The sequence below is a fragment of the Bos grunniens genome, chromosome 18, assembly GCF_055505025.1.
Source record: "Bos grunniens cultivar Pamir isolate PY7600 chromosome 18, Bosgru_T2T1.0, whole genome shotgun sequence".
Classification (NCBI taxonomy): domain Eukaryota; kingdom Metazoa; phylum Chordata; class Mammalia; order Artiodactyla; family Bovidae; genus Bos; species Bos grunniens.
This window is the reverse complement of record NC_141182.1, coordinates 53,725,195-53,865,453: the sequence shown is the minus strand read 5'-3', so window position 1 is coordinate 53,865,453 and position 140,259 is coordinate 53,725,195. Positions and strand designations below refer to the sequence as shown.

Here is a 140,259-nt window from a genome sequence, read left to right as displayed (position 1 = left end):
TCTGTAAAATGGGCAGAAGGACTCTGTGGTAGCCAGTTGCCAAGATGGCCCCCAAGGATCCTCACCTCTTGGTATTTCGGCCCTAATTTAGTCCCCAACTACTGTGTCCAGTCAATCCTAAAAGACATCAACCCTGAATATCCACTGGAAGGACAGATGCTGAAGCTCCAACACTTTGGCCACCCGATGCAAAGAGCCGACTTATTGGAAAAGATCCTGATGCTGGGAAAGATTGAAGGCAGGAAAAGGGGGGCAACAGAGAATGAAATGGTTGGATGGCATCACCAACTCAATGGACATGAATGTGAGCAAACTCTGGGAAATAGGAAGCCTGGCGTACTGCATGAACAACATCAAAGACCTTAGAAAGACAAAAGGTGGTGTCTGGAATATCCTTAGTCTGACAAAAGGTACTCTCGAGTTTAAGGATGTACCTCGTAGGTCTTCTCAATCAAACGATAGAACTTCTATTAAACTTCAGAGCTCTGTTACTCAGCCATCTCAACAGAAGCCTGAAGTAGAGGGGTTTATCTCAGAGATTAGTGGGTATGGCTTTTGTCTAGTGGAGTGAACTCCAAAGACACTTACATGAACAGAAGCATTGGCAGCTTGGACTGAAACGGAAAGGGATGGTACAAAATGAAAAGGGACCTTTGGACCATCAAAACTCTCTAAGCAGAAAGCAGGTTACAAAAACCACTCAGCTGCAACACATGCTATCTTTTTCGGAAAAAGGAAGGATGACAGTGAATTGCCAAGAGCCCAAAGGGTGGAGCCAAGAGCCATGAGAAAAACTACTGGGAAATAGTAGGAATGAGTTCTGATCCAGGAACTTTTTTTTTTTTAGGTTTTTTTTTTTTTCAATTGAAGGATAATTGGTTTACAATATTGTGTTGGTTTCTGCCATACATCAACATGATAAGGGACTTTAGATATTTGCCCAGATGGATTTCAGAACTGCTATGGATCAGTGACCCAAGTGCTCTCCTTCCCCCCACTTTTTTGAATAGGAATATTTTGGCAGTTATTCTACACCTGTCCCATCACTGGATGTTGGGAATGTGGATGGCAGACAACTTGTCTCTTTAGTTCAGAGGCCAGCAGATTGAGAGGAACTGTATTTGAGGTGCTCAGCCACCCCCAGACCTGACTGGGGTGATGAGATTCTGGACTTAAAGTTGATGTTGTAATGGGAAGAGACTTTGGGGGGCCTTGGGAGGGGTGAGTGTACCTTGTGTGAGGGAGAGAAATGAATCATTGGGGGTCCCAAGGATCACTGCCTTCTGGCGTTCCCACTTGTTTGTGACTGCCTTCCACACTGTGCCACAGTTGGTTTGTCTGGCCAATACAATACAGCAGAAGTGATGGGACGTCACTTCTGAGATTAGGATATAAACCACCGCAACTTCTGTCTTGGGTTCACTCAGATTACTTGCCTCGGGGGAAGCCAGCGGGCGTGCTGTGAGGATGCTTAGGCAGCCTCTGTACAGGCCCACATGGTGAGGAACTGAGGCCTCCAGCCAAAGCCGTGAGGGCCTGCAGCCTGCCAGCAACCCTGTGCGTGAATTTGGAAGTGGATCCTCTAGCCCCACACGGCTGTAGCCCTGACTGAGAACTTGATTTCAACCTCATGAAAGACTCAGACAAAACCATCCAGCTAAGCTGCTTCCAGATTTTTAATTCTCAGAAACCATGTAACGTAACAAATGTTTGCTTTAAGGTACTGAGTTTTGGGGTAATGTGTTACAGAGTGATAGCCAGCTAATTCATCATGCCACTGCCACTTATCTCTCCAGACCACCAATCATCCAAGCACTTTCCATCTACCATCCATCCAACAGTCTGTCTATCCAGCAACCCATCCATCCATCCAGATACCTAAGCATTACCCATCCATCTCTCTACTATCGCCCACCTAGTGAATTCAGTGATCCATCCCTCTATTCATTAACCACTCCACCATCCCTCTCTAAAGCTTAGATATGTCACCTAGAACCCAGAGGTAAAGACCGCTCCTTCCACGCCAGCCCTTACCTGAGCGATATCTAGATCTGTCTCCACTGTCTGCAGGTCTTTCCCAGAGGCCAAGACTTTGTGTGCATTCTCCACGTCCACAAGGAGATCATCTGGGAGATCAGCCTGCGGGGACAGAGTAGAGACTCAAGGAAATCTTGGGCCTGGGAGATGTTGGCAGTAAGGCAGTTTGAACATTTGAGCTCAGGCTAGAAGTGAGGGTTAGTTGTCAGACAGCTGGGATACCAAGCGAGTCAAACAGCAAATGTGGGTTTCTGAACCTGGGTGTGCAAAAGCCTGAGTGCCTGGGTGTAGATTGACAGGGCACAATCGGAGGTTCAAAAGACCGAAGTCTGAGGCCAAGATACTCAGGCCCTGGCGGGTTATAGATCTTGGAGTCTGGGGGGAAACAATGCCGAGTCCAGTTGTCCCAAGGGTAAAGGTGAGGTCAAAGGTCACAGTCTGTTTCCCGGGTGGAGAGAAGATATTTTGGGGGGTCATGAAGGTGGGGATAAGGAAAGTCAAGACTAGATAATATGGACCCCTGAGTCAAAGGTCAGCTTTCTGGACTCTTAAGTAAAAACAGTAACCATTATGGTCTGTTGAAGTCTTTCCCAAGTGCTTGTCATGGATGATATCACTGAACCCTCGCCATAACCAATGAGGTGGCTACGTGCTACTATCCTAATTTTACAGCTGAGGAAACCGAGGCCCCACTTGTCCAGGGTAACACAGCTCTACATGGCAGAGTCAGGCTTTGAATCCAGGTTTGAGTAGTCTAAAACATCAGGCATTCTTGTCTCTGTGAGGTTAAAATTCGGAGAACCCAGGACTTCCCTAGCGGTGCAGTGGTTAAGACTCCATGCTTCCACTACAGGGGGTGCAGGTTCGATCCCTGGTCAGGGAACTAAGATCCTACTTGCTGTGTGCACAGCAAGCCACAAAATTCAGATGTTTAGTCACAAGCAATGAGGGGTTACCCCTGCCAGTACCAAACATCCTACATTTTGATCCAGATAAAAGTTGAAAGAATCTGGACTCTAGATCTTGAAGGAACCCCAACTCCATCTCATCCCCAACCTTTCCACTCCACAGAGGGAGAAACTGATGCCCAGAGAAAAGCAGGGTTCAAGCCAAAGACCCAAAAGCCTGGATCCTGAGGGCTGAAGTGGAGGGAATGCTTACCGGAAGAGGACTCTGGGGGCACCGTGTGGCTGGGGGTGCACTAGGGGTAGCGGCTACTGAAGTCCCGTCCAGGATTGGTGCCAGGAGGCGACGGAGGTCAGGGCTACAGAACCTACGAGGGTCAGCGGCCAGGGCGGCCTCACTCAGGGCAGGGGGGTGCAGGAAAGCCAGGATCCGGGGACCAGAGGTGTCTGCAGAACACAAGATGCGTAGGACACAGGAGGGTCACTCAGGGCTGAGGGCAGAGCCCTCTGCCCACCTCAGGGAGCAGAGCTGATGATGTAATCAGTATGGACCCCATTCACAGCGTTGGGAGCTGAGTGCTGGAGAAGATATGCTGGGCCCGGTGCCATCCCTTCAGTGGCCCTGAAGGGTCCTGGGGGAGGGGCCCACACGGAGCTGGGGCACACAGTAGATAGGTACAGTAGCAACTGCCCAGTGGTGGGGACGTGTTTTAATATTTCAGATTGACACAGCTGGATGGGGGCACAAAACTAACCTGATTCTCCAGTAGCACAGAACAGCCTTTGGCCATCTGGCTCTGGTGGAGGGAGGGTGAGTGGGCATGTTGGGGGAGGAACCTGGCCTAAGACCCTCAGGGAGGTTCTAAGGACCCTGGAGGTCAAGATGTGGTCCCGAGCCAGTTCTAAGTCAGAAACGGAAAGGATGTGGGTGACCTCATACCACACCCAGGAGCATGGGTTGCTAGCAACCCTTTGCAGATGGTGAAGCCCTAAAGAACAGGCAGGGAGGGAAACTCATTTATCCAGGATTGGAGGGGGAGGGCCATTAACCAGGAGAGAAGGAAGAGGTAAAAAGAAGCCAGATGTGGAAGGGTCTAGACTATTGGAAGCCAATGTATAGTGAAGTGGGAGCAGGGAACAAATTGAAAGTGGGGACAGTTGGGAATCACAGCAGGATTCAGAGCACAGGACAACAAGACTGAAGCAATACAGAAGAGAGAGGGCAGAAGAGAGAAGAGCATTCTGGGCAAAGGAAGCTGCACGTGCAAAGGCCCTGAGGCAGGAAAGAGTCTATTATGTTCCCAGAGCGCTAAGGAAGCTGGTGTGGATAAGAGAGTGAGTGAGAAGGGGAAGGAGGCAGGAGGCAGGTCACACGGGGCCAAGTGGGTCAGATGAAGGGACTTGGGCTTTCTCCAGAGCGTCCTGGGGACACAACCCCACCCAGCCCCAGCCTAGCCCCATACCAAGTCTGTCCCCAGGATTAGGGGCATCCTTCTGAGAGGGGCTGCCCCGCTGAACATGTCTGCGAGAGTGTCGCTCCGTTTGCTCCAGGGACAGCACCACTTCGGTCTCTTCCACTCGGCTGGGGTACAGGGCAGAAAGGGGAGTGGGAGTCAGGGAGGGTGCCTGGCCCCACCCCTAGGCAGTCCCTTCCTAGTGATGTCCTGTTACAGGAGGCCATCTCGTCCAGGGGTGGCAGGGCATTGTACAGAAAATAATTTGCCATGCTGACTTGTTTTAAAGATTTAAATTTTGTTGACTGCTTTTTTTATTATATTAAGAAGAGCATTGAAAAGAAAGTTAAGGGTGTCTTCCCAAATTCCCCCTGTGGAAGGAAAGGCAGGAAAAAAAGAGTTGGCATTTAGCACAGCCTGGGAAGAGAGAGAAGAGAGACTGGCCATGAGGGGCAGAGAACAGGGAGACTGAAAGGCATGAGAACTAAATATTCTCTTTATAGACATTTACTTATAAACGCATTCTTATAAATGTATTGATAAAGACTATATATGTACCATATTCTTATGTTACCAAATATGAAGAATTTATAGGGATATATTTTTATGAATAAGATTTTATTTAGGAAGCTTCTATTCATAGACATTTGCCACATTCAAAGGAACGAATTTATAAATATATGCTTCTGTCCCTTGTGTCTTCCTGCCGCCCCCTCCCTCCCCAGTCTCTAGCTGCAGAAGCAATCCAAATGTTCCCTCTGCAAACTGGCTTCTGGATAATGGGGCCTGGGGTGGAGGACCAGACCCTCATTTGGATCTCATTTGCAAAACACTCTCCAGGATGAAGTGTGGGTGGTCCTTCCACCAGCTCTTCCAGAAGCTAGGACCCTGCCCCATCCTCACCCACCCCTTCTGGGCTGGAAACATCCCAACTGAGGCTGGATCCAAAGCTGCCCCACCCCTCTAGAAAAACAGAGGCTCATACAGTCACGTGTACATGCACTCCGTACTCACAGGCACAAACGGGAACCCTCATATACCCCCAGGTGTATTCCTGGTCAGGTGGGCACACAAACTCTCTACAATGGGGCTAACACATGTGCCTACATGCCACATGGAATGCACATATTCATTCCTTCCAGACCTTTCCTTGTTCATGCTCAGTCGCTCAGTCATGTCCAACTCTTTGTGATCCCATGGGCTGGAGCCCACCAGGTTCCTCTGTCCATGGGATTTCCCAGGCAAGAATACTGGAGTGGGTTGCCATTTCCTACTCCAGGGGCTCTTTCCAATCCAGGGACTGGACCCACGTCTCTTATACCTCTTGCATTGGCAGGTGGATTCTCTACCACTGTGCCACCTCAGAAGCCCTTTCCTAGACAACCAGAAATACTTAGTGGTTAAGAGCAAGAGCTCTGCAGCCAGCAGCCTGGGATTCAGATTCCAACTCTGCCACGTACAAGCTGTGTGACCTTGAGCCTATGGCTGAACCTCTTTGGGTCTCATTTTCCTCTTCTGTAAAGTGGGGATAATAATAATACCTCCTCCCCAGGTTGTTATGAGTCCTAAATAAGTTGGTATATGTCAAATGCATAGAACTGTGGCACAGGATGAGCTCTATATATTTGCCATCATTGTTTACTGAACAATTACTATGTGCCAGGCACTGGAGTTTCAACAGTGAACAAGACAGACAAGACTTCCGGCTCTCATGGTGGGAAATGCTAATAGGAAAAGACAGACCTTAAGTAAAAGACATTATTTGTTGGTAAATGTATCTACGTTGTTGTTGTTTGGTTGCTAAGTCACATCTGACTCTTGGTGACCCCATGGACTGACTGTAGCTTGCTAGCCTCCTCTGTCCATAGGATTTCCAGGCAAGAATACTGGAGAAGGTTGCCATTTCCTTCTCCAGGGGATTTTCCCGATCCAGGGATTAAACCTCCATGTCCTGCATTGGCAAGCGGATTCTTTACCACTGAGTCACCAGGGAAGCCCTATCTATGTAATTACAAAATGCATTATGCACCTTTCCAGTAAACAAAGCACTTGAAACATGGCTGGTTGGAACTGAGATGTATCGTCGTGTAAACGGCTTCCCCAGTGGCTCAGCGGTAAAGAATCTGCATGCAATGCAATCCTTGGGTTGGGAAGATTCCCTGGACAAGGAAATGGCAACCCACTCCAGTCTTCTTGCCTGGAGAATGCCATGGACAGAAGAACCTGGCAGGCTACAGTCCATGGGATGGCAAAGAGTTGGACATGACTGAAGTGACTGAGCATGCAGAGCAGGTCAGTGTAAAACACACCCCAGTGTAAAACACACCTGATGGTCTAGCGGCTAGGAATCCATATTCCCAATGCAGGGAGCCTGAGTTCAATCCCTGGTAAGGGGACTAGATCCCACATACTGCAACTAAAGATCCCACATGCCCCAGCGAAGATCAAAGAGCTCTCATGCCACCTGGGAGCAGCCAAATAAATAAATAAAATACTAAAAATAATAAAATAGAATACACACTAGATTGAAAAATTGAGTATGAAAAAAAGAATCTAAAAGTCTCAATAATTTTTAGGGGACTTCCCTGATAGGCCAGTGGTTAAGACTCCAAGCTTCCAGAGCTTTTGCTGCAGGGGGCTCGGGTTTGATCCCTGATGCAAGAACTAAGATCCCACATCCCATTCAGCGTGGCCAAGAAATCTTTACAACTTCTTAAATAATAATTTTTAATACCAATTACATGTTGAAATGATATTTTTGTATGCATTAGAATATGTACACATGTACCTATAACATAATGTGCAATAATTTAATAGTCTATTATTAATTACATTAATCCATATAGTCAAAGCTATGGTTTTTCCAGTCATGTATGGATGTGATAGTTGGACCATAAAGAAGGCTAAGTGCCAAAGAACTGATGCTTTTGAACTGTGGTGTTGTAGAAGACTGTTGAGTGTCCCTTGGACAGCAAGATCAAACCAGTCAGTCCTAAAGGAAATCAACCCTGAATATTCCTTGGAAGGACTGATGCTGAAGCTGAAGCTCCAATACTTTGGACACCTGATGTGAAGAGCCGACTCACTGGAAAAGACCCTGATGTTGGGAAAGACTGAGGACAAAAGGAGAAGGGTCCTCCAGACCTGTTTGGGTCAAAACTCAGCTAACTGTGTGACATCGGGCAAAGGACTTCCTCTCTCTGGTCTTCAGTTTTCCCTCCTCCAAAATAGGGATGGAGGAACTTCCTTGGTGGTCCAGTAGTTAAGAATCTGCTTTCCAATGTAGAGGATACAGGTTCAATCCCTAGTCAGGGAACTAAGATCCCCCATGCCTCAGGGCAACTAAGCCCACACTGCCACAACTAGAGAGCCTGCTTGCAGCAAACGACCGAGCCCACGCGCTCTGGAGCCCATCCGCCACAACTAGAGAGAAACTCACACACCGAAACGAAGACCCTGCATGTGAACTAAGATCTGATGCAGCCAAAAATAAATAAATGATCTGTTAAAATGGGGATCGAAATAACGGCTATACCTCATAGGCTTCTTGTGAGCACAAAGCCCACGGTGTAGAATGCTGTAAGTGCCCCGTGCAAGTGAGTTTTATTTTTATGGAGCAGGTGCTGCTGGCAATGGAAGGAGGCTCAGGTATGGAAGAGGGGGGATGGAGTATACACAGTGTCAGCACTCAAGCAGGCACAGAGACCCATGCAGCTGCACGCCACTCAATATTCATACTCAATGCTTCCCATCTCACAGTTAACCCCCTTTCAAATCAGAATCTTTGAATAACGTGTAGCCTTGAGAAGAATCAGAGCAAAGGAGAGGGGACCTCACTGTTACTGAGTAATCTCCTATTCATGCTTCATCCATTTTCTGCCAGTAAAACTGAACTCCCCAGGCCTGCTCTTTGCTTAAAGGGTAAAAGATCGAAATTCCAGGGCCTGGCCATCCAAAGGCAAGTCTTCATAATGAATAAAAGGAGCTTCCAGAAGAGATAGGAGGGCAGGTCCCCTCTCCTTTGCTCTGATTCTTCTCAAGGATACAAGTTATTCAAAGATTCTGATTTGAAAGGAGGTTGATGGGAGAGCATTTCGAAGACGACCAGGCTTGTTTTCCTGTGTATGAAGACTTGCATAAATATTCCTGTTACCAACCTCTGTTTTCTAATACAATCTCTTCTTGATCAAAAAGATCCTGGGAGGGACTTCCCTGGTGGTCCAGGGGCTAAGACTCCATGCTCCCCATGCAGGGGGCCCCGGTTTGACCCTGGTCGGGGAACTAGATCCTGCATGCTGCAACTAAGAGTTCGTATGCCACAACTAAGATTTGGCTCAGCCAAGTAAACAAAACAAAACAAAAGACCCAAGGAAACTCCTATGGTTTTAGAAATGAATGCCATGTCCTGGGAGACAGACTTCAAAGAAAAGCTGTAATTCTCTGTCTTGGGTGATAATTAGCTGCCCTTGTCACAAGTTGTCATGGTGAAAAACTTCTAAGATGCATGATGGAAGGGGGGAGGAGCCTATGCTTTACCACTGCACGCTCATTAGAATGGTTCCGATGAAGACAGAGGAAATCAACCCTGAATATTCACTGGAAGGATTAATGCTGAAGCTCTAATACTCTGGCCACCTGATGCGAAGAGCTGACTCACTGGAAAAGACCCTGATGTTGGGAAAGATTGAAGGCAAAAGGAGAAGGGGGTGGCAGAAAGTGAGATGGTTAGACAGCATCACCAAATCAATGGACATGAATCCGAGCAAACTCCGGGAAATAGTGAAGGATGGGGGAGCCTGGCTTGCTGCAATCCACATGGTTTCGAAGTGGGACACAGCGACTGAACAACAACAATGAAAACAAAGACGATATAAAATAAAATGCTGGCAAGGACGTGGAGGAACTAGAACCCTCACACAATGCTGATGGGAATACAAAAGGGCACAGCCACCTTAGAGAGCAGTTTGGCAATTTCTTCTGAAGTTAAGCATACACCGACCATACGGCCCATCCATTCCATTCCGAGCTGTTGATCCAAGAGGAATGAAAACATGACCTCACAATATCATGGATGAGAATGTTTCCTTTTCTTGTAATCACCCCAAATAGTCAACAGTTCAAATGTCCTCCAACTGAGGAATGCATAAACCGCGGTCCATACATATTCATAGCATAGATTACCTAGCATCAAAAAGGAACTGATGGATACACACCACAACATAAACTTAAAATCTATTAGGCTAAGTGAAAGAAACCAGGCTCAAAGACTACGTACTATAGAATTTAGTGTACATGACATTCTAGAAAAGGCAAAATTCTAGGGTCAGAGATTAGATCACTGGTGGACAGAGACCATTAGGGGGTGGGCTGAGGTTCACTATATAAGAATTTTGGAGGGTGATGAAACTACTCTATAGCTTTTTTTTTTTTTTTTGACCTTGCTGTGAAACTTGTGGGACCTTAGTTCCCCAACCAGGTATTGAACCCTGGCCCCAGCAGTGAAAGTCAAGAAAGAAGCCAAGTCCTCACCATTGGGCTGCCAGGAAATTCCCTACTCTATAGCCTGACTGTGGTTGGGGTTACACAATTCTGTGCATTTGTAAAAACTCACAGAACCACATACAAAAAAAGAGTGAATCTTCTCATGTAAATTACATGTCAATTTTTTAAAAGGCCCTACAATTCAGCTGTCTTATTATAACTTGAAAATAGTCTTTTTCATTTAAATTACCAGCACACACTCATATATTTGTGTCTACATGAAGATGCCTGTGTGTGATCAGTCACACGTGTTCTCCATACATGTGCACACTTCCTCTCACATGTGTGCACCGTGCACATGCACACTTGAACATATACACACATACCTGTTCATACATATGCAGACCAGACCCATGCACACAGACATCCCACCTCCTTCCCGCTTACCTGATCAGGAAGTGGACGCAGACGATACTCTCAGATTGGGGACCCCGGCCCCCTGACACCACTGTGGCCTGGGTCTGGGTCCACAGGTAGCCACCACTCCGGGCCAGGAAGCGGTACTGCCCCGTTACTGCCTGGCCCTTGCTCAGCACTGGGGAGGGGCATGGGGAGGGGTTAGGGAAACTGAGGAGAGAAGGCAGTGGGGGCGGGGCATGGGGTATGAAGGGTCAGGGAAGAGAATGTTCCCTGGGGCTTGGGGAGAGCGGAGCTGGTGTTGGCTGGCGCCAAGCAGCACCGGAAATGGAACCTGAACACATACACGTATGGATGCTCTGGCCGACTGCATCCGAGTCCAGCGCGTGGATGTACTCGTAGGCAGAACAGCCAATCAGGTCGTCGGGGCTGTAGCCGGCAACCTCCGCGATCCTGAGGTGGGTGCAGTGGAGCCTAGGTCAGTTCAACTGGCTGAGGTGGAGGGTGGGTGAAAGGAAGGAGAGTGGGGACACGGGGCTGAAGCCAGCAAGACAGAGAGACAGGCTTGTAACAGAGACAAAGGGAGAGCAAGGAATAGGGAAAGGAGCGTGGCAGCCTGAATAATGGCCCCTGAAGATGTCTCCGTCCTAATTCCCCGAACCTGTGAACACACTACCTTCTACGGCAAAAGGGATTTTGTAGATGTGATGAAGTTAACGATCTTGAGATGGAGAGATGATCCTGGATCCCCTGGGTGGGCCCAGTGTAATCACGGGAGTCCTTACAAGATGGGGGAGCACACGGTCAGAGTGAGAACAGAAGATGCGATGATGGAGGCGGAGGTGGAAGTGATGTGCTTTGAGGTGGAGCGAGGGACCACGAGCCAAGGGATGTATGGGGCCCCCAGAAGCTTCTATGGCAAGGAAACGGATTCTTCCCTGGAGCCTCTGGAAAGAACACAGTCCTTGATTTTCATTTCGTAAGACTCATCTCAGACGTCACCTCCAGAAGTCTGAGATAGAGAATATGCGTTGTTCTGAGCCACTAGGTATGTGGTAACAGGATACAGCAGCCTTAGGAAATTAACAGCTGAGGAGCGTGCGTGCGTGCTCAGGCGCTCCAGTTCTGTCCGACTGTTTGCAATCCTATTGGCTGTAGCCCGCCAGGCTCCTCTGTTCATGGGATTTTTCAGGCAAGAATACTGGAGTGAGTTGCCATGCCCTCCTCCAGGGGATCTTCCTGACCCAAGGATCAAACCCGCAGCCCTGCATTGCAGGTGGATTCTCTACCCACTGAGCCACCTGTAAAGCCCGAATAGGGGAGGAGGGAGAAGGTAAAAATGGGAATAGCAATGAAAAGAAAGACAAAAAAAGAATGTGAAAGAAATAGGAGAGGGGTAGAGAAAGGAAGAAAGAACATCACTAAAAGAAAAATAAGAACGAATAGAAATAAAAAGTAATCATGACAATTATTTTTTAAAAATAGGCACATCTAGGCTACTCTGCACCAGGCAACTCACTGAGTGATCAGAACACCTGTTCTAAGTAGGCTGTGTTCTCACTTCACAGGACGGATGAGGAAAGTGGGGTACAGAGAGGTGAGGTCCTTTGGCCAAGGATGCACAACCAGCATTTAACTCGAACAGTCTGAACTCAGATAAGAAGACCCACATATAGGGAACTTCCTTGGCATGTCCAGAAGTTAAGACTCCGCATTTCCAATGTAGGGGGTCAAGTTCAATCCCTGGTCGAGGAACTAAGATCCCCCATGATCAGAGGCATGGCTAAAAGTTAAAAAAAAAAAAAAAAAAAGACCCACAGACAATTCAAAGACAGGCAGACATATCAAGACAGAGATATGGAGTCAGAGAGCCAGAAACAGACCAGAGAGAGAAACTGGGGGTGGTGGGTAGGAGAGGAGACAGTGAGTGAACTTGGGCAGAAAGGAAGAGCAGGAGCCGGGCTTGGCAGGTGGTCGGTGGGCCCCTGACTCCTGCCCACCTCTCATCACAGTAGGTGAACTTCATGTCCAGGCTGTGGCGGCTGAGGAAGGCCCCTCGGCCCAACGGGGGCTCCAGGCTGCCAGGGTGGGGGATGGCTTCACAGATTAGCACCAGGCATTGCAGAGGGGGCTCCAAGTTGGGACTCCCAGCTGGGGAAGTCTGTGCCGGGGGCTTGTAGACCCTCATGTGTCCAGAACAGTGTAGTACCTGGTGGGGGTAGTTGGGGGCGAGAGGGTGATGTACCTGGGCCTGGGGCTACCCAAGGTGCTGAGAGGTATGTTCCTGTGGGCCCCTCCCCTAGGTAACTGAAAAAAGAAAGCCCTGAGGATTTCAGAGCCCCAGCTCAGAGAGCTCTGAGGACCCCAACCCCATAGAGACCCCAACCTAAGAAGGTTCTGACAGTCTCCAGATTCTAAGACACAGGGAGCTTTGAGGACCCGATTTTCCTACCCCATGGAGACTCCAGACTCAGGACGCTGAGAACTCCCAGTACCAGGGCCACAGAGATCCAGACTAAGGAAGGATACAAGGACCGCCCGATCCCCAACCTCGTAAGTACCCAGAGGATGTCCAAGACCCAACCTGAGAAAGCCCCACTGGATCCTGGGCCCAGGAGATTCCCGGACTCCAACCCGATGTGGGAACTTAAGGGCTCAGGTCCAGCCCCGGCGGGCCCCTCCCTTCCAGGCCAGGTCCTGCCCACCTTCCAGGTGGCCGCCTTGAGATTGAGGGTGCGCCCACGGCTGCTGAGGGTGCTCTTCATGCGCAAGGAGAAGCACCGCTCCGTGGGGGCCTCCGGCTTCTTTTTGGACAGGCCTGAGGAGGGCCGCGGGGTCGGGGGCAGGGGCAGGGGTAGGGGGAGAAGGGGAAGGGAAGGGGCGGGGGAGGGAGGAGCTGGTCATCGGGTAGCTCAGGACAGGGCCCAGGTCCCTCCAGCACCCCGGTTACTAAACTCTTCCCAGCCTCATCCTCAAAATCTAGACCTGAAACCAGAGAGGGTCTCCCAGGGGTATGTTACGCTCTTTAAGACCCGCCCTCCCAGAGCGGGGTGAGTCCCTGCATTCCCCCAGGGCAGGGCCACAGCGTCCTTCTTTTCCCATCTTTTTTTCTCAGTGGACAGGGAAGCTTGGCGTGCCGCAGTCCATGGGGTCACAAAGAGTCGGACACGACTGAGCGACAGAACTGAACTGAACTGATTCCAGAGGGGAGAGGATATGCTGAGGGCAGGATGGAGCCTCAGTTTCTGTAATTTAAGGGCAGAGACCTCCAGGGAACTCACTCTGCCGGGGGGTCAGGGCATCTTGAAGCTCCTCTTGGTCACAGGGATGGATAAAATCAAAGATATTGTGTCCGATCAGCTCCAGCTGGGAGGGAGGGAAGCAGAGGGTTGCCTTGGAGGAAAAGCATTTTTACAAGGGCCTCTGACCCATCTCACCCTTCCCATCCTCATCACCCTGCCCCAATTCATGAACCCGGATTATTTTCCTAGTCTCCTTATTCATTCATTCATTCATTCATTTCTTCAGCATGCCAGGCCTTCTTCTAGATGGTGTGGGCACGGAAGTAACTACAAAGACAAAACCCCTAACTCTCAGAGCTTACTGGGTAGTGGGGCACACGCTCAGTCACTTTAGTCATGTCTGACTTTGCGACCCCATGGACTGTAGCCCGCCAGGCTCCTCTGTCCATGGGATTTTCCAGGCAAGAATACAGGAGTGGATTGCCATTTCTTTCTCCTGGGGATCTTCCCAAACCAGGGATCAAACCTGAGTCTCCCAGACTGCAGGTAGGTTCTTCAGCGTCTGAGCCATATAAAACAATATACTAACTGATACAAAGAGAACTAAAGCAGGGTTGTGCTGTGTTGTGCTTGGCCCCTCAGTTGCGTCCAACTCTTTGCAACCCTATGGACTGTAACCCGCCAGGCTCCTCTGTCCGTGGGGATTTTCCAGGCAAGAATCCTGGAGTGGGTGCCATGCCCTCCTCCAGGGGATCTTCCCGACCCAGGGATCGAACCCAGGTCTCCTGCATTGCAGGCAGATTCTTTACCAGCTGAGCTACTAGGGAAGCCCTTATGATGAAATGATGGAACATTATCTTAGAGGTAGTGGTCAGAGCTAAAGCTGAACAGGGGAGTGATGAGATCTTGGAGTTCTGGCTCTGCCATTTCCTAGCTCTGGGACCTTGGAACATTCACCTCTCTGAACTCAAGAGCTCAAACTAACAGAAGTTTGCATCAAGAATGGGATGGGGACTTTCCTTGTGATCCAGTGATTAAGAATCTGCCTTGCAAGGCATGGGATGTGGGTTCGATCCCTGGTTGGGGAACTAAGATCCCACATGCTGAGGAGTAACTAAGACTGAGAGCCACACCTACTGAGCCAGGAAGGCCACAACCAGAGAGTCCATGTGCCACAACGAAGGATCCCTCATGATGCAACTAAGACCTGATGCAGATAAATAAATTTTCTTTTTTAAAGAGTGGGATAACAAGGCAGGGGAAAGGAATAGATGCCAACTGTGGAGCTCATCTGACATGACTGACGTGACTTAGCAGCAGCAGCAGTGCACTCATCTATGTGATATAAGAAAAAAAACAGCAGCCGTCTCCTGGGACTGGGTGTAAGATGAGCTGAAATTAGTTCTACTCCCTAAGCCTCTTGGCTCCCCATCCCCGGGCCCCTCATCCTACTCCTCTTCTCCCATTTGGGACCCCACATCCACCATTTTATGGAGTTTCCAGCCTCTAGGTTCACTCTCTCCAATTCTATCTCTGTGCAGTAGCTAGAGGGATCTTTCTAAAATGAAAATCTGATTGCACCTTTATGACACAATCTCTCCGCTGCTTAAAATCCTTCCATGACTCCCCAGTGCCCTGGAGACAAACCTATTTCAGTCCTAAATTTTGACCTCTAGCCTTTCTGTCACTTTCTCTCCCTGCACTCTGCACCTAACTCGGAGAAATGTCCCCAAAGGTTCTGCTTTTATCTCACATCTGTGTCTTGGCATATTGTTTCCTTGGCCATGTACATTCCTAGCTTTTGGTGGTCCCAACCATTCACCATACCCTTTGACTGGGTAAGTCCTTCAGGTTTTAGCTCAGATGTCTTTTCCAGGAAGCCCTTGATTCCCTCCCAGTCTGGGTCAGGTACCAGCGTCCACCCCAGGCTTGTACAGCCCCTTTAGCTGCCCCACCCCAGCCCTACCCATTCCAAATTTTCCTGTCTGGTGACATATTTGCCTCCCCTTTGCACTGTGGGCCTTGTAAAAGCAGGGCTAAGGTGGTTCTGGTGCCATCCGTATCCCAGCATCGCCTGCACAAAGTAGGAGTCCCTCTTACCTGACTGAGGCCCAGGTGTTTGCTGACATTTTCTGACAGGTAAGCCATGTCTCCCTCGGCGGTGAGCACCATAACAAAGCCCTCCAGGGCCTTCAGGTAGCAGGCATCCAGCGGTTCGCCCCCTGCTCCCACCTGGTTCCACTCCCCTGGTGTCCGGGCCAGGATGGATGGGGTGTGTCCAGTCAGCCGTGAGCCCGCCCTGGCTAGCCTCCCTCTGCTTTCCTTCACTCAGAGGGACTTACAGGTACCCCCAGGTGAGTGGGGCACATCCCAGTGACTTGGAGTCCCAAGGAAGAGGGAAGGACCAAGGAGGGCTGGAATTCTAAGAGAACAAGGCCTCCCAGGGGTACAGAATTCTAGGAAGGCAGGGGTCTCCCAGGGGGATAGAACTCTTGTTGTTTAGTCAATAAGTAGTGTCCTATGACTCTTTTGGGACTTTAGTCTGCCAGACTCCTCTGTCCATGGGATTTCCCAGGCAAGAATACTGGAGTGGGCTGCCATTTCCTTCTCCAGGGGATCTTCTAAACCCAGGGATCGAACCTGAGTCTCTGGCATTGCAGGCAGATTCTTTACCACTGAGCCATCTGCGAAGCCCCTAATAGAACCCTGAGGAGGGCAGAATCCTAACGGGATGAAATTCCCAGGGGTCAAAATTCCAAGGGGCCAAGGTATAAGGGGAGTCAGAATTCCAAGGGGGCCAAGCTTGCCAAGGGTTCAGAATTCTTGGGCAGGACCTTCCTGATGGGCAGAATTCTAAAGAAGCAGGGACTCCCAAGCGACAGAATTCTAAGGAGGACAGAATACAAGACAGGAAAGTCTAAGGGGCAGAGTCTCCAGAGGATGACTCCACTTTCCCCATAATAAAATCTTTGCAGGGTCCTGGGATTCCAAGGGGTGTGTGTGTGAGAAAGAGAGAGAGAGAAAGCCTCCCGCTGACTTTTAGTTTAACAGGGTGGGAATTCAAGGGGACAAACAATATAACTAGTGAGTCTAGCTGAGATCTCCCAGGGGACCAAATCCTAAGGGTCCAGGTGCCTTAGGGAGTTTAGTGAAACAGTGAAACGAAAGTGGTAGCCGCTCAGTCCTCTCTGACTCTTCGTGACCGCATGGATTGTAACCCGTCAGGCTCCTCTGTCCATGGAACTCTCCAGGCAAGAATACTGGAGTGGGTAGCCATTCCCTTTTCCAGGGGAATCTTCCGACCCAGGTGTGGAACCGGGTCTCTTGCATTGCAGGCGGATTCTTCAGGTCTGAGCCTTCTCTATTTCTTAGAGTTCTAACTCTAAGGAGGCGGAGCTATGCAAGGGAGCATTCCAAAGGGCGGGGCCTAACAAATAACAGACTTCGAAGAGGACGGGGATTCCTAGGACTGGATTCCGATTGGCCAGAACTCGAGGGGGCGGGGCCTCTCCGGGGACTTGGATTCCAGAGGGGCGGGGCTCCGCCGGGAAGCCATCTGGGGGCGGGGCCTTGTCGGGACGCGGCTTCCCGGAGGGGTCTCCTCAGGAGGTACCTTTCCGAGGGCGGGGCCTTGCCCAGGTGGGAATTCCCGGGGACGGGGCTCACCTGCGGTGCAGAGGCGGTGCATGCGCAGGTAGCTGATGGTGAGGCGCATGATGGAGGCCTTGTCCAGGTGGGCGCTGACCCCGCGCGCGAAGGGCAGCGTGTGCGCCAGCTGGTACAGCACCTCGGTCTCCTGGCTGCGCCGGCTGCGGGCCGCATCCCGGGACTTCTCCTTGCGCAGCTCGGTGCTCGACCTGCGGGCATGGCCTGCGTTCACTGGAGGCGCTCCGGGAAGGGAAAGAGTTGGATGCGGCAAACACGTGGGGTGCTGCCACATGGGTCTCGGAGAAGTCAGAACCGCGACTGTGCAGGCCTCGCTGTGTGGCCCGGGCGAGTTCCTGGAGCTCTCTGGGTGGTTTATACTATCGAGTCGCTCCTAGCCTCGGGTTTTATTGTCCGTGCGCCAGCCCATGCTGCCCTCCGGTGCCTCACTCCTCTCCAAGCCGTGCCCAGGGCCGCCCTGTCCCCTCCCTGACTTATCTGCTGATTATTCCCCGGGCTTGGGGCGACTGGGTAACAGGGAGGCCTCCTGCTGGGAGGAGGCTGGCAGCGATGGCCAGTAACAAGGGGAGGGAGGGTACAAGAAGATGCCTGCAGCCCCCTCCAGGCCCTCTGCCCTACAACCTCCCTGAACCCCGTCTCCTGCCCTTTTCCCTCCTCGGCTGAGCTGAGTTCTCAGAATCTTGGAGTACAGATCTCAAAGTCCAACGACCCATTTCCCCGGGCCCTGCCAGAGAGACACAGCAAACCATCCCTAGGGTCCTGGGGGGTTCTGTTCAGCCAATGGCTAACCACTTACCCCTGCCCTTTAATCCATTTCAAATGCTTGAATTCTGCGTGTGGGGTTGGAAGTAGAAAGTTATCGTGTTTTTTTGTTTGTTTGTTTGATTGTTTTCAGAAATATCTGCCACGTATCCAGCTTTTACTATTATGTCAGACCCTGTGCCATGTGCGTAAATTAACCCATGTAGCTCAGACATCCCTAGGAGGAAGACAATATCATTATCCCCATTGAACTTATGAAACCCAGGCACAGAGAGGTGCAGTGCTTGCCCACAAGGAGTGAAGCTAAGGTTGGAACACTGGTCTGCCTGAATTCTTCAGTTTCCTCTGTTCTATGTACGTGCCGAGTTGCTTCAGTCGTGTCCAACTCTTTGCAATCCTATGGACTGTAGCCCGCCAGGCTCCTCTGTCCATGGGATTCTCCAGGCAAGAATACTGGAGTAGTTTGTCATTTCCTTCTCCACGGGATCTTCCCGACCCAGGGATCAAACCCTCATCTCCTGTTGTATGGCCCTGGATTATCTCCAGGTTTTAATACTTCTTCCGGTTTCTGCACTGTCTTAAAAGTCAAATTCCAGGTCTCTCTGAATCCAAACTCTATAGTTTTTTGGGGAAAAATGATAGAATATGTTACATATAGTATAGTATATGTGTAATCTTATCTATATTGAGATACTACTATTGATAAAAAACCATAAATTTGTTGTTCCCTTGCTAAGTCATGTCCAACTCTTTGTGACTCCATGGAGTATAGCACACCAGCCTCCTCTGTCCTCCATTATCTCCTGGAGTTTGCTCAGATTCATGTTCACTGAGTCGGTGATGCTATCTAACCATCTCATCCTCTGCTGCCCCCTTCTCCTTTGACCTTCAATTTTTCCCATGATCAAGGTCTTCTCCAGTGAGTTGGCTATAAATGGCAACCCACTCCAGTATCCTTGCCTGGAGAACCCCGTGGACAGTACGAAAAACCATAAATAAGCAGCTATAATTTGCTAAGTATTTATGAGTCTGGCATTGCACTAAGTAAGGACTCAGCCTACGTGTACTCATTCAATCCTAAGAAAGCCCTAGGCAGGGACTTCCCTGGTGGTCCAATGGTTAAGAAGCCACCTTCCAATGCAGGAGACAATGGTTTGATCCCTGGTAGGGGAACTAAAATCCCACATGCTATGGGGCAACTAAGACCGAAGTCAGCCAAATAAATAATTTTTTTTTTTTTTTTTTTAAAGAAAGCCTAGGCTCTGAAACCTCCATTTCACAAAGGGGAAACTGAGACTCTGAAAAGGTAAGTCCTTCACCCCAGAGTCATAAAGCCATTAACTGGAAGAGTTGGGATCTGAACTCGGGCAGTGAGATTTCAAAGCCTTCATTCTTCTAATTCCTTCTAATTCTTTTCTTATAAACCAACCCCCTCCTCGCCCCCCCCCCGCCCCCGCCGCCCCCCTATCCTGGGCCCGGCCCCTTCCACAGCCTCCATGGAAGCAAAACCCGAGAAGGGGAAGCTGACCTTCCTAAAAGCCAGAGGCCATTTCTGGGGCATCAACCACACCCCCAAACAGGAGCCCTGCAGCGCCACCCCCAGGCAATGGAGGGAGGCGCGTGGTGCCTCCTGTCTCTCTACAGATGGGAAAAATCTCATGCAAGTGGGAGGGAGGCACGGAAGGGGACAGGCTGGGTGGAGGGGTGGAGGGAGCCAGCAACTGCCCTCATCCCCTCCCTCCTGGCTGGCGGGGGGCAGGGGCCTCCAGTCCTCCTCTGCCCAGAGGACATTCCGTCCTCCTGTCCCGTTCTGTTCCAGCCTTGTTTGTCTTCCTGCCCAGAGGGTGGGGGTGGGCGGGCCTCACTGAGCTGGGGGCCCAGACGGAGGGAACAGGGAATGGGACCGGGATGGGGGTAGGGGGGGGGTTGGCCCCCCCACCTCCCTGGCAGCTGGGCTCTACACTCCTCTCTGTGGCCGACTCCTCCCTTCATAGAAGGAGCTAGCTGGTGGCTGCGGCAGGACCCTCCCTCTGGCTCCCAGCCTGCTCTCCTGATATTCTGACAGCAAGTGTGGGTGGGTCTCTCCTGGTCTCTGGCCTTTCCCTGTATTTATTTACATATTTTTATTTTATTATTATTATTAAAGTTTTTATTGAATTTGTTACAATGTTGCTTCTGTTTTCTTATTTTGGGGTTTTTCTTTGGCCCTGAGGCATGTGAGGTCATAGCTCCCTGGCCAGGGATGGAACCCCTACTGGCTGCATTGGAAGGCGAAGCCTTAACCACTGAACCACCAAGGAAGTCCCTGGCCTTTCTCTTTAAACAGAGTCAGGGCTAATTCCTCTGGTTCAGCATTCCAGTCTCGACTCCATGACCTATTAGCTGTGTGACTTTGGACAAGTTGCACGGCCTCCCTGTGCCCAAGAACAGCACAAATACTCATGGGGCTGTTGTGAAGACTAAATGAGTTACTGTATGTCAAGGGCTTAGAATTGAGGCTGGCAATTGGTCAATGCTATATAAAGGTTTGACTCTTTGAGACCCCATGGACTGCAGCAGAATTCTCCAGGCAAGAATACTGGAGTAGGTTGCCATGCCCTTCTCCAGGGGATCTTCCCAATCCAGGGATCGAACCCAGGTCTCCTGCATTGCAGGCAGATTCTTTACTGTCTGAGTCACCAGGGAAGCCAAAGAATACTGGGGTGGGTAGCCTATCCCCTTCCCCAGGGGATTTTCCCAACCCAGGCATCGAACCTGGGTCTCCAGCATTGCAGGCAACTTTTATTATTCCCTCTTTGTCCACATCAGGGATGGAAGGCTTAGGAGACTCATAGGCTCTGGAGAAACCCTCGGGCTTCAGTGGTAACCCCGTGGTGTGGTGTGTGTGTGCAATCACACATGTGACTTTTACACAATACTTTGAGAAAAAGACTAAATCATAGTGATACTAATAATAATGATAGTACTGGTGTATTGAAAACTCATGAGCTTAGAGACCCCATTAAGTCCCTTCAACAACCCTAAGCACCTGGAAAAGTGATCTCCCTTTTACAGAGTCAGAAACTGAGTCTCCAAGCAATTGCATTATCAGCCCAAGTCACCAAGCTGGTAATCCCAGGGCCCTCCACCAATGCGCAGCTATGCTCAACGCTTCTGTTAATCCAACCACGCATTTGCTTTTGCCCAGAATCCTGTCTGACTTGAACACAGTTTATTGCCCACCTAAGGTCTGTCCCATCACCACTCATCATCCAGATCTGGTGCAGGAAACGGGAAGTAGAACCCTCATTTTCCAGGCTATGAAACTGAGGCTCAGAGAGCAGCCTGCTGGCATAAAGCCACACAGCCAGGAAGCTGGTGAGCTACGATTTGAACCCTGACTTTGGGGCCTGGGCTTTTAAGTGACATGCCTTGGTGGGCATGCCACCCAAGGGACCCCTGTCCGGCCCCTCCACCGCCCAGTGGACCCCTGTCCTTTCCCCTGCTCCCACCCCTGCTGCCTCCGGATTTCCCCAGCTGGCCCCATGCCCAGCCCTGGTCCAGCCCCTTGGCACTCTGCCCAGGTTGAGACGTGCAGCTGGAGCCCTGCCACCCTTCCTCTGTGTTCCAGCAGAGAACAGGGGGTGGAGCCAGACTGGGAGGCCCCAGGGTAAGGCCTGGGATGGGGACTAGGGCCTGGTGCCCCCCCACACACACCAGGAGAGGGAGAAGCCCACTTCTTCCCTGCCCTGAAGAACTTGCCCCTGAGAGCAAAGGCACAGAGAAAGTGGGGACACTGGCCCCACATTCGGGGCTGCTCCTGTGCCTCTCCAGACAATCGACTGGGTATTGGGGGTCTTGCAAAAAGTATAGAAGATCTGGGGGGCCTTAGGCTGAATCCATGCAAGGATCCTCTTGGCACTGCCCTGAGGTGGCCTGAAAAGGCCAGAGGCAGGGTTTGGGTTGGAGAAGGGACTTGGGGAAAGGGGTTGGGGGAGTCTCTCTACTCCTGACTCTGCGCATTCCCAAGGACCTGGTAATCAGTGGGGTGCCTGTACCCCAAGTCCTATGTTCTCTGGGAACCCTCTGACCTGGGAGACACCCAGGGCCAAGTGCCCATCGGGGCTTCCCGAGAATCACCCTTGCCTGGGGTGGGATGGCAGTTAGCCAGAGCTGGAAGAGGGGGAAGCAGTAAGGGAGTATGGGGGCCCACTCACCATCACCCAGACCCTCTTTGGCCCAAATGCCATCCTAGGGGTGCAGGAGGGGATGGAGCGTGGCCGGGATCCGGGTGCAAGTTATGAGTGGGTGGTGCGCAGGCTCAGATGACACCAAAGGAAAGGGCTGTCCTTAGATGCGGAGGGGGGGAGCGCCCCCAGCTCAGCCAAGAGGGGCCCCCACCCAGTCAGGAGGGGCTGGGCCAGGGCTGGCCCAGAAAGGGTGGGATAGAGTTTCCCTGGCAGGCCCAGAGCCAGAGACTGGAATAGAATTGCAGGGGGGAGTATAGGTGAGGGGGGGAGGGATGTGAAAACATGAGGGTGTAGACAGATCCAATCAGACCTGTGAAGCCAGGGAGGAGGGAAGGGGGTGAGGCTTCCTGGACGCCTCAGATTGGACGGGAGAAATCAAGGGCTTGAGATACTTTCCGGGGTCCCATGAAAACATGGCCAGACAGGACCCCTGGCTGTGGACCCAGAACACCAGTTCCCTGTGCTGCCCAGCAGATCTGCACCTGTTGGGAAGGGAACACAGAAACCCACTCCGTGCCCAGGATGACCTAGCTGGCCGCTGCGGCAGGGGGCGCACCCATCACAGCTCGCACTGAAGCAGGCACAGCACCCTCTCTGGGGTCTTCCCAAATAAGGCTTGGGTGCTGCTTCCCACTGTCACAGGAATTGGGTGGGGTTGGAGGAGTCAGATAAGAGGCTAGACTTTGGGAAGTGGGTCAGGCTGTTTTCCTATTATTAAAGGGATGACCCTACCTTTCACAAGAATACAAGAAAAGCCCTTGGGAAGGGTCCCCCAGGTGGCTTCTGAAAGGTGACCGCCTCTGCCTATTTCTAGGCAACCCAAGGTTTGGGAAACAGTATCAGGGAGGGTCCAGTTATGGAGGTTCTCTCTTGAATCAACAGCTGACTCCCAATTCTAAGGGATTCCTTTTATCTGGGAAGGCTCAATTCGGGGCTGTCCCGTATCTCCTAGGACCCCAGGGGTCTTGTGTCAAAGAACAACCTCAATTCTGGGGGCTCGGAGGCCAGAAAAGTTACTCTGAAGAAGGAAAATGCCTCCCGCAGAAGCCCGGGAACTGCTCAAGTGCAACCACCCCAATTCCGTGGGGACCCCGAGTTTCACCCCTAATCAGAAAGGGAAGCGAACCCAGAGCAGCAGGAAATCGGGGATCAAGACCCCAAAGTCGCTCCTGGCTAGAGGGGCGTGGCAGCCTGGACTTGGGGAAATGCCCCCACCCCTGCGATCCCCTAGGGTGGAAAGTGCGGCGGGGATGTGCCTGCAACCGCGCGTCCGAGGGCGTCCTAGGCTTGCACCCGCTCCTTCCCCACCCGGCTCAGGGGTCGCTGGAAGAAGAACCCCCAATTCTCATCACTCCTGCCCGCGAAGCCCAGTACCTTGCGCGCTGTAGTCCCAGCGCCATGACTCTCCAGTCGCAGCTCCGGAGCCCTTCGAGGCCCCTAGCCCCCTCCCCTGCCCCGCGAGCCCCCTCCTCAGCCCCTCCTCCCGCCTCGCGGTTGGCTGTCCCGCGCCCTGCCCGCGGCCCTGATTGGCTGATCGGTCTGTCACTTCCAAGAAAGAGGCGGGACCAGAGACTGAGCCTTAGAACGCCAGGCGTGTGTGTGTGCAGGAGGCGGGTACCGAGGAATACACACACACACCCCGCCACACCCCTTGCCGCGGACTTCTAGGCAGTGTCACCCGCACTGTGCACAGTCGGCGGGCCTCTCCTTCTGGCCCAGTCTATCCCGCCAAGTTCCGACACCGACACTCTTCTGAACCCACCTAGTTCACTCTGTCCCTCACACCCCAGCCCCCACCCTCTAACTCCCACCCCCGGCTCACCCCTCCACTTTCTACCCCCAGATGGGCCCCTCCGACTTCCAATCCCACCCCCTCCAGTGGCCCAGCCCTGCCTCTGGAGTCGCCCAGCTCCGCCTACTCTGTCTCGTCTTCCCTACCCACCGAGCCCCCGGCTTTTCCTTTTCGCCCCCAACTCCCGACCCCACCCACCCCAGTTCTACAGTCCCTCCACTTCTGTACCGCACCGTTCCCTCTCAGTTCCCTGTCCCTTCCTTCCACCCTCTCATCCCTCCATCTCGCTCCCATGCTCCCTGGTCCGCGCTCCTCTGGTCTGGCACCCCTCAGTCCCCAATCCCGCCTCCTTGCCTCTCGAACTCCCTTTGCAGGTTCTCGCTGGTGAGTGATTAAGTTTATGTCAGGTAAATTTCAAAACTCAATCACACCCACTTTTCAGAAGAGCGGAGAAGTTGTAGCTGTCTACCAGTGAAGGAAGTAAGACGGTAGAGACGCGAGGTCACCGAGGAGTGTTACAATTGACTAAGATGGGTGTTAATCCACCGCAGGTCAATATTCTGGATACAGCTTTGGGCAAAGAAAAGGACACTATAGCAGAAGTCTGTGGATTTTGCCCACCCTAGTATCCCATTCAGTTTTCTTTTGGGGAACTTCTTCTCTCTTCTTTATTTATTTATTAATAAATAAAGCACTTTTACTTATTTATGTATTTGGCTGCACCAGGTCTTAGTTGCAGCACATGGGATCTTTAGTTGCAACATACTAACTCTTAGTTTCAGCATGTAGGATATAGTTCCCTGACCAGAGACCAAACCCAAGCCCACATGCATTGGGAGTGCAGAGGTTCAGCCACTGGACCACCAGGGAAGTCCCTCAGTCTATTTAATTTGAACAGGACTGGCCATAACCCTCCCATCACCAGCTCCAGCGACTGGTGATAGCTTGGTTTAGTCACTAAGTCATGTCAGACTCTTGCAACCCCACGGACTGTAGCCCACCAGATTCCTCTGTCCATGGGATTTCCCAGGCAAGAATACTGAAGAGGGTTGCCGTTTCCTCCTCCAAGGGATCATCTCGACCCAGGGATCGAACCCAGGTCTCCTGCATTGGCAGTTGGATTCTTTACCACTTAGCCACCAGGGACTAGACCTAGCCAGTTTATTCTGTTTCTCAAATCACAGTGATTAGTTCAGAGAAGGTATGTGACCTAACCTAGCATAGTGACAACCAGCCCTGAGACATTTGCTGCAACTATCATGAAAGATGTTCTCTTTCTCCTGGAGTTGCCAAGCTAGTGGGATGTGAGCTTGGAGCTTATGGAGCTCTGTTGCTGAGAAAGTCTTTATGAGCTGAATGTCAATGCAGAGGAAAGCAGAAATGAAAGTTTGTGAAAGATAGTCTTGACACTAGCACTTAGGTGCCTGGATTTGGCTACACCTGAACACCATTTTAATCTTGGAACCATTATGGGGTTTTTGGTGGTTGCTGTTGTTGTTAAATATTGTTTTATTTATTTACTCTGTGCTTAGATTAGTTGAGTTGATGTCAGCTGCTTACCCTCCAAAGAATCTTGATAAACTGAGGGACTGTGTCCTAAATCTCAGGAGAGAGATGTGTGAATGTGAAGCCAAATCTAGAAAAGGCTGCAGGAGAATCAGTGTCCTGTTCAAGGAAGCAGGGGTTATCCAACTCACAGCAGAAAGCCAAGCTGAGGACTTATGGTGTCCAAGGAAAACTAGCATATGTTAAACAAAAATTAAAACAGGACTAAATCCTATGTACATAGATGTGCCAGGCATCTATGATCTAGGTTAACAATAAACTTCACTTGGTTGTTCCTGGCAGCAAAAGCAATACAGGAAATGTGTTTGTTGAAATAGTTTCTAACTTTTGCTAAAAGGATATGTTTGGGGGACTTCCCTGGTGGTCCAGTGGCTAAGACTCTGTGCTCCCAAAGCAGGGGTCCTGAATTCAATCCCTGGTCAGGGAAACAAATCCCATGTGCTGCAAATAAGCTTTCACATGCTGCAATAAAAAGATCCTGCATGCCACAGCTTAGATCAAAGATCCATATGCTGCAACTAAGACATGATGTAGTCAAATAAATTGATTAATTTTTTTTAAAGGAGTGAACTTTTTTTTTTTTTTTTGCCTGAGTTGCAAGGCTTATGGGATCGATCCTACCTAGTTTGCTGACCAGGGATCAAACCCAGGCCCCTGGCAAGGGAAGCTGAAATGATCTGATGCTCCCTCACTCACCTGCCTGGTGGTTGATGCTGCCTGTCACCTAGAACCTCCCCTGGGGACTGTGCCTGGAGCATCTACATGTGGGCCTTCCATGCGGCTGCTTGGGCTTCCTCCCATCATGGCCGCCAAGTCCCAGTGGAGAGGAAGAGTGAGCGAGAACACTCACAGAAACCATGCCTCCTTTATGACCTAGCCTTGGAAGTCATGCAGCGTCACTTCCCTCTCATTCCTTTCGACAGGCAATCACAAAAAATACTGCCTAGTGGAGGGAAAGAGACTCCACATCTTGATGGGAAAGATCAAGCTTCCACAGGGAAGAACGTGTGGAACTGGAAACATTACTGCAGCTATTTTGGGGAAATATCTTTTTTACAGAACATTATCTTTTTACATTGTCTTTTTTACAGAACATTATCTTTTTACATTATCTTTTTTACAGAACATTACCTTGGAGTTCTGCCTACAAGCAGTGCCATGGAGGTGGAGTCTTAGGCTTTGGGATATTGGAGGTAAAAATGCTTATTTTATCAACAGGGAAATAGGGTTCAGCAACAAAACCCCAGAACCATGAACATTCCCAGTCTGACAAGTCAGCATTCCTGGCTAGTTTTCTGTACATCTGCTTGGGCATTTTACTTGCTGATGTTCACTTCTGTATGACTCACTCTCCCTGCTGTCAAAGACTGGGGGGAATAGCTCCTAACCGTTCTACAGGCGTCACCTCTTGTGATCTAAATCTTTTTAAAATTTTTAAACATACTTATTTATTTGGCTGCACCTGGTCTTAGTTGTGGCAGGTGAGATCTAGTTCCCTGAGCAGGGATCAGACTCGGGCCCCCTGCATTAGGAGCTCTGAGTCTTAACTGCCCGACCACCAGGGAAGTCCCATCTTGTGATTTGATTTTGTCTCAGCTCTCCCCTTCCCTGACTCTGACTCTTAATAATATGGGCTTATAAAAATCAGCTGGCATTCCTGGAACACTGCCAGGAGCAGAAAATCCCTCCAAACTCGAGCCAAGCCAACCTGGAAGCAGACGATGGATTAAATAGTATGAGTCCTAAGTGTTATGCACCGGCTCTATGCCAAGTGCAATTCCTGCTCTTACTGGAACATCAGGACAGCTCCATTAGGTGGGCTCCATTATTTTCCTGCTGATCAGTGGTTATGATCCATGGTTCTATAGCCAGCCTGCTTGGGTTCAAATTTTTACTCCATCACTTGCCAGCTGTGTGAGCTTGGGCATGTTGCTCCGTGACTGAGTCATTTCTGTAAAATGCTTTTAGTTTAAAAAAAAAAAAAAAACCAAACCCTGAAGTAGATCAGACTGTTGTTTCCAAATCTTCACTCCCCTGCCAGTCAAAGGGCTCCATTCTGGAGGGTGAACAGGCATAGCTCAGACAAGCATGGTCACTACCTACATGTCCACATGCATACATGTCCATGTGCATTTTGATGTCACACACATAGGTGTCGTGTAACAGGCTGCCATTAACACACGAGTCAGTAGCAACACATGGATTCTGACAAATGCTCGTGCTAGCACATACCATGATCGAGATCTATGTCTTGGCCTTGTTGTTTAGTCGCTAAGTTGTGTCCTACGACTCTTTTGCCACCCCATGGACTGCAGCCCGCCAGGCTCCTCTGCCCATGGGATTTCCCAGGCAAGAATGTTGGAGTGGGTTGCTGTTTCCTTCTCTAGGGGATCTCCCCAACCCTGGGATGGAAACCGAGTCTCTTGCGTTGGCAGGCGGATTCTTTACAGCTGAGCCACCAGGGGAGCCCGTCTTGGCCTTAGGCATACCTTGATGTTAGCCTGCTTGTTGCTGCTGGCACGTGGATGCATGTTGATGCACACCCAGATAAGTGACGCATGTAGGTATCTGGGTTCTGTAACAACAGCACCTGTCATCCATAAGACACGTGAAACTCACACGCACGACTATAAGCCACACGCATCTAAAAATCTCTTGCATCACATGGTTCTCTGCAAAGACTTTGATGTGTATGTTGGTGTAAACGCAGGAAACCACCCCGCCACGGGGGTGATAGGTACAGTGACCCAAGTCCCCCTGCGCAAGTGCTCAGCGCTTTGGCACTCCCTGCAGTGAAACCTCTGGTTAGACTCTGGAAGCCAGGACGCCCCTCCCCAGTTCTCGAAGTCCCCCTGCTCCCTGGTACATCCCTCCTTCGTGGTTCAGTGAGCAAGTCTCAGCACTTGGACCCATCCTAGGAGATGTGTGTAAATCTGTAAGTCTTCTGACATTTGGTGGCCCGGGAATCCAGATTGTTGCGATGCACTGTGCAGCTTGGACCAGAAGGGGTTTCCTGGGTTCCTGCTCGAATGGGATGCAAGAAGAATCTCTTAACGACCATCTTAGGCTACAGAGGCTCCCATTTTTACCTATAGCCGGCAAGAATTTTGCATATATATTAAAATATATCAACAACCTCAGATATGTAGATGATGCCATGCTAATGGCAGAAAGCAAAAAGGACCCGAAGAGCCTCTTGATGAGGGTGAAAGAGGAGAGTGAAAAAGCTGGCTTAAAACTCAACATTCTGAAAACAAAGATCATGGCATCCGGTCCCATCACTTCATGGCAAATAGAAGGGGGAAAGTGGAAAGAATGACAAGTTTTCTTTTCTTGGGCTCCAAAATCACTGTGGACGGCGACTGCAGTCGTGAAATTAAAAGACGTTTGCTCCTTGGAAGGAAAGCTGTGACAAACCTAGACAGTATATTAAAAAGCAGAGGCCTCACTTTGCAGACATGGTTTGTATAGGCAAAGGTATGGTTTTTCCAATAGTCCTGTACATATGTGAGAGTTGGACCTTTATTTTTGGGGGCTCCAAAATCCCTGCAGATGGTGACTGCAGCCATGAAATTAAGACGCTTGATCCTTGGAAGGAAAGTTATGACCAACCTAGACAGCATATTAAGCAGAGACATTACTTTGCCAACAAAGGTCCATCTAGTCAAGGCTATGGTATTTCCAGTAGTCATGTATGGATGTGAGAGTTGGACTGTGAAGAAGGCTGAGTACCAAAGAATTGATGCTTTTGAACTGTGATGTTGGAGAAGACTCTTGAGAGTCCCTTGGACTGCAAGGAGATCCAACCAGTCCATCCTAAAGGAAATTAGTCTTGAATATTCATTGGAAGGACTGATGCTGAAGTTGAAACTCCAATACTTTGGCCATCTGATGCGAGGAACTGACTCATTTGAAAAGACCGTGATGCTGGGGAAGACTGAAGGCAGGAGGAGAAGGGTCAATAGAGGATGAGATGGCTGGATGGCATCACTGACTCGATCGACATGAGTCTGAGTAAACTCTGGGAGTTGGTGATGGACAGGGAAGCCTGGAGTGCTGCAGTCCGTGGGGTCACAAAGAGTCAGACACGACTGAGCGACTGAACTGAATTGAATATGCTCATCATATTAGAGAAGCATAGCACTGACATTCCCTGTCTTTAGGGTATTTGAGTGCTAGACAAATTAGCCAGTCGCTCTATTTTTTCTTCTCTCTTAATAGATATATGAATGTTTTCATTTAGCCCTTATATCAAAATGTTGTCTATCAAGAAAGATAGACATTTGACTGGATTTTGTCTTATTCACTTTAAATCTAAACTTATTAGTCATCGAAAGCAGGGACATCCGGCCCTGTAATGTCTGAGAACATCAACCTAATGGATCACTTCCTATTTATCATAAATTATAGACTCACCATCAGTCATCCCCAATTCTGAGATCCAAAGAGCTCTGAAAAGGAGAGCGTGCCATTGAGTGCACTTGATGGCAAAGGCTGGCCCCACGTGGGCTACTTTGGTAATCTATACTTATCCTACTGTGGTGTAAACAGCCCACATTTCACTGCGGGAATATTGATCTGTTTGCTTCCAGGAGTCACCCTGAACCCAAGTGGGCTGGCCTCATACATGTCACGTATACAAACCGCCTTTCTAAAAATCAAACACCTCCTTCATTCTTAAACACACATGCTTAGTAAAGGACTGCCGAGCTTAGTTTTCTTTTGGTTCTTTTCTAAACTGTAGATATCTTGCCATCATTTTAAAATGGATTTTATTTTTGGTTGCGCTGGGGTCTTTGTTTCTGGGTGGGCTTTCCCTAGTTGCGGAGCACAGGTTCTAGGTGGACGGGTTTCGGTAGTTGCAGCGTGTGGGCGCAGGAGTTTCGGCTCTCAGGCTCTAGAGCATGGGCTTAAATGCTCCACGACACGTGGGATCTTCCTGCACCGGGGATTTAACCCGGGTCCCTGGCATTGGCAGGCAGCTTCTTATCCAGTGCACCACCTGGGAAGTCCTACCATAATTTTTAATTAGACATTATAGGTACAGATGAGTTAGTCCGTGCATGAATTTCATTTCCTGGTAATAAAAGGAATATATTTTAAAATCTATTATTTTTAAAGGGGGTACTGGATTGAATAGATTTTATATCTATTATTACAGTCAATTGAAATTATATCACTAAGCCAGTGATTCCCAAAATATGGTCTGCAGACCCCTGGGAGTCTCTGAGCTCCTTTCATGAGCTCTGCAGGATCAAAACTACTTGCATCAGAATACTAAGATGTGTTACTCTTTTAAAAATTTATTTGAAAAAAAAAAAAAAAACTTTATTTGGCTGTGCCAGGTCTTAGCAGCATGTGGGAGTCTAGTTGCCTGACCAGAGTTCAAACTCAGGTCCCCTGTATTGGGAGTGTGGAGCCTTAGCCACTGGATCACCAGGGAAGTCCCCTGGCCTTATGCTACTTCCCGCTATAAGGTAAAGTTTTCCAGAGGCTATGTGATACTTGATTATGTCATTGGTCTGATATTAACGTGCAGTGTATTTATCACTGCTACTTTCCAATCAATAAATAAATCTTTAAAAAATTTATCAGTTTAGGGGCTTCCCTGGTCATCCCGTGACTGGGACTCTGTGCTCCCAGTGCAGTATAGGGGCCCCGGGTTCAACTCCTGGTTGGGGAACTAGATCCCACTTGTCACACTGAGACCCAGTGCAGCCTAATAAATAAATAAGAATGTTTAAGAATGATCAGCTTAGATTCATATATGGTAAATTGGAAGAGCTGTCCTGTAGTGTGCTGATGCCAGCTCTTACTGGCTCGGGAGAGTGAACTGTTTAATTTCTGATCGTATGTGCCAATTGTTAAATCTTTGGTAGCATGAAATGAGCCCTGGTTTGGAGAATTTACACCACAGAGACATTATATCACGGATTTTTTTTTTTTTCAGAGAGCTGGATGAACATCACACCATATTGTATATTACCCACACAAACAAAGACTCTTCAGGATCCTGGAGATTTCCCAGGCAATCCAGTGTTTAAGATTCCCATGCTCCCAATGCAGGGGGCACCCATTTGATCCCTGATCAGGGAACTGAAATCCTGCATATTGCCCAGTGTAGCTAAAATAAACAAATAAAGAGATGTTGTAAAAATGATTCTTCTTTCCTCAATAGTTTTTAAGAATATAAAGGCATTCTGAGACCAAATCATATTAGAACCAGTCCTCTCAGATCAGATCAAACGAAAAAGCGATCAAGCCCTAATCTAAGCCTGACGCGCCCCCTGGTGGATGTGATGATATACACACCCAAACATACACACCTAAAAAGTGTGTGTGTGTCTGCTTGGTTGTGAAATAGCAATGTACAGGTAAAGATCACACTGATAACGTATTTTAACGCTTTCCATTTATTTTTACAACTGTATTTATTATCTTTGGACGCTCTGGGTCTTCCTTGTGGTGCGCGTGCGTCTCGTTGCTGTGGTGTCTCTAGTTGCAGAGCACGTGCTGTAGGGTGCGCGGGTTTCAGTGGTTGCAGCTCGTGAGCTTTGTAGTTTCAGCTCCCAGGCTCAATAGTTGCCGCCCCCGGGCTTAGTTGCTCCGTGGCCGTGGGATCTTCCTGGACCAGGGATCCAACCCATGGTTCCTGCATTGGCAGGCAGATTCTTAACCACTGGACCACCAGGGAAATTCGGTCTTCACTCTTTTGAAGCTTACAGGCCAGTTATTTTGTAGAACATCCCTTGTTTTGGGGTTGTCTGATGTTTGCTCATCATTCACTCCAGCATACATATCTCTGGTAGGAACACTACAGAAGGGATTGTTTTCTTATTGTGTCCTTTCCTGGGACACATGATTCTGATTTATATCATTATCCATGAAATTAACTTTCATTACTTTTAATGATTTGAGCCTGTCAATATCTCTTGTTCTTGTATTGTTTAGTCGCTAAGTTGTGTCTGACTCTTTTGTGACCCCATGAGCTGTAGCCCACCAGGCTCCTCTGTCCATGGGATTTCCCAGGCAAGAATACTGGAGTGGATTGCCACTTCCTTCTCCAGGGGATCTTCCTGACCTGGGGATGGAACCTGTGTCTTCTGCACTGACAGGCAGATTCTTTACCGCTGAGCCACCAGGGAAGCCCACCAGGGAAGAATGCTGCTGAGTCACTTCAGTCGTGTTGGACTCTGTGCGACCCCATGGATGGCAGCCCATCAGGCTTCCCCCGTCCCTGGGATTCCCCAGGCAAGAACACTGGAGTGGGTTGCCATTTCCTTCTCCAATGCATGAAAGTGAAAAGTGAAAGTGAAGTCGTTCAGTCGTGTCCGACCCTCAGCGACCCCATGGACTGCAGCCTACCAGGCTCCTCCGTCCATGGGATTCTCCAGGCAAGAGTACTGGAGTGGGGTGCCCCTTGTGTATAATAATGGCACTTTTCCCGCTGTGTTCTGTGCATCCACCAGGTGGCGCATAGCATTCCTTCAAATTACAGTGTCGACAGCCATTCATCGCCCATACTGCTTAGATCCATCCATCCACGAGTCACAAAAATAGTAATCATGTAATCCTGCCCTTTATCCCAACCTTTTTTTGTTTGGATTACTTCTATGAAGAAAAAAATTCTTTCTCCACTAATTGTATGTCCTGAGGTCCAAGTCTTATGTGAAAGGCAAAACAAATACTTGATTTTTTTTTTTTTTTTTTGACCAATTCTCATAATACTGACCTGGTTCCCTGATCCTGTAACAGGAAGAGGGCTTGTCCTTTTCTTTCCTGTCCATGGAGGGAAAAAGTGTTAGAAGACAAAGTTCAACTGAGTTCATTTTAAAGATCTTATTGGTTTTATTCAAATACTCATGAGTTGGGTAGTATCCAGTTTAGCAGATGGAGAAGGGTACCGGGTGCTGTCATAAATCCTGTCTGTTCTCATAAGAGACACAAGTCCTTTACACCCCAAAGGCATAAGAGCTGTCAGTATAGATATTAACCTTCATTCCTCCGCCCTTAAGGCAATTCGAATGAAAGTCATTCATTCACCTTTCTGAACTCATTTATCAGGACCTACTATGGGGCTTCCCTGGTGGCACAGTGGTAGAGAATCCACCAGCCAGTGCAGGAGATGCTGGTTCAATCCCTGGGTTGGGAAGATTCCCTGGAGAAGGAAATGGCAACCCACTCCAGTATTCTTGCCTGGAGAATCCCATGAACAGAGGAGCCTGGGGGGCTACAGTCCACGGGGTCCCAAAAGAGTCAGACATGACTGAGTGACTGAGCACAGCATCAGATCAGATCAGATCAGTTGCTCAGTCGTGTCCGACTCTTTGCGACCCCATGAATCGAAGCACGCCAGGCCTCCCTGTCCATCACCAACTCCTGGAGTTCACTGAGACTCACGTCCATCGAGTCAGTGATGCCATCCAGCCATCTCATCCTCTGTCGTCCCCTTCTCCTCCTGCCCCCAATCCCTCCCAACGTCAGAGTCTTTTCCAAAGAGTCAACTCTTCGCATGAGGTGGCCAAAGTACTGGAGTTTCAGCTTCAGCATCATTCCCTCCAAAGAAATCCCAGGGCTGATCTCCTTCAGAATGGACTCGTTGGATCTCCTTGCAGTCCAAGGGACTCTCAAGAGTCTTCTCCAACACCACAGTTCAAAAGCATCAATTCTTCGGCACTCAGCCTTCTTCACAGTCCAACTCTCACATCCATACATGACCACAGGAAAAACCATAGCCTTGACTAGATAGACCTTTATTGGCAAAGTAATGTCTCTGCTTTTGAATATGCTATCTAGGTTGGTCATAACTTTCCTTCCAAGGAGTAAGCGTCTTTTAATTTCATGGCTGCAGTCACCATCTGCAGTGATTTTGGAGCCCAGAAAAATAAAGTCTGACACTGTTTCCACTGTTTCCCCATCTATTTCCCATGAAGTGATGGGACTGGATGCCATGATCTTCGTTTTCTGAATGTTGAACTTTAAGCCAACTTTTTCACTCTCCACTTTCACTTTCATCAAGAGGCTTTTGAGTTCCTCTTCACTTTCTGCCATAAGGGTGGTGTCATCTGCATATCTGAGGTTATTGATATTTCTCCCGGCAATCTTGATTCCAACTTGTGTTTCTCCCAGTCCAGCGTTTCTCATGATGTACTCTGCATATAAGTTAAATAAACAGGGTGACAATATACAGCATTGACCAACTCCTTTTCCTATTCGGAACCAGTCTGTTGTTCCATGTCCAGTTCTAACTGTTGCTTCCTGACCTGCATACAAATTTCTCAAGAGGCAGATCAGGTGGTCTGGTATTCCCATCTCTTTCAGAATTTTCCACAGTTTATTGTGATCCACACAGTCAAAGGCTTTGGCAGAGTCAATAAAGCAGAAATCGATGTTTTTCTGGAACTCTCTTGCTTTTTCCATGATCCAGCGAATGTTGGCAATTTGATCTCTGGTTCCTCTGCCTTTTCTAAAACCAGCTTGAACATCAGGAAGTTCATGGTTCACATATTGCTGAAGCCTGGCTTGGAGAATTTTGAGCATTACTTTACTATCGTGTGAGATGAGTGCAATTGTGCGGTAGTTTGAGCATTCTTTGGCATTGCCTTTCTTTGGCACTGCCTTACTTTGGGATTGGAGCACAGCATAGGGCTTACTATTCAAGCGGTTGTGTTGATTACAGGTAGGGTGTCCCGCCTAGAAAATCCCGTACTCTTCTTGGAGCTAAGAACATTGGACATGAAAAGTAAGATCAACTTGGAGAAGAGGGATTTCTGATCAATCTAATCTAGGACAAGATAATAATCTAATATGGCGGCACCATTTGGGGATGTCCAATCAGGGGGTAAAGGAAGCAGGGCATCAGGGTTAAGGTTTGACAGGGGTGTATGGTGATGTGAGCGGCAGACAGTAGGTCTGTAGAGACATGAGAGGTTCTGTGTGTTCTCATTAAACAATTGGTCTTCACAGCCTGAGGGACTCAAAACCAAATCATAGATGGCATAGAAGTTTGGGAGTTGCACACACCGCACGTAAGGAGCATGTGCTCAAGGACAGGAATCCCTCCCTCAGAAGCACGAATTCTGCTTCTAAAAATATGAACTGGTTGACATCATGAATTACTAGAGAAATGCAACTATAATGAGGTACCACCTCACACTGCTCAGAATGGCCATGATTTAGTCTAAAAACAATAAATCCTGGAGAGGGTGTGGGGAAAAGGGAACCCTTCTACACTGTTGGTGGGAATGTAAGCTGGTGCAGCCACTATGGAAAACAGCATGGAGGTTCCTCCGAAAATGAAAAATAGAACTACCATATGATCCAGCAGTCGCACTCCTGGGCATATATATTCAGAGAAGACTACAATTCAAAAAGATGCAGGCACCCCTCTGTTCATAGCAGCACTATTCGCGATAGCCAAGAAATGGAAGCTATCTAAATGCCCATCAGGGGATGAAGGGATAAAGACGTGGCGCATACATACAATGGAGTACTACTCAGCCGTAAAATGGAATGAAATCATGCCACTTGCAGCAACATGGATGCAGCTAGAGATTATGGTACAAAGTGAAATAAATCAGAAAGAGAAACACAAATACTGTGTGATATCACTTATACGTGGAGTCTAAAATTCGACACAAAGGAACCTATTTACATAACAGAAACAGACTCAGACGTGTGGTTGCTAAGTGGGAGAGGGGGCTGCGGAGGGATGGAATGGAGTTTGTGATCAACAGATGCAAACTGGTATATACAGACTGGACAAGCAACAGAGTCCTGCTGTAAATCACAGGGAAACATTCAATATCCTGTAATCAACCATCATGGGAAAGAATATATATGTGTGTGAATCACTTTGCTGTACAGCAGAAATCAACACAACATTGTAAATCAACTCTACTGCAATAAAAATGATTAAAAATAGAAAATATACGGAAAAAAAAAGAAGGAAATTTCTGGGTCATACATTGACACACAAACAGAAGTATTCAAAGGCCTTTGTAAGTCCTAAAAGCCAGGTGCCTTTCTCTGGGTCATGCTCCTCTCCCCAGTTTCTCCTCCTGCATATCTGACACTCTCTCTGTCCTCATGTAAGGCCACCTCCTGTAAGTTTCCTGGGAGACGTTCTCTGTGGCCAGATAAAAACAACAGTAGATGCTGCCAGGAGGACGATTTAGTCCATTCATTCTTGGGGCAAAGGGAAATCCAGCGAGGAAGCAGGTGAAACGGGAACTGAGCATCATCCTGGCTTCCACATCCAGGAGCCCGGCTCTGCCATCCTGGACTTGGAGCTGGGGGAAGGACATGGCGGGGCTTATTCAGGGGTGGCTGTGACCAGGGCCGGCCTGCCTTTCCCAGATGGGCTGGGCCAGCGGGGTTGGAGGCTCTTGGAGGGATTCAGGGGGCCTGGGGACTGTTCCAGCCTGTATCACCGACCAGCATGGGACCTCACCTCAGTATCTTGCTTGAATCCAGGGATCAGGTTGAGAGAATTCAATAAATGGCCAATTGATTTCATATTTACCGTCCAGAAACCCAGCATCTTTTACACACAGCAGAGGCAGAGTCCCAACAGCTGAGCTAGCTTCCGTTCAGCATCCTCACAAAGCTGGGCTCAGGAGCAGAAGTCAGAGCCATCCGCACACAGAGAGGGTGGGCACCCAGGTGGGCAAGAGGCAGGAGACAGATGGACAGTGTGAACAGCTGGAGTTGGTTCCCTGTGAGCAGAAACTCGACAGCAGCAGGAGCAAGAGAGTAGCAGGGCCCTGCCCAGATAAGAGACAAAAGACCTCGTGTTCCTCATCCTCAAAGTCAATAACACATGGGCAGAAAGGCCAAAAGGGAGGGGGTGTCACCTATTAGTAAGTGATGTCCTCCTACCCACAGCCATTTTCACCAGAATCCGCATTGGCTAAGAGATGCACGTGAACACACGGGAGCAAGATGATTGGCCAAAGGAGACCCGGGAGAAACGCCCCACACTAGTGATTCAGACCACCCTGAGGGTGCAGCTGTCTTTGAGCCCTCCCACCTGTCTATCCACACACACTCTTAACTCCTCTCAGTAAACACGCGACTTGCTTCACATCTCTCTCTCTCTATGTGGAAATTTATTTCTACACAGCTGATGGTCCTGGGCCTTGTCACTGACCCCTGGTCCCTGGTGGGCTAGTGGTTGGGATTTGGTGCTCTCGTTGCGGTGGTCGGGTAAACTCCGGGACTTGGTGGTGGACAGGGAGGCCTGGCGTGCTGCAGTCCATGGGGTCGCGAAGAGTCGGACACGACTGAGTGACTGAACTGAACTGAACTGACTCCAGTCTCGGGCGGGGAACTGAAATCCTGCCTCAAGCCGCTGCAGATCAGGCAGAAGGAGGTGGGGGGTCTCTGAGGGAGCTGGCAGTGGCATTGGATAGTGCCACGTGTAATGGCTTTTACGACACTCGAGAAGGAACAGAAGCAGGATGCCAGCCCGAAGCCTCATCCCTGTCGAATCAGGGCTCTCAGAGTCCATCGAGCCCTGGCCTGGCCCCCCGCTGCCCTCCCAACAGCACAGCCTCTGAGTCTCCCCTGCGATGTCGGGGTCCCCCTCCTCTGTCCCACCGCAGGGCCTGACTCAGCGGCCCTGAGACACTAGACTCCAGGCTGGGGCGTGGGGGGCTGGGCTCCTCCCTCCTCAGTGATGCTAGCCTCGCTGGCCTCCGCGCGGGGCTCCTCTCCCTCACCTCCGCTGGGATCCGGGTCTGGCCTCACGCCCCTTTCTGATCGCGCTAACCAGGTTTGCATTGCTCCAGGAAACTCCTGGTAACACTGAGGACCAAAGAGAGGAACCCCTTCATGGGAACACGACATGACGGGGCAGGTAAGTTAGGGATTCTCAGGAAAAGAGGAGGCGATTCCCCCAAACCTTCCCTATTCCCAAGTGTAATAACAACTGTGTGTAGTGACTTACGGAGGGAAATAGATATTACATCATTATGCGGCTCACATACAGCCACAGAGAAAAGTGCATGAACCAACATAGCAGAGGACTCTGCTCAGAGCATTTTCTCTGCTGTTCTAGTCTATTCTTATTCACGGAAAACATTAATACTGTTTATGCCCAAGTGAACCGGTTTTACATCCTACCCAAAACTGTCCCAGTTTTTCTTAACTGAGTCCGTCAGGTCTCAGTTGCGGCGCGTAGGATCTTCGTTGCGTTCCATGAGATCTTCCGCGGCAGCCACACGGACTCTCTAGTTGCGGCGTGTGGGCTCAGGAGTTGTGGCCCTGGGGCTTAGTTGCTCCCAAGTATGTGGGATCTTAGTTCCCCAACCAGCGATCAAACCTGATTCCCTACCTTACAAAGCGGATTCTTTTTTAAAAAATAATTTTATGTATTTATTTTTGGCTGTGCTGGGTCTTCGCTGCTGCGCGGGCTTTTTCCTAGTTGCAGAGAGCCTGGAGCACTCTCTAGGTGTGGTGCAGGGGCTTCTCAATGCGGTGGATTGTCTTGTTGCAGAGCAGTTTCCAGGGCATGCGGATTTCAGCAGTTGCAGTTCGTGGCAACAACTTAGTAGTTGCTCCTCCCAGGCTCTAGAGCATAGGCTCAATAGTTGTGGCGCTCAGGCTTAGTTGCTCTGTGGCATGTGGGATCTTCCCGGATCAGGAATTGAACCCCGGGTCTCCTACATTGGTAGGTGGATTCTTTACCGCTACCCCATCAGGGAAGTCCCTACCCCAATCTCTTCCTTGGGAAATAGAGTTCCCTGTTCACTTTGAAATGAACTAATCACACCTGAAACTAACACCACATGGTAAATCGATGATACTTCAATTAACATTTAAAAATTAAATTTTAAAAATGTTAATGAAAAAAAGTTAAAAGTTTCTAGTTCAGAGGTGTTGTTACAGGTCATCTCTGGGGGGGGGGGGGGTCTGACATGAATTCAACACTTGCAGCCCTGCCAGAGATGAGTCGGATCCCATTCACTGTAAAAGTCCTATTTGTCATCATTTATCATTTGAGTAGCTTTTTTTTTCTGTCGTTGTGACTGCTGCTTCTGCTGATTCACAATATCGGAAGGAGGAAGGGATCTGGCCTGACCATCAGGTGTGGTAAGTGGTCGCCTGTGTTACATGGAGCAGAGACCAGCCTGTGACAATGACATCTGCAGGGAGAATAAATAGTATGATCAAATATCAAAAGTTGGGGCCCTCTGGCCCTGGGGAGTCCCGGTCTCACCTCCTAACGAGCACGCTGCATACCTGACATTGTTTCAGAAAATATGTTCCACCAAGTTCCTGCCCGCTCCCTAGTAGGGGATCCCTGAGGCCAGATGGCGATAAAATTTCCTACAACCCAGGAGGAAGTTCAATCTTTTTACACTCAGGTACTGAGGGGAAGTCCCTGACTCTGCAGATTACTGGTACATTCCAGAAGCACTGCTGGGGTTTGTTCAGGAATCCCTGAACGCAGGGCCTCCTCGCAGTTTCCCAGGGGCTGGGCTTGAGGCTGATGGAGTTTCCCTGGTTGGTATTTGGGGTGTCTGGGACCAGTCTGGACTGTGTCTCTGACCTGCAGTGGGGCCTTATGCCAGGGTCTTCCTTACTTCCAGGGAACTGAGGTGAGAGATAACAACCAATGAGGCTTCCAGCATCTCTTGTTTCCCATGGTTTTCTGAGCATCCTTTGCCAGTGGGAGTACCTAAGACCATGGTGGTGATGAGGCAGCCGTGGTTCCTATCTTCCCAGAGCTCTGAGTCCAGTAGAGATCCCAGACTCATCCCCAGGTGACAGGCAACTTGTTTGGGGACTGTTGCTGTTTTTTAAAATGTAATTCATTTTATTTTTTAGTGCACTGGATCTTCGCTGCTGCCTGGACTTTCCTCTACTTGTGACGAGCGGGGGCTACTCTCCAGTTTCGGTGCGTGCCCTTCTCATTGCAGTGGCGTCTCTCGTTGTGGGGCACGGGCTCTAGGGCTTGCAGGCTCAGCAGATGTGGCACTCGGGCTCAGTTGCCTTGAGGTACATGGGATCTTAGATTCCAGACCAGAGATCAAACCTGTGTCCCCTGCATTGGCAGGTGAATTCTTAACCACTGGACCATCAGGGAAGTCCCAGTGTTTGGGGACTGTGGATGTGGGCTTTCAGTTGCCTCTGCTGCCCTCTGGGCCGATGACTGCCCAGGAATGGTCCTGGATGACAGAACAACACTCAGGCACCGCTGTATTTAAAATAGTGCTTATGTTTCCCCTAAACAACAGCAACAGGCCTCACCCAAGTAGGTTCAGTGCCATGTGAAGCGAGTATGAACAGTGACTTTGACTTTGTTCTTGGGTCCAGGAGCTGGGGTCAGAGTGAGGTTTGTTTGTTTTTTTAAATTTTTATTTGTTTTGGGTTGTGCTGGGTCTCTGTTCCTGTGCCAGCATTTCTCTTGTTGCAGAGCCCTAGCTCTAGGGCACTTGGGTTCAGTAGTTGAGACTTGCTGGCCCCTGAGCAGAGGCTCAATAGTTGCAGCCCACGGGTTCAGTTGCTCCCAGGCATGTGGAATCTTCCCGGATCAGAGACGGAACCGTGTCTACTGCATTAGCAGGTGGATTCTTTACCACTGAGCCACCAGAGAAGCTCCACAGTGAGGTTCTTGAATATGGGCTGGGGTCGAGGGTTTGACTTTCCTTCTGCCCCCAAGAAAAGGAGAGCATGGTCTCCCCAGAAATGCCTTGGAGGTGAAGCTCAAAAGCTGTCAGAGTCACACAAATATAGAGAACAGACTTGGGAGTTTGGGGTTACCAGATGCAAACTCGCACATACAGGATGGATAAGCAACAAGGTCCTGCTGTATAGCACAGGGAACTATATCCAATATCCTGCGATAAATCATAATGGAAAAAATATGAAAAAAAATGTTTATATATGTACAATGAATCACTTGGCTGTACAGCAGAAATGAACACAACATTGCAAATCAACTATACTTCAACAAAATAAAATAAAAATAAAAAGCTGCTTGGACTTCCCTGGTGGCTCAGTAGTAAAGAATCTGCCTGCCAATGCAGGAGACACAAGTTCGATCCCTGGATCACGAAGATCCCACAGGCCATGGAGCAACTAAGCCCGGGTGCCGCAATTATTGAGCCTGTGCTCTGGAGCTGGGAATCACAACTACAGAAGCCCTCCCAGGTTAGAGCCTGGGCTCCGAAACAGGAGAAGACACCGCAGTGAGAAGCCTGAGCACTGAAACTAGAGAGTAACCCCCGCTCGCCACAGCTAGAGAGGGGCCCACGCAGCAACAAAGAACCCAGCCCAACGAATAAATAAATAAAATCTTTTTTTTTTTTTAAAGCTGTCAGAGTCAAACATGAGAAACTGGGCCCTCCTCTCATGCAAGGTATTGCCTATAAATGGTCTATTTGGCCCTTTGAAAAAAGCGTAGAAGTTCAAACCCAGGGCTCTCTGACTCCAAAGCCTCAACATTTTGGGGGCTGGTGTCCTCCATGTCTATGGAGCCCTGGTCGGGCCCCCCACAGCCTCTCTGAGTACAGCCTCTCAGACCCACCCCTGCTGCCCTGATTTCCTCCCACTTGTCCACCCAGGAACTGACTCAGCCACCCGGAGAGACCAGGCTCTGAACTCCGGATGCCGGCAGGAGTGGCCCCTCAGTCTGAGAGACGCCAACTCCAAGCCCGCCCTGGGCAATTGGCTTCTCTTGGGAACTGGCCCGTGTCCACACCAACCTCAACCCTCCTTTTGGTAGAAACACCACGCTAGGTGCCAAGCCTACCAGGCTGGGTGCCAAACACCTGGGGTGGACGACGTGAGAGCTGAGCCCATTTTTCCGAAAGACACAGCGGGACAGCAGATCGCCGGAACTTTGGAAAGCAGCAGGCAAGCCTGTGCCTGGAGATTTCTGATCTCTTGTGTGTTTATTAATCTCTGTATGTGACTCACTGGGAAAAATAGATATTACTTCCTTTAGTTACACACAGTCCAAAAATATGTGATTACCAAGTATTTGTGAAGATTCTCTGCCATGCACACTCTCCTATCTTCCATGAATTTTGTCTTCATTTTAAAAGCTTTTTAGCTTTCCTGGTGGCCCAGTGAATAAGAATGCGCCTGCCAATGCAGACGACACAAGTTCGATCCCTGGTCTGGGAAGATCCCACATATCATGGGACAATTAAGCCTGTTCACCACAGCTACTGAACCTGCGCTCTAGAGCCCATGTGCCGCAACTATGGAGCCCAGGTGCCCAAACTACCGAAGCTCGAACACCGTAGAGCCTGCACACTGTACCTACCGTGGGCCTAGAGCCACCGCAGTGAGACACCCACATGCTGCAGAGAAGAGTAGCCCCGCTTGCCACAACTAAAGAAACAGCCCACGCAGTAGTGAAGCCCAGCACAACCAAAAGTAAATAATAAAATAAAAATTATCTTTTAAAAAGCCCTAAATGGAAGAGTTAAAACTAGCAAAGTCTTAGAGAAAACAACGGAGTAAGTGTTGTTTCGGATTTGAAAATCGTTTCTTAGATATGACACCAAAAGCAAAGAGGCAAAGGGAAAAAAAAACATACAGGCTATATTGGACTTTCAAAAAAGTTTAAACTTCTGTGTATCAAAGGATACTGTCGAGAAAGTGAAAATGCAACTCACAGAATAGGAGAAAATATTTGCAAATCACAAATCTAATAAAGATCTGAAAGGTAATCTCTAGAATACATTCAGACTTGTAACTGAAAATCAAGGGCTTTCCTGGTGGCTCAGTGGTAAAGAATCCACCTGCCAATGCAGGAGACACAGGTTTGATCCCTAGTCTCGGAAGATCCCACTGCCTTGGAGCAACTAAGCCCATGCTCCACAATTATGGACCTGTGCTCTAGAAACCGGGAGCCACCACCGCTGAAGCCCAAGAGCCCTAAAGCCTGTGCTCTGCAACAAAAGAATCCACCGTGATGAGCAGCCCCTGCATGGCAACTAGAGAGTTGGCTTTCCACAGCTAGAGAAAAGCCCAAGCAGCAGTTAAGATCCAGCATGGCCAAAAATAAACACACTTAATTCTCTAAAAACCGAAAAGTAAAAAGATTTGAATGCAGATGTTGTCAGTCCAGGGAACACAAGGAACTGTCCACAACGCTGGTGCTGACCAATCTCTTTCATTGTTCTGTTGCTGGAACGATACTTTCCCTGAGTAGCTTCACTTTACAGTGTGATTTAGATTCCCACCTGCGCGTGCAGAGTGAAGGCTGGTGTGGTTTGCCTCAATCTGAAACCCTTGATCTGTTTGATTCCAGACGAAACTCATTCCCTTCTCACTGAGAATCAAACGCACAACTAGGCCTGATTCTCAAGTGTCTTTCTTGACAACAAAGCCACAAAAAACTGTGAAAAGTGCTCAGGAGAAGATATCCAAGGTGCTATCAGGATGTCATGACGTTACAGACCTCATCCTCTGAATTGAGGGACATCTCAGGAGGGTGGCATTTAAACTGAAATCTGGGGGCCGAACGGAAGGCACATGAAGAGAGTCGGGAGAGGGTCTGACAGAAACCATGTATGAACCCTGGAACTTGGGGATGTAGGGAACACATAGGAGGTGGGAAGAGAGTGGTGAGGCATACAACTGAGGAAATAGCTGTTGAGCCCTGGTAGACATCTGGGTTGTAATCAGGCTTCCCTGGTGGCTCTGACAGTAAAGCATCTGCCTGCAATTCAGGAGACTGGGGCTTGATCCCTGGATCGGGAAGATCCCTTGAAGGAGGGAATGGCAACCCACTCCAGTATTCTTGCCTGGAGAATCCTACCGGGGTCCAGCCCTGGTTGGATCCATGGATTCCCTCTGGGGGACGGCATTGGCGAAAGGATAGATAAAAGGAGAAAGAGAGAATTTTGCAGTTAAGAAAATAGAGGAGAGAAAAGAGGCTGATATTCCTTGGTTTACGCAGAAAGCCAATAAAGCCCCAGCACAGGACTTGCTCTGTTCACATAGGCCGCAGGCGTCCTCTTGAATCGCGGAAGGTGCCCCACCTTAGGCACCTTCTCGAGTGGGTCTTAGAAGCCCAGGCAGGAAAGTGAACGCAGAGAGCCCCTGCGCTCCATGGAATCAGCCTGAATAGGAAAAGGAAAGAGAAAGAACAACATGGGGAGACCAAGCTTCAGTGAGCAAGGCCCACACTTTATTTTCCAAAGTAGTTTTTATACCTTAAGTTGTGCATAGAGGATAATGGGGGAAGGGGTAGAGTCATGCAAGGTCAGCAGTCCTTGATCCTTATCGAAGCCAGGCTTTCTTTCTGCAAACTTATCATATGTAAAAGTTTTAGGTGATTCACATCATCTTTTGGCCAGGAGGCCTGTTAACATTTTATGACCCTTTCTTCAGAAAACTTATTTTTCTCTAAAGGTGATTATTCTAAAGTCAGGCGCCACCCTCTGAAAGCATTAGATAAAGTTGCATTCCTATAGGGCAAAAGTGTGGTGGGCTATAACAAGAAAAGAATTAACTCAAGGGTCCAAGATTACAAACATTAAAGTTACTACTTACATTTCTATACACCAACTATATTAATCAATACACTCCCAGGGACACTGTAGGTAAGGGATATGGAAACTTTGCAGCAAGCATTAGCTCAACAAAGAAATCCTCTACTAGTTCTATTTTAACAATTTTAACTCTGAGAAGCTCTGCATTGTTAGAATATCTTAAGCTTCCTGTGCCTCTGGTGGTTGGGAGACTGTGAATCTGAACAAACCTGTCAGGCAAGCTAGAAAGTCATCAGAGGGGTTTGAATTGAAACACTCCTATTATGCCCAGGAGACTTATTAACCAGAGTTTTAAGTTGATTTTCTTACAGAGAAAGGTGGTCGGGGATAGCCCCCCCCCCCGTTAATGTCAGAGGAGTTGGTGAAAGTTGTGAAATAGTAAAACAGACAGATTTTGGTTTGGGGGTAGATGCTCAGGCAGGCCCAGAGGGGCACCCCTTGAGTTCTGGCTCGCCTTGCCCACCAGATCTCTCCCACATGACCTTGTCATGGGTGGAGACTCTTGTGCTGGCTCCCGGCAGAATCCCATGGACAGAGGAACCTGGCGGGCTACAGTCCATGGGGTTACAAAGAATCGGACCCAACTAAAAAACTAACACACACACACACACACACATGCGCACGCACGCACACACACACATGTGTGTGCACACACACACACACACACACAAGGAGTTATAATAAGCCGAGGGCAATGGGGAACCATGAGGAATGTGCAAGAAGGACACTTGGCACCTCCGCCCTTCACTGAGGGCCTCCTTGTCTGCAGAGGCTGGGAAGCATCAGTCCACCTTTCCCACAAGCCCTGGTGGCTGGGGTTCCTGATGTATCTGCAGCCCTGGGCATCACAGTCATGCAGTCATCAGGTGTTTCCCCAGCAGCAACCGTGAGTTTAGGCAACAGCTCTGAGATCTGGATCCTAGATCAATGCAAGGAGACACAGCCTAGAGCCTCTTCCTCCAGCCACTCCTAAGACACATAAGCTCTTAATCGACTATATCATTTGGAGGATCTAACCAGGGCTAGGTCAAGCCAAACCATCCATTCTTTGGTCACCTGAAGTCACGTTGCAGGGAGCAGGGATCTGTTTGTGTGATCCCAGGGATAGAGTTGTGTAAAGGAGGGACACAACCTCCCCATCAGCCAGCAGAGGAGGGACCTCGTGGATCTGGGGAGTCCCAGCCCCTCCTCCTGCATACCTGACATTCCTTCCACACACATGTAAGTCCACCTCATTCCTGCCTGTTTCCTGGGACGGGCTCCCTAAGGCCAGATGGAAATAACACCCAGATACTGCCAGGTAGAAGACCTAGTCTATTTATTCCTGGGGCAATCGGAAAGCCAGTGGGGAACCGGTGAGAGCAGGAACTGACAGCAAACCCCTGGTATCACACCCAGGGAGCCAGCTCTGCCAGCCGCAGCCAGGACACTTGGGAACCGTCACCTGGGGCTTCCCCAGGGTGGTCTATGAGCAGAGTCTGCTTGTCCTTCCTAGATGGGCTGGGCCAGGGGTGTTCAGAGGCCCCTGGGCTGGGGCTCAGGAGACCTGGGATCTAGTCCAGCCTGAGTCACTGACCAACAGTTGGACCTTGGGTCAGTGTCTTGCTTGGCTTCAAGAAACAGAATGACAGAATGAGACAAATAGTTGTGTGAAGTCAGGATCTTACACTTGTTGCCAAGACAGCTAGAACTTTCTTTAGCCGTAAGTAGAGGCAGGTCCCAACACCTAGTGATGGCATCAGCCAACACAGGCCGGGTGCCCTCACAGTCACCTCCGACGTGGACGGTGACTTCCCGTGTGTCTTGGTGGCAAAGATTCTTCCTGCTAATGCAGGAGACGCGGGTTCGATCCCTGGGTTGGGAAGATCCCCTGGAGAAGGAAATGGCAGCCCACTCCCGTATTCTTGCCTGGAGAATCCCATGGACAGAGGAGCCTGGCAGGCTACGGTCCATGAGGCCACAAAGAGTCAAACATGACTGAGTGTGCACACACATGCAGGAGACACAGCCGTCCCAGACAGTGAGTTCTTATGGTGGGCACAGTAGGATGGGGTTCCCTGAGGAGGCTGGCGGTAGGATGGGACAGAAGTTTTTGCAAAGGCTTTTTTGGTACCTTGAGAAGGGGCCAAGGCAAAATGTGAACCCAGGGCTATCTTATCCCAAAGACTCAGCACTGCTGAGTTAATGGCTGTGGATCCCCGGAGTTGGGAAGATCCCCTGGAGGAGGGCATGGCAACCCACTCCCGTATTCTTGCCTGGAGGACCCCATGGACAGAGGAGCCTGGCGGGCTGCAGTCCATGTGGTCGAGAAGAGTGGGACACGACTGAAGCGACTGAGGACGCACGCACGTGTCCACAGGTCTCAGAAGCGACACTGCTCTTTGGGCAGCATCCAGGCTCCGCACCTCTGTGCTGACCTCCTTTCACTCTCCTGTTCTTCAGTGACTCAGCTCCAGGCCCAGGAGTGAGGTCTGGGCTCGTCTCTCTTCAGAAACAGAACCCCAACCCTGCCCTAGAAAACATGCCTTCTGCCACATCCTGGCTGCTATCCAGGCATCGACAGCACCCCAGATACTCACAGAGGCAACTGTCCTCCTGGAGCGATTCCAGGAAGAGAATGGAATCAAGGTCAGGAGCAATGTGCTGCTCCAAACTCTAGAACATGACTTGACAACTAGCATTGGGCAAAGGAGGATCCACCCTTGCTTCAAGCCTCCTCCATTCATGACTTTATTAACCAACACCTGCAACTTGCCAGAAAACAGACATTACATCACTACATGGGTTCCAACATTCCTGAATGCGAGTTGCAGTACACAGCATTTAATTGTGAAATAATTAATAAGATTCTGTGTAATTAGCAGAGACGTGGATTGGTCTCAAGATCTTCATACAGATGGAAGTCAAAAGAGGAAAACAAGTATCGTGTATGTGTGGAATCTAGAATAATGGTACAAGTGATCTTATTTGCAAAGCAGAAACAGAGACACAGAGAACCATGCATGGATGCCCAAGGGGAAAGGGGGGGCATGGGATGAATCGGGAGATTGGGACTGGCATATATACACTATTGATACTGTGCTTAAAATAGACAGCTAATGAGAGCCTGATGTATAGCCCAGGAAACTCTGTGATGACCGAAATGGGAAAGAAATCCAAAAAAGAGGGGATATATGGAAACATATAGCTGATTCACTTTGCTGTACAGCAGAAACTAACATGACATTTTAAAATAATTTTTTTAAAAACCTGGAAAAAAGATTCTTTGCAGCACATACTAATCCATTCCTTAATCTATATTTTCTTCAATTAAAAAATGATGTAGCTGATGCCCAGCTTGAGTGGTTGTCGAACCTACTAAAATGTTGCAGTCCACAGTTGGGAACTACTCAGCGACTGCAGAAACCCCCAAACTCCAAGAGGCGACATGGGGCTGGGAGGGGAGCATGCGGTACCCTGCCCCCTCTTCTGCTGTTGTTCGGTCACTCAGTCTTGTCCGACTCTTTAAGACCCCAAGGACTGCAGCGCCCCAGGCTTCCCTGTCCATCACCATCTCCCGGAGCTTGCTCAAACTGATGTCCATTGAATCAGTGATGCCATCCAACCATCTCATCCTCTGTTACCCACTTCTCCTCCCACCTTCAATCTTTCCCAGCATCAGGGTCTTTTCCAATGAGTTGGCTCTTTGCAGCAGGTAGCCTAAGTATTGGAGCTTCAGCCTCAGCATCAGTCCCTCCAATAAATATTCAGGGTTGATTTCCTTTAGGATTGACTGGTGTGATCTCCTTGCTCTCCAAGGGACTCCCAAGAGTCCTCTCCAGCACCACAGTTTGAAAGCATCAATGGGAAAAAGAAAACATTTAGAACTCTGGTCACTGCACAGGTATTTTTGCTGTAGCAGGATCTTCCCTGAGCTCCTAACTCCGGTCTCAACCTTCCTGTCCAGCCTCCCCAGAGCAGACCTGGGGAGACAGATATTCGTAGACACAGATCTGAATACTCTCCTTCCATGCTCAGGACATGGACATGGTGCTCAGTGCACTGAGGATAAAGTCCTGAGTCCTCAATGCTCACAAGGGACTGACCCTGCCCCTCTCCCACTCGCTCCAGCTCCCTCGTCCGTCTTCCACACTCTCTGGGGCTCAGCCTTCCTAAAATACAGTTCAGCCTCATCCTTGAAATATTAGCTCACATATCCCCTCTTCCAGGAATCCCTCCCTGAACACTCAAGGCATCTCATGACCTCCCACCCTAATCTGGGCTCCCACAGCCACTGAGTTTTTACCCAAACCTGACCTCTCTGAGTCATCATGGTCTTAAAGATGGTCTGTAGCCCTCTCTGATGCTACTGAGTAATCACTGCACCTGTAGCAGCCTCTAACTCAGGGCTTGCCACACAGCTCATTCTCAGTGAATCTTTATTGCCAGGCTCTTAAATGTGTCTGTCATCTATTTTAGACTAAAAAAATAAGGGTCGGGCTTCCCTGGTGGCTCAGTGACAAAGAGGCGGGAAGAAAAACCACTGCGATGAGAAGCCTGTGTCCCGCAACTAGAGAGCAGCCCCTGCTCCCCTCAACTAGAGAAAAACCCACACGTGGCAACGAAGACCCAGCATTGCCAAAAATAAATAAATAAATAAAATTATTTTTTTTTAAAGTCCAGAAAGTAGAAGACAGAGGATCTGATGGGAAAGCTGGCGAGTGGATTCATCTTGGGAGAGTGGGAAGGACCCCAAGGATCCCTATTTGCAAAAGAGGCTGCAGTGTCCGAGGTGAGAGGGAGGCTCTGGTGGGGAGGGGGAGGAGGGGGCCCCATGGGTCTCCTCCTGGCTCTCAAAGAATTGACATCATGTTTGACAGTGACGTGACCAAGCTCACATCTGAAACCTGTTGCTGCCCCAGGGCCCCAGCGTGTCTCTGCAGGCCTGGCAGGAAGACAGGAGAGCTGATGAGAGCAGGAGCTTCTTTCTGGGGAGGTGGGGGCGGGGCTTCGGCGGCATAGTATAAAACCAGCTGCTGGGATCTGCTACACTTCCTTCCACTCCACCGCAGCCAACCCAGAGCCATGACTCCACGACGCTGCATCCTGGGTAAGAAGGACCAAATCCCGACTCTCTTGGAGCCCAAATCCAAAATCAGCCTCAACGCCATCCTCGCTTCAATCCATCACTCCTCGTCCCTAGCCCCCAGCCAGACAAGGGACTCCATCATAGCAGTACCCCTGCCACATCCCCAAGGGCGTGCATGCCTGCTCAGTCGCTCAGTCATGTCCAGCTCTTTGGGACCCCATGGACTGTAGCTCTCCAGGCTCCTCTGTTCATGGGATTCTCCAGGCAAGAATACAGGAGTGGGTTGCCATTTCCTTCTCCAGGGGATCTTCCTGACTTAGGGATTGAACCTGTGCCTCCTGCGTTGGGTGCTGCTGCTGCTAAGTCGCTTCAGTGGTGTCCGACTCTGTGCGACCCCATAGACGGCAGCCCATCCCTGGGATTCCCCAGGCAAGGCTCCCCCATCCCTGGGATTCTCCAGGCAAGAACACTGGAGTGGATTGCCATTTCCTTCTCCAGTGCATGAAAGTGACAAGTGAAAGTGAAATCGCTCAGTCGTGTCTGACTCTTAGCGACCCCATGGACTGCAGCCTACCAGGCTCCTCCATCCATGGGATATGGCAGGAGTGTTCTTTATCCCTGAACCACTTGGGAAGACCAAGAGCAGCCCCATCCATGTCCCTGATCAATTTCCAAACTCATGCCCAATGCTGTACATTATGACAGGCTCCCACCCCAAATCCTGGCATCTAAATTTTAATATTGGTCATGGACATAACACGACACCAGTGTTAGCTCAGCTGCCTTTAACGCTTGACTCCAGCTGAGCCTCCTGCTCTGAACTCTTCCCTCCCAGGGAACACCCACATCCCTCAGAACCCCAAACCCATTTCTCTGAGTCCTGCCTGCCTCCTCTCAACTTCCACAGACCCATAATCCGCAGACACCTAACACAGGTCTGTTTCTAAGCTTTCCCTGAGCCTTGGTCAGGACAGACACCCCCTCGGACCCCCCCTCCTCTAGGTTGGGCTCCAGTGGCTGCCCCATCCACTTTTGAGGCCAAGCATCATCCCTTTTTCTCCCACAGCTGTCTTGGCTGCTGTCTGCATCCTTTTGCTTCTCTGCTCACATGCTGCCCCAGGTGAGCCCAGGAGGGACGCGGACGCTGGGGGGTGGGGTGCCGCTCCCAGAAGACCCCAGCCCAGGACTTGCCCACCCCGCTGCCAGGGTGACACCACCTCTGTTTCCTCCAGTGTCCCCCACAGGCATTCAGCTGTTGCTGTGCCAGTCACAAGAGCGATGCGGGGACCAGTTCTACGACCCCCGGCAGGACTGTTGCTATGACGATGCCGTGGTACCCTTGGGCAGGACCCGGAAGTGTGGAAACTGCACCTTTAGGGTCTGCTTCGAGCAGTGCTGCCCGTGGTTGGTCAACAGGCCCCAGGAGTCCTTCGTGGTGAAGGTGAAAGGTCAAAATTGTTACTCGGTTGTATCCTCAGACGATCGGGTTTGTGGCAGGTGAGGTTCTGTGCCTTCCAAGGGAGGAGGGGGCACGGAGGAAAGGGGGGCCTGCATACCGGTTCTATGACTCATCTCCCCCCACCAAGTGCTTTTCTGGGTCCTTCCGTCCCCATCCACCTACTCTATTCCATCCACCAAAGACCCTGATGCTGGGAGGGATTGAGGGCAGGAGGAGAAGGGGACGACAGAGGATGAGATGGCTGGATGGCATCCATCACCAACTCAATGGACGTGGGTTTGGGTGGACTCTGGGAGTTGGTGATGGACAGGGAGGCCTGGCATGCTGCAGTTCATGGGGTGGCAAAGAGTTGGACACGACTGAGCGACTGAACTGAACTGAACTCTCTGTTGCTTCTTTCTCCTTTCGTTTTTATTTCTATTTCATCCTCTTCATTGGTCAGCTTGTGTTTCTCTTTTCTACTCCTCTGCCCATAATCTATCCATCCCTCCCTCTGCATCCATCTCTCTCTTGCTCCCCCGCTCTCTCTGTCTCTCTTCAGTGTTGGCTGATCAGAGGTCAGTTGGATGCTGTGTCCTGAATGAGCCTGGAGAGATATGTTGTCCCCTTAGATCTGGGACATGGAGTGGGTTTTAGAGGGATAGGAGACACTCAGATTCAATCCCTCCCTCCTTATTCTGTCTCCTTTGTAACAGTCATCCTAAATCTATCCTGAGTAGGGAGACTGGTCCCCTTTCTGTGACCATGGACAATCGTGAGAGGTTACTTTGCTGTTGGATGTCCCCAGGACCCTGACCTCTCACAATGACCCCTGTGACTAATACCGTGAGGGATGATCAATCCCCAGGCTGGACCTGGGGACCCTTAATGAGATCCGTGATTCCCCTTGGCATTTTCTCCACCAGGAGCAAACCAGGAGGCACTCTGTGAATTCTGCAACCTTACATATTCTATCATGGCGGGATCGATGCAAACGGAGTCCAGTCCTTTCTCCACTTCCAAAGGTGGCAAGATAACACCCACTTTTCCACTTAAGAACAAGTTTCAAGTTACCATGACCTCCTGGTTGCACTGAATAAAAATTCCATTTCAATCACAAGTCTCCGCTTTCTTGCACTGATCTCGACAGGGTGTGGCACAAGGTGGAGGACGCGACTCACAGGCAGGGAGGGACGGGGTCTTCGCCGCGGAGCCCGAGTCTGGACTGGTCTCTCCCTCCCAACCCCCCAACCAAGGAGGGAGGGTGGGTCGGCGCGCCCCCTGGCGGGCACTGGGCCCAGCGCGGGGCGGGGCGCTTCTGAGGGTGGACCAGGAGGCAGAAAGAAAAGTCTCCCCTTTCTTGGAAATCAACCCCGGGGCTGGACTTTGTACCGGCCCAGAGATTGTGGTGTGGGGGTTGGAACTCTCACAAAGGAAGAATTTGCTTGTCTCCAAAAAGGATTTCCTAGAAAGAAATCAAAATTTGCGCCTTTACAAGATTCTGGAAACGGAGGTATCTGAACTTAGTAAGGCAGAGCACAGGCAAAGGTCAGAGTGGTCGATTGGTAAGACATTCCTCCTCTGGAGTCAGCTCTGCTCAGAGAAGGGCCTGGAAACTTCTGGAATGTTTGGACCTTTAACCGAAGGTCATTTCAGCCCAGGCCTCTCTAACGGCCACAACCAGTGACACCAGCCTTCCACAAAGGTTTAGAACAGAAAGTTGGGGAGAGGGCTGATTGTCGGAGGCCCGTTTGGGGGCACACCCAATTCAGGGCCAAAAGGTATCACTTTATTCTGTGTAATTCTGATATAAAATTGTTTTATATCAATATAAAATTAACACATAAGAAAATAATTTCCATGTCTTTCACAACTCAAAAAGTACACTACAGAAGTCTGGGTCCAGGAAGGGACGGGACTGGCCCATGAAGTAAGTGCAAGGAGAGAGGAAGGAGTTTGGTTCCAGGGTGGGGAGGTGGGTTTGGACACCCTTTCAAGTCATTCTTCACCAGAACGTTCCAGAAGGGGGCTGGGTGCAGATGTGGCTGGGGCCTTCTCTGGTAGTCCAGTGGTGAAGACTCCACCATGTGTAAAATAGATAGCTAGTGGGAACCTGGTGTAGAGCCCAGGGAGCTCAGCTCTGTACTCTGTGATGACCCAGAGGGGTGGGATGGGGGGATGGAAGGGAAGGCCAAGAGAGAGGGGATATGTGTATGCATAGAGCTGATTCACTTCTTTGTACAGCAGAAGATGACACAACATTATAAAGCAATTATACTCCAATAAAAATAAACAGAACAGAGACTAGAATAGAACTAAGCAGGCTTCCCTGATGGCTCAGAGGTTAAAGCGTCTACTTCCAATGCAGGAGGCCCAGGTTCGATCCCTGGGTCAGGAAGATCCCCTGGAGAAGGAAATGGCAACCCACTCCAGTATTCTTGTCTCGAGAATCCCATGGATGGAGGACCCTGGTAGGCTACAGTCCATGGGGTCGCAAAGAGTCGGACACGACTGAGGGACTTCACTTTCACTTTCTAAAAATAAATATAAATAAAATGAAGTGAAAAAAAAGAAAAAGACTCCTCCATGCTTCTACTGCAAGAGGTACCAGTGCCATCTCTGGTCAGGGAATAAGACACTGCTGCTGCTGCTGCTAAGTCGCTTCAGTCGTGTCCGCCTCTGTGTGACCCCATAGACAGCAGCCCACCAGGCTCCCCCATCCCTGGGATTCTCCAGGCAAGAACACTGGAGTGGGTTGCCATTTCCTTCTCCAATGCGTGAAAGTGAAAAGTGAAAGTGAAGACGCTCAGTTGTGTCCGACTCTTCGCAACCCCATGGACTGCAGCCTACCAGGCTCCTCCGTCCATGGGATTTTCCAGGCAAGAGTACTGGAGTGGGGTGCCATTGTCTTCTCCTGAATAAGACATTACACACCACAAAAAGTAATTAATTATGAAAATAAAAATAAAGAGAAGATCAGGAGGTGGGGCTGCAAATGAGGGGGTAGGAATGTGGGACAGGGCTGTAGGGGTGGGGCACTCAGAGTCTAGCCCTGTGGGTGGACCCCAGACTCCATTCAAACATGGGAACCATAGCTCAGTCTAGGAGATCAAGGGCCAGGCACCACAGGTTCATAGGTAAGACGCTCTGGGAACTTCAGGTTGAAATCTTGCCTCCAAGTGTCCCTCGACTTTTCCTCTTTGTTCTACCCTTTCCCTGTCCTTCCCAGTTGCCTCTTTTCTCAGTCTATGGCCTCAGGATTCAGATCCACCTATTTTCTCCTCACCAGCAGACTCCAGTTTCACTTACTATAATGTTGACACAGAGCTTCCCAGGTGGCTCAGGGGTAAAGAATGCTCCCGCCAATGCAGGAGACACAGGTGCAATCCCTGCATTTTGAAGGAATCAGAAAGATCCCCTGGAGAAGGAAATGGCAACCCATGCCAGTATTCTTGCCTGGGAAACCCCAGGGATGAGGAGCCTGGTGGGGTCGCAAAGAATTGCATATGACTTATCGACTAAGCAACGGTGTTGACAGTCCCTTCTGGGTAAGATTCTGGAGGAGGGAGCTGGGTGGGGAGACTGGTTCTAGGTTCTCTTGCTCCTTTACTGGAGGAGGAGGCGGTAGAGGAGGGGCTTTGAAAATCGTCTCAGGTTGGGATAGGAGGACCGTCCCCATCATCTCTGAGGTGCTGTGGGACGCCCTCCACAGACACCACCAACTCAGCACAGAGACACTTTTGGCCCAGAATGAGAAAAGTTCTAGTGTCTGTGTGACCTCCAGTCCTGGCATGGGACTTGAAGCGGCCTTGGTTGGCGCATTTCTGGGTCCACTGGGGCCTTGACGAAGATTGCGGCAGAGTCACCCCCTTGGAGAGCTTGTGGAATGATGAGCTCATCGTGTTTGAGGGAAGATTCCCATTTCTGGAAGATGGAGGTGACCATGGGAGAGATGGTGCAGGGAAAAAACTGACTGTTCTCATCCTCCATTCTCTACCCAGTCACCATGACTGGATTGTTCATGGGCTCCTCGCACTAAACCTCTTGAAAAATGTCCATTGGTGCGGAAAGTGCCTTCCAATATACTAAGTATTTTATTAAACATTCCACACCTGTAGGGGCTTCCCTGGTGGTCCAGTGGTTGAGTCCAAGCTTCCAATGAAGAGGCCCCAGGTTGGATCCCTGGTCAGGGAACCAGATCCCATATGCTGAAAGTAAAGATCCCAAGTGCTGCGACCAAGACCTGGTGCACCAAATAAATACAATTTTTTTTAATTAAAGGAAAAAACAAACAAAAAAACAAAAGCCTTTCCTGGCTCAAAGGACAGAGCTCCTTGGAGAAATGACTGGTCTGGGAGCTGAGGCAGGGAAAGCACAACCTAGGCTGAAACATTTGGGGCCAGAAAGTGTGAAAGGGAGTAGACAGAGAGTGACAGGGACTTGTCAAAAGGACCTTGCCCCACAGTTTCTCATCACACATGGCCCAAAGCTGGCTCCAGGTGCTTGCTCTTCACTCCGCACCCCATCAGGAGATGCGCGTGCGTCGGCCTTGGCGGGCTGGGCGATCCTCGGTACCCATCTCAGCAGACCAGCGCCTCCATTGCGCGAAGGTGGCTCTCATGCAAACCCCTGACTCACACACCTAGACTCCTTGTTCCGCATTTCCAGACGGGTCGGGTGTGTGGCCAGCCTCACCACTGACCTCACGCATTCGCTTCATATACTTTGGTCCTGGTCCAGCGCTTGGAATCCCCCAACCCACGTCCACAAGTACAACTCACGCGGGGTGTACGGGGCACACTCCACCCCAGTCCCGACCACATACCTGGTCGCTGTGGGGCAGAGCAGGGAGGGAGAGCAGTTATGTCACGGGAGAGACAGGCCCCCAGGGAAATCACAAAACAGGACTCCTTCGAGGCTAAGTGACCCACCTGAGACTAAGGGAGAAAACGCGCGGCGACGCGTGTGGACAAACAGGGTCGGCGCGCCCTCTGGCGGCGAAAGTGGGGACACACGGGGAAGGATGCTCCATCTCCCACAATGCCAAGAACAATCCCCAGGTTAGAGCTGAAGGTGAAATGAAACTGTATTTCATCCAAGTGAAATACAGTGTACCAGGCTTTTCAGAAGTAGTTATTCGTTTCCTTACTTACTGTCTGTCTTCCCCACATGAACGTGAGTGCTGGAAAGTCCTGTTTTGCTCACAGCTGAATTCCTAGCACCTACAACAGGTAAGTGGGACACACAGCGGGTGCTTAGTAAGTTATATGGACTGGAATTAACAATTTTGCCCTTGGATTCAGGCTTGAGTCTGACTCCGAAGGGCAAGGCATCCCCAGGAGCTAAAATGTGCCCGAGTCCCCATTTCTGGACATGGTCTGGGACTCGAAGCCCCCGAATTTGCTGAACAAGTAGCTCAGCCTTTTTCTGAAACTTGGGCATGGGCCTGTCCCCTGAGTCAGTGATGTTAGGGGATCGGGAGTGCACCTCTAAACCTGAGGAAACCGCTCTATCTCTGGGGCTGTGGACAGAGCAGGGGCAAGCTGGTGGGGTGCACAGGTGGCCCCCATGGTGGGATGGGGGAAGGGCATTTAGAAAAGAAGAGGGATGGTCTTCAAGTTAGGAGTGGAGGGGCCTCCTGTCTGAAAGTCTCCATGTTCCTGGGTAGAATTCCAAGCTGTCAGGGAATTCTAAATTCCAGTGGGATCTTCCAGCCTCCAGTTCCTCCCCATTCCTGCAGGATAGGGAGCTGGGAGCACCTGTGAATGGAGGTTGCTTGAGTAGCCCAGGTAAGGGGAGAAGACGCATATAGGGAGTCCTGAATGGGGAGGAGGGAGGTGTGAAAGGAGAGCAGGCCCCTCCCCCAATAAAAAGGAACTAAAAGCAAGTGTTTATCACATGAGTATCGCAAATTACTGGAAGACTGACAGGGGGTACCCTCACGATCCAATAAATGTGAGAGAAAGCTGCCCCCCTTCCCCCACCTTATCTCCCCAGAGTGAACCTAGGACTTTGGCAGAAAAGAAAGTCCACTTTGAAATCACGCCACCCAGAGTCGTTTGATAGGGACTGTCACTTTGCACGTATCTTTCTGTTTTCTTTTTTGGAGGTGTCTTTGTGAAGAGGGTAGATCATATTTTGTTTAGCAGCTGTTTGCTTGGTGTAAAACTTTGAAAAACTATTTATTGGGACTTCCACGGTGGTCCGGTGGTTAAGAATCTGCCTTCCAATGTAAGAGACGTGGGTTTGATCCCTTGGTCGGGGGACTAAGATCCCACATGTTGTGGAGCAACTAAACCCTATACCACAATGAAGATCCCATGGAAGACCCAACGCAACCAAATAAATCAATATATTTTAAATATTTATTTATTTTGGCTGCACCGGGTCTTAGCTGTGGCACCTAAGATCTTCACTGCAGCACCCATGTGGGATCTAGTTCCCTGACCAAGGATGGAACCCGGACCCCCTGCATTGGGATTGTGGGGTCTTACCCACTGGACCATCAGGGAAGTTCTGGGTGTATAACTTTTAAATCTTTAGCAATAGGGTGTGTAGGCCTCCATCTGTACTCTATTAACCATCGTGTGAGAGGCAGCCCCAGTGTTTACAACAGCCCTGTGAGGGAGGGACTGTTGTGAAGTCCATTTCACAGAGGGAGAAAGTGAGGGTGACTCAACCTGTGATATTCATATGCGTTTATTGCCAACTGTGTGCTTAGAACTTAGGATATAATGGTGTGTGAGAGGGGGAAATGATAGCCCATTTTTTACCTTTAAATGGGGCAAAAGTACATCCTGTACTTCTGGGGACAATCTCGTGTTTACCCACTGATGCAACGTAAATATTAAGGGCTCCCTCATTCACTCTGAGGTGTCATGGTTTGGACAATAAATTATATGATGGCCCTTCTTAGAGACCGCACTGTATGGGAGAAACAAAGATTAAAGAATGAAACAGGGAGGTTTATAACTCCAGTTGTGACAAATACAGAGATGGAAATAGTGTGGGGAAAGTAAAATAGCAGGGTTTGTCTTCGTCCAAGATATCAGAAAGGCAGTGTCAGTCTGAGAAGGCGATGCTGAAGGACTAGTAAGTGACAATTAGGATGGAGCAGGTGAGCGGGGAACATTCCACGCTTGGGAACATCGAGGGAAACGTAAAGACGCTGCTTTGTGTTTTAATTTTTTTTTTCACATCTACACAGTGTTTTTATTTTTATTCAAACTATAAGCAAACAGCAAAATTAACACAATATTCACCAACTCCAGACCCGTTTTCTTTTTTAAACCAAAGTGTGATCAATTTAACAAGCACAGACTTTCAGATTCTGATAACCTCTTACCCAGCCCTGCTGCTCGTCTAGATGGCCAGGCTTTAACAGCAAAGCAATTTCTTCTACGGAGCTTTTTCCAGTATTGCTCTTTAAAGGAGCCACAGTGGGACACTGACACGCAGTAACCAGCCTGAGACGTTGGGGGTTAGTGGACATGCCGGCCCCTGGTTGTCTTGGTGAGACAGAGCCGTGAAAACACATGCCAGTAGGTACCTTCACACACAATTCTGTGCTCAGGCTCACAAAGGCAGAGACAGTCAATCTCTTTTTTGTTTTCAACCTCCCTTAAAGACTCTTTGAAGTTCTGTTCTAATACTGCAGACCTGGTCTTTTTACCAGAATTTTTTTTCTTTTTTTTTTTTTATTTTATTAAAAAAAAATTTATACATGTGTTCCCCATCCTGAACCCTCCCCCCTCCTCCCTCCCCATACCATCCCTCTGGGTCGTCCCAGTGCACCAGCCCCAAGCATCCAGTATCGTGCATTGAACCTGGACTGGCATCTCGTTTCATACATGATATTTTACATGTTTCAATGCCATTCTCCCAAATCTTCCCACCCTCTCCCTCTCCCACAGAGTCCATAAGACTGTTCTATACATCAGTGTCTCTTTTGCTTTTCTTCTTTAAAGTCTGGGTTGTTGTTCGTCTATTAACATTTGGATAAACCGCATCACAGTACCAAAGAATCCCCCACCAAAACGGAGTTCAAATTTGATCAAAACATAACCCCCCTAAAATTATACAATACAGGCAGAAGGAAAGAAAAGTCACCCTAAATCTAAATCTGACCACTCAGGGCTTAGGCAGAGAGATGGGGGAAAATCTACATGCATCACTACACTGAAACACTGTCTGGGAACTCTGGGACAGTGTCCATCTCCTCTACTTCCCAGACAGCTGCTCGTAGAGCTTGGGCACATAATCATCCCATTTGGCCTGGTAACACGTGCCGGCCACTGGGGCCCCAAGCTCGTACTTTTTGCGGAAAGAGGCCACCTTGAATTTGCCACGGTGGTCTCCAGATCGGTTGCTGAGAATGGGCTCATCACACTTCAGTGGTCCTTCCTGCTCATAAACCAGCCAGACGTAGCAGTGCAGGCCTGTGCCCTTGGGAGGCCCAGAGCCCACATAATCGGAGAGAACCGTGCCACTGCTGATGTTGTTGCCCTTCATGTTGACCACCAGGAAATGGTGCCATTCCCTGTATTTGGGGTCCTTCCCGCTGGGAGCATCCGGATCTGTCAAGACCAAGGTGTACAATTTACCTAGACCAAGGCCATCCCATGTAGTGCTGGTGGGCCAGTTTTTAACCTGGGTGGGTGTCAGCACTTTGCCCAGTTCGTCGACCTCCGCCCCGCCGTATTCGACCTGCAGCGGGTGCTGCGGCCGCTCATCCATTTCCTGCAGGCTCAGAGGCCCGGGCCACTTGCTGAGGTCCACCGGCATCGCGGAGCCGAGCGGGTCAGATAGCAGAGGAAGTGGCTTGTGGACTCCTGCTTTGTGTTTTAAACTTGTTCTTGCTAGAATTACCATTTAATTGGACTTCTATCATTGTTGCTATAACAAAAAAACAAGTATTTTTTATTAACTGCAAGAAAATCTCGAGGGGATTTCAGTTCAGTTCAGTCACTCAGTCGTGTCCGACTCTTTGCGACCCCATGAATCACAGCACGCCAGGCCTCCCTGTCCATCATCAACTCCCGGAGTTCACCCAAACTCACGTCCATCGAGTCGGTGATGCCATCCAGCCATCTCATCCTCTGTCATCCCCTTCTCCTTCTGCCCCCAATTCCTCCCAGCATCAGAATCTTTTCCAATGAGTCAACTCTTCGCATGAGGTGGCCAAAGTACTGGAGTTTCAGCTTCAGCATCAGTCCTTCCAAAGAAATCCCAGGACTGACTTCCTTCAGAATGGGCTGGTTGGATCTCCTTGCAGTCCAAGGGACTCTCAAGAGTCTTCTCCAACACCACAGTTCAAAAGCATCAATTCTTCGGCGCTCAGCTTTCTTCTCAGTCCAACTCTCACATCCATACAGGAGCACTGGAAAAACCATAGCCTTGACTAGACAGACCTTTGTTGGCAAAGTAATGTCTCTGCTTTTGAATATGCTATCTAGGTTGGTCATAACTTTCCTTCCAAGGAGTAAGCGTCTTTTCATTTCATGGCTGCAATCACTATCTGCAGTGATTTTGGAGCCCACAAAAATAAAGTCTGACACTGTTTCCACTGCTTCTCCATCTATTTCCCATGAAGTGATGGGACCAGATGCCGTGATCTTAGTTTTCTGAATGTTGAGCTTTAAGCCAACTTTTTCACTCTCCTCTTTCACTTTCATCAAGAGGCTTTTTAGTGCCTCTTCATTTTCTTCCATAAGGGTGGTGTCATCTGCATATCTGAGGTTATTGATATTTCTCCCGGCAATCTTGATTGCAGCTTGTACTTCTTCCAGCCCAGCATTTCTCATGATGTACTCTGCATAGAAGTTAAATAAGCAAGGTAACAATATACAGCCTTGACGAACTCCTTTTCCCATTTGGAACCAGTCTGTTGTTCCATGTCCAGTTCGAGGGGGTTTATACCGGCTGAATTAAGTATTTTAAAAATTAAACAACAGCTGATGAATTAAATATTTTAAAAATTCAGCTTCCTAAAACATAGCGAATAAATCTAATTTCAGCCTATCAAAAAAGTACTCAAGTAATATTTTATATAAAATAGGTAACCAACAAAGCCCTACTGTGTTGTACAGGGAACTATACTCAATATTTTGTAATAATTTATAAGGGAAAAGAATCTGAAAAAGAATATCAACACATATATATGTAAATATGTGTGTGACTGAATCACTTTGCTGCACACCTGAAACTAATACAATATTGTAAATCACCTATACTTCAATTGAAAACTTACATGCGACTTCCCTGGTTATCCAGCGGCTAAGACTCTGAGTTCCCAATGCATGGGGTAGGGGTTTGATCCCTGGCCAGGGAACTAGATCCCACATACTGCAGCTAAGAGTTCACACCTGATGCAGCCAGATATTTAAATAAATAAATATTTTTAAATTACATTAAAAACATTTAAAAGACTCAAGTAATACAGTCCCAACTGTTATGGGCAATATAACAATTACCCGTTGTTATAAATTGCTCTAAATGTTCGCAGGGGCATGTCTCATTTTTAGGCTGACAAGACACAGAATAAATAAAATTCTAACAAGGGAAGTCTTCATCCCACCTAGCTAATGACTGCACCCTAAGTTTCGTTAAGGAATATGTGTAAATATTTCTGTCTTTTTTACAAAAGGTTAGTTGAGTGTTTTGTAATCCGAAAGTTAAATTACAAGGTTGCTGAATTTCTTCAAATTCCTCTTTGTACAGAGTCCCCTGGGGGCAAGGTAGTCAAAGTTTCTTCATAGACAGCAAAAGGGCAGGGTGGCTGGGCAACTCCGGAAGAAGGTCTTGGCCATGATCGTGGTGAGGCTGGGGTGGAAGCAGCCCATTCTGTAGGCCATGGTGAGGAGCATGGGTCTCATCCTGAGTCATGAGGAGCCATGGAAAAAATAAGTCTGGGTTTTTGATTTGAGCCTGGGCCTCACAGGGGCCAGGGTGCATGATGCAAGGTCATTGAGAAGGTAGGAGCAAAATCCAGGTGCGAGAAGATGGTAACTGAATCGGAGTGGAGAGAGCAGAAATAGACAGGAGTATCCTGATTTATCAGATATTTAGGAGACGGACTTCCCTGGTGGTCCAGTTGTTAAGAATCTACCTTGCCAACGCACGGGACACAGATTTGATCCCTGGTCCTGGAAGATCCCATATGCCGTGGAGCAACTAAGCCCGTGTGCCACAACTACTGAGCCGCACACTCTAGAGCTCGTGCTCTGCAACAAGAGAAGCCCCTGCTCACAGCAACCAGCAGAAGTCCATGCTGAGCAATGAAGACCCAGTGCAACCAAAAAAAAAAGTGGGGGGGTAGTATTTAGGAGATAGCAGCATCATGACTTGGGGATGGACTAAACAGGCATCCAGTCATTCAGTAACTATCTATCGAGCATCTGCTTGGTGCTGGGCATCATTTTGGGTGCTGTTTTGGGGAGAGGGTAGGAGATGGTCAAGGATGGTGCTCAGATTTATGGCTTTTGTAACTGGAAGATGATCATATCATTCGCTCAGACAGGGACTCCCAGAAGAGGGCCAGTTCTGGAGGAGGAAATCCTCCATTTTGGAAATCCTGTGTTTGAGGTGCCTCTGGAGCACCCCAGTGGAGATGTCAAGTAGGCAGGTGGATACGCAGATCCAGGATTCAGCTGAGAGCTCAGACATAAAAATAGGAAAATTGTCTGCCTTTTGGTGTGACTGAAGCTATTGTCTGGATATGGTCACCTGGCAGAAGAGTATACTGATCAGGAAGGGAAGAATGAGTCTGAAAGTGAGAACAAAAGACCAGCCAGAGAAGGAGAAGGAAAATCAAGAAAGTCTTAGGACACAAAAGCTAGAGGAAGTGCGCATTCTGAGGAGGAGGAAGCGTTCAGCTCTGTCCAATGCTGTCCAGTTGCTCAAGGTTATTCAGTGGCAGAGCTGAAATGTAAAGCTAGGCTCACACCATACGCAATTATAAATTTTAGCCCAGGTAAAGGTCTAAAAGTCACACACACAGTAACGTCTTTTTAATAGAAAATGTTTTATAATCTTATTTGTGGAAAGATCTTCTTAAGGTAAGACAGAAAACAAACTATTTTTTAAAAATTTTAATAGACTGGAGGAAAAGATTTGCAGTACATAGGGTTAAATCCTCATATGCAAAAACCCAACAGGCAAATGATTAAAGAAATAAGCAAACAGTTCCCAGAAGATGGACACAAACATCCATTAATATGTAAAAAGATATGTAAAATATGTCTAAGGTTGAGGAAATGCAAGTAAGACAATAATGAGATACCATTCCTTGGACTGATCACATGGCTGGAGAAACGAAACACTAAAACTTCTTTAGGAATGCCATTAAGCAATACCTAATAAAATCTAAAACGTAGCTTTTTCCTGACCAGGATATTTGTCCATGGTGTCCTCATGGTATGCAAAGTAACAGAGCTCTCCACTATTCACTCTATTAACTATCAATTCTATTAATTGTATTAAGTCTATAAAAAGTGCATTTGTACCCTTTTCTATATGTACCTGATTCTTTAATGCTCTATAAAGAACCGAGACACAAAATATACATACTCAACAACTCAGCAACCCTAGTAATGGGGTTGTTTTCTTTACTTTGCAACTTGATAAGAAAAGGCAATCCAATTTTTTTTAATGGTCAATGGAAAATTAAAGACAACTGACCAAAGACACATCCGAAATGGGCAGCAAACAGAGAAATACAAAGTCCCTCAAGTGGTTATAAAATCACCAATTAATGTTCCAAAGAGATTCCACTTTATACCCATAAATTTAAGAAGTGATAACACCCACTTTTGGGGTGAGTGGGGGCTCCAATACATTAGTAGTAGAAATATGAACTGTTAACAGTCTTCTGGGAAAAACAATCTGGTAATATCTATTAAATACGTATACCCTTCGACCTAGCAAGTCTATATGTATGATTTATAAACACTCCACTGTGTAAGGCTGCTATGTCTGACAATAATATTTTGTGCAGCACTGGGGGTGGGGGGTGAAGAGGGACTGAAAAATCTTCAAAGAAGAAATTATATCCGACTTCCCTGGTGGTCCAGTTGTTTAAGAATCTGCCTACAAGTGCAGGGGACACGGGTTGGATCCCTGATCCAGGAAGATTTCACATGCTGAAGGGCAACCGAGCCCGAACACCACAACTACTGAGCCTGCGCTTTAGAGCCCGTGAGCTGCAACTACTCAGCCTGCCTGCCTACAGCCCGGGCTCTGCAACGAGAGAAGCCACTGCAGTGAGGAGCCCGTGCACTCGAGAGTGGGCCCTGCTCGCCAGAGAAAGTCTGAGCGCAGCAAGGAAGACCCAGCACGGCCAAAAATCAAATTTTAAAAAGAAATATTATGTAACTTTTATGAAAGACAGATTAGAACTATGTAGATGTTGCCCTGGAGAGATGCCAATGAAATATTAGGTGACAAAAGGCAAATCGATGCTATGGTTTTGATTTTACTTTTAAAAATGTGTCCATATATGTATGTTTGTAGGAAGCAGAATGTGGTTTGGAGCTTAATCTCTGGAGTCTGGAACTTGTGGCAACATCCAGGCATCACCATCTTCTCCCTGAATGTAATAACCCTTTTGTGCCTCAGCTTCCTTGATTATAGAAAAGGCAGGGTTAATAATATCTGCCTCACACACCTTGCCGGGAGCACGCACTGAGATCATTCATGAACATGCTTGAGGATGCCTGGTGAGCCATTTAGCGATATCATGGGGTATAAGCATGATCCACATAAGCTTGGAGGATACGGTGGAAGAAAATATACCACACTCTTCTCATTGGTGACCTCGGGTGGGTGGGGCTGGACAGAGGGGGACACAGCTGATTAAAATTTGTGTCAATTCAACTTGTTACAGCCAGCATACATTATTTTTAATTTTTTCCATTTATTTACTTTTGGTTGCACTGGGTCTTTTTGTGGCGAGCAGCCTTTCTCCAGTTACGACCAGCAAAGGCTACTCTCTAGTTTTGGTGCACAGGCTTCTCATTGCGATGGCTTCTCTTGTTGCAGAACCCGGGCTCCAGGCACATGGGCTTCAGTCGTTGCGGCCCATGGGCCCTAGAATATGGGCTCAGTAGTTGTACGTGGGCTTAGCTGCCCCTCGGCATGTGGAATCTGCCTGCACCAGGCATCAAACCCGTGTCTCCTGTATTGGCAGGTGATTTCTCAACCACAGGACCACCAGGGAAGTCCTTGAAAATTTTCTCATTAGAGCATGGTTGATCTACAATGTTAATGTAGCGTCTGCTATACAGCAAAGTGTAGCATATGTTATCTTGTAAAAAAAAAACCAAAACCCTACCAAAGTAGAAGGAAAAGCAAACCAGGCAGTCTTCCCTGAACTCAGCAAGTGCCTCTAGGAGGTAATGGGAAAGGAGACCTGCGCAAGGCAGAGTCCCCAGGGGAGTCTTCTGCCCCACCTGTGATCCCAAGCAGCTGAGTGGTGCTAGGTAATGGCTGTTCCTCTCTGGACCTCAGGATCCCTCCTGTGGAGCTTACCTCCAAGGGAAGATCTGAGGTCAAATCCCGGTGAAGCTTATGTGGCACTCTGAGTCAGACATCTTCTAAGCGATCATCCCATGAATTAGATACTTTATAGGATCAGGCCCATTTTGCAGGTGGGGAAAACTGAGTCACAGAAAGGTTAGAGTCACTTGCGCAAGTTCACACACTGGAATGTCACCAGATTTAAACACAGGCAGCCTGGCTCTGAATGGGGGTTCTGGACCACCAGGCTCTCCTATCTTCCATGTGTCAGCAAAGTGATCAGCCCGCTTCTGGCCTCAGTTTACTCAACTGTGAAATGGGCTTTCCATATCGGGCTTAGGCCCAGGAGAAGTGCTTTCAAAAATGGGCGCCTGTGTTTCTTCAGTTTCTTGCAGGAAGAAGGCAGAAGAGGCCTCAGGGCCTCCCGGTTTTCTCTCCTCCTGGTTTTAAGCTCCTGGTGAGTTGTCCAATGGCTCACCGAGGGCAGAGACAAAGCAGGGCAGAGATCCAGACACTGGGTCTTCCAGAAACCACGGTTTCGCCCAGGGGCCTGTGTGCCTCTCCCCACCCCCGACTCCCAGCTGGATGAGCGGGCTCCCCTCTCCCTACCCCGCCCAGACCTGACCATACCACATCCTGTTGGGGCCCCGCCAGAGTAGGAAGAGGAGTCCCTTCGGTTGTGAGGCAAGACCTTTCCCGCATGGCTCCCTCCACCCCACTGCCCCCACCGAGTCCCCGTAGATAAAGGCCCAGGGCCGCCGCGCGTCCTAGGCATCTCCGCGTGTCCTGTCCTGCCTGCCATGTCTCGCCGCTGCACACCGCTCGCCTGGGTCCTCCTCGCCCTCCTGGGCCTCGGGGCGGCTCAAAACTGCGGCCCCATCGTGTCCCGCGGACAGTGGGGGGCCCTGGCATCCAAGTGCAGCCAGAGGCTAAGACAGCCTGTGCGCTACGTGGTGGTGTCGCACACGGCGGGCAGCGTCTGCAACACTCCGGCCTCGTGCCAGAAGCAGGCCCAAAACGTGCAGCACTACCATATGCGGGAGCTGGGCTGGTGCGACGTGGGCTACAAGTGAGTGCACAGGGGAGGCCGGGGCTGGAGCCGGGGATATAGGCGAGAGGAGCGCGCGGGGCGACGGGAGACCGCAGGCACCAATTCTGGAGCCGCCTGCAGCGTCTGTTTCTCCCCCAGCGTCGCAGCTTAGGGCTGGGCGTGTGCAGGCAGTGCAGATGTGCAAGGGGGAGGGGAAGGGGCTGCAGTCCTGGCTCTGACCCCAGAGGAAGGGACAGCTTTTGCAGGTGCACAGGAACAAGCCCTGTGCACTGGATTCGCTTGGTAAAGTCTAGTGCCTGGTGAAGCCGGGGTTGGGGCTACAGTCCCAGCTCCATTTACCGCTGCTTGAGCCCTGGGGCAGGCAGTCCCCTCTCTCAGCTTCAGGGTCATCTCCCTCCTCTGCAAAGTCAACCGGGTCGTGGGCCACTCTATTGCTGAGCCAGCCAGTACTCCTTAGAACGATGCCTGGCTGTGTGACCTCGGGCAGGTGTTGCCACCTCTCTGAGTAGCTATCGGATGGGGGCAGTGGCAACTCATGGGGTTAGGGATGCGAAAAGGTGCACTAGAGCTGTGCTTGACAAATAGCAAGGGCGAGGGTCATTGTTTTTATTGTGGAAGATCAGGGGATAAGGAGGAGGGTTGTTGGGGAAATTGTGAGTGGCAGGGGCAGGGACAGGGGTGGGGTGAGCAGAGGAGGGAGGAGTCCTCCTTCAGGAAGCCCTCCATCATTTTCCCACCCACAGTTTCCTGATCGGAGAAGATGGGCTCGTGTATGAGGGCCGGGGCTGGAACACCTTAGGTGCTCACTCTGGGCCCACGTGGAACCCCATAGCCATCGGCATCTCCTTCATGGGCAACTACATGCGTAAGTGTCCAGCCGTCAGCGAGGGGGCTGACATGGGTTCTGGGGGATGGCACTTCGTGCTGCGTCCTGGCTGGGAGGCTCTGCCACCTACAACCTCTGTGACCTCAGGCGTGATTCTGTTTCTGAGCCTCGTTTCCTCTTTTGGATAAAGTCCATTTCCAACTACACGGTTTCAGATGAGTTCATCTCTATAAAAGTTCTTAGGTCAGTCCATGAACTGGAGGGTTAGGGTTAACCTGAGAAGTGCTTGGAGTGAATTGCCATTTCCTCCTCCAGGGGAATCTTCCCGACCCAGGGATCGAACCCGGGTCTCCTGCATTGCGGGTAGATTCTTTACCGTCTGAGCTACCAGGGAAGCCCCAGAAGTGCTTGATAAGTGGCAGCTACAGCTGTGGATCGGATGGGAAGGTCTGGGGGCAGAGGAGGGTGAATAAATGATCATCTTGAAGGCCGACACTTGTGGAGGGCTTGCTCTATACACAGTCACTCATCTTATCCCCCAGCCCTGTGGGCAGGTGCTGTCATTCTCCCCTTTCACAGACGAGAAAACTTAGGCACAGAGAGCAGTGGCAGGCCGGGTTCTGGGCCCAAGTGGGCCAGCTCGGAGTGCAAAATCACAGCATTGCCCACACTCCCTCGGCCCTTGGAGGAAGCCCCAGCCTAACTCCTGCCTCTCCTCCCCCAGATCGGGTGCCCCCGGCCTCTGCTCTCAGGGCAGCCCAGAGTCTGCTGGCTTGTGGCGCAGCTCGGGGATACCTGACTCCTAACTACGAGGTCAAAGGACACCGCGATGTGCAGCAGACGCTCTCTCCAGGGGACCAGCTCTATAAAATCATCCAGCAGTGGCCGCACTATCGCCGCGTGTGAGGGCCTGTCCGTCTTCTCACACCCCACCCATCCCATCAGAAACCCCACCGCCTTCCCCTGCCCCAATAAAGGCGAAGCTTAAACTGTATTCCTGTGTCCTGCCATATGCCTCTTCTCTCTTCCTCCCACAGACCTCAGCCACACACCCCGCCCCTACCCCTAACCTCCCAGCACTCTGACCTTGCTGGTGCTCAGAACCCAGAGGTCCCGACCCTGAACCGAGACCCCAGAGATCCCAGCTGGGAAGCAACATCACAGCTCAGAACCCGGAGGTCTCAGGTCAGAGCGCCGGGAATCAGCACCAAGTCCGCTGAGACGTCACCACCAGCAGCTCAGGAGTCCTCACCTCCTGGACAGTGAGCCATGCTACAAGACACCCCCTCTCTACCTCACCACCAAAGACATTCAGTGCAGCATCTCTGCTCGGATCGCTGTGGGGATGAGCTGCTCATTCCCAACCCTCGGGTCCCCCTCTTTCATCGCTTTAGAAAGTGCGGGAGTCTTTCCTGAGCCTGTAGCCCCATCTGCCTCCCAAGTCACAGCCAGAAATACACACAGGTCCCAGTTACACACCCTGCCATCCCAGCCACCAGATCTTCATTTCTCCCCACTCCACCCCAACCCTTCAGTCATAAACTGAGGGATCCCAAAGGCAAATATGTTTATTTACAAAACTCACTTACCCTCCCTCCCAGCAGGCCATGCCTGCGGGAGGGGGTGGGGCCTCACACGCCTGAGACCCCCCAAAGAGCACCAGGAGGGGCGGGGCTGGGGCGGGGCCAGGACGCACCGGCCCCGCCCCCACGCCGAATCCAGCGGTGGGTGGGGTTGGAGGTCCAGTCAGCATCCGAGGTCACGACCGCATGTCCAGTCGGTTCATGTATTCCTGCAAGGCCTTCAGGCGGGCATCTATTTCGGCCATGTCAGCCGCCTGGTGGTCCGAGCTGTACTCTGTGAGAGCAGGCGTGGGTGTGGGGGTCTGTAAGGGGCCCAAAATCCTGCCCTCGGTACCATCCCAGTGGGCTCTGGGGCAGGAGCGGGGGAGGTGTTGAGTCCCAGGCTCACCTTTGATGGGAACCCAGCCCCCTGAACTGGCCAGGCGTCTCTGATGGCGACCGCGTTCAAGGGGGGTGGACTTCTGCTGCTGGGGATGGCGGGAAAGGGGGTCAGGCACCCTCTATTCCGGCACCCCCCAAATCCCACCAGAAATTCTGAACCAAAGGACCTCATAAAAATAAGGGGTGACATCTGCTGAGCACTTATGCAAAACAAGCTCCTTGTATCTTCACCAGAATCTTCTGAGGTGAATACTATTACAATTCCCATTTAGCTGATATAGAAACTATTGATAGCTACAGAAGCTAAGTAACTCCCTGAATCACACAGGTTATAGCAAGCGGAGGCAGGTTTTAAGACCTGGCAATTTGAGGCCAGAGCCTTGCTGCTAATCGGCATCCCCTGCTCTCCCGGTGGGCTTCCCCTGTGACTCAGCGGTAAAGAACCTGCTGGCCAATGCAGGAGGTGCGGGTTCGTTCCCTGAGTCGGGAAGATCCCCTTGGAGAAGGGAATGGCAACCCACTCCAGTATTCTTGCCTGCGAAATCCCACGGGCAGAGGAGCCTGGCAGGCTACAATCCATGGGGTCGCAAAGAGTTGGACACGACTTAGTGACTAAACAACAACCACCCTCCACCGCACCGTCATTCTCCCCTCCAACCCAAAGGTATCAAAACACTGCCTCCAGAGGAATTCCGAATCGCCCTTTACAACCCGACCCACTAGAATGGAATCACGGGAGAAAAAGAGCGCGAGCTTCTGGTGGTTTAATGCTGCCCCGCCTTCTCCAAAGCCCGAGGAAAGACACTCACCGTATTGAACCCACTCCACGTGGTGGGGCTGGGCGCCTTCCCCCGGCGGCGAACGCTGAGAGGAGGGAGTGATCAGGGCCAATGGGAAAAGTCTGGGGCACCTCCCATCTCGCACTCTTCGTCGGTTTCAAGGCTCCAGCCTCCATCACCCAATCTCCCCTCAAAAGAGTGTTTTGAATCTCCCCAGACATCCGTTCGGAGGCGGTCCTTTCCCCCAGCCCAAGTTTTACCCTCTAGGGAGGGACTCAGAGAAATCCTCTAACTCGCTGCAGGAGCTGGCGGACGAATAGCGGCTGCGGAAACTGTCCACTAGGGGGAGACGGAGAGTGTGAGCCTCCCGCACGGGCCACAATCCCGCCCAGCCCGCTCGCCAGCCCAGTTACCCGAGGAGCTGCGGTTTCGGGAGCGGTTAGCCGCGTCTCCTCGACCGGTCACCGCTGCCGGCGGCCGAGTCTGGCGAGACCAGGAGACGGATGGGCCGTCCCCGCTTCCTCCGCTGCCCAATCGGTTCCGCTGCTGCCTGGGGAACGAGAAATAAGACGTCCACCTGTGTGCCCAGTCCCGGGAAGGGCGTAGCTGCGCCCCTGCGGGTCACAGCTACATAGGTGAAAACAATGCGGAGACACAGACCAGGAAGGGGTGTGAGGGACAAGCCATGGGGAGAGGGGAGGCTGGCAATCAGGAGAGGAGAAGGTCGGGCGGGAAGCAGGAGCAGGCGACAGGTGATGGAGATGGGAGAAGGGGCTGGATGAGGGCACGCTTCAGAGCGGCAGGGAAAGGGGCAGGGCTACGGGCAGGTGAGGAGGAAACATGCTCTAACTTCATCTTGATCTCTCTCTGCTTCTTCTCCTTGGCCTTCACAAAGGCTGTTGGGTCGAAACGGGGCACGCGACCACCTAGGACCGGGTGGGGGTGGGTATGGAGAGAAGAGGAGGCTGGGGTCACCGGATCACGCCCCCACAGTTCTAGTCCCACACACCTCCTCCCACGGGCAGGGAGGGCCATCACGGACCTGTGGGCGAGGGCGAGGGGCGGGCAGGGCGGCCTCGACCCCGGCCTCCGCGGCCGCTCTCCCGGGATGAGGAGCGGGCGGCGCCACGGCCACGCGACGTCGAGCGCTCCCGGGACGTGGAAGCCCGATCTTCCCGCGCCGAGGGCGGCACCACCGGCGGGGTCCGTCTCCTGGGAGCACGAACCCACTGTAAGTTTCCCACCGGTGACAACACTCTTCCCGGACTGCACCATCTCCGAACCTTCTATCCCAACCCCCACCCCCCCACCGTCAACTCCTAACATTCACTTCTTACACACGGTCCTCACAGACCTCTTTCCCCAGGCTTCACCCGCTCAGAACCCCCCAACCAACCCCCTAAAAAAAACCATCTGTCAGTTCCCTACATTCTAACACATCCTCTCAGTAGACCCTTCTCCCAGAGGTCTCCCAAGCTCCCTGGAAATCATTCCCAATTTTTCAACACGCACCCCAATACATGCCAGCAAACATAACCCGGATCCCCACCTGCTTAGCCACGCCCTCTCACTCAACTAGCCTTCAGGCTCCGCCCCTCTTCGGTCCCTAGCTCCAGGCCGGCCTCCCGAATGCCGCCTCAGGCCTGCCCATCTCTCTACAGACCCCGCCCATCGTTTTCAACTACTGACTCCTTTCCTAAGCCGCTGGCAGTCCATTAGGTCCCTCCCACCCTCCATCCCCGCCCACTCAGGCCCGACCGGTCCTCTCCAACCTCTCTGGGCCCCGCCCCGTCACCCATGCCCCGCCCAGTCACGTGGGCTCCGCCCCGCCCATCTCGCCCCGTAGCCCACCCGCAGGCGGGTCCGCAGCGCCGAGGCCCCGCCCCGGGCGCGCCCCTCACCCCCTCTTGTACAGGGCCAGCTCGGTGTTCAGCGCCTTCAGCCGCGCACGCAGGCTCCGCTCCGACGCCTTCACCTCTTCGAGCTGCAGGGAGAGAAGAGGGGCGTGGAGGTCCAGACTAAAGCCAAAGTCCGGGCCCCGCCGGCCGCCCCGCCCCCTCACCTCCTTGGCGAGGCGGCGGCAATCCTGGCTTCGATGGCCCGACCCGCGGTGCCCGAGGCCGCGCTCCTGCCGCAGCTCCAGCTCCAGGCCGCGCACGAGCCCGCGCAGAGACTCGACCTCCTGGCGCGCCGCCCGCCCGGTCACCGCCTCCTCGCGCAACCTGCCCAGCTGGGCCTCCAGCTCGCGCTTCTCAGACACCAAGCGCGACACCCTGGGAAAAGGAGGTAGAAGGCGAATGCCGGGGCCGGGTGAGGGGCACGGTTCCATACTCTGCCCTCCTCCACCCGGGTGGGCACGCTCCGCTTGCGTTAGAGAAATGCAAATAAAAACCATCAAGAGATGCTGGGTTGACAGGACCTTTTTAAGACAGGGATCCAGCGCTCAACATCCACACCCACCAGTCCCAACATCACCTGACTGTAGGCAGATACACAGCACCACGGGGGAAGGCGTCCCAGAAACCTGCATCTCATTAGCCTATCGGTTTAACCACCACTTCACGGGAAATACAGAGGTCTGGTCAAGGCTATGGTTTTTCCAGTAGTCATGTATGGATGTGAGAGTTGGACTGTGAAGAAAGCTGAGCGCCGAAGAATTGATGCTTTTGAACTGTGGTGTTGGAGAAGACTCTTGAGTCCCTTGGACTGCAAGGAGATCCAACCAGTCCATTCTGAAGGAGATCAGCCCTGGGATTTCTTTGGAAGGACTGATGCTAAAGCTGAAACTCCAATACTTTGGCCACCTCATGCGAAGAGTTCACTCATTGGGAAAGACTCTGATGCTGGGAGGGATTGGGGGCAGAAGAAGGGGACGACAGAGGATGAGACGGCTGGATGGCATCACTGACTCGATGGACGTGAGTCTGAGTGAACTCTAGGAGTTGGTGATGGACAGGGAGGCCTGGCGTGCTGTGATTCATGGGGTCGCAAAGAGTTGGACACGACTGATCGACTGAACTGAACATGAATCACAGTGATAAAATCAACAAGAACCCTGGTGGTCCAGTGGTTAAGACTTTGCCCTTGCTTCCACTGCAGAGGGGAAGGGGTTGGATCCCTGGCTGGGGAACTAAGATCCCACAAGCCATGTGGCAAAAAAGAGAAAAAATCCAGAATGTGGGAAACTGTATAAATAACCTGGCTTCTTCCACAAAGCAGCAGCATGAAAAAGTAAAGGGGGCTATAATAAATTAAGAGACTTAAGAAACACAACAAACTGTAATGTGGGGCCATATCTGAATACTTATTCACACAAGCAAATTACAAAAAGACATTTGCACACCCTGGGTATCAGATGACATTAAGGTATTTTTGTTAGTTTTGTTGGATGTCATAATACCGCTTATGTTTGTTGCTTTTATCAAAAATAACCTTATATGTTAAAAGATACATATTGAAATGTTTACAGAGGAGATCCAATATCTGGGATTTGCTTCTCAGAGGACAGGAAAGGGTGTAGATCATAGAAGATGGGCAAAATGTGTTAGATAACCATTGAAGCTGGGGCACAAGCACCTGTGTGTTATACTACTAGTTCTGTGCATGCTTGGAATTTTTCCTAATTAAACGTTTTCTAAAAATCTGTGGCTCCCCTACACTCTCCAAGGAGCTTCTTCATCTGGTCCCTTCCAGCTGACTTCCCCTCTCCCCTCCTCTCCTCCCACCTCCCTCTCCCACGATGCTCTTTGCAAATGCAGTTCCCTCCTCCTAAACCATCTCTCCTCCTCCTGGCAGGAATGACTCTACTCATCCTCCAAACATCAAGACCCCAGTGAAGCCTGCCTGGCCCCCAACCCCAGCCAGGGGTGAGGTCAGGTCCCTCTAGTCTCTGCCCCCCGGATCTCTGTACACTTCCTTCCCAACACCAATCACTGATCAGTGTGATTATCTGTTTTCTATCTGTATCCTTCCTCCAGCTCTCCGGTCAAACCCGGTGTCGGGATCCGGGTTTTGTGGCCAGGCTGACTGTACCCAACTCTATTCCAGCTCCTACAAGCTGTGTGACCTGGGGCAGTTTCACTTCACATCTCTGTGAAGTTGGATTATAATAATAACACCTACTGATAAGGTTGTAGGAATCTATAAAGAGTGCTTAGACTGTGTACAGTACTGAGTGATGGCTCAATAAACATCAAGTAGGGCCGGGAAGTGTACGTGGCACACCGTAGGAACTCATTAAATGTTAGATGAGTGAATTAATGAATCTTGGCCTCTTTCCAAACTCCCTAACTTCAAGCTGGGAAGAGGAAGGTAAGAATTGCCTGGCTATGGCTCTCAGAGCAGAGAGCGCCGTCTTGTGGCCATTCTGGGAAACACATGCACACACGAGGAAGAATCACAGGGTTCTCCAGCCCAAAGAGCTCCCGCCGCTCAAAGGGGAGAGGTCTGGTCCTTCCTGAGCACTCAGTCCTGCCGCCGGCGCACAGTGGCTGAGGAAGGAAAAGGGGCTTGAGCTGACTGCTTGGATACAAGGTCGAGCCTGGCCATAGTACTTTACTGTGTATGGAACAAATTCTCTAACCTCTCTGGGCCTCAGTTTTCCTCCATAAAATGATAGTAGTGCCTACTCTGGGAGGATTAAATGAATTATATCATATGGCACTGAACAGAGTTCCTGGCACACAGTTAAGTGCTCAATAAACATTGCTGCTGCTGCTGCTAAGTCGCTTCAGTCGTGTCCGACTCTTAGCGACCCCTTGGACTACAGCCCACCAGGCTCCTCTTTCCATGAGATTTTCCAGGCAAGAGTACTGGAGTGGGTTGCCATTGCCTTCTCCAATGCATGAAAGTGAAAAGTGAAAAGTGAAAGTGAAGTTGCTCAGACATGTCCAACTCTTAGCAACCCCATGGACTGCAGCCCACCAGGCTCCTCCATCCATGAGATTTTCCAGGCAAGAGTACTAGAGTGGGGTGCCACTGCCTTCTCCACAATAAACATTAGATACTGCTATTATTATTAATACTAAAAATAGTATTAGCCCTCCCCAATGTGTACCAAATAGGAAAAGGAGTACGTCAAGGCTGTATATTGTCACCCTGCTTATTTAACTTATATGCAGAGTACATCATGGGTAACGCTGGCCTGGAAGAAGCACAAGCTGGAATCAAGATTGCCGGGAGAAATATCAATAACCTCAGATATGCAGATGACACCACCCTTAAGGCAGAAAGTGAAGAGGAACTAAAAAGCCTCTTGATGAAAGTGAAAGAGGAGAGTGAAAAAGTTGGCTTAAAGCTCAGCATTCAGAAAACGAAGATCATGGCATCTGGTCCCATAACTTCATGGCAAATAGATGAGGCAACAGTGGAAACAGTGTCAGACTTTATTTTTCTGGGCTCCAAAATCACTGCAGATGGTGACTGCAGCCATGAAATTAAAAGGTGCTTACTCCTTGGAAGGAAAGTTATGACCAACCTAGATAGCATATTCAAAAGCAGAGACATTACTTTTCCAACAAAGGTCTATCTAGTCAAGGCTATGGTTTTTCCAGTGATCATGTATGGATGTGAGAGTTGGACTGTGAAGAAAGCTGAGCGCTGAAGAATTGATGCTTTTGAACTGTGGTGTTGGAGAAGACTCTTGAGAGTCCCTTGGACTGCAAGGAGATCCAACCAGTCCATCCTAAAGGAGATCAGTCCTGGGTGTTCTTTGGAAGGACTGATGCTAAAGCTGAAGCTCCAATACTTTGGCCACCTCATGCGAAGAGCTGACTCATTGGGAAAGACTCTGATGCTGGGAGGGATTGGGGGCAGAAGGAGAAGGGGACGACAGAGGATGAGATGGCTGGATGGCATCACCGACTCGATGGACCTGAGTTTGAGTGAACTCCAGGAGTTGGTGATGGACAGGGAAGCCTGGCGTGCTGCAATTCATGGGGTCGCAAAGCGCTGGACATGACTGAGCAACTGAACTGAACTGAACTGAATGTGTAGGACCCCTACCAGATGGAGACCAAGTCCCAAGCATACAGCAGGCACTCAGTAAATATGCTAGGAGCCTTTGCTTTCCTCACTTCACTCTTTAAGTCCCCTTGTTTTCAAAACATTCCCACCTTTGCACATGCTGTTCCCTCTGCTAAAACACTCTTCCCCACCCCAAGAACCTATCAGGTTCCTGTTACAGCCTCCCAAAGCAGAGGCTCCCTTTCCTGTCTCACCCCATCTCTATTTGCAATATACTCAGGTGGGTATGTGATCAAAGTCTCTGCCCCCTGGGCTGGCACTACATCATGGTTAGGGAAAGGTCAGCAAAAAAGAGGTACTCGGGGAAGGTGGATTCAACTGAATAGAGCCCTGCCTCACACCCTGCCTTTGCACCTGCCTTGCCCTTTGTCTGGAACACCCCACCCTCGCCAGGCAGGGTCGGGTCTCCCTCTGCACTCCCTCATCCATGGTGAATCTTCTCTGACTGCAGACATTGTCTCCCCCACTGGACTGGGAGCCCCAGGATAGGACCAGGACTGTCTCAGTCATTGCTGTGTCCCCAGCACCATTAACACACGGCGGGCACAAAGGAGTGGCTCAGAATAAATATTTGGGGAATGAGGGAGGGCCATCTTTCCAACACTGCTAAGCAGTGGGTCCTGCAGTGCACGATGGGATGTGTCCCCTCCCCCAGCCCCCACTGCCCACCCACCCTCAAGACTCACTGCTCCCGCAGGTGCCAGATCTCAGTTTCCCGGCCGTCCCGAGTGTCCTGGCCATCCAGCCCTCGAAGGCGGCTCAGCTCCTCCTTTAGTGAGCGAATGATGCCCTGCAGGACCACAGGGTCCGGCTTGCCCTGGTACGGGAGGGGCAGCGGGTAGTGAATCCTGAGAAGGATTAGAACCATGGCATCTCAGAGGCCAAGAATCCACCTGGGAAAGGACAGGTGACCATTTCTGGCCAAACACTACTACATGAAATTGGTTGAGAGTCTTCTGGGAACACTTGTTTTCCTGATGAAAACAGCAGATACAATTAGCAAGCACAGTTCTGTTCCATTTCCTTCTGCTTTGATACAGATGCAATGTCTGGAGGTCCGGCAGCTCTTTTGTGACCATGAAGAGATAATGATGAGGTCAAAAAGCCAATACGTCAAAGATGACAAAAGAAAAACAAAAAGAGAAGGAGGCTGAGTCCCTAATGAAGCTGTTGAGTAGCAGCCACCTACCTAGACATCTTGTTATGTGATAAACTATTGTTCAAGGCCCTGGTAATGGTTATCCTGATACTTGCAGCCAAACACAATACTAAACAACATAAACCTCAACACTGAAGATTCCAAAGGCAAGGCTTAAGCAACATCCCCACCTTGCCTTGGGTACCAGCGGTTCCTAAGTCCTAGCCACATCCTCTTCCACCTGACCACCAGCTACCAGCCTGGTGGGTACCCTTGTACCCACCTGTCAAACTCCACAGAGTAGATGAGGATCAGGTAGCGTTTGGAGTTGAGCTGGGCAGACCTCGAGGCCAAGGGGCCTGGGCGGCCCCCCATCTTTCGGTTCCGCAGGGACTCCAGATCTGTGTAGGTCAGCAGGTCAAGGGTGACCGACTCACTGCTCTGTTGGAGAGAATGGAGGAGTTGCCAAAAGACTCAACATGGCCACACCCAGAGCACACAACCCACACGCCCAGGCCATGCCCTGATCATCTGTTGGGCTAGCTGGGCTTGCCTACCCAGCCGTGGTAGGCTGTGGGTCAAGATGGCCCTCTGGTGCAGGAAATCATCAGAGGGACAAACTGGAAAGAACAGCAACTCTCAGCCACAGGAGACAGCTTAGTGGTGTGACTTCCAAGTGTTGTCTGCGCACCCCTGGGGGTCCCCAAGACCCTTTTAGGGGAGTACATGCAGTCAAAACAACTTGCGGAATAATAACTAAGATGTCATCTGCCTTTTCTTTCTGTGCTGACATGCGCACTGATGGTACAAAAGTCATGGTGGGTAAAACTGCTGGTGCCCATTAGCAGAATTCAAGCCAGGGGCGTCGAATGTACTAGCAACTGCTATATATTCCACGGCTGCCATACAGTCTCCACGGGGGAGGGGAGGCAGGGAGAAACACACAAAGAAATAGATAAATAAAAACAAAATGAAACCTACGAATGTCCCTGATGAACCTGCAAAACTTAATAATTTTTTTGAATCTTGACCCTTGAGCACACAGATGTTTACTACTCTGTGTGACAAAACAGAAAGTCCACATTTGGCTGCATATCCAAGTATGACACTTTCTAAGAAAAGCACTTGTGGGGCTGAATTTGGAGCTAAATTAGCCACTTTTTCATGGAACACTATTTTTACTTGAAAAGGTACTGACAGACAAAACCATGGTTATTTAGTCTTTGATGTTTGGCAAGCATTTTCTCAAAAATGAACAAAGTGAGCCTGTCACTTGAAGAAAAACAGCTAACAGTATTTGTTGGCAACGATAAAATTCAACCTTTAAAGTGAAAATTCAAATTTTAGAAAACTTGGGCCTGCCACTGCGGGCTTGACAGTTTCTCAATGTTGAAAGATTTTCCTGGCCAGATCAGTGAGGATATTAACAAATGTGACTTCCTGATACTGTATAATGAAATGTGGCAACCTCTGAAAGAGCTGCACAATTCCATGAAGCAATATTTCCCAAATGACCAACTCCTGATGTTACAAGTGATATTACAAACCCATGATGTTACAAAATAGGTAAAAGATACTTGCAAAGTACAAGATATGCCAATAGATTTTAATATGACAGCATAGGAAAAATTCATTGATATGGTCTCAGATTCCACATTGCAAGAAACCTTTCAGAAACTACCATGTATCCAATTTTAATGTGTGAGCAGAATTATCCGAAAAAACTATTAAAGGACTACCTTTGCCAGCTACATAGCCTCCTGAGGATTTTTTTTTTTTTTCTGCATGTATGTCAACCAGGACACATCACAACAGACTGAAGAAGCACATGATAACCTAGCAGTTATCTATTAACCCAGATATTAAAGAGATTTCAATAATGTTTTTTTAAAAAAACTACATTTCTTTCTAAATAATTTTGGTTTTGAGACTACTATTCATAAAAATATTACTTAGGTCAATAACAGGTTTGTTATTGTTATTTTTAAATGAGTTCATAAATATCTTTATATTTTTCTCAGTTTTAATTTATGACATGGCAAACAAATACTGCTAGATGAAACAGGCATAAACAAAAGCTCTTTGGTATCCTCGGTAATTTTTAAGCATATAAAAGGGTCCTAAGACCAAAAAGTTTGAGAACCTCTGGGTTAAATAAATCATGATGCATGGGTACACTTGAATGCTAAGCAACCACTAACAAGGATGACAAACTCAAAAGTTACAATAATAATAAAAACAGACAACATCTGTTTAGTGCTTATTGTGAGTCAGGCACTATTCTAAGCTTTTTACATATAACTCATTTAACCTGCATAACCCTCTGAAAAGGGGACTATCACCCCCACATTACAGATAGGGAAACTAAGACACGGAGGGGAAGTAATTGGCCCCGGGCACCCAAGTAGTAAGCGGTAGTGATGAGTCTGACTTTTAGCATCCATTAATCTTGGCCATTATGCTATACTGCTTATAGACACCAAAATGTTAACAGTCTAAGGTGGGGGATAGAAAGGGAATTAAGACTCTCACTTTCTAAGTCACACACATTAATATCATCACAATTTTATGAGTGTAATTTTATCCATAATCAGAGAAATAATGCAGTTCATAGTTTTCAAACGATGTCTGAATAGTATCTACGTTCCAACCTGCTTCTTTTTTTCATATTAATACTTTCAACTACTTGACATATATTTTTTTTTCAACTGTCTGTCTAGTGGGAGCACTGAATGTCAGGTTCGTGAGGGCAGATTTTGTCTCTTTTGTTCAGTGTTGTATTTCCAGTGCCTGGCACACAACAGATTCCCAGTAGATGAAATGATTAGCTACATCCACTGATATGACTAAATTTTTTATGAAATACTGTTGGATCTTTTTTAAAGGTTACAGAATACCTTGGGAAATTTATCAACTCTGTAAAATTAGAGATCTGCAAATATACACACCACACATGTTCACAAGTGAATAGAGAAATGGAGAGATGGCTGGAGTGATTTTCATCAAAATACTAACAAAATATTACCAGAAGTGAACATGAGGAATGCAGTGATTTTTACTTTCTTCTTTACATTTCTCTGTGACTTGAATTTTCTCCATGAGAACCACTGTCATCACAATTACAATGAGAATACGCCATGTACATTTGGGAAAGAAGAAAAGACAGCCCTATTTCCTCAATGAAAGAGAAGTAGAAGGTCTTGCATACATCAGACGGGCATCTACCCTCCCAGGGACCCAGAGGACAAAAACCTCCCCCAACCCTGGCCCCTACCTGGGTGAGGGCCGACTCCAGCATGTTACAGAAGATGCTGAACTGTTTGAAGTTCCCTGTCTTGTGAGTCAAATCTTCGATGACTAGGTAGAGAGAAAAGTCCTTCCTGAGCTCCAACCACGTGCCCAGCCCAAGGGCAATGCACCCAAGCTTTCTACCTTTCCCCAGCACCAGTGCCTCTGGCCCGAGGGATGAGTCCTACACACACTCCCCCTTAGAGAGCTCTGGTCAGGTAGAAGGGGCAGGTGAGCAGGATCCAGACTGGCCTCATCTTCTGGGAGACACTGATTCTGGGGAAGGACAGGCGAGCCCACCCAGGCAGGCACACTCACAGTTAGCATCGAACTCGCCCCGCCACTGGTCGGCCGTCATCCGGTCCTCCACCTCCAGCTCTAGCACCTGCCCAGACACCATCACCCGCACAGCATGCTCCACACCCCGGAAGACGTAGTCCACCTGCAGGCCAGCAGGCTGGTCCATGGCCAGAGTCGCTGGAGAGGTGGATGAGACAGAGACCCAGAGGGGCTGAGAGCCCAGGCTCAGGAGCTGGAAGGCCAGAATCCTGGTCCCACCATGCACCACCTTAGGAAGAGACTCTGCCTCTCTGTGCTTCAGTTTCCTCATCTGGAATATGGGTACAGAACAGCACCTACCTCATAGAGCTGTCATGAGGATTAAACTGAACAATACACGTAAAGGCCCTGGGAACTGTGTTCTGCACGTTATTATGCCTAATATATGCTGATTAATAGAATATATGATTTCCAATAAGAGAATCATGATTAATACTATTATTAATTTATTAATCCCTATATGCATTATATATTTATTACTTATTCATTTATTCAAACGTTTGTGAAGAAAAGTCAAGCTGGAAAGAAAGATGGAGCATTGAGATCAGGCTGGACAGGGATTTTAAATAGGGGGTCAAGGGCAGGCCTTCTGTGGAGGTGACATTTGGGCAGAGAACTGAAGGAGGTGAGGGAACAAACCATGTGGCTACCCCTAAGGAGAGTGCCCCAAGTCTAGAGAAGAGCCAGTGCATGGCTAACAGATTCTCCATGAGACACCTGAAGCATTTAAACTGAAGTAATCATTGATCTTCTTCATTAGTCCATTGCAAGTATAAGTACTTTCTCTTAGCCAACATGACTACTACTCACTGTTAGTGCTAGAGAAGCTGGAGGAGGGGGTCAGGCCGCCATCCTCAGCCTGAGTTCTAGGGAGTCATTCAGAATGCCAGCCCCGGGCTGCCTGAGTTCATAACCAGGTTCAGCTCTGGGCATGTACGTGGGCGAGAAACTTAACCTCTCCTGGAGACAGATTCCTTACCTTTAAAGCACATGCCCTGCCATACAGAGTGAAGTAAGTCGGAAAGAGAAAAACAAATATTGTATATTAACACATATATATGGCATCTAGAAAAATGGTAAGGATTGGGAACCATTTGGTACAGAATGGAACTTACCTGCAAGGCAGGAATACAGATGCAGATTTAGGAAATGGTCTTAAGGACACAGGCAGGGGGAAGGAGGGAGTGGGACGAATTGAGACAGTAGCACTGATATATATACACTCTAACTCGTGAAATAGATATAGCATGGGGAGCTCAGCTTGGTGCTCCGTGTTGACCTAGAGGGGTGGGGTGGAGGGTGGGTGGGAGGGAGGCGCAAGATGAGGGGGATATATGTACATTTATAGCTGATTCACATTGTACAGCAGAAACTAACACAACATTGTAAAGCAATTGTACTCCAGTTTAAAAATAAAAAAATAAAGCACATGCTATCCTGGGTGCTGGGGATATGATGAGAAACCAGATTCTATCCCTACCCTCAAGAAGGCGGCAATAGAGACATAAAAATGTCAAGAAGAGGAGAAAGAGGATGCTAGTGGGTGGCGGTTGCTCTTTTTAGCTAAGGGGGCCAAGGAAGGGCCACCCCCTCCCCACTGAGCAGAGGCCTGGATGGAAGAGAGGAGATGGGTGAATATCTGGGGAATAAGCTCCATGTAGAGGGAACAGCCAGGCAAAGGCTCCAAGGTGGGATGTTCCTAGTTTGTTCTGAAAACAGTAAGGTCAGCGTGAGGGAGGGAGAGGGGAAAGTGAGGAGATCAGAGATGTAACGGGCCAGATGATGTTCCTGCAGGCCTTTGTAAGCCCATAGGAGGATAACAGCATTCATCTCCCTGGACTGGCGTAAAGATTAAATGAATTAACCATGTAAAAATCCTCAGCAAAATTGAGCCACGTGTGACACACACCAAGCATTCAATACGGATTGGCATCATCATCATTTTTTACTGAAATGTAATTGATGGACATTATGTGAGTTTCAGGTGTACTACATGGTGACTTGACATCTGCACACATGATGGAATGATCACCACAATAAGTCGAGGAAACATCTGTCCCTGTACAAAGTTACTTCAATATTATTGACTATATGATGTGGCTTGCTTTCTAACTGGAGGTTTGTACCTCTTAATCCTCTTCATCTATTTCATCCCCACACCTGACCGTCATTATTCTTGTTATTACTACTTTGTGGCTGTTTCTGAGCTTGAAAGGGACTAGAAAGACAAGGCAAGCCCATTCTCTCCCCAGTGTACAGATGGGGAAACTGTGGCTCCGTGAGAAAAAGAGCTCTGTCCAGAGTCCCAGAGGTGCTCCAAAGACAGAGCCACCAACAGCTGTCCCCCACTCAGATCACAGGGACCCCTCCTGTGCTTAACTTCCTTCTCTTTAGTCCTTCCTTCTCTTTAGTCTCTTTAGTCCTCACACTTTCCCCAGTTTAGTCCTTCCTGAAGTCTGATATTAGAAAATCTAATATTTTGAGAAAAAGACGAGCCCTGGGAATTCACTGTTTGTCCAGTGGTTAGGACTCCTTGCTTTCACTGCAGAGGGCCTGAGTTCAATCCCTGGTTGGGGAACTAAGATCCTGCAAGCCAGGCAGAGTGGAGCCAAAAAATAAATAAATAAAATTAAGTGCCACTATTAAAAAAAAAAAATGAGCCCTGAATCTCTTAGGTCAGTGATTTTTAATCTTTTTAGAGTCCTAGAGTCTTTGCAAATCTAATGAGATCTCTTAAGTCTCCCCAGATAAATGAATAGATCCAAAAACCTTTGCCAAGTAATTTCAGGGCCTCCCAGAATACCACTCTTGAAGCCCATCCACAGATCCCCTTTCTCAAAGGCCCAAAGACAATTGCCTGAGCCCCAGACATCTTGAGAGGCTTCTCTGACCCTAGGTCCAGGCTCTTAACTTTATTTGGGGAAGGCGTCTCTGGTGCTTTGGAGGTGCTGATGAAATCTGGAGACCACTTTGCCTCGGAAAATTCACACTCTCACAACTGTACTTTCATTCTCCGGAGTTTCAGAAATGGGGGTTAATAATTCCTGACCTACTGGCAAACAAACAGCTACACATTTCAACATATCCCTCAGTCCCCGGCCCTCAATACGGGTGCCAGGCAGCGCTGGCCCCGCCCCACCGGGTGTTCTAAACCCCGCCCACCCACTCTGCCCCTCCCACGCCTCAAGCCAATCAGCGGCCGCGCCATCCAGGTTACCAAGGAGTCAAAAACAGCTGCGGAACACCTGCTGAACCACGCAGCCTAACCGCCCCTAATTCACCAAGGTACTCGTGGTACCCGATCCGGGAGACGGAGGAGGAAGAGGGCCTGCCCCACCCCATCCCGGCTGCTAACCCGGCCCCGCCCTCCTCCTTACCCACTCCCGCACAAAAGCCCCCCATTCATAGCCCTTCAGTTGCTAACAGGGATTTTCTCATCCAATTGTCCTGATGACAAACCCGCCCACCTCAGTCCCCAGATATTAAGCCCCTGAATATTTTGCCCGAATTCAATCCTCTCCTTACACCTGCCTCCTTCACCTGCACAAACTTTACCCGCTCCCCTCCCTCCATTCCCTCTTCTAGACAGAATAATCTCCACACTCGCCATCCCCACAGTTCGACTCTCCCCCTCCTGACACCAGCTCCCCAACACTCATTCCCTATATTCTGGCCACTACCCCCTCTCCAAGTCCCCCATGTTCTACTGGGGCTCCCCCTACATTCTATTTGAATTTTGTGCCCCCTACGCTGTTCCGCCTGGATTCTATCCGCATATCAGCCCAAGGTTCTACTCCACACACACCCCATTTTTCAGCCTGTATTCCATAACCCTTGTATTTCATCTGGATTCCGTCCCCTCTCAAATTCTATGTATACTCCCTCTCTCGCCCGCCCCCCACATTTTCCATTTCTCTTCCCTTGATCACCACGCCCGGACCCTGCGATCCTCCAGACCCTGAGCCCCTCCTCCCTCCTTCACGCCCGACCCCACCCCCACTGTCCTTCTACCTGCATCCCCCATCCGTGCTCTGTGACCGCCAACCAGTGGCCCATCCTGGTTGCTGGTTTTGTTCCAGTACCAGGTCTCTCCTAGCTTCTCTCCACCTCAGCTTTCTGACACGTCCCCCCTCCCCAACCCAGCGGGGATGCCTTGCCTTTGAAGCGCCGCCCCCCCACCCCACCCCCGTCAACCCGTGACGTCAGAACCTCCACTTCGTGCACTAAGTGTGGACTCTCCAGCGCCCCACTCTGGGCCACACACCTAACCCCATTTCTCTGGCCTCATGACATCATGGTTTTAGTGCATGAGTGCACGCGCGCATACACACACACACTCATTTTCCAACTCCCAGCCCTCCCATCTTTCGCTAAAGTGACCCACCTGTGCATTTTCAATGTTGCATTACCACCCCAGCTCCTCTTCCCAAACTGTGCTCCCTGGATATTTCAGATTTCACAGGACCGACCAGAGCTGACAATCCTTACGCTGGGCTCCCCCAAAACAAATCCAAATCACCACCTCCCACACCAGATATGAGTAAATCCCCGCCCCTGGCAGTCCCCACCCTTGATGGTTGTTTCCCCACTATCTGCCACCCCCAAACAGTCCAGCCAGTCATGACCTAGTGCGCACATGCATGCACATGTGCACATGTGTGTGCGTGCGCACGCACACACACACACACACACACACGGCCTGGCCTAAGTAACTCCTCCTAGCCCCATTCCAAGCTCATGGCCCCTGCCCCCCCCCACCCCAGCCATCACATGGTTGAATTAGGGCTGAACAGAGCCCCCTCTCCCTTAGCCCTGCACTCCAAAATACAGACCAAGGTCTTCCACACTATCCCCTTGGAATGTAGACCCCAAAACCCTTTAAGACACTCCACCATCCAGACCTCCATAGTGCACACTGAAGCCCATCACCACCCCCTGGGGTATCAGACTCTCCCTCCCCTGCCATCCTTCAAATGTGTTTTGCCTTAGATAAACACCATGCCCACTTAACAACCAATGATTCACCATTAGTTCCACTCTCTGGTAGGTACTGTAACCATCCCCCATTTTGTAGATGAAACTGAGACTTGCCTGGAATCCTGCAGTGAGGGACTGGCACATTCACCCTCTACTCATTCCTCAGCGGCCCTTCCCTGACTACCACCTTCCAGTTCCTCCCCTAACCCTCTGCTCCTTTCCCTCCCAGAACAAATCCAAATGGGGCCTCACACCTTAAGCACTCCAGGGTTCAGATCCTAACCCGCAGTGTGACCCCAGGCAAGTCATTTAGCCTCTCCCAACCTCTCTCCATTGGTGAAGCAGGGATTATAAGAACTCCCGCCTCACATAGGATTATTGTGGGAACTGAATTAGTCAGTATATATAAGATGCTTCAAATAGTGCCTGGCACTTGGTCAGCTATTACCATCTGTACAACTAGCTGATGATAAGTTGGCAAGCCAGATGCCCATGAAGGCACAGCCATTTTGACCATTCTTGTATCTTCAGCTCCCCGGGCCTGGCACAGATCAGCAGCTGCTTGTGAATTCATGCTCGATACCAGGAGACAGGGTTCAGGGCACTGGAGATACAAGCAAGGTCTTCTCCTCTCAGCTCACTCCTCTGTCATCTTCCAGGTCTCAGCTCCAGTGTCCCCCCTGCTGCAGGAAGCCCTCCCTGACTCCCAAGCTGGGTAAGGACTGCCTCAATCACTTCAGGGTTCCCAACACCGGCCAGCACCAGGCCAACAACAAAGGGGAGTTGACTGATGAAGAGTTCCACCCCGAGCTCTGAACTGACCTGTTTCTCAAAGTAAGGAATGCAGACCTTCAGCTTCAACATGGGAGTTGGTGACAAGGCAGTGTTCTGGGCGTGGTCCCAAAGCTAGAGGCAGAATCTCTGGAGGTGGGCCCCGGAATCTTCATTTCCCACAAGCTTCCCCAGCACAAACTAGAGCTGAGATCTTCTGCTACTGGCCACCACATTCTGCTCAGTTTATGACCCCATCTAGACCCCAACACACAACCCAACACCCTCCCAAAGCTTAACAGTCCTGCCCTATATCACAGGGAGACCTCTCAAGAAATGTAATGGTGAAACAGTACAAATAACACCTTTAAGTGGAGAAGGCAATGGCACCCTACTCCAGTACTCTTGCCTGGAAAATCCCATGGACGGAGCCTGGTAGGCTCAAGTCCATGGGGTTGCTAAGAGTCGGGCACGACTGAGCGACTTCACTTTCACTTTTCACTTTCATGCATTGGAGAAGGAAATGGCAACCCACTCCAGTATTCTTGCCTGGAGAATCCCAGGGATGGGAGCCTCGTGGGCTGCTGTCTATGGGGTCGCACAGTCAGACACGACTGAAGCAACTTGGCAGCAGCAGCAGCAATACCTTTAAGTACTATGCACGTTTCCAGTTGCTGAGTTCTAGATCCACTTGGAGCCCACACTCTAATGAGGGACGTCGAAGTAGCCCAGTGGATATAAACAAACACTAATCTACGTCAAGTAGTGGTGAGTGTTATGAAAAAAAATAAAGCCAGAGGGTGACAGGAGCTATTTTGGTTTTGGGTTGTCAGTGAGAGCCTGGGGGAATTCATTGCAGACAGAGGGGACAGCAAGTACATTTCCCAAGTGGAGATTTTATTGCTGTTTGATGGACAGCAAACGGGTTGGGGCAACTGAAGCAGGATGAACAAGTGGGATTGGTGGGATTTGAGAGCATGGAAGAGGGGGAGCTGGATCAGGTGGGGCCTCGTAGGCTTGGCAAAGACTTCTACTGCATGAGATGGGAGCCATGGGGGGGTTATGAACAGCAGAGCAACATGATCTGACTTTTTTTTTTTTTTTTTTTTGATCTAACTTTTGAACTAACTTGACCATGGGGTCAAGGGTAGAGGCAGGGAAGTCAGTGAGAAGGCCACTGCAGCAGACCAGGTAAGAACAGGTGATGGCTTAGGCCAAATGTAGCAAAGAAGGTGGTGGGATATGACTGGATTCTGGATGTGGTGTTTTTCTTTTTTTTAAGCTATGCTGTGCGACATGTGGGATTTTAGTTTCCTAACCAGGGATCGAACCGGCACCCACTACATTGGAAGCGCAGAGTCTTAACATTGAACCACTAGGGAAGTCCCATGTGTTCTGAAGGTTGATCATGAGATTTGCTGACTGATGGACAGTACGTGGGTGAGAGAACAGGAAGGAGTGAAGGCCGACTCCAAGGTTTCTGTCCTGAGTACCTGGAAGGATGGAACTGTCATCAACTAGGTTTGGAGGCTGAAGGGGAAAACTCCAAGTTTAGTTTGGGACACGTTTTTGAAGTCTGTGTGTCAGCTGGACTTCCAAGTAGAGAACAGCCAGCCACTGCACATATGAGCCTTGAGTTCAGGGTAGAGACTCCAAATGGAGATACACACTTAGAAACATCATTACATAAAGAGTATATGAAACCAAGAGGCTGGGTGAGTCCACCAGGTGAATGGTATAGCCAGAGAAGAGAGGTCATTCTTCTGGTGATGAAGCTGAGGCACAGAGGGTTAAACAATTCACCCAGTGGCAGGGCCAACGTTCAAACTAAAGCAACCCAATGCCAGAGCCCACACTCTTAACCACCCGTGGCATTATTAAGAAGTCTGAGTTAATTCACATGCAACATTTGGTAGGTGCCTGTCACACAGCCCTCAGTAAACGTTACGTGTATCAAAAGCCTTCACAAGTCGTCAAAACACACTCTCATCCCTGGAGTCTTCACACATTCCTTCCCACAATATTGTTCTTCATCTGCCCTCCACCCAAATCAAAGCTTGTTAACAGATGGCAGGGACCTCCACCACTCCACATCGCGCTGTAATAATCCTCTGTCTTAAAACCTCCCAATAAATTGCAAGTCTGTCCTACAAGGGCATTTCTACGTTTCACCATCTGCTGTATCCTACTTTACACACTTTCCCCGTTCAAGAGCCTCATGCGAAACAGAAAGCAGCCCCCGACTCACATACTACCCTCTGTCTCACAACCTCTCACGAAAGCGCCTACCCGTGTTAAAGGCAACCCCTCCCGATCCTCACACTACTAGGTCAGATGCCTGCTCAGCCCATTCTCCCCCGAGACCACCCCCTCGCCCCCAGGATCGCTACTCTGACCCACGCACCCGCAACCCTAGCCGTCTCTCACCTTCTCCAGGGACGCCCCTCCTCGCGAGCGGTTCAACTGCCGAAGCTCCAACCCCGCCCCAGGATCCGGCCTTCTCGCTGATGATTGGTTCTGGCTTACTCGCAGCCAAGTTCTCATTAGTCAAAACAGACGCCCGTCACTTTAGTCCCCTTCAGAGCTTGCAATTGGTCAACTCGGAAGAGAAGTTCCGAAATGTGTCGGAGCGTCAGTTTCCTCTCCAATCACTATTGGCTGGAAACTACTGCCAATCATAGAAAGAAGGTTGCACCTCGGAGAGGGAGGAAATCCCGGAAGTAGCTCTTTGACTCCGCCCACAACCCCCTGCGGCAGAGGAGACCACGCCCATATGGAGGGACGGGGGCGGGACGGGAAAGTGTCCGACGCACATGCGCAGAGCGAGGTCTTCGCCCCGGGTTAAGACGCTAAGGAAATGTTCTTAGCGTGAAGACTGGTTGAGATTTATCGTCGGTCGGTGTGTTCCAAGCCTGCACTTAGCAGTTTGCAGGCCTTGGATTATTTAAAATTAGCAAAAACCCTGCACTGTGGGAGCTATTATAATTCCCATCTTGTCACTAAGGAAATAGGTTCAGAGAGGTACAGCCACTGGCCCGGGATCACACAGCTTGAAAACTACCCCTATTTTGGTTTAAGAGTTATCAACAGGGTGATATAGCTTACAGAATTTAATAGGGGAGTAAGGGAGGGGAGCGTTCTTTAAGAAAAGGAATACAAAATCGCTAACACAAAATTCAGTATGGGTATGAAAATTTACTTAGAATGTGAAATAATAACATATAACATAATTTAAAAGAGCTGGCAAATACCACAAACATTGCAAAATCCCAGAAGATAATTGTCACGCGAGTGTATGTTCCTCGGTTCTTTGTCTCATCACAACAAAGATTTGGAGCAACGGACATTAAAGCCCTCGGTGCATCACAGCTCTCGGGTCTTGGACAAACTGTGTTACAGCTCTTAGGCAATTCAGTGTTACAGCTCCATTTTATTTAGAAGATAGAGAGAGATATAAAGAAAAGAGCGCAGGCACGTGGGAGAGAGAGTCTGAAAGAAAGCGCTTTGGCTCCTCCTTTTATATGTTTTTTCCTCCACCTGGGCCTGCCCTATGCAAATTGGGCTTAGCCAGGAGTTTGTTCTGCCTGAAGTCTTCACTCTGGTCCTCGGACCTTCCTTGTCTTTTAGCCACCGCCATTTTGGACTCCTTTTCCCTATTCTACCTACCTAACATTCCCCTCTCAAGAGATGGGAGGCCCAATTCTTTGGGAATAGGGGTGTCGAGGTCTTTCTGGCTACTTCCTGCTGAACTGGGGCGGCGAGGGGTATTGGGCCTCCCCCTCTTGCTAGTCTCAATCTTCAGAGTCCTTATAGCGGTGTCCAAGGGCGTGTGATATTTTCCGTGGTCAGCTGTAGTTTTATATCTTTGTTGAACTGGCACTGCATGTTGTAGCTGGTTGACCTGGGCAGAGACAAAACAGGTTAGACAATTGACAGTACATGGAATAATCATAGGCATCATCAATATAGCATAACGAGGACTAGTAGGGACATTGGTCAATTTTAAATTCACATCGCCAGGATAGCTCAAGTCCCTCCTTGTTCAGGGATCAGAAGATCTATCTCCTGTCTGTTTTGGAGTACAGTCTCTGTCAAGCTGTGTTGGCTCCTTAGAGTTATCCTGAGAAATCTTATCCCCAGAAACCAGATTTTGGGGGTGTTCATTAGAACGGCACTCATTGGTAGTTCTGAATAGGTATCTGAGAGCTCTCAGGGGCTCACAGGTGTATTGAGTGTCCTCTTCTGTTTTCTTCCATGGCTTGACTCGTGAGTAGTGAATCCAGGAGTCATGTCCTGGTACCTTGACTGCTGTGGGGGTAGAAAGTATTACAGGGCAGGGGCCCTTCCATGTGGGCTGGAGTTGAGCCTTTGGGAACCCATCTTTCCAGACTTTAATTAGGACTTGAGTTCCTGGAGCATATAGTGGTGACTCTTTAGAATCTTTTGTGTCCTGGTTCATACCCCACAAGCGTATATTCTGTTGGAATTGCCCAATGGCTATGGTATAAGACTGGAGGGTCTGAACCTCTGGATCTAGGAAGAGGTCATTGACATAAACAAAAGGTCTCCCATATAGCATCTCATAAGGACTAAGACCAACCTGTTCCTTAGGGGCAATGCGGGTGCAGAGGAGAGCTATTGATAAAGCCTCCTTCCATCCCAGGGAGGTCTCCTGGGTTATCTTTTTTATCGCTGATTTTAAGAATTGATTGGCTCTTTCTACTTTTCCTGAAGACTGAGGCCTCCAGGCACAATGGAGATAATAAGTAATGCCCAATGCTTTCGAGACTCCTTGGGTGACCTTAGAAGTAAATGATGTCCCATTGTCACTTTGTAATGACCTGGGCAGACCAAATCTTGAAATGATTTCATGGACCAGTTTTTTTTTTTACCACCTCCCCAGCCTTCTCAGTCCGGGTGGGAAAGCCTTCAATCCATCCTGTGAATATATCTATCATAACTAATAGGTATTTATACCCTTGAGAAACTGGCATCTGGGTGAAGTCCATCTGCCAGTCCTCTCCTGGATAGGCCCCACGTCGCTGGACGGGCTGGGCCAGCTGGGGTCTTCGAGCTCCTTGAGAGTTGTTTAATTGGCAAGTGGGACAAGAGGAGACCACCTGTCTTATAGCTGTTTGGAGGCCTGTTCCTCTGAAGGACCTTCCTAGTAATCTTTGGAGGGCCTTTTCTCCTAAATGAGTAGTGGCATGTAAGGAGTTAACCAGCTTCCATTGGAGGTTTCCAGGCAGAAAAAGGAGTCCCTCCTTTTGGAACCACCCCACATGATCTTCTTGAAAGCCCTTGCTCTTAGCTTTAAGAATCTCGCCTTCAGTATATGAAGGAGTTTCTGGCAAATTAGTCTGTGGAACTAAGGTGACAGTCCCTATTAGGTCATGGTTCTGTAATGCTGCTCTCCTAGCTGCCTGATCAGCTGCTTGGTTCCCTCGTGCCACTTCCGTGTTCCCTTTTTGGTGTCCTTTACAGTGGGAGACTGAAAACTCAGTAGGCAGATGGACCGCCTCCAAGAGTCGAAGAATCTGATCACCATATTTGATTGGGGACCCTCGGGTGGTCAAGTGGCCCCTTTCTTTCCAAACAGCCGCATGTGCATGTAGCACCAGAAAGGCATACTTGGAGTCAGTGTAAATGGCTATTCTTTTTCCTTTTCCCAGCTCTAAAGCTTGAGTCAGGGCTATGAGCTCAGCTAATTGGGCTGAAGTACCTGGTGGCAGAGGCTTAGCCTCTATGGTCTCAAAATTGGAGACTACTGCATACCCGGCTCTTCTTTTTCCATCCAAGACAAAGCTGCTTCCATCAGTGCACCAGATTTCCTCAGGATTGGTCAGAGGATCTTCTGACAATCCCTCTCGGGGTTTTGTCCAGTGGTCCAAGGTTTCTAGACAAGAGTGAAAGAGGAGAGAGCCCTCGGAGGTAGGGAGGAGGGTGACTGGGTTAAGAACCTCACAAGGGGATATAGTGAGGCCTCGATTTTCCATCAGCATTACTTGATATCTGAGGATTCTTTAATCAGACATCCATAAATGGCCTCTCCCATTTAGGAGTTGTTTTACTTGGTGGCTGGTAAAAATAGTTAATTTGCCCCCAAAGGAGAGTTTTAAAGCATCTTCTATCATGATTGCAATAGCTGCAATATTTCGAAGGCAGGGGGGCCAGCCTCGGGCTCTTAGATCGAGCCTCTTGGATAAGTAAGCTACAGGCTGGGGCTCAGATCCCAACCTTTGAGTTAACACTCCCAAGGCTATTCCCTCTCTTTCATGGACATAAAGTTGGAATGCTTTTTCTGGGTCTGGCAACCTCAAGGCAGGTGCCTGAGTTAAGGCCTGTTTTAGTGTAGCCTCTGCCTCCTTTTGAGGAGTTCCCCACATCAGTGGGATTGAATCATCTCGTCTCTTTAAGCTTTCATATAAGGGCTGGGCAATTAGACCATAGTTGGGTATCCAGATTCTACAATAACCAGTTAGCCCCAGGAAAGCTCGCAATTGTTTTCAAGTAGTGGGGGAGGGCAACTGGAGGATTCCTTGTACCCGATCAGAGGACAGCCTCCTGGACCCGTGTGTAATCTGAACTCCCAGGTAAGTGACCTTTGTCTCGACCATCTGTGCCTTAGCACCGGAGACTTTATATCCCCTTTCTGCCAAGAAGTTTAGAACCTGAATTGCATGTTGTTGGGCGCTTTTCTCATCTGAAGAGCAGATTAGTAGGTCATCTACATATTGTAATATTTTCCCATTAGGTCCCAGGTCCAGATCTAGGAGATCTCGGCTAAGGGCCTGTCCAAACAGGTGGGGGCTATCTCTGAACCCCTGAGGTAATACTGTCCAAGTCGTCTGTTGGTGTTTTTCTCCTGGGGCCTCCCACTCAAAGGCAAAAAGGTTTTGGGATTCTTTAGCCAGTGGTATGCAAAAAAATGCATCTTTGAGATCCAAGACTGTAAACCACTTGGCACTGGGTGGGATTTCTCCCAAGATTACATAGGGATTGGGTACTGTGGGATGGAGGGGGACTACAGCTTCATTTATAATCCGGAGATCTTGAACCATTCACAAGGTTCCGTCTTTTTTCTTTACTGAGAGGATTGGGGTGTTACATGGCGAACTGGTGGGGACCAATAGCCCACAAGCAAGGAATTTATTTATTAAAGGCTGTAGTCCCTCCTGAGCCTCTCTTTTGAGAGGATATTGTTTCTGGTTAGGAAACCGAGTGGGATCTTGGAGGACAATGATGACCGGTTCAGCTTGGTGTGCTCATCCAGGAATCCCCTGGTCCCACACCTGGGGGTTAATTTTGTCTTCCCATAGTTGTTGATCCCTCTCTATTGAAGGTGTAATGGGTTCTTCAGTAGTAACCAGGAGCTGTAGAGCTCTAGGGGCTGAAAAACTTCCCATCACAAGGGTGGTCCCCAGTTTAGTGAGTATATCTCTTCCCAATAAGGGAGTAGGACACTCAGGGACCACCAGAAACTGGTGGGAAAATATTTGTCCATCCCAGCAACAAAGAAGTGCTCGGGTGAATCTTTTAGTAGTTGCTTTTCCTGTAGCACCCAAAATGGTACAGGTTTGGGAGGAGAAGGCTCCGGAGTATGAGATCAAGACAGAGTAGGTAGCCCCTGTGTCAACCAAGAAATTCTCGGACCTACCTGCCACATCCAGTTGCACCCTTGGCTCCAGCCCCGTGATGGTTATCTGTGACAGGCGGGCTGGCTGGATCGGGCCGCTTCAGTCCTCTTGAACCATCATGAGGGTAGGCTTGGCGCTTGACCTTGAGGCTCTTGGGTCCCAAGGGCAGAGTGCCGCCCAATGTCCCAGTTGATGGCACTTGTGGCAAGCCATTCTAGGAGACTTGTCACAGTTTGGACACTCTTTGGCCCAATGCCCCACCTGTCTACAGATCAGGCATGTCTCGTGCCTTGTCCCTCAAGGACTCGGGGTTTGCCATAGGGCTTCTCTGGAGGGCGGCCAGCATCTGGGCATGCCTTGTCTCTTTCTTTCTCTCCTTCTCCTGGGCCTTGGCCTCCTTCTCCTGTTCTGTTTTAAAAGGTATTGGTGGCTGTCTGGACCATCTCATCTAAAGAGGCAGCAGGGTCCTGCTGTTGTAGCTGCTGTAACTTAGTTCTGATATCTGATGCGCATTGGGACAGGAATTTGTCCTTTAAAATCACCCGTCCCTCATAAGAGTCTAAGTCCAGGTTGGTAAACTTTTGGAGGGCCTCTTTTAGCCTCTCCAGAAAGGCAATGGGGTTCTCATTGGGCTCCTGAGTTATTGCTGAGACTGGGCAAAGTCCCACAAGTAATAGGCTTCTTTATGTTTCCATGGGTGGACTTCTTTAGGGGTGAGTCTTTCTAAAGCTTATCCTACCCAGAACTGTTGCAACCTGAGAGCCAGGCGTCCCCGGGTCAGGGTGCAGATCCCCAGGCAGGCTGAGGCGTGACAGCCTCCTAGAGATCGAATCCCCGGGCAGGTCGAATTGGTCCCTGGGCAGGTCGAGGCATGACGACCTCCTGGGACCCCTGGGACTAAAGGATCCCCGAACAGGTTGAGGCGTGACAACCTTTCGAGGACCAATCCCTAGGCAGGTCAAGGCGTGATGACCTCCTGGGACCCCCCGGACTGGAGTTGGGGCGTCCCCAAGATCTCCGGTGTGACCAATGCTGGGTAGAATTAAGAGGTTTGTATTGCCCACTGTGGACGGGAATAGATATGATGTAAGTTCATCCTACCCAGAACTGTTGCAACCTGAGAGCCAGGCGTCCCCGGGTCAGGGTGCAGATCCCCAGGCAGACTGAGGCGTGACAGCCTCCTAGAGATCGACTCCCCGGGCAGGTCGAGGCGTGATGACCTCCTGGGACCCCTGGGACTAAAGGATCCCCGAACAGGTTGAGGCGTGACAACCTTTCGAAGACCGATCCCTAGGCAGGTCAAGGTGTGATGACCTCCTGGGACCCCCCGGACTGGAGTTTGGGCGTCCCCAAATCTCCAGTGTGACCAGTATTGGGTAGGATTGGGGGGTTGGATATTATAGAGTATTTCCCTCCCAAGGCCAACTATTTTCTGGTTGTCTCTCCAGAAGATTGTAGAAACCTTGTGGGTCTGGATGGGGCTCAAGAAAAGAGCATGAAACAGGAGGGAAGGGGGGGCAGAGCACAACTTTTGAAAGAATTACATAGCACAAGGGTATAATGTAAACCAATTAAAATCAATTGGGTCCAAGATGACAAGTCAAATTCAAGTAAACCTTAATCCCCAGTCTATAAACCAACAGACACACCCAGAGGTGGCAAGACAGCTCCAAGGCACAAGGTCAGAAGAGGAAGAAGTGGGTGGTTTCCCAATGGCTGGGATGATCTTCTCACTCATTAGCATATGAATTCCATCCCCTCACAAAACCTAGCCAGGCCTAATTCCGTGGCCGCAGCCCTTGCCCTCGGCAATGGTTCACACCCTGAAGGGTGGCTTCTCTCTGGATCCTAACAAATCTACCTCTTATCGCTTTGTCTCTCAATGAATTTTTGCAATGAGACATCAGAGCCTGAGTTTCGATAGTTTTGGCCGGGCTTGAGTCCCGGGAGAGAGCTGAAGGACCGGAGGAAAAAGCAGTGGGAAAAACATGCCAAGGAATCCCCTTCATAGCCCGCCGGAAAATTTGCTAAATATCTGACCGGTGCTCACAGCTTCATTGGTCTGATCTTTGGCACAGAGAAGAGAAAGGACAGAAGAACCCCCACCGGCTTGTGTAACAGATACTGGGGCTCAGCAGATAGCGCCTTTGGGACACGCTGAGGAGTAGCCTCTCCAGAGTCCCTCAGTTGTGCCCCTGACACCCGCCTGTTCGTGGGAGGTTGTTAAGGTCCCTCCAGCCATAGGAGCGAGGACCTTTTACCTTAACCGGAGGTCTTCTGGAATCTGAGACTGGGCCCCGTGAGCTTTCTGCTGAGTTCGTTTCTCGCTGTCCCGGTTTCCAGCATGATGGGCCTTCCCCTGCGCTGGGTTTCTTCGCCTTCCGCTTCTAGCGCTGGAGCTTCGCTGAGTTGGGCTCCTGTTGTGCTTGGCCTCTTCCACATAGAGGTTGTTTCAGCCAGGTTAAATCCGAGTCACGGCACCATAGATGTCACGCGAGTGTATGTTCCTCGGTTCTTTGTCTCCTCACAACAAAGATTTGGAGCAACGGACATTAGAGCCCTGGGCGCATCACAGCTCTCGGGTCTTGGACAAACTGTGTTACAGCTCTTAGGCAATTCAGTGTTACAGCTCCATTTTATTTAGAATATAGCAAGAGGGAGAGAGAGAGAGATAAAGAAAAGAGCGTAGGCACGCGGGAGAGAGTCCGAGAGAAAGCCCTTTGGCCCTCCTTTTATATGTTTTTTCCTCCACCTGGGCCTGCCCTATGCAAATTGGGCTTAGCCAGGAGTTTGTTCTGTTTGTTCTGCCTGAAGTCTTCACTCTGGTCCTCGGACCTTCCTTGTCTTTTAGCCACCGCCATTTTGGACTCCTTTGCCCTATTCTAATTATCTAACAATAATGTAATGTTTTTTATTAATTTACTGCCTGACACACCTCTCTGGTTATGTTTCCTACTTTTTTGGCTGCATGTCCCTATTTCATAATATCCTTACCTCATAATATCCTCATTTACAGAGAGAGAAAAGTAAATTATCTTTCCTCTAGCATACTTGATGGAACTTTTTTTTAGTCACTGTCATTTAGAAAAAGTTCACAAGACAGTATTGGTGATGTCATCTAAGTATTTTGGAAACATGGGGAAAGTTTCATGAATTTTGTGGTTCAGAGGGTAAAGTGTCTGCCTGTAATGTGGGAAACCCAGGTTCGGTGCCTGGGTCGGGAAGATCCCCTGGAGAAGGAAATGGCAACCCACTCTGGTACTCTTGCTTGGAAAATCCCATGGATGGAGAAGCCTGGTAGGCTACAGTCCACGGGGTTGCAAAGAGTTGGACACGACTGAGCCAACTTCACTTTCAACTCAGCTACACATTTGGGAAAATATTTCTACATTCTAACTTCTGGCTCAGTCCTTTTAATTCCTGATTCACTTTCATTATGCAGGTGCTTCTGGAGTAGATCTCTTGAGGACCATTAATACAACAACAAACTGGCCTTGTACCTAGTGAGTTAGCACCTTGGACAATAGGATCATTCTGGAAGCCATTCGAGACACCAGGACAATTGGTTAGGTAATTCAGTTCAGTTCAATTCAGTCACTCAGTCCTGTCCGACTCTTTGCGACCCCGTGAATTGCAGCACGCCAGGCCTCCCTGTCCATCACCAACTCCCGGAGTTCACCCAAACCCACGCCCATCGAGTTGGTGATGCCATCCAGCCATCTCATCCTCTGTCGTCCCCTTTTCCTCCTGCCCCCAACCCCTCCCAGCATCAGAGTCTTTTCTAATGAGTCAACTCTTCACATGAGGTGGCCAAAGTACTGGAGTTTCAGCTTTAGCACCATTCCTTCCAAAGAACACCCAGGACTGATCTCCTTTAGAATGGACCAGTTGGATCTCCTTGCAGTCCATGGGTAATTCAAGTATAGATCAAAATGTCTATGAACTATGGGTTTCCCAGGTGGCGCTAGTGGTTAAAGAGCCTGTCTGTTAATGCAGGAGACATAAGAGATACAGGTTCAATCCCTGGGTCAGGGATTCTTGCCTGGAGAATTCCATGGACGGAGGAGCCTGGCGGGCTACACAGTCCATAGGGTCACAAAGAGTCAGATATGACTGAAGCAACTTAGCATGCATGCACATCTATGAACCATATCAAAATATCCCACAGAACCCAACCTAAAAGTACCTTCAACTCACCTTCCCCTCACCTAGATCTTATCAGTAACCAAGGTGACTCCAACACCATGCATGGTAGAGAGAAATGCCACACAGGGACACAGAACAAGGAGAAGTCAATCGTCTTAACCAATTGCATTAAAAAAAATTTTTTTTAATTTATTTTGGCTGCCCCAGGTGTTAGTTGTAGCATGCAGGATCTTTAGTTGTGGCACAAGTAATATTCATTGCAACATTCGGGATCTAGTTCCCTGACCAGGGATCAAACCCGGGCTCCCTGCATCAAGAGCATGAAATCTTAACCACTGGACCACCAGCTGTTGTTTAGTCTTTGAGTCATGCCTGACTCTTTGCAACTCCATGGACTGTAGTCCTCTGTCCAGGTTCCTCTGCCCACGGAATTTCCCAGGAAAGAATACTAGAGTGGGTTGCCATTTCCTTCAACAGAGGATCTTCCCTACTCAGGGATCAAACCCATGTTTCCTGCATCGGCAGGCAGGTTCTTTACCACTGAGCCACCAGGGAAGCCCCTGAACTATCAGGAAAGTCTCTTAACCAACTGCACTTTAAATATCTTGCTGCTGCTGCTAAGTCGCTTCAGTCGTGTCCGACTCTGTGCGACCTCATAGACGGCAGCCCACCAGGCTCCCCCGTCCCTGGGATTCTCCAGGCAAGAACACTGGAGTGGATTGCCATTTCCTTCTCCAGTGCATGAAAGTGAAAAGTCAAAGTGAAGTTGCTCAGTCATGTCCGACCCTTAGCGACCCCATGGACTGCAGTCTACCAGGCTCCTCCACCCATGGGATTTTCCAGGCAAGAGTACTGGAGTGGGTTGCCATTGCCTTCTCCATTAAATATCTTACTTTTGCAAAATTTTCAAAAACATCAGACCGCAGGGACACGTTACTGGAGCCATGGAAAGGCCTATGTAAACCAGGGGCCCTGAAGCTTATGTGAGCTTTATGATAAATCCACTCTTAATACCAGTCTTCATGCATCTATTGAATTGAATATTCACTGTGTGCCAGAGGCTTGTGCCAGAAATCCTGCCCTGAAGCATCATAGCTAGTCTTGACACAGCCACCAACTGCTTGTGAGGGCCCCTTCCCTTGCTGGGTGTGAGTTTTTCCACCTGTAGACTGAGTATTGCTAAAAAATAACCTTTTGGGTTATTATGCCCAGACATAAAGTTCACTAGACAGTCCAGTTAAGAAGTTGGGAGTGTTGCAGTCAGAAAGACCTGGATTAGAATCCCAGAGTATATGAAAAAAAGAGAAAAATCTCAAGACTTCATCTTACCATCTTGGGACTACCAAAATAAGCCATGCATCTTTCCTGAGCTTCACTGGCTTCATCTATAATGGAGTTCAATGCATTCACTCATTCATTCATTCATCACCCATTTACTAAGAACCTGCTGTGTTTGGGGGCACTTTTCTATAATCCAGGCACTATGTGCTGAGCATAGGAACCTCAGTGAACAGACAGAAAAAGCCTATGCCCTAGTGAAAAGAAAACATATAAATAAAATATAATAAATATTTATTTATATAAATATATTTATAAAATATAAATAGGGACTTCCCCAGTGGTCCAGTGGTTAAGACTTCACCTTCCAATGCAGGGGGTGTGGGTTTGATCCCTAGTCAGGGAACTAAGATCTCACATGCCACAGGTGGCCAAAAGTTAAAATAAATAATAAATAATATTTTTAAAAACTTGCAAAGAAAAAGAGAAAGAGGTGTCTGTCTCTTAAAAAAAATATGAATAAATAAATGTTAGGTGGTGAAAAGTGCTATGGAGAAAAACAAAAAGCAGAGTAAAGTGGACAGGATGGGCAGAGATGTTATCTCTGAGAAGCTGGCTGAGACCACAGACCCAAAGTAAGTGTAGGAGCCATCCCTGTGGCCCAGAGGTAGAGCATTGCAGGAAAAAGAATGGTGAGTCCAAAGGCCCTGAGGTTGAGAGCTTGCCTGATGCATTTAAAGAACAGTGAGGAGGTCAATACTGAGTGAGTGGGAATGTAGTAGATAATGTCTGGGAGAGAGCCAGACGTCAAGTGGTGTAGGGTCTTAAAAGTCATTGTGAGGTCTTTGGGTTTGGCTCTGAGTGAGGAGGGATCTGTCGAAGGGAGAGGGCAGCAGGGTCATAATTTTACTCACATCTTGAGTGGTCTCACTGTGTTGAGAATAGGCTGTGAAGGGACTTACCTAATGGTCCAGTGACTAAGACTGGTCCTGCTCCCAACGCAGGGGACCCGGGTTCAATCCCTGGTCAGGGGAACTAGATCCCACATGCCACAGCTAAGAGTTCTCATGCTGGAACTAAGAGTTCTCATGCCACAACCAAAAAAAAAAAAAAAAATCCTGCGTTCCACAACTAAGACTCAGCACAGCCAAATAAATAAGTAAATATTTTTTAAAAAGAGAGAGAGAGAATAGTCTGTTAAAATAATTCCAATGAGATAAAGTGGTACAAGTGGAAAACATGTTGGTGGTTCTACATAAAGGTAAACATAGAATTCTCAGGCAACCCAATGATTCCACTTCTAGGTATATATACCCAAGAGAATTGAAAACTTGTGTTCAGATACTTTACAAGAATCTTCATAGCAGTATCATCCATGATAGCCAAAAGGTGGCAACAATCCAAATGTGTATCAATAGATGGAAAGATAAATAAAATGAGGTCTGTCCATACAGTGGAATATGGTTCAGCAGTGTAAAGGAATGGGGTACGGATCCGTGCTGCAATCATGGATGAACCCTGAAAACATTGTGCTGAGTAAAAGAAGTCAGACACAAAGGGTCCCATATTGCATGATTCCATTCACAGGAAACATCCAGAATAGGCATATCCATAGAGACAGAAAGCAGACTAGTGGAGGCAGGGACTGGAGCTGGGGCGTGGGGGTGGGAATGGGGAGTCACTTTCATGGGTGTGAGGTCTCTTTGGGGGATGATGAAAATGCTTTGGAACTAAATATAGATGATGCTTTCACCACACTGTGAATGTATGAAAAGCCTCTTGTCTGTGCCTTTTTAAGTGGTTAATTTAATGGTATGTGGCTTTCATCTCAATAAAACAATTTTTAACAATTTTTAAGCAAAAGATTACCAAAAAATCATTCACATGAGAGGTGGCTTTTCCGAGGGTGGTAGCAGTGGAGGTGGAAAGATGTGGTTAGAATCTGCATCTATTCTAAAGGTAGAGCTGACAGAATTTGCTGATGGATTGGGTGTTGGGAGAGAGATAAAGAGGAGTCAGAAATGATTGCAAGGTTTTTGAGCAGAGAAGCTGCCAAGATGAAGTTCCCATTTATTGAGTTTAGATGAATAACAGGTGGGGGAGACAGGGGGGCGAACGGGGATCGGGAGTTTGGCTTTAGATGTGTTGAGGTACCTAATAGATTTCCAAGTTAAAGTGTTGAGAGGGTAGCTGAACTGATGAGTCTGAATTCAAGGATGAGGTCTAACCTAAATAGATAGATAGATAAAATAAAATAGATAAGCAGGATAGATACAGATAGATAGTTGATAAGATGATCAATAGATAGTATAGGTGGATAGTTGATAGATGAATGATCAATAGCTAGATAAATAGGATAAATATGAGATAGAAATATAGATAGATGAAAGAGCAACAGTTGATAAATAGATAATCAATAGATAGATGGATGGATGAATGAATTTGGGAAGCCATCCCCAAAGGAGTAAGTGGAAAGAAAAAAAAAGAACAGAACCAAGGACTGAGCCCCCAAGACCCTCCAATGTTTAAAGACCCCAAAGATGAGGAAGAAACAACAGAGAAGTCTGAAAAGGAGCAGCCGCTGAGCTAGGAGAGAATTCATGAGAGTGGGGTGTCTTAGAAGTCAAGGGAAGAAAATCAACCTAGGAAGAGGGTGTGACTGTCCACAAGAAGGCTCAAGTAATATGCAGGCATGTCACTTAACTATTGGGTTGAATCACAGAGAGAGGTTCCTGGTAACCTCAAGAGTTGATCTGGCCAACTGGTGGAGCCAGACCCTAACTGGAATGATTCAAGGATTGGAGAAAAGGAATTGGAGACATTGGTACAGATGACTTTTTTGGAGGGTTTTTTTGTTGTAAAAGGCAGCAGAACACTGGAGCTATAGCTGAATGGGGTTTAAAAAGCTTGTCTGTGTTAGAGAGTGTTTTTATGCCAATGAGATGATCTGGAAGAGAAGGGAGAATTGATGATGCAGGAGAGGAAAGAATTGCTTGATTTACAGCCCTGAGTAGCAAGAGGTGGAGAAAGCAATGGCAACCCACTCCATTACTCTTGCCTGGGAAATCCCATGGACGGAGGAGCCTGGTAGGCTACAGTCCATGGAGTCGCTAAGAGTCTGGACACAAATGAGCAACTTCACTTTGACTTTTCACTTTCATGCACTGGAGAAGGAAATGGCAACCCACTCCAGTGTTCTTGCCTGGAGAATCCCAGGGACGGGGGAGCCTGGTGGGCTGCTGTCTGTGGGGTCGCACAGAGTTGGACACATCTGACGTGACTTAGCAGCAGCAGCAGTAGCAAGAGGGGATGGGAAGTGTTCTTGGCAAGGAGGGTTTCCCAGCTTTAGCAAGAGGGAAGGGAGAGAACAGGGTCCCTGGTGCTGGTAGCTGTGACACCAGCTTCCTAGCTGGTAGTTGCTAGGAATATGCAGAAATTCTTTTCTGATGGATTTAAAACAAGAACGGGGTCAAGGGTGAGAGTGATGCCAGGGAAGAGATGTTGAGGTTGAAGGAAGGAGGAGAATATATGAAATATGCTTCCAGGATTGTGGGAGAGTGAATGGATATAAGCAGGGCTTCCCGGAGGAAATTACGGTAAATCCAGATTCAATGAAGTGTGTGTTTTTGTCCAGGCATGTTCAGCAGGTGCAAATACACGGCAGATGAGAACCAGAGTTAGGTGAGAATTGCCTGCCGATCTCATTCACATAAAAGCTGGGGACAGGAGCTGGTACCTGGTGAGTGCTGGGAAGGAAGGCGTCTGTGATCGTTGTAAGTGCTTTGATTTTGGAAAACTGAGGGGCTGTGAAAAGAACAGGGATCAGGATTTTGTCAAACTTTATCCCTTTACAATTGGGGAACAGAGGTCCCTGTGAGTCTCTTTCAAGTTTCACACACTCTAACATGATTTTTTTATGTGAGATGCTATTATTACTATACTTGTAAAATGTCCCAAAAGCTGAATCCATTATCCAATTTGCCAAGGCAATTAGCAAACATCCCTCAACCCCCTCTGGATTGTCCTGTGTGATGATTACAGCTGTGATAATTCAGAGCCTTCATTAAGCCCTAGGTGTCTTTCCTGCATCAACTCATTCAGAGGCAATGAGGTGGTGAATGAGTGTGTCTGCCTGGGTTTGAATTCAGCTCTACTCCTTTGAGTCAATTTCTCTGTGTCAGTTTTCTCATCTGTAAAATGAGAGTGATACCAGGAGTATGTGTCTTGTAGTGTTTTTGTGAGGAATGCATGAGTTACTACAGGTAAAATCCTGAGCACAGTGCTATGTAGTTGCTGCTGCTGCTGCTGCTAAATCGCTTCAGTCGTGTCCGACTCTGTGCGACCCCATAGACAGCAGCCCACCAGGCTCCCCTGTCCCTGGGATTCTCCAGGCAAGAACACTGGAATGGGTTGCCATTTCCTTCTCCAATGCATGAAAGTAAAAAGTGAAAGTGAAGTCGTGTCCGACTCTTGGCGACCCCATGGACTGCAGCCCACCAGGCTCCTCTGCCCATGGGATTTTCCAGGCAAGAGTACTGGAGTGGGCTGCCATTGCCTTCTCCTGCTATGTAGTTAACACATAATAAAGAGTGGCTGTTATCATCACCCTGAATCCTCTTAATGATACTAAAAAGGAGGTACTATTCTTCTTCTTTGGGGCCATGGCGTGTGGTATGTGGGATTCCAGTTCCCTCACCAGGGATCAAACCTGCACATCCTGCATTGGAAGCTCGGAGTCTTGGCCCGTGGACCACCAGGGAAGTCGCAGGAGGTACTATTATGCTGCCCTGTGGTGGTGACAGTGGCTGAAACCTTAAAGTGTTAATACTCAGAGACACACACATGCACACGCACAGAGGTGAGTTTGTAGTTATTCTAGGTAGAGATGAAAACTAAAGCAACCCAGAGAGGCTTAACTGATCTACATAAGAAAGTACATAAAGCCATACTTTCAAATCCATTAGATTGAAAATAAGACAGTCTAAGAACACCAAGCTCTGGAGAAGTATGTGGAAGAATAGGTCATTGGGCACTGAAGTATTAATAGGTGTATCCTTTCTAGAGAATAATCTGGCAATACTTTGAGAAATTGAATCTGAGAATGCCAGACAATCTGATTTCCCTAACGTCCAAATGAGGTGGGTATGAGTATGAGCCTTGAGTGGACTTTAGGTAGCAAAGAGTTGGAAAGAATTTCATGTCCCATCATTAAGTCTCAAGAGTGTTAGTCACTCAGTCGAGTCTGACTCTTTCCGACCCCTTGGACTATAGCCTGCCAAGCTCCTCTGTCCGTGGGATTTCCCAGGCAAGAATACTGGAGCAGGTTGCCATTTCCTTCTCCAGGGAATCTTCCCAACTCAGGGATCAAAGCTGGGTCTCCCACATTGCAGGCAGATTCTCCACTATCTGAGCCACCAAGGAAATCTCAAGCAGTGGAGTGTAAATCATTTATAATTCAATAAAATAATTTTTTAAAGTAGAATATAAAATATATCCTGGGACAGCCCATAAAAAGAGGTAGAAGTTGACATTGATGCCATTCCTAGTAATGCTTTAAGATGTCAGCTTGCAACAATCTAGTGAGAAAGGTACCATGATTTGTGCATAGTCGCTCAGTCATGTCTGACTCTTTGCAACACCATGGACTATAGCCTGCCAGGCTCCTCTGTCCATGGGGATTCTCCAGGCAAGAATACCAGAGTGGATTGCCATGCCCTCCTCCAGGGGATTTTCCCAACCCAGGGATCAAACCCAGGTCTCCCATATTGCAGATGGATTCTTTCCTGTCTGAGCCACCAAGGAAGCCTACCACGATTTAACAACCCTCATTTTACAAGCACAGAGAGGTTCATAACTTGCCCCAGGTCATTCAGCTAGTGGGCTCCTGGGCTGGGACTTGAACACGGACAGCCCCTTCAGAGTCTGTAAGACTCATTCCTGGGACTTCTCTGGTGGTGCAGTGGTTAAGATTCCACGGTTCCAGTGCAGGGGAATGTGGGTTCCATCCCTGGTGAGGGACCTGAGATCCCACATGCTGCACAGCCAAAAAAAAATTTTTTTTAATAATAATAATAAAAAAAAGACTCACTCCACAGGAGCTGGAAATAAGCACAGCCACATTAGAGCGCTCAGAAAAGAAAGATAATGAGGTTCGTCACTAAGTGATATTTTGCAAATTTAAAACACAGACAACAAAACTGACCTTAAGGATACACAGGGATCTTTGTAAAAGAGTAGAAGAAAGATTGGAGGCCAAAAATTAAGCACACTAGAGTGGGTGCTTACAGGAGGAGGAAGACCAAGGAAGGGAAATGACTAAAATTAAATCCCACCAAAGATGATTGTGCAGAAATCAGCTTCAGCCTTTGCACTTGTGGTTTTAAGCCTGAGAATCGTAGATGTTCCCAGGGAGGGGAGAGATGATGGAGGGGGTGGGCGTGTACCTAGAAAATTTGACTGAGAAGAGAAGGACTCGAGAGGGAGAGAAGTAGTAGAGTAGAGTGAAGCGGTAGTTGGGGGGGTGGGGGTGACTTCAGCAGCCAGGCTGCCAGGGTTCAATTCCTAGCTCTGCAGCAAGTGACTTCATTTCTCGGTTTCCCTATCCACAGCATGTGAGAGATGGCACAAAAAGCTTCACCTCCCTCCACCAAGCTTAAGGCAAGAATTCTATATTACTCCTCAGTGTTCTTACAGAGACCCCAGTTTTATTTCTCTTGCATACAACACAGTGTGTGATCTGATTTGCCTTTAATTTTGGGTGCTTAGCACATGGCATCTTAGTTCCCAGACCAGGGATCCAACCTGCATGCACCTCCTAAAGTGGAAACCACCAGACCCCCAGGGAAGTCCCTGACTTGCCTTTTTAAAGGTTGGCTCCAGCTGCTGTCAAAAGGAGAGGCGAGGATGGGCAGAAGTGAGGAGCTCGGGACAGGGGCTCCCGTTGAGAACCCAGACGGGGGGGGTGTGGACCTTGGTCGTGTTGATAGAGGCAGCGAGACGGAGGTCAGATTTGAAATCTAAAGGTGCCACAGCCAAGGTTTGCTGACAGATTGGATGTGGGTGTGAGGGAAAGAGGGGACGCCAAGGGCGAATGCAAGGTTTTGGCCCGAGAGACTGGGAGAGTTTGGAATTTATCCCACAGGCAGTAGGAAGTCCCAGGAAGATGTTGAGGCTGGGGCAGAGGGGGAGGGAGAGATGTGGTCAGAAGGCGTGATCACCAGAGAGGCACCCAGGATGGGGAACACAGGTGGGGATGGACTCTAGCCCTGGCTCAGCCTCCAGCTAACCGTGGGCTCCCAGCAAGATAAAGCCGTTCTCTGGATCTTCACTTCCTCATCCTACACACACACACACACACACACACACACACACAGCTATGAGGAATAAAAGACCTTCAAGTCTCTCTCAGCACAAGAATTTTTGCTCTAAGGTTCTCTGATTCAGGTAAACACAAATCCCACAAGATCAGACTTCCTCTCTTCATCCCACCTCCCAAAGCCCATCCTTGCTCCACTGGACAGGACACAGATCCTCCCTGGTCTGGGAACCGTGCAGACAATGTCGGTGACAATGGCAGGCCACGTTTGTGGTGCTGTGCTAACGGCTGTCCACACTCTATCACACGGAGACCAGACAGGAGCCCTGAGAGGTAGGTGCTTTATTATCACTCCCATCCGTAAACCGGGAAACAGAGGTTCTGGAGAGATGTAATGATCAGTCAAAAGTCACACGGGTGAACAGGGACTCCAGCGTTATCTCCCCAGCTGCACTATCTACCGCCCCGGTCCAGCCATCAGCACCTCTCACCTGGATGGTCACCATCGTCTCCTCCCTGGGCTCCTTACTTCTTCCCCAGCGCCCCACATACTGTCCTTCATGTACAGCCAGAAAGAGCTTGTGATAAAACCTAACTCAGAGACCTCCCTGGGTGTTCAGTGGCTAAGACTTGTGCTTCCCAATGCAAGGGGCCCAGGTTTGATCCCTAGTCAGGGAAGTAGATCCCACAAGCTGCAACTGAGTTCACGTGCTGCAACTAAGACCCAGCACAGCCAAATAAATAAATTTTTAGAAAAAGAAAGTCATTGCTAGTATTAAATTAAAAAAAAAAAAAACTGTAAGTTGACTCAAATCCTTCCTCCAAATCCTCCCACAGTGCCCATCTAACTCGAAGTCAAAGCCAAGTCTTTACAATGGTCCTCAAAGCAGACACAGTGTTCCCTTTCTAACTCCTCTCTGCCTTGACCCCTCCTGCTCTCCCCTCCCCAACTCTTCTCTAGCTTCCCTGGGAGCCTCCTTTTTCCTCCAACAAGCCAGGTGCACTCCAGCCTCAGGTCCTTTGCACCCTATCTTCCTCCAGAGACCCACATGGCTCGCTGTCTCACCTTCTTCCTCTTCTGCTCCAAGGTCACCTCCTTGGCGAGGTCTTCCTTGTCACTCACTCAATTTAAAATTGTAGAGAATTCCCTGGCAGTCTCAGGGTTAGGACTCTGCCCTTTCACTGACAAGGGCCCGGGTTCAATCCCTGGTCAGAGAACTAAGATCCCATAAGCTGCTTGGCTCATTCAAAAGAAAAAAAAACAAAACAAAACTTCAGCCTCCCTCCCATTCCCTGCACCCCAATCCCTCATCCCTCCTTGGTGTTATTTTTCTCCGTGGCACTTACCATCATCCAACAGACTATATGTTACTTCTTTTGCTTTTTATCCTCTACCTCCCTGAAACATGAGCTTGTGAGGTCAGGAATTGGTGTCTGTTTTGTTCACTGCCCCACCTCCAGTGCCTAGAACAATGTCCAACATGTAGTAAGTGCTCAAAAATTTCTTTGTTGGATGGACTGAGTGAAGATTTGCCTTTCGGTTTGATGCTCATAACCACAATACACTGTGTTCAATCCACCACATTAACTATTCTATGTACCCTGACAGTGCTCCCGGTGTGGCCGAGAGTCCAAGATCAAAGCAGGTAAAATCACTTGGCATGTGTCCCTGCAAAGAGATCACACCCCTCCACCTCCCCTGCCCCTACTGGCATTCAGGCAAAAAGCCCCTCCTGTCTAGGGTCTGTTGGGCTCAAACAGACCCCAGGCTGGCCCCTTCCCCTCCACTAGCCTTTTAATTCCCATGTTACTCCGCTGCTTAAAATCTTCCAATGACTCCAGGATTTCCACCTTGAAACCTCCCCCCCAGGGTCTTTCATACTGTGAGCAGACCGTAGAATCAACCAGCATTTTTCAATAGTCTAAAATGGATCAGAGTCTGGGCACCATAGTATAGACATAGTATGGATGAAGGTACAGGAGAAGTATGATTTCAAGAAACTTTTGTCTCAGTGTTTCATGCATTGGAATCACGATGGAAATGTGTTTCTTACTGTGGGTCAAAATATTTTGCCAAACCCTGCACTACACAGACTGCCTCTCGTAAATCCCATGCACAGACTGGATGGATAATGTTAATATCAGCTTAGATTTCTCTCTTTGCTGGGACCCACGCCAAGTGATTTTACCTGCTTTCGTCTTGGACTCTGAGCCACACTGGGAGCACTGTTAAGACTCGCAGTTGACCGATGGCGAGACTGAGGCTCATACTGGAGAACGCTCAAGTCTGAGGTCCCCAGGCTGGGAAGAAGGAGAGCAGGGCTCAGGTCTCAGCCAACCTCCCTCTTGAGCCTGCCCACTTGCCCTCTTACCCTGCCCCTCCCAGTCTCTTCCCCACCAAACCGAAGAACAACTTATCTCCAGAGCCCATCAAATTCTTCAACACCCCATCCAGCCGTACTGTTTGAACCCCCATTTTTCAGGTTAGAAAACTGAGGCTAGAAAGCATTTCCAAGAATCCACTCTTTTTGAGTCAAGAGAGATAAATGGCTAAGGAAGCATCTTTGACTGCCTGGCTTCAAATAACCTGCTTCAAAACTTTGTAGCTGTGTGATCCCAGGCAAGCTCGCTGAGCCTCAATTTCCTTTTTTGCAAAATAGGAATGATAATAATACCTACCCATGAAGCCATGCTTAAGACTTAAATACATTGGGATTTGTGCAAAGTTCTTAGATCAGTGGCCACACTCCTTGATTGGGAATTTCCCAATTGCCCTGTGAAATTTGACTGCTATTTGCCCCCCAACTTTGTCACAGAGAAGAGGAGGTTCTTGCCTGAGTTAGCACAGCTAGGAAGTGGGAGAGTCAGAATGTGGATGCAAATTTGCCTGAGCTTCTAACCACTAAGTCAGAATAGTCCTTCAGGATGTGAGCATCAGCAACAAGAACATTTTCCAAATTAAGAAAAACTGACTCAGAGAGGGTAAGGACATGCCCAAGCCACACAGCAGGTAAATGGCAGAGCTAGGTTTCAAAGCTAGGCTTGTGTGTGTCCAGCCCAGGTTGACCTTTGTCCCATGAGCCCTTCCATAAAGTTCTGATGGGGCAGGAGGACAAAGCTAGTTGAGACCTGCCCTCACCTGCAGCTCTGTCCAGGGGTCTTATAGCCCTCCTTCTACAGCCTAGGGTGAGTGCTTCCCTAAAGGGTCTAAGGTGAGGTTACTGGGGTGGCACAGATGATGGCAGAGGGTGCAACAACCCCCTCCACCAGCCTCTGGCTGGGGCCCTGCAATCCCCCAGGATTTGGTGCTTGGAAAGCTGACGTTAGGTTGCTATGGCGATGGGTTTGGGGCGGTTGCCATAGCAGCAGAACTAGCCTGGGTTTAAAAATATCTAGGAGGAGGTTTGTGTTTGTGTGTGAGTGTGAGTGCGTGACCGACCGTGCTGTTGTATGTGTCCAAACGGGAGAGCTTGTGGGGGGGTGCGGTGTGGAGCTGGGACTGCAGGCATGACTTGAGGGTGGGGGCTGAGCTGCACACAGAACTCGTGTGTGTTACAAGTGTCGCTGAGTAGCCTGTGAAGTCCCGTGCATTTTGTGCTTTAGTCTACATGGGCTACGTATCTAAATGTGTGTGATTCCCCAATTAGTGTAGAAGACATAAGTGAGCCTGTCAGTCTGTACATCACATGTCCCTAGCATGTATGCCTTATGTAACATAGGCTGTGTATGTCTTGTGGTTTTGATCATATACTTGTAACTTCTCAGTGTGTGTGTGGCCAAGTGTGGAGTTGTTTTGGCTCTGAACAGGGGCACCAGGGACACACTCAGATATCAGATATGTATCTTTTTGTGCATGAGAGCCTGTGGTGTGGCTTTGGGTCCACATGAGTGAATGCACATTATGTATTATGGGCATCTGTGTGTCCGTGTGTTAGTGTATGCCTATTTCCTGTGAGTCTTCATATATCAGAGTGTGCCTGTGTCAAACTATTGAGTGTGCACCTGTGTATCTGCAGAGGGGCCCCGTGTGACTCTGTGTTGGGGGGACCTTCACATCTGACTCCATGGATGTTTGGGTATATATACCTGTGTGATGTGAGTATATGTGGCCTGAATGGTCGAAAGTGTGGATCTCTGCCTGACCCCAGTATCTCCCTACATCCCCCTGCCTCTTCCCTGTCTCCATGGCAACCAGCTCCTCAGCTCCCTCCAAGAAGATGGAAGGGGAGGATCCAGACTGCAGTGGACCACGACCCCCTCCCATCCCCCTTGGCTCTGGGGACAATGCAGGGGGAGGGGACAGATGGGCAGCCACCCCATCCACCCCAGGCCATCTGCTACCTTCCCCATCTCATCCTGGGGACCTGAGAGCGTGGAAGAGGAGGGACAGGAGTGGGACGGAGCAGAAGGAGGAGGCCCCCAGCTGCCACAGTTACCCCCATTCAAGCCCCCTCTGAGCCAAATCTTACCTCTGGCTGACCTAGGAAGAAAAAAAAAATCCTTGGAGACCAGAAATTCAGGAAGAAGAAAATCTTCATGTATCAGACAAAATCGAATATTAGCAATGATCCATTCTCAGGAAGGGCCCTCTACTTATAGTGACTTTGGGCTCTGAAATTAAGCTTGTCCTGTGCTTTAATCCCAGTTTTCCCTCTATCTACCTGTGTGCCCTCGGACAAGACACACTCCAAGTTCCTGGGCCTCCATCTTGTCATCTGAAAATCAGGTTTTCTTAATGCCATGTATAGTAATACTTACTCTTTAAGGGCCAAAACTGTTTCGTTCCCTGTTGTATACCAGTGTTCGGGACAGTGCCTGGCATTTGGAAGGTTTGTTAAGTGCTACCGACTGAACTGTCAGCTGGGTACTAGGATCAGCGCTCCATGTTTTGAGTCAGGTGTCCATTGACTCAATTCCCTGAGCCCTTGCAGTTAACTTTGTTGATTCTTCAAGTGAGAGAAGAAAGATTTGAGGAACAATTTCCTGCTGTCAGGGGTGGGAGATATGTGAAGCAGGCTTTCTTATCGCGACCAAGTGATGTCCGGTGACTGAGGCTCAGTTTCCTCATCAGTAAAATGGAGATAACAGGAATACCTCACAGAGTGGGTTGCTGTAAGGTTAAATGTTTGTGACGTGCTTACTGAGAACCGGACCTGGCACACGGTAAGTGCTCAATAAACGCTCATTACGGCGAGGGGTGGGGAACGTGCGAAGGAGCTTAGGGTCCTTACTGTAGCCTGGTCCCTCTAGTGCCTGAGGGGAGGGGCGTGGTCAGCCCAGGGGGCGTGGTCCAGGCTTCAAGGGCAGACCAATGGGGCGCCGAAGGGCGTGGCCCTGACCTGCATGGGCGTGACCTTGCGCTGGTGGGAGGGGCCAGGCCGCTGTGGGAGTCTCCGGGAAGAAGATGCTCGGGCCAGCAACCACCGCCAGCCCAGCCGCTGCTGCCGCCCGCGCTCGCCGCCCCCCGGGTCCCCACTAGCGGCCGCCTCCGCCTCCTACCTCCGGCCCCGTTCCTCCGGCCCCCCGCCCCGGGCAGGGTCTGGGGGGCTCGGCCCTCTGCCCGGGGAGCAAAGAAGGGGGTCCCGTCCCCTCCAGTGGCGTGGCCAGTCCCCGGCCTCTGTGATCTTGCGACAGACCCCACCCCTCAGTTCTCTCTGGGTCCTCTCCGAGACCCCCTTTTCCCTCCTGTCCCGCTCACATCCGCTCTCCGGGCTCTGTCAGCCCCCCAGAACCAGCTCCCTCCCTCCTCCCCTCTCCGGGGTTCCCCCTCCCCCATCCCGCCGCCGCCGCCCCCTCCCCCTCCCACATCCCCTCCCCTCCCCCTCCCCCGTCCCCCCGCCCCCCCCCACCATGAGGATGATGGCCGCCGGCGCGGTGCACGGCCTCTTCACGGCCTCCGCGGCCCCGCAGCCGCCGCCGCCCCCGCCGCCGCCGCCGCCGCAGCCCCAGCCTCCCCAGCAGCCGCCGCCGTCGCCGCCGCAGCCGCCGCAGCAGCAGCAGCCGCCGCCCCAGGCCCCCCCCATGGAGCCCGAGGCCCCGGATTCCCGCAAGAGGCCCCTCGAAACGCCCCCCGAGGTGGTCTGCACCAAGCGCAGCAACACGGGAGGTGAGAAGGGGCCGCGGTTCGGCGCGGGGGAACGGGCGGGGGCCTCGCCTTTCTCCACCGCCCTCCCCCGCAAACGGCAGGTGCAAGGGCTCAGGGGAGGGGAAGGGCGCCCCTCCCTAGACTGGAAAGGAGAGGGGAGTTGGGGAGGGAACCGGCCCCCTTCCCCCTCTCGCCGCGGGCCCGGGGCCGGGAGCTTTGTCTGCGATGAGAGGGGCTGAGGGGGAGGGGGTGGTAAGTGTCCTTGGGGGCGCGCAAAGGATGGGGGGCGTGGGTCCCTCCGAGCGGGTGTCTCTGTGTCCTTGAGGGGTGTGTGATGTGACCGTTTCGGGGCAGGGGTGTTCCCAAGCTGGCGTGTCCTGGCGGGGGGAGGGGAAGGAGCTGAGGAGGCCTGTGGACCCGGAGCCTCCCTGGGGATGTCCTGAGCCAGGGTTGCGCCCGAGGGAGGCATGTGTGGGCCACGGGCGGGATTGTGCTGGGGACAAGCTGGGTGGGTGTGTTGGGTGACATGGGGGAAAGGGTGGGTGTGGAAAGCTCAGTGAGAGAATGTGTGGTCGGGACAGGTGTGTGTGTGTGTTCATGTGTATACGTGTTAGCCCTGTAAGGCCTGGATGTGTGACATTAGGGATCATGGATATGACAGGAAGAAGGGTGTGTGTGTGTGTGTGTGTGTAAGAAATGAAAGGGGCTGGGCTTCATGTTTGAGACCCTCGGAAGGGTATGTGTGACAAGTGTGTGCATGTCACCCCAGAGGGGACTGTGGAAGAGTGTGACACATGAGAGAGAGGGTCTGTGTGACATGCAAGGGGGTGTGTGTGGGCTGCCTGCCGAATGGGCCGGCTCTGGGTATGAGCCATGAGAGGCCTTGTGGATGAGAAGAAGGCAGTTCAGTGTGTGTGACACAGGCGTGTCCCGGGTGGGGTGGGACCAGGAGAAGCTGGTGAGGGTATATGACAAGAAAAGAGTGTGGGTGTGACTCCAGAGAGGCTGTGGCTGGGTGTGACACATGGAGGTGTGCAACGGTGACATCAGAGGGGGTGTGTGCAACAGGGAAGGTGGGTGTATGGCGGGGGAGAGGCTGGGTGAAATTCAGGAGGGTGTGTAACAAGGAGAGGGAAGGATGGGGCCCATGTGACAGGGAGCAGGAACGTGTGCATGTGACACCTAAGGGGTGTGAAAAGGGAAGGTCTGTGTGTGACACCTGAGTGTGTATATATGTGTAACAAGGGGTTGTGTGTGAAATGGTTGGTGTGGGGATGATTCTCTGTACGTATGACAAGGGAGAGAGTGTGTGTATGTATGTGCGTGATGGCTGAATGTTTGACAACACATAAAGGGTGTGTTTAGAAGACAAGAGGGACCCTCACAGTGTGTGTGTGAAGAGGTATGTGGACCAGAGAATAAAAGCCGAGCTGGAAACTCTAGGTGTATGTCTGCCCGTGGGGTAGGGTTTGTCAGGGGACTCAGAGAGCCCAGCCTATTAACTCCCTGGAAGGAGGGAGACCCCAGAGCAGACATGCCCCTCCCAGCGGTCACCTTGGCCAAAATCTTAACGCTTCCTCTGGCCTCTTCCTCCGGATGGGAAAGGGGTGGCCTGGGGCAGAGCGAAACTCTTCTAGTGGGTGCGGTGGGGACCTCCCACCTCCTCTCCTTGGATGACGGGGAGCTGAATCTCTTCTTCCCATCCCAGCCCCCTGCCACCCCTGTCCAGGTGAGATAGGAATCGGGGAACCCCTGGCTGCCTTTGAGGGTGTCCAGCAGAAATTGGAGGAAAGGGAAGTTGGGGGAGGGGTGGGAGGGAGTTTCCTGTCCTTCTTCCTGCTCCCCCACCCCCAGCACACACATGAATGTGTCCCGGCCACTTCCTCGCCTCCTTCCTGCCTCACTGCCATTCCCAGTCCTGGAGAGGGTCTGGGGACCCAGGCGGTCAGTCCTGAGCCCAGTCCGGTGGTCCAGCCCCGCCCCTGCTGGGGGGAGGGAAGAGATCTCATCCCTGTCTTCTCTTAAAGGGCTGAGATGTTCAAAATCTGAGCAGTCAGAGCAAAACGGCACCATTTAACAGTGATGTTGCCAAGGACGGTGAAGTCCTAGCGTTTGGCACCTACTACGACTCAGGCTCTGAAACATGGAGTAATCTCCCAATTCAATCCTCAGGGGAGATGATTTGAGCTGCTTTTTCAGATGAGGAAAACTGAGGCTCAGCAAAATGAAGCCACTTGCCTGAAGTCACACAGCTCATAAGTGGGGGAACTGGGATCTCTCCAACCCTGGGCCGCCCGGTTCCCATGTGCTCAGCCCTCCTCCAGCAGGGGGGAAACAGATGAAGCCTTAGGGACCCTGTCCTCCCGACTCGTCCACCTCCTGTCTGTTGGCCCAGGGGAAACTGAGGCCAGGAGATACGAAAGGACGGTCCTCCGTTTACAGAAATGCTCAGGGGCAGAGCTGGGCAAGCATCCAGGACTTTTCATCTCAAAATTGAGGGCTCCTTCCAATAATTCTTTCATGTCTGTGGGATGCTGGGTCAACCTCACTCCTTTTCTGAGCTTCAGTGTCACCATCTGCCAAATGGGGAAATAAAAATAATCAGAATGATGATAGTAGCTACCAATTTTATTGCTTAATACCTTACATGCAGTATTTCATTTAATTCTCCCAACACTCTATGATCTGATGATAATAATAATAGTAAATTGTAACAATGACATTTATGGCGCCACAGTACATCAGAAGTATTATGGAAAACACTTGGCACTCAATCATTTAATAATCCTTACAATTCTATTATGTTACCCATCTTATAGGTGACACATTGAGGCACAGAGAGGTTAATTAACTTGCCCAAGGTTAGTTAGTGAATAAGAGGCAGAGCCGGGATTTGAACTCGGGAGGCTGGGTCCATTGGATGAGTAGACACTATAGTGAACCCCATTTTCCATCGAGGAAACTGAGGGTCGGGGGTAAGAAATTTTTGTAGTAAGTCCCAGCAGACTGAACTCCTGCCCCTGGGGCCAGCTTAGGGGCTTGTAGAGGAGATGGTGGCTGTTAAAAGCGGCTTCTGGGCACTACGGACAGGCAGGCGTGAACGAGGAGGCTGAGTGGAGGCTCCAGTTGGGAATTCACCAGAGAAACATAGTCCTGGTCTGGTGGCACAGTAACAAAGAATGTCCCCCTTGAGTACAGACGATAACTCTTTTTTTTTTTTTGGCCATACCATGAGGCATGTGGGATCTTGGTTCCCTAACCAGGGATCGAACTCAGACCCTGCCAGTGAAAGCACGGAATCCTAACCACTGGACCACTAGAGGAGTCCCACAGATGATAATTCTTAAGGTGCCACTGGACTGCCCCCTATACACCTGACTGTATTCCCATCCCTGTCACCCCTACATTTACAGAAACATCAACTCCCCCATACACACGCACACAGACCTCACACCCTAGTCATAGCTGACACCAGCCAGGCCTTGCTCCTGAGATCCTCGATCTTTAACACAGTTATCACCAAGGTTACTAGCCCTAGAGTGAGAGCCTCCGGGGTTCCTCTCGTCACTGCCGTGTGCTTGGTGTGTGACCCTTGGGCACATTCTTTCACTGCTCCGAGCCTCAGTCTCCTCATTTGGAAAATGGGAACTGTAATATCCACCTCTACCACTCCAGGCTGTCGTGTGGGTTCAGTGAGATTGTGTATGTGGGTTCAGTGCCGTTGTGTGAATTCAGCAAGATGCTTGATACACAGTATCAGGTCTGGCAGACTGAGTAAGCTCTCAATAAACAATAGCCATCGTTATTATTATTACTGCTCTGGAGAATGTCACGTTCCTGATTCACCATCCACTGGTGATTTGCCCAAAGGAAATCACGCCCTGTCCATCTATCTGTCGGAGAGAGTGTCACAGCTCAAAGACAGCATCGCACCTCTCAGCATCTCATCCCTTCAGAAGCATGTCTTGGTTGTATTATATCTCTCGCAAGGACGGGCAGCACCATCATTCACAGAAAGACATCACCCACCAATGTCCCGCCCCTCCTCAGTGGTACCGACCACACCCCAGCATCTTTTCCACCACCAGCTTTTCCTCACACACTCCCAGTGACAATATCAGCATCCCACCCCAGCCTCCTCAGACCTCACAGAACACATTGATGCTTCCACCCCTACCCCCACACAAGAGCAGGTACCATAAGTACAACACCCCTACTTTGGTTCCCCCCAAACATACAGTCACCAAAAACCCCACCTCTGCTGCATTCACTTCTGTCCTACCTGTGTAGTGAACAGCCCTGTCCTGCATCCATACCATCTTTCCGTGTCAATGCTGAGTAAAAAGTGCCACTCTTGGGAATTCCCTGGTGGTCCAGTGGTTAGGAATCTGTGCTTTCACTGCCAAGGGCGTGGGTTCAATCCCTGGTCAGGGGACTAAGATCCTACAAGCCATACAACACAGCCAAAAAAATACAGAAAAAGAGGGCCACTCTCCCCATACATAGCACCCCAAATGTCTTGGGTAAGTCAACATTATTTATGGAGGTAGAGGAGTATTGGTTCCTTGTTGGAAGCCTTTATAAGCTTTTCTGAGGATCAGGTACATGGGAGTGGAGGAGACCAGAAACCCAGAATGACTAGAAGAAGGAAAGACAGCCCGATCCCAAGGTGGAAATATTGAAACTGCAGTAGAGGGGAACCAGGAGAGCTGAAATTGGCATCTTTAGTCGCCGTCCTGTGTAGAGGGAGCAACTATCTGGACCCCAAGGGAAAAGCTGAAGGGGGTTGGGGAACGGTGGGTGGGTGGAAAGTTCTGGCATTTTGCTTCAGTAGAACTTTTTCACAGGCAGAACCTTGGTGGTTCAAACAGGGTGGGATATGTGAGATCCAGGGGCTTCTGGGTTCAGCTGATGTCTCGTGTCTGCCCTTTGCTTCGAGGCAGGCTGGTAGATAGAAGCCTGGCTCCTTCCTGGAGGAGGTGAGCGTCCCACGATGGGAAATGAAGAAGAATCTGAAGAGCGCTAGAGCAGACTGTGGGCTGCCATGGGGACTCCAGGACCTTAGAATTCTGAGCTTCTACAGGTGGGAGGTCTCGGCTGGTCACTCTCTGTAGGACCCTGATCTCTGAGGAGGGGCCTCCAAACTTCCACTAGTCTGATACAGGGACCACCAGGCACCCACAGGGTGGTTTAAGCAGGGATTCCGTGGACAGACTTTTTCAGGGGAATCATTTTGGGTTTAGATGAATGTGCTTTGGGAGGAAAAAAATATAACCAGTCCTTCAAACTCTATTAGCAATAATTTTTTTCAATGTCCTCTTTAAATAGATGCATTTACATTTTAAGAGGGAAGGGACTTAAAAGGCATGGACTGTCTGTCTTGTTCTCTGCTATGTCCCCAGGATCTAAAACAAGGCCTGGCACGTAGTGGATGCTCAGGAAGGGTTTGTTGGAGGGAGGGAGGGAGAAAGGAAGGGAGGGAGAGAAAGAGCAAGGAAATAACAGTACAGAGGGATGTAACAATTCAGGAAGAGAGGTAGATGCTGGAAGGCGAGTGGAAGCAGAGCCTAGTTTCTTATCAATGAGAACACGTTCCTCCTCCAAAAAGCAGGGAGAAGCCTGAGGAGAGGTGATGAAGGAAGTGGCATCCCCTCATCCTCCTATTTCCTAACAAAACCCCAAACCTTCGAGGCGCATTTCTACATTGATAGAGCACTTAGTGTGTGCCAGATGCTGTGATAAGAGCTTTGCCTGTGTTCATGAAATAGGTAATAGTAAAAATGATGATTATGATGATGATGACACCTGACATTTCTAAAGTGGTCTACGTGCCTGAGACCATCCTAAGTACTCCACGAATGAGCATTGAATGAATGACAGTTAACCCCAGAAGACAGCGCTATCCTGTCCCCATTTTAGAGATGAAAAAAACAGAGGCCCAAAGAAGTGAGGTGACTCACCCAAGGCCACACCACCCATCAGTGACAGAAGTCGGCGCTCAGTTGAGGGCTGTTTCTGTCATTTCATTCAGGGCTTCTCAGACGAAACCTGAGGAAGTGTGAGCGAGGGGAGTGAGGGGGTCCCCAGTTTTCTGTGGAACAGTCTTCAAGAGGGAAGGTGAGGAAGTGGCCCTAGCTGGAGAAAAGATGGGGAATGAAATCAAAGAAGGAAAGAGGATGGAGTTCTTGTGAGAAACCCTCCCCGTGCTTCTAAACCTGCCAAAGATGGAGAACCGGCCCCATCTCTGTGTCAGGTTGAGGGGCAGGGCAGGCAAGGGGCCACCTCTGTGAGCTCAGGGAAGGAAGTCATTTGTTGGGGGGGTGCTTAGGAAGATGGATGGAGAGGCACCCTGGGGGGCTAATTACCTAATAGGCTTAATGATCTGATTAGGCACATTTAAGAGGATTGCCTTGGGCTAAAGGAAACCCCTTAATTCTGGACCTCCTTCCCTTGCCTGAAAAGCCACATCTAGCCCCTCGCCCCCATGGCTCCGTGTTCACACGGCAGGGAACCCAGAATTTTCTTTCTCCTTTTTTTTTTTTTTTTTTTGGTCATGCCGTGCAACAATGCACGAGTTCTTATTTCCCAGACCAAGGATCAAACCTGTGCCCCCTTCCGTGGAAATAGAGAGTCCTAACCAGTGGACCACCAGGGAATTGCCGGGGAACCCAGAACTTTCAATCTTAAGGGACCAAGTGGAGATGGGCAGGGCTCCCAGCCCCCAGGACCCTGCCCCATGCTTCTAACAGAGCAGTTTCTCTTTTATCTGCTCTGGATGTTGGAGTTTCACTGGAGATGTTGAAACTACATTTCCGTCGCTTAAAAGAAAAAGTTGAAAGCCACTGGGGGATGATGTTCCGAGACCTTAAGCTTCGGAAACCAAATGGCCTGGCTTGTCCCTTCTCTTTCCCAGGATTTGTGTGAGCTCAGTCGCATCTCACTGTTTGCAGCCCTGTGGACTATAGTGCACCAGGCTCCTCTACCCATGAAGTTTTCCAGGCAAGAATACTGTAGTGGGGTGTCATTTTTTCTTCCAGGGGGTTTTCCTGACCCAGAGATTGAACCTGTGTCTCTTGCATCTCCTGCATTGGCAGCAGATTCTTTACCACTCGTGCCAACAGGGAAGCCCTTCCCAAGGTTTATTATATGCCTACTATGGGCTGGGTGCTTTGTGAGTCCCTGGACATGAGGAAGAGCTTCAGTGACGTGGCCCACACTGGACCATGGTACATCCTTCTGAAGCCTTGAAACAGAGATCCATCCCCTCCCTAGGGTTCCAGGGAAAGTTCCAAGATGGGACATTTGAGGGGAGACTTGAAGCACAAAAGGAATTCTGTGGGGGAGGGGCATTCTTTGTGACCCTGCGGACTGTAGCCCACCAGTCTCCTCTGTCCATGGAATTCTTCAGACAAGAATACTGTAGCGGGTTGCCATTTCCTCCTCCAGGGAATCTTCCCAACCCAGGGACGAACCCGTGTCTCCTGTGCCTCCTGCACTGGCAGGTGGATTCTTTACCACTGAGCCACCTGGGGGAGCGGAGTTCTAGGCAAAGAGAATGTGCAAAGGCCCTGAGGTGGGAGGGAGAGGGGAAGTTTGAGGAGCAAAAAGGAAGGTGGATCTAGTGTGCCAGGATAAAGATAAGAATGTGAAGCTGGAAAACAGGGCGGGGCCAAATCACAAATCAGACTTAGAAGGTTCCTGACTTTTTCCCTGGGAGGACACGGGGGCAACAGTTTGATTAGAAGATTGCAGAGGTTAGGCAGTTGCCTTGAGACTGCATTAACAAAGCGCTTTGCACATGACCAAGAAAATTGGTTTATAACAAAGAATGACCAAAGCCTTATTAAGGACTCTTGGTGCCGCCTCCCACCTCAGGGTCTTGGAGACTGTCCTGGTGCATACTGGTCTTCAGCTGCCAGCAGGGAAAAGTGTTAAGCATGGGTGGACCAAGAATGAATCAGAATTGCATTTGAATCTCAACCCAGCAACTGTCTTGGTGCCCTTGGGCTGGTACCTTAACTTCTTTGTGCCCCTCTGTGTCTCCGTTTCCCCTTATGTAAAAATGGAGGGGACTTCCCTGGCGGTCCAGTGGTTAAGAATTAGCCTTCTAATGGAGGGGGTGTGGGTTCAATTCCTGGTTGGGGAGCTAAACCAGGGAAAAAACAAAACTTAAAGTGGAAACAGTATTGTAACAAATTCTATGAAGACCTTAAAAAATGGCCCATATCAAAACATAAAAATAAAAAATAAGTAAAACATAATAATAAAAAAAATAATAGAGAAGGAAATGGCAACACACTCCAGTATTCTTGCCTGGGATATGCCATGGACAGAGGAGCCTGGCAGGCTTCAGTCCATGGGGTCACAAAGAGTCCGACTCCACTTAGTGACTGAACAAAAACATATATATAAACTATGTTGCAATGAGGGAGCTTCCCCGGTAGCTCAGCTGGTAAAGAATCCACCTGCAATGCAGGAGACCCCAGTCCGATTCAGATTCCTGGGTTGGGAAGATCTCCTAGAGAAGGGATAGGCTACCCACTCCAGTGTTCTTGGGCTTCCCTGGTGGCTCAGACAGTAAAGAATCTGTCTGCACTGTGGTAGACCTGGGTTTGATCCCTGGGTTGGAAAGATTCCCTGGAGGAGGGTATGGCAACCCACTCCAGTATTCTTGCCTGGAGATTCCCCATGGACCGAGGAGCCTGGCGGGCTTCATGGGGTTGCAAAGAGTCAGACACGACTGAGCAACTAAGCACATGTTGCAATGGAAAAATTAAAAAAATAAATAAAATGGAGCGCATTTTCCCTCCCTCACTGGGAGGTTGTGAGGAATGGGTGAGATCAAGCTGGCAAAGCTCTCAACACAGCACCAGGTCAGTAATGAGTGTCAGAGCCTCTCCAGAGTCCAGCCTTCTGCTCCCCTCCCGCCTCATTGCTTCCACCAGTCAGACCACCGTCACTTCCTGCCTGGACTATTGCAGTTGCTTCTTTACTGGGGTCTTCCACCTGTGCTTGTCACAGTCTGCTCCCTTCATGGGCCTCAGGGGGATCTTTTTAAAACCTAAGACATCACACATGGGGCTTCCCTGGTGGCTCAGCGGTAAAGAATCTGCCTGCAATGCAGGAGACTTGCAGGAGACGCGGGTTTGATCCCTGGGTTGGGAAGATTGCCTGGAGAAGAAAATGGCAACCCACTCCAGTACTCTTGCCTAGAAAATCCCATGGACAGAGGAGCCTGATGGGCTATGGTCCACAGAGTCACGAAAGAGTCGGACACAACTGAACTCCTCTGCTCAGAGCCTTCCCGAAGCTCCCGTCTCACCTGGAAGAAAAACCACCTTGGTCCACAAGCTTGAACACCCCACCACCATCCCCACCTCTCTCAGCCCTCATTTCCTCCCCGTCCTGTCTCACTCAGCCCCAGCCACACTAGACATCTCACCCTCACAGCCCAGGCACACCATCACCCCAGGGCCTTTGCACTTGCCCTTCCTCCACATGGCCACGTGGTTCTGGTCTGTTCCCTCCTCCACAGACGGGAAACAGTGTATTTTAATGGTTCAGAGCAGGCACTCTGGAGCCAGGTGGGACTCAAATCTCAGCTCTACCACTTCCCAGGTGGCACTACCCAGGCGGTACCTGATGGGTACCCAGATGTTGCTAATGGTAATGAATCCACCTGCCAGTGCAGGAGATGCAAGAGATGTGAGTTCGATCCCTGGGTTGGGAAGATCCCCTGGAGGAGGGCATGGCAACCCACTCCAGTATTCTTGCCTGGAGAATCCCATGGACAGAGGAGCCTGGCAGGCTACAGTCCACGGGGTCGAAAAGAGTCGGACACAACTGAAGCGACTGAGCACACACGTGACACCATCTACTAGCTGTGTGAGTGGGAGAAATCCCTTCACCTTTGTTTCCTCGTCTCTGGAACGTTTTTGGTTTTTTTTTTAAGTACCTCCCTCTTAGCATCAGTGTGAAAATGATATTTGTAAATTACTCGGAACAGAGTCTAGTATGTATTAGGTACTATGGAAGTGTCTGTTCGACAAAGAATGCTGTATCCTTGGGATGGGCTTTCCTAGCCACCGGATCTGACAGTCCAGCACCCCATCCTCTTTCCTGCCTCTTTTTGTTTCCTCGGTACTTACCGCCATCCGACAACATGAAATGCACTGTCTTGTCTCCCCTGCTCTAGAAGAATGTAACTGTGTGCTCTTGGCTGAATCACTAAAACTCTTTTGACCTTATTTGCAAAATCAGGGATCTTTGTCTGTTTTCTTCATGGCTGTTTCTCTAGAATAGTGCCAAGCACAGAGCAGGTGCTCAGGAATTCTTGGTGGAATGACTGAATGAATGAGTGAATGAGGATCATTACGTGTATTGTTTCCCTATTGCTGTTCTCTTGAGTCCTTGCTCCTGTATGTTACTGTGATCACAGTGGGTTTTCCAGCCCAGCCCATGCCAGTGCCTCCTAGGAGGTACTATCCAAAGGTGAAGACCCCTCTCTCCTGACTCCCCTCCCTGCTGTGTGCCCCTGCAGAGGAAGGTGAATACTTCCTGAAGGTGCTGATCCCCAGCTACGCTGCGGGCTCTATCATCGGCAAGGGTGGGCAGACCATCGTGCAGCTGCAGAAGGAGACAGGAGCCACCATCAAGCTCTCCAAGTCCAAAGACTTCTATCCGGGTGAGCCCCAACCCCGGGGCACGCTTGCTCCAGCCTCCCATCCCTCCCATCTGGGCCCTCCAGGAGTGGGGAAGGCTCCCCTAGGGGCAGTGAGAGTGGTAGGGGGCCTCTCCTCCTCCCCCTAAGGGGACTGAGCAGCCCTGGGCCCCAGGGGCCAGGCCTGAGCAGATGGGGGTGGGGGCAGGGCAAGACAATGGACTGCTGCATATTCATGAGCTCATTTGCATGATGTGGCAGATGTACCCATTCCCACACACCTGCCCCGTTGGGTCTGTTGGAGGAGCTGGTGGGGGGTGGCCAAGGAGGCAGGTGTTGGGGTGTCCCTCAAGGCTTGGGGGTTCAGCCATCCATGTTACACAGACCCTCAGTCTTTCCCTTTGGATTTCTCTGTCACCCCATCTCACCCGATCTGAGTCACACTGGTTCTCCATCTGTGTGGTTCTTTCCATGTCTCTCATTCTGTCTCTGTCATCTTTCTTTCTTGCCCGTTGGCTGAGCCACACGGCATGTGGGATCTTAGTTCCCCAACCACGGGTGGAAGCCGCGCCTCCTGCATTGGAAGCGCGGGGTCTTGACCACTGGGCCACCAGGGCAGTCCCTTTCCCATTGTTTCTGACTTTCTCATCTCTTGTTCCCTGAGTCTCCACTCCCATCGGCTTCTCTCTGTCTCCCCATGCCCTCTTTCTCCTCTGCCTCTCTGGTTCCCTTTGGAGGTCCCCCATCTCTGTTCTCTTAGCCGCCCAGCCGGTCTGTCCGTCTCTGCTTCTCCCTTTCTGTCACCTCCTCTTCCCTTCCCTTTCTGTCATCCCATCTCTCTCCCCGTATTTTCCTTTTCCTCTACCTCTTAGTCTCACTTTTTTTTCTCCAACTATGTGTTTCCAGTCACCCATTCAACCAGTATTTAGTTGCACCCCTCAACGGGTTCATTCTCTGCAGGGGGTTGCTCCTCATTTTTTTCACACCTGCTTGCCCATCTCTCCCCTTACAGTCCTCTTTTTCTCCTAAGTCTCAGCTTCCTCGTTTCTTTTTTCCTCTCTCTCCACAATCAGCCCATTTTCTGCCTCTTCTCCAGCTCTATCTCAATTCCTCCAATCATAAATTGTCCAGGCCCCTCCCCTCTCACTAATCCCCCTCAATATCTCTCACCCCCTTCATAATTCTCTCCCAAGACCAATGCCTGAGCTTCAACATCTAGGAATCCAGGGAAGGTCCCCTGAATTGCGTCTTTGGTCCAGCGCTGGTTCTAGTTCATCCTTAATCCCCTTGGATTTTTTAGGTCAAACACCAGAGCTGAAGCCCAGGGTCAGGACAATTTCATATTCTCTCTCCCTGTCTCTCTGTCTCCTCTCTCCACCCCGCCCTCTGCCTCCCATCTCACTAAGCAGCTTTGGCAAGAGGTTTAGAGAACAGTCCAGGGAACCTGGCACAACCCCCTTTTCTCTTCCACCCTGGCCCAGTTTTCCCCTCACCCTTCTAGCCCACAAGGTACGGATGAGACCTCTGCTTAGGACACCCATCCAAGGACACTTGGTTCCTTGCCCCTGGATCTCATTCTGTGACATAACATACGTCATCCCCTCCCAACACAGTGACACGCCCCACTGGCCAGGCAGCTGAGAACCCCAAAGGATGGGCCAGTCATTGACTCGCTCCTGGGCCAGATACTGTTCAAACAAGCACCGTGAGCTAAGCATCTCTCCCCAGCCCCTGGATGTGCAGCCAGTCCTGCTCCCCACCCCCACCCCCATTGGGAACTTCCAGGTCATACAGCATGTGCTGGCTCCTGGCTCAGAGATGCAGGAATAGCCCTACATCCCAGTCCTATCCCTGGGACTTCCCAGGACCCAGAGGAACATAGGAAATGGAGATGCTACTGCTCTCGCATGTGTTTCTCTGCTTCTGGTGATACCCTCCATTCATTCATATTCTCTGAGCATCTTCTCCAGGTCAGCCCCATGCCAGACAGAGATGGGGACACAGCAGTGACTGAGACACCCCAGCTTAACCCTCATGGATCTCACATCCCAGTAGGGAAGATAAACTGAATACCAATCATGACTTAGGGTGGTCAGGGCTGGGACGGGGAAGCCCAAAGAATGGAGAGAGCCCAGACAGAGCACCTGACCCAGACTGAGATGATCAGGAAGGGCTTCCTGGAGGAGGAAGCCAGAATAATAAAAGAGTGGGCTAGGTAAAGAGCAGTAAAGTGTGATGAGGGGAGATGAAAGAGCATGTTCAAAGGCTGCGGGGTGGGGGTTAGTTGTTCAGTGTGGCAGGTGAGAAATGACAATGGAGAAATTGAAAGGGTCCTCTGGGCCTAGTTAGCTCACACACACACACACGCACACACACACGTATGTCTGCACTTATGTATCTACTCCATGAAACAAAAATATGTGTGGCCCTTAACCCAAAACGGGGGGCAGAACACACGAAGGGTGCCCCCTCCTTGGTACAGGAACCCCCAAGCTCCAGATTCAAGTCTTCCGAGTCATACATGGAGAAACTTAGACCCTGAAGGAAGCAGGTACCTGCCCCAAGCCGCGCAGTCTTCTGTGTCGCTTACCCAGACCTCTCCTGATTCTAAAATTCCTTCAGATTTTAAACAACTGCCTGGAGCCCTGGACCCTAACCCCAGAAGAAAAACAGATACAGACACTTCTTTTTTTAATGTATTGATTTATCACATCTTTGTGGCCGAGTTTAACATCTTATGTATTCTTTTTTACCATCAAAAATACAAAAGCAAAATTGCAATCATTGTATGCCTCCCCCCAACACATACACACGCACAGACTCCACCCACACCAAGTTTAGCACCGGGTGGCTAAATGTTTAAAAGCCCAGACTTGAAGCCAGACCCATGGGTTCAAAACCCTGATTTTTCACTACTGGCTGAATGAATTTGGACAAAACCCAGGTGCCTTAATGTCCTTAGCAATAAATCAAGAATAATAATATCACCTGCCTCATATATTAAAGTGAACAAATATATATATATATATACATATAAAGTGCTTAGAATGATGCCCAGCAATTGGTGTTATGTAAGCACCAGCTGTTATTATTAGATATTCTTTCAGGGTTTAACTGAGTCCCCCAAAGCCCCTGTGGATCCTGGTTAAGAATTACAAGGGGGTGTGAGATCACAGACTCCCTGAGCTGGAAGGAAGCCTCACAGAGATGGAGAGCAGGGCCACTTCAGCCAGGCTCTCCCTGGGGCCACCCCACCCCCCAAGTTCCCACCCTGACCCACACCCTTTCCTATTTACACCCAGACGGAGGCAGCCTATGCGCTGACTCACGCTTGGCTCAGACCAAGCCATTGTTCTGGGGTGGAGGGGAGTAAGAGTGAGGAACAGAGGCCCAGAGGACATGGAGGATGTCAGCTACACCAGTGACCCAGGACGGGGACACCCAGACACATGGTGAGACTGGCATGCCAGGCTGAGCGACGGCAAGCGAGGGATCGGGGTGTAACACCAGCGTGCTGCATTGGTATACCCACAGGACACTGGACACTCACCCCCAAGTGTCCCAGACATGCAGGCACATGGAGCCTGGTGCACTCAGGACCCAATTTAGATCCAGGGAGCTAACTGGTCCTGCAAACGGAGTCCTTCCCAGGGAGACACACACACCACACCTAGCTTGCCTGTATCATCCAGGCACTCACAGCTTCACCCCAGCCAGTCCTGGTGGAGTCTTCTTTGTCTGGCTGTAATTCAGACCCTCACACATACACACAAATACATGAATTCTCCAAATATCAATTCTTACATACTGACATCTGGGTCTGCCTGTCGGTTTCTTTCTCTTCCTCATGTTCACCCTCATCATTCACAGTGTCTTGCCTGTTACTTGTACATGCGCCTTTGCACGTATATATGCAGTCCACACACCATTTGTCCAGGTAGTCTTTTGAACACCCAGAGGTGTCCGGATATCTTTTTCCCTTACGTAAACACACACACACACACACACACACACACACACAGGCGCACTGTCATACAATCTCCAAGTGCTATGCATTTATCGTACAACGTCAATGCCACTTCCTTGGATTCTTTGTTTCTTACTCTCAAACCCTCGTGCACACCCAGCTCAGTCTTATAAATAGTGTACATAACCTTGAACATCACAGCGACATCCAAAGTCTTTCCCCCCACACAAACGTCTTTACTGAAATCACTATGTCATGCAGTCTGTTTGTATCCTGGTCTCTCCTGCTCTTTCTTTTACACACATACACAGATATTTGAGCCAGTCCTGCCCAAGAAAATACAGGCACACACACACACACACCACTCACCCAAACAGCCTCACAGATGTATTTGCATTGGTCAGTGTCACCCAGAGTCTCTCTCTCATACGTATATATCCCAACATCACCTAGAATTAGCACCTCTTCTCTCTGCTACCCATCCCAGTACACACACACACACACACACACACACCCCCCAAGGATGCCCAGGTCAGAACCACCACAAATATCTGGAGAATCGCCAGCAGAGGCACCCTGCCGTCCTTTCTGCATCCCCATCTCCACTCTTCCATGAGTTGTCTTTGACCCACTCTGCTCTCCCCTCTCCCCACCCTTGCCCTCCCCCACCCCTCAGCCCTCCATCTGGTGGGTCCAGGCAGGCACTCAGGCCTCTCTGCTGTCTCCCCCATCCCCCAGCCCTTCCCCATCCTCTCCAAAAGCCCAGAGGCCGTCGCTGCAGGCTTTCAGGGGTTGCCAAGGCAACGGGGCCTCGTCCCTCATCCCCCTGGGGGTGGGCTGAGGACCCGGCCAGCCACACCGATAAGGGGGTTCCAGTTACTGTGGCAACCGTTGCAGGCCTGAGCTCTCGGCTTCTAGAAGGTGGGGGGGGGGCAGTGAGTGAATGGTTGCCAAAGCAACCGAGAGCCAGCAAGGACTGGGAAGAGGCAGCTGAGCCCTGTCTCCCTTGCCCAGGGCTGTTGTGGGCATAGCAAAGCACTTAAGCATCATTCTTCCATTCCCTGGGTTTGTTTTAAGGGAGGGAGAGGAAGTGAAGATAATAAAACAGGAATTCCACTCACTCTCCTTCTGATGAGTGTGACCCCTCTCTTCCTTGCTCAACAGGAACCACAGAGAGAGTTTGCCTGGTACAGGGCACAGCAGAGGCCTTGAATGCTGTGCACAGCTTTATTGCCGAGAAGGTCCGAGAAATCCCACAAGCAATGACCAAGCCTGAGGTGGTCAATATCCTTCAACCCCAAACCACAATGAATCCTGACAGAGCCAAGCAGGTTAGCAGGGATAGAGGCTGGGTTTTCGTAAAGCCGGTGGGATTTGAGAGAAAGCACTTCTTCCATGTAACCGGATTGTGATGAGGGTTCAATGGCATGGTGGTGGTGTTCTGGCTGTTAAGTCCTGTCCGATTCTTTGCAACCCCATGGACTGTGGCCCATCTGGCTCCTCTGTCCAGGCAAGAATATCAAAGTGAGTTGCCATTTCTTCTCCAGGGATCTTCCCGATCCAGAGATTGAACCTGCATCTCCTATTTGGCAGGCCGATTCTTTACCACTGAGTCACCTGGGAAGCCTGCTTCAATGGCATAATAGCTAAAAAACATTTATCAATCAAATACACAGTAGTGGTTCATAAAGAGAGCCTAAGGACGCCAGACCTCTTATTGGAGTGATTTGATTCAGAGGGAGAATGAAGGTCTGGGAGAATCTGACCGAGAGCCCCTTATTTATCCCTCCCTCCTAGGATTCACCAGATCCCCTTCTCTCTTCCACCTCATCCCATTGTCTCTCAAAACCACCTGCTTCCCACTTCCTGTTCTCACCGGAACTAACCACCCCACCCATAGGCAACACAGCACTAGTACCTGCTCTGTTCATAGCTACTGGATAGGAGTTTAGCCACCATTTTGGGAAAATGGGGCTTCCTTAGGAAGCGAGGAGGCGGGTCTTTCTCCTACACAGCCCTCTTGAGGAGGGATGGAAGGAGGGCAGAGCCGAAATTTCGGTTGCCTGCATTATCAGAAGCCGTGGTGTAGGGATGTGGCAAGAGTGGATCAATTGCTTCCTGGGCCTCGCGGGACTGTGCACACCGGGCAGCTGGGCTTCCTGTAAAGCCCCTGGCAACATGGCCCTGACTGGGTAGGGGGCCGAGCAGAAGCAGAGCTCGGGGTTGGCGGCGGTAAACTCCCCATTTGCTCTCCCTCTCTCCACTCCCGTATACGTGTGCACACAATGCAAAAGGGCAGAAGCCCTGAGCAGGCGGACAGGCCACTTGTGAGGGTTCCTGAACAGACGTCTGCCTGGAAGCAAAGATAAGAGAGAGAGCCTCGGTAAAAGGAATCTGGGATTCCTGGGAAATCCTATTACCCTGAGATGGGAGAGACCACGGGTCTGAGTTTCTACGAGTTCGTGGGGAAACGGTGGGCAGCAAACCCTGGTAGAATACTGCGGATCAGAGCGATCCCCCCAAAACCTGCGAGTTTGAGGCTTGGAGCGCGGCTGCTGTCCTTGGTGCTGAAGCAACTCCGCCCCTCGCTCCCAGCCGGCCCTTTCCTAAATCCCTTCCCACCAGCAGGCCACAGCTTCCCCACAGTTTGCAAGGAAGCAAAGGTACTGCCTCTTCTCTCTGGCTTCGTCGTGGCCACTAGGGGCTCAGGGTTCATCAAAAGTTTGTACATGTTGCAGGGAAAATGGGGTCAGCACCTGACCCTGAGCGTCTTACTCCACTCCCTAAGCCACAGGAACTCTGAAATAGTGGAGTCTAACAGTTATAGAACCAGGATTTTTTTCTCTGCCTTGTTACTCAGGGGCTTCAAAGAATGAAAGAGATAATGGCTAAAGGTTCAGACTCTGGAGTCAGATGTTGAGTTGAATTCTATTCTGATAGTTCCTACCTGCAGGACCTTGAGCAAGTGACTTGATTTCTCCATGTAAAATGAGATTCATAATGGTACCTATTTAAGGGTAGTGGCTAGTGTTTATTAATGTTTGAAATGTTTGCTATTGTTGTTACTATGAGATTTTTGAGTCAGGAGGCAAGTCTGTTCCCTTTTTGCCTTGGACTTGCTGTGTTGCCCTGTGTCTTATTCCATTATGTATGCTCAGCTTCCCTTTCTTTACAGTGGGGAAGCGGGGTCAAACTGGGGATTATAAATTGAAATGCTTCTGGAATTCAGAAAGGGAACATAAAGGACTGAGGATGTACCCTTATCATAGAGGTATCATGGTATCCCTAAAGTGGGTAGTTTCTGCTCAGCTCCACTTGATTCTTACCCTTTGGGAATGAGGATGGAGCATTATTGGGTTGACCCAAAAGTTTGTTCGAGTTTTCCTATAACATCTTCTACATTTTTCAAATGAAGTCAAACATATCTGAAATCAACTGATTTTTCAAGGTTGGCTCAGTTTTTAAAACACTGTGTGGCTGTGGGCTGGCTGTGGCCTGAGCACCACCAGTTTGCCACCTCTGGGTTAGACGGGTGGTTCTCAGCCCTGGCTGGTATCTGAATCATCTAGGTTAACACAGATGCCTGAGTCCCAGCCTGGGACCACTGAATCCAAATTTCTGGGGAGAAGTCCTGGGAATCTGAACTTGAACTCTGGCCTGAGGTCAGATCCTGGCTTTACTAGTCACTATCTGTGTGACCTTAAGCAAGTTATTTAACTTCTCTGTGCCTCCCTTTCCCAATCTATGTGTTAGTCACTCAGCTGTATCTGACTTTTTGTGACCCCGTGGACCGTAACCCACCAGGCTCCTCTGTCCATGGGATTTCCCAAGCAAGAATCCTGGAGTGGGTTGTCATTTCCTTCTCCAGGAGATCTTCCCGACCCAGGGATCAAACCTGGGTCTTCTGCATTGTGGGCAGATTCTTTACCATCTGAGCCACCCAATCTATAAAATGTGCTAATAATAGTACCTACTTTATACAGTTGTTAGTGGCTGCTGCTGCTGCTGTTATTGTTACTGTTGTTTTTAAATCTCCAGACTTGAAAACATCTGAGGCAGATGGTCTCTGAGGTCCTTCTGGCTCTGAGACACTTACAATTCTACGGCTCTGTGATTCCAAGATTCGAGGAATATATTATTCTAACATTCTACTGTTCTAACATTCAGGATTCTATAGAACTGCATCTGCAGATCTAAGGTGCTGTGGTCTTGCAATCTGGGCCTATTGTGAGGACAGCTACTGTTTTCTGAGGGCTTCCCTGTGCCAACCACCATGGAATAACCTTAGTCATTGAATATCCGCAAGACCTGAATAGAGCAGCTGTGGTAATGTCAATGTCAACAGTGAGGAAACGGAGGCACAGAGAAGTGAAGGTTTTTGCTTTCACCATTCCTTGGTGGGCACAGTTTCTTGGATGGAAAGTTTTGATCCTTCTCCTGTTGCTCTGCAATGCTGTATCACATACTAAATCCCTCTTTACTCTTAGGCCTGGTTTTGCACATTCTTCTGTTCTATCCCCTTGACTTGTCTTTTTCCAGTGATTTCTTTAAAATCTGTATTGAGAGATAATCCACATACTGTAGAGTTCACCATTTTAAAGTGTTTAATTCAGTGGTTTCAGTATAATCACAAAGTCATGTGTTGATCAACACTGTCTAATTTCAAAACATTTTCACCACCCCCAAAAAAGCCCCATACCCATTAATAGTCATTTTCTATTCCCTAATGCCTCTGCCCCAGCCCCTTTCACCAGTGATCTGCTTTTAGTGCCTATAGATTTGCCTATTCTGAATAGTTTATGTAAATTGAAAGATACATAATGATATATAATGTGGCATGCTGAGTCGTGCTTTCCTTCCCCTAACATAATGTCATTAAGATTCATCCATACTGTGCGTGCATGCATGCTAAGTCGCTTCAGTCATGTCCTACTCTTTGTGATCCTATGGACTGTAGCCCGCCAGGCTCCTCTGTTCATGGGGATTCTTCAGGCAAGAATACTAGAGTGAGTTGCCATTCCCTCCTCCAGGGGATCTTTCTGACCAGGGATCAAACCCACAACTCCTATATCTCCTGCATTGATGGCAGGTTCTTTACCACTAGGGCCACCTGGGAAGCTCAAATCCTTACTGCGGTGTGTATCAAAACTTCATTCCTTTCTGTGGCCAAATAGTACTTCATTGTATGGATGTACCACATTTTGTTTATTTATTCATCAATTGATAGAAATGTAGGATGTTTCTACTTTTTAGCTATTATGAATTATGCTGCTAATGAACAAATGTGTGGAAATTTTTTTCAGTCCTCTTGGGTAAATACGTAGGGTGGAATTTCTGGGTCATATGATAAAACCTACGTTTAACTTTTTGAAGAACTGCAAGACTGTTTTCCTAGGTGGCTGTGCCACAGATGTGGGATTTAAATACAGGTCTGCCCCTGGGGATAACAATCATTGCATGTGTACAGTCACCCACCCTTGGTTAAGTATGTGCCAGGCATTCGTCTAGGCACTGAGAACCCAGCAGTAAGCAATAAAGACAAAAATTTCTACCCTTGTGGACCTTAAATTCTCCCCTGGGAAATCAGAAAAGAAGCAAATAAATAAAATGTATAGGATGTCAGAGAGGGAAAAGTACTATGAAGACAAGATGGAGAAAAAGGAAAGGAAGTATGGGTACCTTTTTTCTCTTTATATTTGGAAAATGTTTAAAGAACAGTATGACGAACTCCCTATACACTGCACTTAGACTCACCAATTATTAACATTTGCTTTATCTCTACACACAGACACACAGACATACACATTGACTTTGGGGTTCTTTTTGTTGTTGATCAATTTGACTTTTTTTTTTTTTTTGGCTGAACTGAGAGGCATGCAGGATCTTAGTTCCCCAACCAGGGATCAAACCTGTGCCCCCTGTATTGGAAGCATGCAGTCTTAACCACTGGACCACCAGGGAAGTCCCTGTTGTTGATCTATTTGAAAATAAGTTGTAGATCTTATGACTCTTCACCCCTAAATACTTCAGTGTCTAGCTCCCCAAAACAAAGATAGTCTCCTATATTATTATATTACTTTTATCACACTTACAAAAATTAACACTGGATTCATAATATTGCTAAATAAAAAGTCCGCGTTCAGATTGTCGAAAATGTCTTTTACATGTATAGAGTATTTTTATTAAAGATTCAGTCAATGTTCATGCGCTGCATTTGGCTGTTATACCTCCTTAATCGCTTTTAATCTAGCATAATCTAGGATATATTTTTGAAGGCAGAGCCAACAAAATTGCTGATTGGATGTTGAAAGGGAGGGAAAGGGAGGACTCCAAAAGGAAAGGGAGGAAGGAGGAAAGGGAGGACTCCAAAAGGTTGGGGCCAAGTAGTGGTAGCACGCATTTTCCGTGTGCTGAAATGAAGAAGACTGTGGCAGAAACACAGTTGAGGAGGAAGGTGAGTTTCGTTTTGGACTTTTGAGGGATCCACTCAACATCATACGAGAGATGTGAAATTAGCAGTTACGAATCTGAAGGTATCCATGATGGAGACGTAAAATAAACACACATGAATGAGCTTTGATAATCTGGGTGGGCAGGGAAGGGCTTTCTGGGGGGGGGTGGTGCATCTGTGCAATGAATGAAGAGAGTGGGAAGCCCTCTTTTCCGAGGAAAAGCACTCCAGGTAAGGGAACAGCAGGTGCAAAGGCCCTGAGTCTGGGCACAGCTGGGCCAGTTGGAGGGACTGCAGGGAGTCTGGTGTGTGTGCAACGAAGTTAGCGAGAGGGAGGAAAGACTGAAGTCAGAGAGATCAACAGGGAGCACAGTATGTAGAGCATCAGTTCTCAGCCCTGTTTGATTGTTTGAAGGACCCAATGTCCACTTTCTCCTGGATATATTAGGTTGGCCAAAAAGTTCATTTGGGTTTTTCCATTGCATTTTATGGAAAACCTGGAACGAACTTATTGGCCAACCCAATATTTTACCATGCCCACTTTACTCTCTGAAATTATATATACAATGAGCCTATTTATATAAAGAGAAAGCATATCTATATCTCTAAGATCTTTAACACTTGTATTGAGATATAATCCACAAAAATACGTTGGACCCATTTAAAGTATGCAATTCAGTGGCTTTATTGTATTCAGAGTCGGGCATCCATCACCGCAATCAATTTTAGAAGTTTCATTTCCTCAAAAGGAAATCTTGATCCCTTTAGCCACCACCCCTCAATCCTCCTAGCTCTTCCCCACCCCAGCCCTAAGCCACCACTAATCTCCTTTGTCTCTATAGATTTGCCTGTTCTGAACATTCATATAAGTGGAATTATACAATATATGGTCTTCTGTGCCTGGTTTTGTTCACACAGCATAACGTTTTCTAGGCTCATCCATGTTGTAGCAAGCATCAGTCCTTCAACTGGTTTAAATTGACTGTAATTTTCCATTGTACAGATGTACATTTCCTATATCCCTAAATATTTTTTCCTAAAGGAGAAATGAAAGGAAGGTGATTTGTTATAAAATGAGTTTTAATATGGTGGCTCAGACAGTAAAAAATCCACCTGCAATGCAGGAGACCTGGGTTTGATCCCTGGGTGGGGAAGATCCCCTGGAGAAGGGAATGGCAACTCCAATATTCTTGCCTGGAGAATTCCATGGACAGAGGAGCCTGGTGGGCTACAGTCCATGGGGTTGCAGAGACTCAGATATGACTGAGCAGCTAACACTTAACAAGATGAATTTTAATATGTAAATGCTCAGGCAGGGCCACAGTAGAAGAAATAATGAAATAGCTGCTCACACCTAACATGGCCTGAGTGACACAGCAAGAAACACGGTGATCCAGAGCGTAGTAACGGAGATTTAAATGATACAGATGGCGTTACTACCAATGTCATGGTGTTTTTTTTTTTTTTAAATTGAAGTATAGTTGATTTACATTGTTATGTTAATTTCTCCTCTATGGCAGAATGATTCAGTTATTCATATATATATACCTTCTTTTTCATATTATTTTCCATTATGGTTTATCACAGAGTATTGAATATAGTTCCCTGTGCTATTCAGTAGGAACTTGTTGTTTATCCGTTCTATATATAATAGTTTGCATGATGTCATAGTTTTCTAAAATGATGAATGACTCTTGGTAAATTCAGAACAAAACAAAATACAGCCTTATCTTGACTTACTGATACTGTAGTTACATTCCTGAAAATTTCAATAGATCTTAAAACTGTGGAAAAGAAAAAACTACTTGGTACTTAACATGTAGCATGAAGTTCAGTTCTGGGTTGGGAGATTTATAAACAGGCTTTTCACCAACATGAATGTCCAGGGGGACATTCAAAAGTCATACAGAACCTGTGACAGTTCTTCATTTCGAGGAACTGACTCTCACATTACTGTGTGCAAACATCTTTGGGCCTGCCCACTGAATGCCCGCATCTGCCCCCAGTTGTTTGGGCAACCAAAACCACTCCCACAATTTCCCAGACACCACTGGGGTCAGGTTTAGGGGTTAAAACAAAGAGGCAGAGATGAGAGCTTCCAAGGATTGAACCCACAGGTCTGGGGGGATGTGAGAAGCACTGGAAAGGAGAAGCACTGTAGAAATGCTCTTGGAGATGTGAAAGGAGACATTTGGTTTTGAAATATACCCACTGGTGTTAAGATTGATCCTATTTGTAGCTGCAAAGGATGGGCTGCTCTACAGCTGAGAAGGGGGACCATCATATAACATGACCAGTTTTCTCCATCTTCTCTGATGTAAGCTTTGTTACCATCATTTCACAGATAAGACAACTGTATAAGATTGCTAAGGCTATAAATAACAAGGTTCCACGAAGTAGGTGGCTTAAACAACAGAATTCATTCTCTCACGATTCTGGGGGCTAGAATTCTGAGCTCTAGGTGTTGGCAGTGTTGGTTTCTTCTGAGGCCTCTGTCTTTGACTTGTGAATGGCTTTTTATTCTCTCTCTCTCCTTTTTTTTTTTTTTTTTTCCATACCTCATGGCTTGCAGGATCTCAGTTCCCCAGCCATGGATTGAACCTGGGCCATGGCAGTGAAAGCCCAGAGGGCCTTGGCAGTGAAAGCCAGGAATTCTAACCACTAGGCCACCAGAGAACTCCTCCTGTTTCACATGGCCCTCCCCCTTTGTGTGTCTGTGTCCTAGTCTCTTCTTATAAGGACACCAACCATATTGGATTAGGGTCCATCCTAATGACCTCTCTTAACCTTCAAGGCCTGTTTAAAGACCCCATCTCCAAATCCAGTCATATTCTGAGGTACTAGGGGTTAGGACTTCAAGAGGTGAATTAGGATCGATGGGAGCAACAATTCAATCCATAACAACAGAAAGGTTAATCCAGGTGACCACATCATGGGGTGGAAAGCACAATGGAACAGTAATCCATGAGGCTGCACTTCAGTTCCTTCCGGGTAACCTTGGGGCAAGTCCCTTCACCTCTTAGGCCTCAGGTGGCTCATCTGTAAAGTGAAACTAATGATGCCCTTTCTGAGGCTGGGAGTCAGAGTACTTAATGATATAGAAGGACATGGGCACCAATGCAAGCTTGGGGCGGGGTCCTGGTGGGCTCCCACTTGGTCAGCCATTAAACTTTTAGGTGCTGGATGTAAGGAGGACCCAGGGGTCCCAAGGACAGGGTGGCTGAGAGGCTACCAAGGGGAGTTGGAGTACTGCTCCTTTTTTCTTTTAACTAATAAATATGGAAATATTTCAGTATTTCTGCACTATTATTTTTACTTATTTTCTTTTAGCTGTGCTCCACAGTGTGCAGGATCTTAGTTCCTCCATCACTAATCAAACCTGTACCCCCTGCAGTGGAAGTGCAGAGTCCTAACCATGGACCACCAAGAAAGTCAATATTTCTAACCAAGGACTTCCCTGGTGGTCTAGGGTTAAGAATCCATGCTTCCACTGGAGGGGACACAAGTCCGATTCCTGATGGAGGAGCTAAGATCCTGTATGCTGTGTGGCCAAAAAAATAAATTTGAATTAAAAAAATTTTTTTTCCTAACCCGTAGGACCATACTGGTGCATATCCAGGGGGCTTGCTGGGTCTGATTTTGGACACTTGAGAGCCAGGGGTGGGAAGTACCTTGAGACGGCCAGTCTTAGACGAATATTGCCATTCAGTCTTCGATGACCCCGCCCCTAAAGACCCTCCCTCTGGCTCCCCACGCAGGCCAAGCTGATCGTCCCCAACAGCACGGCGGGTCTGATCATCGGCAAGGGGGGCGCGACCGTGAAGGCCGTGATGGAACAGTCGGGGGCTTGGGTGCAGCTGTCCCAGAAGCCGGAGGGCATCAACCTGCAGGAGCGCGTGGTGACGGTCAGCGGCGAACCTGAGCAGGTGCACAAGGCCGTGAGCGCCATAGTGCAGAAGGTACAGGAAGATCCCCAGAGCAGCAGCTGCCTGAATATCAGCTACGCCAACGTGGCTGGGCCAGTGGCCAACTCCAACCCCACCGGCTCGCCGTACGCCAGCCCCGCCGACGTGCTGCCTGCCGCCGCCGCCGCCTCGGCCGCCGCCGCCTCGGGCCTGCTTGGCCCGGCGGGGTTGGCGGGCGTGGGGGCCTTTCCGGCCGCTCTGCCTGCCTTCTCGGGCACCGACCTGCTGGCCATCAGCACGGCACTCAACACGCTGGCCAGTTACGGCTACAACACCAACTCCCTCGGCCTGGGGCTCAACTCGGCCGCAGCCTCCGGGGTCCTGGCCGCCGTGGCCGCCGGTGCCAACCCTGCCGCCGCCGCGGCCGCCAACCTCCTGGCGTCCTACGCCGGTGAAGCAGGGGCCGGGCCAGCCGGAGGGGCTGCTCCGCCTCCACCGCCGCCGCCGGGAGCCCTGGGGTCCTTCGCTTTGGCCGCGGCCGCCAACGGCTACCTCGGGGCCGGGGCGGGCGGTGGGGCCGGTGGAGGGGGCGGCCCGCTGGTGGCTGCTGCGGCCGCAGCGGGGGCGGCTGGGGGCTTCCTGACGGCGGAGAAGTTAGCCGCCGAGAGTGCCAAGGAGCTGGTGGAGATTGCGGTGCCTGAGAACCTGGTGGGAGCCATCCTGGGCAAGGGGGGCAAGACGTTGGTGGAGTACCAGGAGCTGACAGGCGCCCGCATCCAGATCTCCAAGAAGGGCGAGTTCCTGCCAGGCACGCGGAACCGGCGGGTCACCATCACGGGCAGCCCCGCGGCCACGCAAGCCGCTCAATACCTCATCAGCCAGCGGGTCACCTACGAGCAGGGAGTGAGGGCCTCAAACCCCCAGAAAGTGGGATGAGGCCTGCGGTGTGTGCTCCCACCTGGCTCCCTGCCCCTCCTCCTCCTCCTCTTCCTTCTCCTCCTCCCCCTCCCCAACTCCTGACCTCAGCTCGGTATAGTCCTGCTCCTCTTGGGATGGGGCTGGGGTAGGCCTGACTGCACTCCCCCCCACCCCTTTTCTGGTAGTCATAGGCAGGATTGAGTGATGGCTGGGGATGAGGCCAAGAAGCTCCCTCCCCAGCCCTGAACTGACCCCTTCTTTCCTTCCTCCCTATGCTTGACTGGGCCTGACCCTCCTCTCCCAGGGCCCAGGTCTGTGTGATATCTGTATATATTGCATTTTGTTGATTTTAATAGAAAACAAAGCGTTATTTTCTCTTTTCTTTCCCTCCTTTTTTTCCCCTCCTTTGATAAGGATTTCCCCTCCCCCCTTTATAAACTTTTTGTTTCCATATGGGAGGAGGGGAGGAGCCTCTGGGTCACCTAGAATGAGGGGCCTCCCCAAAACAACACCTGCCTCTCCTGCTTTCAGCTCCGGATCTGAGGGACATGATGGAAGCAGAGGTAGCAGAGGAGTGTGAGTTGAAATGGGGTATTTGGAGCAAGGACCCCAGAGTTCTAGATTTTCTCAGCTACTCTCCCTCCCTGCTGGA

General features: G+C 49.5%; 5 protein-coding genes, 2 long non-coding RNA genes and 1 pseudogene across 18 annotated transcripts in view; 4 read left to right on the top strand and 4 right to left on the bottom strand.

Moving 5' to 3' along the window:
* Nucleotides 1–23,662, bottom strand: part of HIF3A (hypoxia inducible factor 3 subunit alpha) — a 31,557-nt gene extending 7,895 nt beyond the window's left edge. For 2 of the 7 annotated variants that reach the window (XM_086353246.1, XM_086353249.1), the window contains exons 1-11: nucleotides 23,568–23,662; nucleotides 17,203–17,393; nucleotides 15,637–15,782; nucleotides 13,576–13,660; nucleotides 13,000–13,112; nucleotides 12,295–12,503; nucleotides 10,641–10,747; nucleotides 10,325–10,472; nucleotides 4,406–4,524; nucleotides 3,199–3,389; nucleotides 2,035–2,139 (exon numbers count right to left, since the gene is read on the bottom strand). In XM_086353246.1, coding sequence (XP_086209372.1) covers nucleotides 2,035–2,139; nucleotides 3,199–3,389; nucleotides 4,406–4,524; nucleotides 10,325–10,472; nucleotides 10,641–10,747; nucleotides 12,295–12,503; nucleotides 13,000–13,112; nucleotides 13,576–13,660; nucleotides 15,637–15,782; nucleotides 17,203–17,393; nucleotides 23,568–23,593 — 1,440 coding nt within the window. In that variant the 5' untranslated portion in view covers nucleotides 23,594–23,662. Of the gene's footprint in view, nucleotides 1–2,034; nucleotides 2,140–3,198; nucleotides 3,390–4,405; nucleotides 4,525–10,324; nucleotides 10,473–10,640; nucleotides 10,748–12,294; nucleotides 12,504–12,999; nucleotides 13,113–13,575; nucleotides 13,661–15,636; nucleotides 15,783–17,202; nucleotides 17,693–22,160; nucleotides 22,261–23,567 lie in introns of those variants that run through there. The other 5 variants (XM_086353244.1, XM_086353248.1, XM_086353247.1 and 2 more) reach the window with 4 other exon arrangements.
* LOC147354087 (uncharacterized) lies at nucleotides 19,147–20,128 on the top strand. The gene is made up of 2 exons (XR_015146207.1): nucleotides 19,147–19,270; nucleotides 19,456–20,128. It is a non-coding gene; the product is annotated as an uncharacterized LOC147354087 (long non-coding RNA).
* Nucleotides 23,663–49,927: 26,265 nt separating the features above from the next.
* On the top strand, nucleotides 49,928–52,688 carry LOC147354085 (insulin growth factor-like family member 1). The gene is made up of 4 exons (XM_086353243.1): nucleotides 49,928–50,157; nucleotides 51,203–51,256; nucleotides 51,369–51,633; nucleotides 52,501–52,688. The coding sequence occupies exons 1-4, from the start codon at nucleotides 50,133–50,135 to the stop codon at nucleotides 52,523–52,525; spliced, it is 369 nt and encodes a 122-aa protein (XP_086209369.1). The 5' UTR covers nucleotides 49,928–50,132; the 3' UTR covers nucleotides 52,526–52,688.
* A 6,832-nt stretch (nucleotides 52,689–59,520) lies between these two features.
* On the bottom strand, nucleotides 59,521–60,399 carry LOC147354084 (phosphatidylethanolamine-binding protein 1 pseudogene; annotated as a pseudogene). The gene has a single exon (XR_015146203.1). The product of XR_015146203.1 is annotated as a phosphatidylethanolamine-binding protein 1 pseudogene (transcript).
* Nucleotides 60,400–66,620: 6,221 nt separating this feature from the next.
* On the top strand, nucleotides 66,621–68,959 carry PGLYRP1 (peptidoglycan recognition protein 1). Its single transcript, XM_086353242.1, has 3 exons — nucleotides 66,621–67,157; nucleotides 67,883–68,004; nucleotides 68,690–68,959. The coding sequence occupies exons 1-3, from the start codon at nucleotides 66,889–66,891 to the stop codon at nucleotides 68,869–68,871; spliced, it is 573 nt and encodes a 190-aa protein (XP_086209368.1). The 5' UTR covers nucleotides 66,621–66,888; the 3' UTR covers nucleotides 68,872–68,959.
* CCDC61 (coiled-coil domain containing 61) lies at nucleotides 67,732–89,706 on the bottom strand. Of its 5 annotated transcripts, XR_015146201.1 has the most exons (15): nucleotides 89,673–89,706; nucleotides 81,477–81,635; nucleotides 81,145–81,227; nucleotides 78,154–78,311; nucleotides 77,419–77,580; nucleotides 72,771–72,981; nucleotides 72,610–72,692; nucleotides 71,751–71,920; nucleotides 71,559–71,634; nucleotides 71,122–71,258; nucleotides 70,969–71,047; nucleotides 70,739–70,793; nucleotides 69,937–70,015; nucleotides 69,555–69,822; nucleotides 67,732–68,414 (listed from the first exon to the last, which is right to left on the bottom strand). XR_015146201.1 is itself a non-coding variant. In XM_086353237.1 (14 exons), the coding sequence occupies exons 2-14, from the start codon at nucleotides 81,622–81,624 to the stop codon at nucleotides 69,725–69,727; spliced, it is 1,539 nt and encodes a 512-aa protein (XP_086209363.1). In that variant the 5' UTR covers nucleotides 81,625–81,635; nucleotides 89,673–89,706; the 3' UTR covers nucleotides 69,516–69,724. The 5 variants fall into 5 exon arrangements, 4 of the variants coding, with proteins under 4 accessions (XP_086209363.1, XP_086209365.1, XP_086209366.1 ...); XM_086353237.1 differs by lacking the exon at nucleotides 67,732–68,414 and having other exon boundaries at nucleotides 69,516–69,822; XM_086353239.1 differs by lacking the exon at nucleotides 67,732–68,414 and having other exon boundaries at nucleotides 69,516–69,822; nucleotides 69,937–70,012.
* A 714-nt stretch (nucleotides 89,707–90,420) lies between these two features.
* Nucleotides 90,421–97,581, bottom strand: LOC147354081 (uncharacterized). Its single transcript, XR_015146202.1, has 3 exons — nucleotides 97,144–97,581; nucleotides 92,968–93,141; nucleotides 90,421–91,146 (listed from the first exon to the last, which is right to left on the bottom strand). It is a non-coding gene; the product is annotated as an uncharacterized LOC147354081 (long non-coding RNA).
* An 11,992-nt stretch (nucleotides 97,582–109,573) lies between these two features.
* On the top strand, nucleotides 109,574–139,977 carry NOVA2 (NOVA alternative splicing regulator 2). Its single transcript, XM_086353236.1, has 4 exons — nucleotides 109,574–113,727; nucleotides 124,247–124,390; nucleotides 129,498–129,664; nucleotides 138,543–139,977. The coding sequence occupies exons 1-4, from the start codon at nucleotides 112,965–112,967 to the stop codon at nucleotides 139,623–139,625; spliced, it is 2,157 nt and encodes a 718-aa protein (XP_086209362.1). The 5' UTR covers nucleotides 109,574–112,964; the 3' UTR covers nucleotides 139,626–139,977.
* Nucleotides 139,978–140,259: the final 282 nt, after the last annotated feature.

Excerpts from the sequence above, each read along its gene's own strand:
- LOC147354085 (XM_086353243.1), top strand. The coding sequence starts at position 50,133 with ATGACTCCACGACGCTGCATCCTGG. Across the intron at positions 50,158-51,202 it reads TCCACGACGCTGCATCCTGG|CTGTCTTGGCTGCTGTCTGC; the intron begins GTAAGAAGGACC and ends TTTCTCCCACAG. Across the intron at positions 51,634-52,500 it reads GACGATCGGGTTTGTGGCAG|GAGCAAACCAGGAGGCACTC; the intron begins GTGAGGTTCTGT and ends TTTCTCCACCAG.
- PGLYRP1 (XM_086353242.1), top strand. The coding sequence starts at position 66,889 with ATGTCTCGCCGCTGCACACCGCTCGCCTGGGTCCTCCTCGCCCTCCTG. Across the intron at positions 67,158-67,882 it reads TGGTGCGACGTGGGCTACAA|TTTCCTGATCGGAGAAGATG; the intron begins GTGAGTGCACAG and ends TCCCACCCACAG. Across the intron at positions 68,005-68,689 it reads CTTCATGGGCAACTACATGC|ATCGGGTGCCCCCGGCCTCT; the intron begins GTAAGTGTCCAG and ends CTCCTCCCCCAG.
- CCDC61 (XM_086353237.1), bottom strand. The coding sequence starts at position 81,624 with ATGGACCAGCCTGCTGGCCTGCAGGTGGACTACGTCTTCCGGGGTGTG. Across the intron at positions 78,312-81,144 it reads TGGAGTCGGCCCTCACCCAG|AGCAGTGAGTCGGTCACCCT; the intron begins GTAGGGGCCAGG and ends TCTCTCCAACAG. Across the intron at positions 77,581-78,153 it reads TACTCTGTGGAGTTTGACAG|GATTCACTACCCGCTGCCCC; the intron begins GTGGGTACAAGG and ends AATCCTTCTCAG.
- NOVA2 (XM_086353236.1), top strand. The coding sequence starts at position 112,965 with ATGGGCGTGACCTTGCGCTGGTGGGAGGGGCCAGGCCGCTGTGGGAGT. Across the intron at positions 113,728-124,246 it reads CAAGCGCAGCAACACGGGAG|AGGAAGGTGAATACTTCCTG; the intron begins GTGAGAAGGGGC and ends GTGCCCCTGCAG. Across the intron at positions 129,665-138,542 it reads ATCCTGACAGAGCCAAGCAG|GCCAAGCTGATCGTCCCCAA; the intron begins GTTAGCAGGGAT and ends CTCCCCACGCAG.